Genomic DNA, 144179 nt, shown 5'->3' on the forward strand with positions numbered 1-144179 from the left:
TAATTTGGTCTGTTAAATACTGAAAACATTTAATTCGTTAAAATTGATGGGTTTACTGTTTTCTTTTAAGATATGTTTGTAGATTATCACCTCTTCTGGAAGGACTAGGCCTTGATCTTAAAGAGGTAAGCATTTCTACTTCTGAACTGATAGAACAGAGGTATTACCAATTAACTGTGCAACTGAAATCAGTGGTGTAGTGAATTCCAAGCTAAGAGTGAGCTAAACTGTCTGGGAAAGCTGCAGAACAGGAGTAGTATGAAAAGGAGATGGATAGATTGGATGGATAGACAAGGGGGGAAAAAAGGCGATTATGTTGAAGTACTGCTGGAGAAACTCTATTAGACTGCCACATCAAAACCCCATCACCCACTCCAAATGTTGAAATCTCTGAGTTGCTTCCTCTTCCTTCCCGTGGGCTGGGGAGCTCAGACATGATTCCTGGTTCTGCTGGGTGGTCTAAGCTCCCTGAGCTGACATGGCAGCCTGAATGGTCAGCAAGGACTGGACCAGGTGTCTGGCTGGCCTCAGGCATCACATCAACAAAAAAAAAGTCCATTGCCCTCTCCTTGCTAAACTTTCTCCTTCATCTGAGGATTTGTTTATTTCCAAGGAGAATGAAGGGCGTTTTCTGGAGTTATGCTTTACAGATCTTTTTCTTAACTGTATTTTTCATGTGAATTCCACTGTAGGTTTAAAATATGTTTCAGTGAATTTTGGAGAAAAGGAGACAAAAGTATAAAAGATATTCAGTCTGCATTTAGCAATGAAGTGGCTGCAATACAGATGTTGTGCTTACTTTCAAGTCACAGTGCAAGGAAAGAATCTTTAGTAAAAACTTACAGAAAAATTCACAAAGGTGATTAAAAGACTGTAAAATAAATACTTCCATCAAGCTTTAGGAAGAGATGCATTAGGACATGTAATATTATCACAAAGTAATATTACCTATCAGTATTTGATAATATTGGCTTAAATACTTCTGGCAATAAACATTTTCAAAAGCAGAAGGTGGTATAAAAAAACTTTTGAGGATGAAAGAGAGATATTCAGAAATATGAAAAATGCTGATAAAGAGATTACAACTGTTGAGAGATTCCTTTAAGTTATAGTCATGTTTTAATTTATATCTTTTAACCTTTGTACGCTCAGTCTTTATATATACAGTCATAGAAACGCAGAGAAGGACTTATTTAGGTTGGCAAAGGCCTTCAGGATCACCAAGTACAACCACCAACCTGAACTACTGAGTCCTGTCACTAGACCTTGTGCAGTGGGAGCTCTGATGTCTGCCCCGTTTTAGACCCTGAAAATAGTCATCGGAAAACAGCAGGTAACTATTCAGTTGAATTTCTTGAATGACTCATTTGGCAAAATGGATGAATATAAATTTCATGAATAAGCTATCCACCTGCACAGCAGTCATATTTATTCTGAAGTTGTATGGGCCAATTCACTAACTTTAATAACTTGTTTTTTAATATCCTCCAAGTTGTTCTCTAAATCTCAAAGGAATTTAAGTCTAACAGTTCTTAATATGATAGGGGTGAAATAGAATAATTTTGATTGGTAAATGAATTACCTTATATCACTGTAGAAAATAGCACTTAGCCACTTAGGCAATACCAAGCATATGCAAATAATGATCTTAAATTCTGTTCTGCAGCAGTCTGAATCCAATAAACTGCATAAGGTGCAAAATTGTAGAGAGCTGAATTTGTATGAGTGGGCTGAGGTTTCTTCTATTAGTTACCAGTATACCACTACCTATTCTTTCCACTCCACTTTAGGAGAGTGCCAGCCATCACAGATTGAGTGCATCTTTGCTTTCTCACACATCACATGACAACATGCATTGCACTTCAGGCTGCTCTGTAAAAAGTCTGTTTCCACCAAGTTTAATTTTTGTTCCAAAGACAGGCATGCAAACTCTCTTAGCGGAGATGTTAAAATTTCCCTAGCAAACCCTGCTTATCCGAACACCAGTACACGTAAATTGAAAATTAACCTGCATTAAATATTTGAGTGCATTTCTTAGTGTTAGTAACTCATATTCTACCTTTAATCCTTAGGTTAGAATAAAAAGGGATTCTTTTTAAATCATGAGGAAATTATAATTAATAACAACTGGAAATGCTAGATGACTTAAGGGGAGAAAATATTCCACACTCTACTGGAAGATATACTCCCACTCCTGACCATTGCTGCAAAAAAAGCCATGCCAAATGGCATAGAAGACATGCATTTTGCTAGGATTTTCTCTTTAAAATATTTGGTTAAGTAGAAATGCTTGTGGGTGTTTATGTCAGGAAAAATGTATAACTTGGATAGCTGCACAACCTGAATTTAATTTCCTTGGCTTTGAAAATTCCATGCCAGAAATATTAAGCCAAATGAGTGAAACATTCCATCAAAAACATTTCTTCAACAGAAATTTCAGATAGAAGAGAATTGCAACATTTGTATGCATTAGAAGTTGTCTACCATGGCTTTATGAAGAAAGAGTTGAAAATACAAGAAGCTTGACACCAGGGTTCTTTTCTAAGCAAACAATTTAAAATGTATTTCTTTACTAGTTGCTCAAGTTTACTCATATCTCTACTTACTTGCAGTTATTCCTATATGTTTAAGTAATGCTTCCAGATTGCATCCATTTTAAACTTTCTCACTATAAATTCAAAAGTAATTGTTTTCAGTCTAATGGCAAACTTTTGAAACTGAAGATTATCTACATTATCTTCAGTAACAGTACTTTTGTCATTAATCTATTTGTCAAACTACATAAAAGTTTTTATGTAGTTTAAAAACAGCTTTTTAAAGCTTGAGAACTTTATTTACTGAAGCTTTAAGATATGATTCAAGCCTGATGTGATGCAGAGCCATACTGTCTACTTGTCTATAAGGGACCAGGGTTCACAAACCTAAACTCAAGTTTCCTATTAGGCAGACATACACTGTGATATTCCTGTTCCTATCATCTAGGAATGAAACCTACTTACAAATAAGTTGTTGATTGTCTTAGTTTCACTTCCAAATAACAAAAGAGCGAAGAGCTGAAGTCTGCTCTTTGGATTTGGTTAGTCAGTAGACTAACCAAAATTTAAGTACGTGTTATAGTATTGCATGGGAAAAAAAAGTGCAATAGTCTTTGTCATTAAAAACCTCATTAAAAGTCATATTTTCTGGTGAATAGGAAAATAATAATAATAATAATAATAAAAGGAATAAATGAAGAAGTCATGGTCACTGTAGATTGGTTTACTAGAGTTATTTGAAACATGTTCAGAGAGAATAGCATTGCCAAAAGAGAAGCCGTTTTATTGGCAATAGTCTTATGATCTTACATTGTTAGTGTCGCTCTACAGAAGCCCGTACGGGTCTATTTCATCCATTGTGCTTCACCAGAAATCTGTCTGATAAAGCAATTATCCAGAGAAAGTGAACTTCATGTGCAGCTGCATTGTTTCAGTACAGATAGAAACTTGCTGTGCTCAGGTAATTTCTGTCCTTAATTCCATCATCTCCCACGCAGGTTTTAGGAGACCACTCAGTCCAGTAATGATGTTTTGGCATAATATGATGAGTGGGGCCCTTACAGCAACATTTTTGCAGTATGTGTGTAATGTGTTTTTTTCACAATTTAAAAATAACAGCAAATACTGATAATCTGTACCTCATTTTTTATCACTAATTTATTTTACAAGTATGATTGCTTAAGCATACATATGCATATTCAATATAAACAGAGATGGTTGAATGCATCTGCCAATATACATATATATTAATTGTTGTAATAATGTGGTAAATTAGTAAAAATTCAATTTAAAAGAAAGAAATATACAAAAATATTTAAAATGCTTGTGCCAGAACAAAATGACCTGCCAAAAAGCTTAGTCTCACAGCAAGTGAAAAGTAAATTTCTTCTGAAATTTGTGTTGTCACTGGATCAATATTAATGCTTGCTGACTAAAAATTATTTTTCCTATCCTAAGTAATGCCATTACAACAAAATTTTCTATTGCATTTGTAAAACATTAATAGCAAGTTGGTAATTTTCCGTGCTTCTCTGATCATTTGTAAAAGAACATATGATCAACCTTTGTACTGAACTAATCAGAAAATTCATAATATAAATGATTAGATTTTAATAAGTTCATTCAACAATCTATTTCTGAAGTCTGTTACAGATAATCTGTTGCTATATTAATGTAGCCTAGCAATAATTAACATTCAGCTTTCTGGCACTAATCACCGGAACCATGGATTCCTAGCATTTAAGGCAGCCCTTGGAAATAATGCGATAAAGCACTCAAGAGCGTTCAACCAATTAATGTGCTTGGATGAGTGAGCTTTCCAAGCCATTCAATTTTAAAAGCAAGTGCCTCACATCATGGAATTTTCTCCATGTGGAATTCCCTAGAATTCTGTCCCACTAAATGATAGAGAAGAAAACTGTAATCAGGATGTGTTTATCTGAGAGGATATTCTGCTGATCACTCAAAGACAATGGCTGCTGCTCCTAACAAACCATCAAAATGTCTCAGAGAAAGAGTATAGCTCTTGCTGTGAGTCTTTCTTTCTACGTGTTGATTACCATTAAGATGCCAACAAATGTAATGTGTAGATACTATCATTAGGCGGCAAGCCTTACTAATCTTTGAGTGCTTTGTGATGTGAAGGGACTTTCAAAACTTTAATTATAGAATTATAGTATTAACTTTGTGTGAGGTGGAGAGGAAGATGCTAATGCTATCTTGCTTTCCTTATTTTATTTTATTTTTTTAAGAGGGTCAGAATTTCTTGAAATGTCACGTTCTTCCGAAAAATTACTGTAAAATATTCATGTTTCATTGAAAAAATATCCATAAGATTTAGGGGTAAAAATGAAATGTGACAAGATGCAAAGAGGAAAGAAAATTGCTGTTGGTTTCATGCAGTAAATACATGAATGTGTTTTTTCAGTGTCAGTTAAATTTGCTCAATTTTTTCTATGAAAATCTATCTTTTCAAAATCTTGATGCTAAGCACAACCTCCAAATGATAATATTTCTATACTGAAGCAGATTTTACCTCATATGACTTTCTCTACTGATTTATAAACTTGCTCTCTTTTAAACACTGACTGTATTGATATAAAATTAAGAAAATATTTTGCTATGTATTTAAATTCTAGGAAGTGCATAGTACTAAGTAGAAAGTCTAGATTAAGATGGTATTTTTGATTTTTTTTATAAGATACTCAAAATAATCTAGATTTAAAATTTTCTTTTCTTTTTTCTAACATATTTGAAAATCATTAATCTGCACTTGAATAGGAAAAATTGGTCCTGTAATACCTGATTAAAAGCAAATGAATAGTTTTAATGTAGATGATGAAACATCTTTGTTTATGCTTTGTATTGTTTTCTTAAAAATATTTATGTATGTATAAGCTGCTTAGATAGTGTTTATTCTAATTTTTGTATGAAATGTTTTGCAAGATGCTTTTCACAATGAAATTGATGTATGCGAAAAATGTTGACTTTCTTATATGTTTTAGTGTTTCTTAATTCTTTCTGTTCATTTATAGGATTTGTGAAACTTTCCTGTTGTTCCTTTAAGAGTTCAGAAAGCATGAGGTCATATTCATATGAGCTTCTGATCCTCAACTGAAATGTAGCTATATATCATACATTTCTAATCTGCAAGGCCACATTCATCTCACTATATCCAGAATTTACTCTCATGTCCCTAATGCAGAATTCTTGGCTTTATCAGATGTTGGAGCAAGATTTGGGTGTCATTAAGTTCCACTCATTCTCACATACATTCACTGTCATTAAAAAAATAAAAAATAAAAAGGGGGGGAGGGTATTTGCAGGGGATAGGAGTTGATGAATAGGAAAACTTACATCTGGAAACTTACATCTAAACACAGCCCATAAGCCTATATGTCCACTTGTGGCATATAGTATATCAAAGGGAAAAAGGAGAGAGCAACACTGTAAGAAAGAGCAGAACGCCTCTTTTGCACTCAGTGACTGATTGGGCACTGGTGGTGTTCACTCTGATCACTTTGACTGCAACTGATGTGAGGTAAATCCAAATATTTTCTTAAAGATTTTCTAGTTGTGAAAGAAATGCCTGAATGGAGTGAGAATATAAGATGCTAACATACAATAGACCTCTTGCCTTTTCAGAGGTAAGTTTAGTGATGGGAAGGTAGGAAGGGTTACTTTCAGCTCCTGAAAACTGCAGTCTCCGTTAACCATAATACAAGAAGCTATCTGAGATCTAGGATGTCAAGAAAAATTTGTAGAATGTTTTCTCCTGTCCTGGTACTGAATCTCTGAAGAAGCCATCATACAACAGAAGGTAGGCAACCATGTGAAGAAACACAATTTTTCTTTTTAAGAAAAAAAGAGCTTCCTTTCAAATATTACAGAAAAAATACATTAGGGCATTCATAATGCTAAATTTCTATTTCATCACTAATCCTATCTACCTGAAAGACATTGACTGAGCACATACCACCTCATTCCAATAGTATTCCTACCTGGATTCCTGGAGGTATACCAGTCCTCTTGCCTTCCACAGGATCCGTTTAGCAAGCCTGTTTCTGCATCTGATAATAGCCCTGAATGTTGTAAGACATATTATTTTTCAAAAGTATTTTCAGTATAAGTCTTGTAGACCAGAAGGAGCATGTGGCACAAGGCTTATTCAGCTCCTGACAATGTTTTGATTAATTTCTGTCCCTTGTTTCTCTTTTGCACAAGAGTACACACATGGATCTGCTTTCCTACTTTAACCATCCCAATCAAAGCAATCCCTTTGATCAACAACACAAATTACAGTACACTGCATATTCTACAATTGAAAAGTCCAGTGTGCACTGTAGTTCGATACCCAAAGGGCATGTAAAATATTTCGAGTACAGATGAAAAGGAATGTTGTTTTTTGGCTGATTGGTAGTCTGGTGCTGTAGCATATTACTCCTCTACGTCTTTGGCTAATGTGGCTTCTGTAAACAGGCTGACTCATTGAGCTCCTGTAGGAAAACTCAACCTTTTCTTCCACATTAGTTTCATCTGTTGGCTACTCAGAAATCTATCTTTATTTTCTAAATCACAAAATGGCTGTTGAGAAATTAAAATATGAACCCATACAAGGAACAAAGGAAGCCTTCATTGTGTCTTGGGTTACAGAACCTCATTTCTCATTCCACTAGTTGCTTCTAGAGGCTTTCATTGCTGTGGTGCTTAAGACAGAGATGTAGACATCCTCACAATCTAGCACTAATCCCTCTGGTGAGACAGGGAAGTTATGCTGTTTCCTTCACAGATGGGAAATCTGAGGATGTAAAGTGTAAGATCAGCATGAAGCTTCTTTTAGCTCTTTTTCTCTCTATGAGGTGTGCTGTGCTATGCAGGGGTGCCATATTAGCTCCTGTTTGGAACTCTAATTACTGATGTATCTGCAAGCCAGTTTTTCACTGCCCTGGAGCTGTTCAAGGCCAGGCTGAATGGGGCCTTGATCTGCCTCCTCTAAAGGGAGGTGTTTCTGCCTATGGCAGGGGGATTGGAACTAGATGAACTTAATGATACCTACCAACACAAACTATTCCGTGATTCTATAAGTTCATTCCTACTCAGCTGTCAAGTAGCAATTAATCCTTTTGTGGGCCTTCTGAAAATCAAGGAAATGGTTCTCATATTCTGTTCAGTTTTCTCCAAGTCATTTGAAGCTTCCTTTTATGCTGGTATTTTGTATTTTAATTATCATTCGGTGAGGATTTTTGGCTTTAACTTTCTGTTTGTGTTTAATAATCCTGTGTTTTATTTCTCTTTCTCTTTCACACGTTTTAAACTTTACAGTCACAGATGGTCCCCTCATACATAAAGTTAAACACAGAAAACAGCCTACTTGAATAAAGGACATACATAATTGTTTGCAGGATCAGGGCTTAGTGAGCACATCATAAATCCAAACAGGCACTTGCCAATGGAACCTGATGGGCAGTCACATAAGTTGGCACATAAGGAGCCCTCAGAAACTCCCTTCTTACTTCTTGGGAGTTGTTCCACATCCCAAGGCACGCACCTGTTTCCTTTAAAAAAAAAATAAGAAGAAAACAGACATTACTTCCTATGTTTGTATTTCTCATACTGGGCTGGAGAGTGAATTCAGAGGCACTAATGACAGAAGCCAGATGCACAGAGGTTATTTTAGTTGTGGGCATCAGCATGCAAAGCAAGACTGGACACTGACTCTCAGAATTAAATACTTTCCTTTTCTTTTCCCAGGAAACAAACAGGACAGGAAAAAAAGGCCACAAATTGTGCCAGAGTAGATTTAGATTATACATAAGGAAGAAGTTCTTCTCTCAGAGCATAGTCAGGCACTGGAATGGCCTGCCTAGGGAGGTGGTGGAGTTGCCATTCCTGGCGTCTGGATGAGGAGCTACGAGATATGGTTTAGTGCTTGTGGTAGCAATGGTAGCTGGAGGGCAGTTGGAGTAGATCATCTTGTAGTTCCTTTCCAACTTTATGATTCTATGATTGTTGGGGTACTTAAAAGAGAATAAATAGGGAAATAATGCTGTCAGTGTAAATACTTTTGGAGTTGTTGTTTCATTCATCTGGGAAGGATTAGGATAAAACACAGCACAAAAAAAAGGCCTAACACTTTTTTTTTTTTTTCTGTTTTCCTAATCCGTTTCTAACCCTTGAGCTCTTACATGGGGCCTGCTGGCACATCTGAATGCCATTTCCTGGTTAGCTTTAGGAGTGTGATTTCATGAGGGCACTGAGGTTCACAGAGACCTTGCATACTGGCAGCAGGATGTGTCCTTATTGGGCTTTATATTTGCTCATGATTGAGGAATAAGCAACTGTGAAGATAAAATGTCGGCATATTCACCTTTTACTGAACATATTTTCATGTTTCACCAAGCCTTCATAAGCATTTTGGTACAGAAACAGCTCTGTTTATTGGAGGTGCTTGTTCTCCAAGCTCTTGGGACTGTGCCCAGTTGCAATCACAGCAGTGTTATTGCAGTTCCTTCCTGTCCCTTTGATGTAGCATTCGCTTTTTAAATTCCTGCTGCTTTCACTCATTTTTCTCTGTGTGCTTTTTGGCTGAGTTTCTGAAGGTACTGGGCCTCTGCTAGGGACAAAGCTTTAACAGGGAGGGCATGTTTCTCCCACCTCACTTTTTCACTAACTCTTAAATGGCTGATTAATTTATTAGCATGCACAACCTCTGGATGCACAGTGTGGACTATATCTCATACAGTCTCCCATATTTAATGCTTAAATAAATCAACTTTAATAAGACAGTGAACTTTTTTTTTCTCACCTTCTCTGCTTTCTCCCCTCAAATTGCTGCAGGAGTTTAAGGAGTTGACTGCCGTAGAGGAGGGATTTGGTGCCTTGCAGGACCAAGCTACTAAATGTCAAATACCTTGCAGCAAATACCGTAAAAATACAACTATTAGCAAAACTGTAAGGAATATTCATATTCAGTTTCATGGTCCAAGGAGAAAAAGATGTGAATGGCAAACCTGACACCAGCACTGAACATACATGGGTGATTCAAAACTCTTTGACTTATTTCATCCAATGCAGTCATCATTATTTGTTTTTTAAAAATATTTTATTGTAAAGTTTCAGAGTTTGCACAGGGATGTTAAGATCATTACCATGTCAGAGAACAATTGGCATTTCTCCATAGAAGGAGGGAGGATAAGGGTAGAAAAAAATGATCTTAAAAGGATATCAGATCTATTATTTTTCTCGTAAAGTTGCCATAGTTAAATTCAGCTGAAGATGTACTCTAGACCTGCTCTAAGTACCATATTTTGATACATGTTTTTCTTTTAAACCATATTTTTTTCTCTTTTTTTTTGCATAAATACAATATATAGGAACTTGGGATTTCAAAATTTAATTGAAACTTATTGAAAACTAAGAGTAGAATTGAAGGAAAGGTGCAAAAGTTGTGGTGTAATGGACTGAATATGCCTCTTGATCTGAGGTGTGTTCTTCAGCAAGCAACTTACCTTCAAGGTTTGTAAAATGGAAACAGCACTAATTTCCTTGCATTTTATCCTATAAGGTCCTATTCCACATTCTTACTTCAGTCAGGTCAAGCAAGAGGAATATCAAAGCTCATTTCAGGAAAGACTGGACAAATTTTGCCCTCAAACCTTACGCATTTCTGTGAGAGGAGGAAGGTGGCACAAGACGCATCATTAGTCTGTCCTTTATATTCATGCTGAGCTAATCATCATAGTATCAGAGCACTTTCTCTAATTAAGATTTAAACAAAGAATATACATGTCTGTCATGAAATTTCCTTTCTGTTCCTCTCCCACAGAGAAAAGATATGTGAATGATACGTGCGAGGGATGTTGTGATATTCACATAAAAAAGTAAAGCAGACAGTCTATTGGGAAAGAAAAGGTTAAATAAATTAGCTTTATAGTTGCACTGTAAAAGCTTCTGGTTTGTTGACACACTGTTCCTTCACACAGATTTTTCAAACCTTACACACGATTTTTATTCACTGAACTTTCAGGAATGAACGCTGGAGTCTAAATGAGACAAGATGTGCAAATGTCAGTGAAAAGTATCATTAATATATGCAGAAGAGGAAAAAAATGAGTATGAAGGACATCTTTGAAAAAAATTGTATTATTTACTAGGATTTATAGCAATAATATTTTTCATTAAGGACAAGTAATAATCAATAATGGATTGGGGGAACACTGGAGCATCAGTTAATTTTTTTGGTCATCAACACAAACACAAATCCTAGCAATTGTGATTCTTGTTATTCGTCCCAGTACTTACACTTGCACATTCTAAGGTCCAAATCTTCTGCAGATGTAAATTTCTCTAAGTCTTCTGATTTCAAAACCCCAGTGCTGGAGTGGAGGAGGGACACAACCAAACAATATATTTGTTTGGGAATGTTATTAAGAAAATGCTCAGGTTGATAGATGTTAAGCCACTTTAGATATATTCCTCAATGTTTTTCTCCTCTACTTCTTTCTTTCTCATTTTGAAAAATTGTTTCACTCCTACACTTGCATTTATTGTATGTTGGTCATGTTGCTATTCTCCTAAATTGGATGTTCTCAACTGTTCCCTTGTTATTTACTTTGAAATTCAAACCTCATTTCCAATTTTGACACAATAGCTCTCTATAGCAAAGGTGAAGGGAGCTTTTAGTGGATAAGGAATGAAAGACTGGAGTAACTTAATAGCAAAATTACTACTGTGCTTTCCATATAAATGTTATTTAAAAATCATATCCAATAGCTGTTGTTCTGCTATCAGGATTTTCTGGTATTACTCAACATTTGGACTTGGGATCACAGCATATTGATAGATGGGCCAGGTAATTAAAAACTTCCCTACCATTTTCTGCATGCACAACCAGAGTATCTGGTGCTGCAGATTTGCTGCATAGACAAATGCTATTCTAGCTACCAGCATCACCAGAAAAGTTAGACGCGCCTCCTTGCATTAACTTGCAAAATAGTATGTGGCCTATCAGCCTGTAAAAGATGCCATCAAGCAAGATCAAGCTTGTTCGTAGCTGAGGAGATGGTACTCATCAAAGAACAGAAGAGCCTCGGAATGCAGCTCAACTTCTAACTTGAATAGATCTTACTGTGCTCTCAGGAGAAAAAGCATAATGAAAACTGGGCTTTCCCAGTTCCAGTGGGCTAAACTGCAACTTCATCTATTCTGCTGTGAGCCAGAAATTTGCTGGATGAGCACCTTTGAAAATGAAGTTTTGTTAGCTTGTAGAACTTTAAGGAGAGCTTTACCCAAGATTTTAATTTGTAAAGGGCTACTAAAAGAATGGCCTGATCACTTGTGTGAGTCATTTATATCATCTTTCTCAGATCACGTCATCTTCTACTGAAGGATTTATACAAAAAAGATATATTTTCAAATTTCCACCTACAGGATCTGAAATTTCCTGCAAACTCTGTCCTTATGCAAATTATAATAGTCCAGCTGCTCAATCAATTATATTAAAATTGGTGTGAGCTTTTTGAATTCATAGCATTGCAACTGAGATACAACTTTAAACAATTTTTTTTTAAAATGATGAATGAGTTGGTGGCCAATTTAACATGTTACGAGAAGGCTGGCCTTTCCAAAACTCACGAGCAAACTATTACCTTTTCTGTAAAAATTAGAGGCTTGATGTATCTCAGTTGAGAAAAACGAGTCATTTCTGAAAAGTGATTTCATTTAACGTTGGTAACCTTGTCTACCTGCCTCTGACAACACATGGATCATAAGCATTGCCTGAATCTTGTACATAGCAATTGGTTAGCATAAAAGAGTTAAGATACTTTGATGTTACTTCATTTTAAGCCCTTTGATTTTGATTCATAAAGTAGTTTCTAGGAATTCTTTGCAGTTTTCCTTAGTGTGATTAAATTTCCAGATGCTTTCCCACCACTACAGCTCTGATTATATCTGAGAAACAGACCTTTTTGGTTAGAGAGTGCAATTTTTAAACATTCATTTTTCAGACTAAGCTTGCTGTTCAAGTTCTGGTCTGCTGCTTTCTGGATTGTGACAGGCATTAAAAAACTCTTGAAACAATGATATCATTCTTCTCAAAAAGACGCTGTTTCATCTTGTTTATTGGGCCCTAGTATTTTACAAGGTAATATTAGTTACAAGCCATTTACTGAATTATGAGGCTTTGGACAGGTTTAGCTAACATGCAACTAATCTTAAAAAGCTGGGCTTTTAAATACGCAGTTATTATGTTGCTCATAATGCTATCTTTCTTAGTTTTGAGACAAACTAATCTTGACAAGGTGTTGTGTTTCATGGAGGGAAAGGAAAAGAAACTGGTGGTCAGATTATGAGTTCACATGAACATAAATTTCCTTAAGATTGTCACTTATCTTTTATTATGTGGTATCATCAAACTGAAATGATCACTGAAATGTGTTAAGTAGAATAACTCAGGACTTACAGTAGTGTACCCTAGGGTCTATTCTAGCCAACAGTTTCAAAAGGGAAAGAAGCTTTTGGCTGATTTCATTTCAAGCAGTCACTGTGGTTTCTCCAGAACAAAGAGTACCAGTTCACATTTCTCTGTACAATATTATTGTAGCTGTGTTTATGGACTGTATCTTTCAGACCATGCAATATTAAATGATACGACATCAACAATGGTGGGCAATTTCCCTTTAGTGACATAGACATATGTTGTACTTCAGAAAATAAAGACAAGAGTCTTGCTTGAAAGAGAGGATGGCAATTTAACACAAAAGCAACAGAAGAAGATAATAAACATAGGAAAAATTTTGAGGGGGAGACTAAGGATGGTGAGCTTAGGTGACTGCCTCGGTATAATTTGAGAATTGCTTTACCATGTTTAAATAAATTTAGACTAGTCTAAAAGTCTTTAAATAAATAAAGGCTAATCTAGGAGTCTACTCAGAGAAGTGAATTTTGACAGGTACATAATCACCATATACGAATAGTAGCTACACACAGCATCTCAGATTCCAGTTGTGCTCAGCCCACTAAATCACACTGCCTAGCTGAGTGACAAATTCACAGATCTTAAAATTTGTACTGATGGCATAATTGTGGTATACTCAAATATTAACGTTTTCCATTGTGAAAAAAAAAAGCAAAAAAAAAAAAAGCAGAAATTTTCCTCTTATTCTCTTTTAAATGAACTGTAAGTTTAGGATGTGAGGTTGCCCTACAAATGTAGAATGGAAACAGAAAGCAAAGGAGCCAACTTCCACACTTTTCTGCTCGGTCCTGATGCAGCTGTCATGGCCGAAATGCCTGAATAGGGTTGTTGATACACCTTTGATTCAGGACTTGGCTACATTTAAAATCATACATAGTTAAAATAAATTACCACCACTCTCTCTTGTTAGTTAGACTGTAGGAGCCATAAAGTTAGAAAACAGTAAAACTGTGAGAGATAATAGCAGAAACAAAAAACTAAGCAAGTCCAAATGGAGCTGTAAAAGAGCCATTTTGCACCAAACAGCATATTTTCAAGTCAGTGTTTTGCAAATCATCAGACCTGCACAGACTTTCTTTTCCCTGTCTCAAAGCCTCAGTGGCTTTTCTGAACTGGGACTAATGCAACCTACATCTGTGAGTGGAGCTTATGTACATCCATGCTTCTCAGCCTAGAGATGCTTCAAAAAGGACTGCAAGGAAAAGGAAGAACAGATCCTACAAACCCTGACACCTGCAAATGAGAAAAGGAACAGAAATGGGGAAATGCAAGCTAGCAAGAGAATTCAGAATTTATGCTGAGAATTTATGTTGATTCTGAGCTGAATGTAGTAACATTGTACAGGCAGCCACTGGAGAGTTATCAGAAATTTTCAGATGATGTATTTGGTAGGAGGTTGAGCAGCACTGTAATAAAGAAGTGGAAGTCGCAGACATCCTCATCTCCCTTTGTTTGTATCCAGCTACTTGTTTGCAGAAATTATTTGTAGATGAGCTTATCAGACAAAGAACGAAGTTTACGTTTCTATTTATTATCCATTTGAAAATGGATACAGAAAAATAATTTGTTGCAGAATATTTGAGGCATCTTTCACAAAGAAAATTCAGCCACTCTTTGAGACATCTGCTACTGATTACCTACCTCAGTCACCCTGTGTTTCTTCTCTGTGACTACATACAAGCTTCATTTCAGAAAGTTTCTGCTTATTACATTGCAAAGAGGAATAGCAAATACCAACAAGAGAATAGTGCTGTCTACATGCAAATATAAATGCTGGTGGAGAGACTAGATATCCTCCAAACAGGAGTGTGTTTGTGAATGCTGAGTAATTAGCCATGCCAAATGGCATCACCAAAAGATTTCCCCACCTGAAGTGCTCTGAGTGGCACAGGTAAAGTTCTGACACCAGAGAGGGAGTACTCTGCTTCCATCTGTTGGCTAACGAGAGGAAAGGCAGCCAGCTCAAATTTGATTTTCATCCAGAGGAACAGATGTCTCAGAGGACAGCTGTGCTATGGCAGGCAGGGGAAACAGGCAAAGGCAATCTGTTCACATCAGCTTCTCTCACAGTGTCCCTACCACTGCCTTGAGACTCACCACTACCACAGGTACCTGTGAACTGTACAGCTTATAGAGATGATCCAAGAAAAAGAATCCTAGAATCACAGAATGGCTTGGAAGGGACCTTAAAGCTCATCTAATTCCAACCCCATTGTCCCCCACCAGATCAGGCTTCCGAAGGCCTCATCCAACCTGACCCTGAATGCCTCCAGGGATGGGGCATCCACAGCTTCTCTGGGCAAAAGAGGAAAAAGGTATCTAGTTTGTGGTGAGGAATCTATCCAAACAGCTATCACATGCTGATTTCTAGACAAGAAAATCCAACTTTGAGGGCATTCTTCAATATGAAATGACAAACAGTGAAACAAGAATACTGATGTGCTCTTTCTGGGGGTTGTGATGCTGACAGCCGAAGTCAACAAGACCAGCAGGAAAAGAATCAAAGTTGAGTCGCTATTGGTGGGCTGTGGTGCAGCCATGGGTCTCAAACGTGCAGAACTACCTTCCTGTCCAAGACCTCTGCATATGCATTGGGTCTGTAGAAATATACAAACCACGAACACCAGCCTGTGGCTGATGTTTCCTGAGGCAGGAAACTTGGGCTTTGGGCTGAGTTAGTAAACTCCTGCAAGATGTAGTGGGGATGGATGAGAAGGCCACATTTAAGTTAAGCAACTTTACAAGAGACAGTATCACCCTCTATTTCCAGATACATGATAGTACTTTTCTTGGTTGGTTTTATTTGAAAAAAAGTTCTCCTCAGTCTTCTCAGGAACTCTGAGAAATGTGTCTCTAATTCCAGTTCTGGTTGATGATAAGAACTCTAAAGGAGTACTATGTATGCTAGAAAAGAAATGAACAAATTTAATTACTGGACACAACATTAACTTTATCATCTTATATTATATACATTGCTTCAACCTTATGATGTGTAGCAGATACCATAAAGACCTATCCATGAAATAAAATACCCAGTTTTATTCCAGCACATTTACTTCATTCTATATTCATGTATATATTGCCACCTAAAACATTTACCTATTTGAAGATTTCTGCTTACATTCACTCATATCACTCATATTTTCTGGTTTCAAATGCTTGGAGGCTTTAAGTCTAACAATAGTTTTTTTATCTTTTATTTTTTTTAATAATTTCCAAAGTACAAACACATATAATTGCTGTTGTGTTATGATGTGGAGAGACTGTTTTTTCACCAAATGTTAGTTGCACTCTTACCTTTTACTTCATTTTAATTATAATTTCCATGGAATTATGAAATAAACTAAGTAAAAACAATGTACAAAGCAAAAGTCTTTGTGCTTTCATTTTACTTAATTAAGATATATGAAATTATAAACTATGTACAGCACAACTGAAAGCACAAATTCTCATTTGAGAAAAAAATATTTTTAATACTTCTCAACCTCTTAATTATGGAATTATCTTAAATTGTATATTTAAGTCTCACATACTATGTGTTCAAAGGCTTTCTTGACTCAGGATAAAATTATAAAGTTTGATTCTCTCTTTTTATTGATACAAAACAAAGGTTTAGGATTACATCAAATTAGAGGAACACAGTTGGTGGATCAGCAAGCCAAGTAAGAATCAGTACTTAATGAGCTGTGCCTTCTTGATCTTGACGATCAACTTTGCACCTATCAAAACTCATAACTCTGGGCTTAACATTTGCTAAAAACAGATAGATTCAAAATAGTACATAACTCTTGCCACCCAAGTGTTATTTCTTGGGAGATAAAGTGACTTTGTGACTATTAGCATTAAAAAAATTACTTACTGTCTCTTGGTCCTTTCTGTTCACTTCCCTTTAAAAAGCAGAATTGTTTCACCGTAAACTGCTCATATCATTTGATTACTGATATAAATCTCTATCTCCCACTTCTGTGCAAAGCAACCTTTTAAAATCCATTCACTCCAGCACATGCAGAAGGGGGATAAAATGCATTTTTCTCAAGGAATAGTGCAAGGAGTCTTTGTCTAGCTTGTAATGGAGGAATATATTTGCTGAAGGGGCCACCATGACAGGTCATGTCCACAGGAAGCGATCTAAGACACGAGAGCTGTAGTTCAGTCGGGTTTCTTCAGTTTAGTGCCAGTGACGTTTTTTTTCCCATTTGAGTCAACAGACTTCAGGGGCTTGGTGGCTGTTGGCACATAATACCAGCCTTTGAAATACTGATTGCTCAGCCAAAGTTAACAGAAACAGCTGCAAAACAAGATGTCATTATCTCTGGGTTTTGCACGGAGAGCTTCAAGTGCACTGCCATCTGCAAAGAGCGGTTCTTTAATAAGGGGAATTCTGAAGCCTTTGTTTCTGTATACGAAAAGACAAATTATAGGCATTGCTTGGGGAAATCTGGAACTGGACTCTCAAAAACAGGCTCCAAGTTTGTTCAGTTTATTACTGCTGCAAAAATGAATCTTTGTAACACTAAAATGCTGCAGTTCTATGCACCTTTGCAATCCATCTTTTATCCAAACAATCAACTTCTTCAACTTAAGTGCTTGTGGCAAGAAGGAGAAGCTGGGACTATTTAATTCTTTGAACTTGAATAGTATCAAAAAGCATTAGAAACCATGGTGGTGGTGGTTCATGGCTGTAAAAAATCATGGTGTTGCATGGGCATGCATAAGAAAGATCCAAGTTAGTATTTTGCATGTGGCAATCCATGCTTATCCAGTCACCTCTGTCATTACAACGCATTTTTCCAGTTCATTGCCTAGCTAGCAGGACCCATGCAAGCTGTTGTAATACTGCTTTTTACAGAGAAAAAAAAAATATACTATCAGAGGCTCTGACACATTTTAAATAATACATTTTGTGTCACACTGAACCTATGCTGAGGAAATGAAATAAGGTCATGAATTTCTGATTAATTTTAAGCTTTGAATAATGATTTAATTACAGCCAGTGATTTTTCTTAAGTTGAAGTGGTGCAAAGACTATAGAATGTAATCTTGAAGAGTTCACAACCATGACAAATAATAAATATTCTGTATTGTACAGGTAAAACATGAAATTCACTGAAGGTATACTGTTAACCAATAATCATCAGGATTTCCATTAAAGTAATAAGAGTCGTGATGTCAAGGATCACAAAGCTGGTGTATTTTACTAACTTTATACTTTTTATTTACATGCAAACTTTGTACTAGAAAGCCTTCTTGTGTACACAGTGTTCTACATTTTTAGAAGTTCTTCTATAATGCACTGCTCCATTTGTCTAAAAAGTCAGTAACAATTCATTGGAAAATCAACAACAGATTTTAATTGAAAAAACAGTGAATAGATGGTAATTGGAAAATTGTTTGGGTTAAGAAATGCAAAGAAGCATGCAACAAGAGACAGGAGCTAGGGAGAAAAGATAGACAGGCCTGGAAAAAAAAGTCACTGAACACATGGGTCTATAATAGGCACAAGGATTAGCCAGTGGTCTGAACAGAGTGGCTGAACAGCTTTTGAAATTAAGTGTTTTTATAAACAGGAGTTTAAAGAACAACAAGGAATGGGTTCAGGGCAGAAATCTATAGCAAATTGGAATGGCTATGGGGAATATATTAAAAGAGTTACAGAAAGCTGAAGTCTTTTATTCATTTAAATAATTGAAACATGGCTTTTCTAATATGAAATTTTAAAATTGAGATACTTATTTTTTTCTGGTATGTGGATAAAATTATTTTATTTATTTATATGCATTATTCACTCACCCTTTAGGTTGAGTTTCTGAATTTCCTATGAATGAAAATCTATAGGAGAAGACACCTGCTTTGAATTGAAAGAATTTGAAAGAATTTCATAGCTTTTGTCAGAACAAAACTGTTGTCCCAACATTAAGCAGGCTCTGAAGGCTTACCACCTTGAGTGTGAAGTCAACAAACTTCAATATATGAGCTGTAAGTTAAACAAGGCTCAGGAATATTTCCTAAAAAGGTGGCTTTTCTGAACAGTGTTTCCTAGCACTGGGCAGCACATCTATCTGTGATGCTCTGAATTTTTGACAGCAAGGCATGCTCTTTTCTGAATGTCTCCCAGGGTCTGTATTCTCTTCAGCCCACAGCAGAAGAGGCTGAAGGGCCTACAGCTTCTCTCAGGGCAGCGCTGAGCTCTGCTCTCTGTGACAGCAACAGGACCGGAGGGAATGGCATGGAGCTGTGTCAGGGGAGGGACAGCTGGGGGTTAGGGAAGGGGTTCTTCACCAGAGGGAGTGGGCATGGAACAGGCTGCCCAGAGCAGTGTGCATGTCCCTAAGTGCCAGAGTTCAAGAAGTCTTTGACACCATCCTCAGATTTGGATTTTGGATGGTCCTATGTGGAGCCAGGAGATAGACTCAATAATCATTATGGATCCCTTCCACCTTGGGATATTCTATGATTTTTTCTGAAGGATCAGAAAACCAAATCTACATTTGCTATATTCTAGACAGGTGGGATAACCTACTTCGACCTGGGGTGTGAACTGCCTAAAGACAAGGAAGTTTTAACTTTCGTTTAACTCTCTGTGAACAGTGAAGATGAGTTAGAAGCACATTCAAAACATTTAACACTTCCTAATTCTCATTATTTTTTTTAAAAAAAGAAGACTCTTCACAGCACTACTTCTAAGAAAACAGAATGTGAGAAAAATTTCCACAAACACTTCCAAATTGCCATTCACTTGGCTGTTTATTGTCAAGTTACACCAACATCCTTATGTGGAGTGGTCTGATTATCCAAGGGCAAGACTCTATGTGCAGGCAGAATTTTATCAACACAATTGGCACAGTTGGGAAAAAAAAATCAGGCCCTAAAGGTCTTCTTCAAGCAATAAACAAAAACTTAAAAGCAAAACTAAATATCCATTGCTCTTACTTCTGTTATTTTTAATTGGCTGAACAACTCAAGAGAAGGCTGTAGATAGACCAGGCACAGAGGGGTCTATTTGCCAGGAGACAAGCTATGAGCACCTGTAAGCTACAGAAGAGACAGAATGAAAAAAATTAACTCTGGGAACTTAAAGAGATGGAAACATAAGGTAATTGTCTTCACTTAACAAACTTAACCACCTTTGGTATCAAGTGGAGTTATCCCTTCCAGTTCTTGGACCTCACTACCATGAGAATCAGGATAGAAGCAAATAGAAGCGATGGTTTCCCCTCTGGACTGCTCCCAGTCCTTTTAATTTCAGCCCTACCATACATGCAGTTCTGGGCTCAAGTCTTGAAGCAATCTGAGATCTCGATGGGATACACATTCGTCTAGATCAGTGTTGTAAAGAGAATTAATAGGGGTTGACAGCAAGGTGTGCTACCACCTTAATCCAGCCCTTAGCCTTCCTGTAGCACCTTGCAAGATTGCTTTGGCCAGGTGGTAAACGCAGCAATGCATTATCTCTTGAGATATTAACATTTCTGGATTCGTATTGTGATTTGACAGGATCCAGATGCCAAATAAAAACCCAATGCTGTTGCCTTGAGGCGTATCAGGCTCCAGATTTGTAAGGTGTAGAAGGGAGGCTAAATCACGCTCTCTGTTGAGCAAAAATTTGGTAAGTTGATTTTGGAAAGCAAGGAAAAAAATAAGTGGCAATGTCTGGCAGGATTCGGGATTTGCAGCCGGATTTTCACAACACCCTGCTCTTGATTCGTGAGGTCGCCACTGACAGATCCATGCAGGTTCTTTAATCAGGCGTTGTGCTTCAGGTGCCTGACATCCAAAAGTTATTTAGGCACTACAGCGCTGCATTCTTCTCGCCTATACTACAAGACTTGGACAGCATTCTATAAACCTTTGTCCATATTTGTTTTTCCCCTGTTTGGACACATCAACGTGGGACAAGAGCTAAGACTGAGCGGGAGCGCAGACGGACCGGGCCGTGACTCACCCTCCGGGGCCGAACGGGGAAACTCCCGCTGCCGCCGGGCTGCGGTGGCAGAGCGCATGTGCGGAGGTTCCCAGCCTCCGCTCCTCGCACCCTCCCCTGCCTGCCTGCCTCTCTCCCGCCCTTCCTCCCTCCAGCCGCCCTCCTCCCCGCCCGCCGCCGTCTCCGCTCCGTGCCGGCTGTGGGTGCTGAAGTTGGGCGGATGGCAACAGCCCTGCTCCGCTAGAGACGAACCGCCGCAGCCCTTCTCGGGATCGCTGAGCGCCAACTGCACGCAGCCGGGCGGGGGTGGGTAAGCGCTCCGCTTGTGTTTGAGCCCGCACCGCGTTGAAATGGCATCAAAATGTCTGCTTTGGAGTGATGCGCGGAGCGGGGGGAAAAGAAAAAAGAGGAAAGAAAAGAAAACAAGACAACAAAACGCAGGGGGGGGAGGGGGGTTAATAGGAAAAGAAGGGAGGGAGGCGGGAGAGAGGGAGGGAAAGAGGATGGATGGAGGGCGGCGGAGTGCAGCCGAAAATGCGTTCAGCGAGGGGACCGGCTGTATGTCAGTGTGAGTGTGCGTATGTGTGTGCAACAACGGGCGGCTGCAGCGCTGAGGCTGCAAGGTGGTGTTTCTATGTGTGTGTGTGTGCGTGGCTCCGTGCCCGCGGTGCACAAAGGGGTGGGGAACCGTACCCGCCGGCTCTGCCCGCTCCCTGCTCCGCAGCCCCCTGCCTGTGTCCGGGGTGCCGCGGGGATCTGCCGGGCGATGCCGCGGGGATGCGCCGCGCCGGGCGATGCCTCCCAGCCCGGGCGGGGGGAGCGGGCCGCCCCCGGGAAAGCCGTGGGCACGCGCTGGCGGGGTGACAGCCGCCGGCTCGCGGTGAGGCAGCGCTCCTCCTGCCTTTCCTCTTGCTTGACCTTCCCTCTTGTAAAGCGGGTCTACTTGGCGGGAGGAGGAAGGGGAAGGAGGGAATGATTATTTCTGTTAGTGCAATTAATATTTCAATCCGAGGAGCCGGTGTGAGGCTGCTCTGAACACAAGAGCTTGCTTTCCTACCCCTCCTTCTCCCCAGTCTCGCACTGGGGAGCCCCCGCCGCCGCCCTTCGGGGCCGCACCGCCCTCCGCGGCACCCGGGCGGCACCCGCCGCCCCCGCCCGCTCTGCCCTGCGGCATCGCCATCCGCCGGCCCCGGCCTCCTTCCTCCCCGGGAAATGTCGGAGGGCGGGGGCGGCACGGCGGCAGGAGCAGGTGGCGGGCGCGGCCGGCGGGGCAAGAGCTGCTCCCGGTGCTGGCACCGGCACAGCGCACGGCGGCGCGGGGCTTCCCTGCGCCCGGGGAAACACCGGCTGCCGGCGGGGCGGGGGATGCTGCCGCCCTTCTAGCCGCCGAAAGCCGCTGTGTGCTGCTGCTGCTGCCGCTGCTCCCGCGGCTCCTCACTTCTCCCCGGGATGAAAGCACCCGCAGTTAAGAAGGCTGAGGTTACCTCGCTTGCTCGTCTGTCAAGGCTGTGTTGCACGATTCATAGCTGCCTCTTGTTGATTCCTAGGGAAACCCTACCCACACTGCCTGACTGAGAACTGTCAGAGGCATTTAGGATTTTCAATATTTGGGGTCCTTGATTCTGTATCGCTGATGCATGGTATAGGTTTGCAGCTTTTGCAAAATGGATGAAATCTCAAACACCCTGCTAGGTAAATGTGAATGAGCTGTATATCATTTGGCAATGCTATTGTAGGTAACAGGTGATAAATAGCTTTCCACAAATGTAATATATACATGATTGCAAATTTTGGGAGTTCTTTAAAGGAAAATAATCCCCATTCAAATCAGTGGATGTGAGTGCCACCGTCCTTACGTAAATCACCGGAGAATCTTCCTGAGACCCAAGCCAGTTAGGCAAACAAATTATTTGACCTTTATATAGAGATGGTATTACACACTGTTATCCCCGTTATCAAATATTTATTTTAATTTGATTCTGTACTCATAATAAGCAGAGTCCTAATAAAAGATGCACATGCTTCACCCCAGTAAGTTTGCTTAGCTGAAGGCTATGAGAGGTGCAAGTATTTACCTCTGTAAAATACGTGAGAGTCAGACAGTGAATGCCTTTCTCAATCAAGGCCTTAGATCCTTCCAAGTAGCCAAAATAGGAAAATAATTTGATTAAAAGCGTACGATCAAATGAATTGCAGTAGTGAGTTGGACATTCAGTCCAATATCCTGGCTCTGACTGCGGTCATTAGCAGATACCGAAGGGAGAAAAGCATAAGAAACAGAACTGGTATGCAGTGATTCTTTTTCCTACTATGCTTTCAAGTTCAAGCAAACTGTAGTGCAGGGATTTCTTAAACTGGAGCTTGCTTCCAGGCCGTCATATTTAATAAGCCCCTGACTTTCTCTACTCCCTTTTCTTAATCCATTTATACTTTGGTCTCAACCACATTCTGTGGCAGTGTGCGCCACAATTTAATTATGATTTGTGTGAAAAAGCACTTCCTTTTGTTTGCCATGAACCTGCCGTCAGATAATTTCATTAGGTGCTCTTTAGCCTTCATATGTGACAAAGGCATGCCCTGTGCCTGAGCAGGTGCTGGCAGTGTCCTCACAGTAGTGCAGGTTCTGCACTGGCAGTTTGGGTCCCTTCACTTTGTCTAAAACTAATTGAGAAGAGCTGCCTGGGACTCTAAGGCCATCTCAAACCCTTGGTCTTTCTGTTGAAATATATAGACAAGAATAGTCATTCTTGTTATTCCAGGTGGACATTTACAAACAAAAAATTGTCCCAAACCCATGAACTCATTTCAAAGAGGCACTGAAAAGCAGTCTGCTGAAAATTAACTCCCTCACTGTTGATTGAAAACGAAGTCTGATTAACAGCAAAAATTTCCATCCTAATCGTCTCTCCTCACCACGAACAGAAGATAAAATGTTTTATTTTCAAACAACAGCATTTTTCAAGAAGTATATACTGAACATAAAATGGAAGCTGCATGTGAAGGGATATGTATCCATGAACTCTGCACACTGGAATTAGCATCACTAGTAATTCCTTTGCATAAAGTTCATTTTATGTGAGTGTGTGTATTGAACGGTGGGCATAATTTCAAAAGTAAAGTTTAAATCTCCCATAAAGTTGAATTGATTTGGAACAGTTGGATTGATGTGGCACAAGGAGTGCTTCTGAGGTTGAATCATGCCTGGGGAGCATCGGTATTGATGAAATTGTTGTAGTAGAGAGTTTCCCTGACCTCACTGCCAGGCCACACTTGAGTCCATCACAAGAGTAACATAAGAGACTAGAGAGTTACAGAAGCACAACTTGGACCCAGAGATCCAGAAACCAGCCATGGGCACAACTTGGAACAATCCACAGCAAATTGTGGTCAGGTGGAGAACAGTAGAAACTCACATAATTTGAGAAATCTTTCACAAACAAAAACAAAAAACACTGGTGGCCTCAGGTGGTGTAATCCCAACAGTGTGAAGCAAGAAGGGACCAGGTGGCATTGTTACAAAGACAGTATAGAAGGGATGTCTGTCTGACTCTAGCCAATCTTAAATGATGTATGAGAATGGTTTTCCACTAATAAATGGCATATAGCTGTTTGTACATTTATGCATGCATATATAAGCAGCAAAGATATATATGTATATGAACTTTCTATCGTTAAAAAATGCATAAGCTTGAAAAAAGATTGCAGCAAGATTAACGAGATTAGACCTTTTTCTACTCCTGTATTGAGTGAATGAAACCACTTTCTTGTATGCTTCACACACGTCTTTAAAAACTTAGCATATGAGGAGTCCTGTGGGTACTCACAAGGTCTAGTATATAAAGATGTATCAGCTCTTACAGAGGTATTGGTTGCAGTTCCATTAGCTCTCTTCTGATCACATCTCCATGCTGTCAGCTATGGATTTATTTTGCACTCATACCAGTGTCTCAAGTTTGGTGTTCTTAATGAAAAATACATCCTCACCGTATTTTGTAGCGCTTGCTCTGTGAATATATAAAAAATTCTCTAAGAACATAAAATTAATGTGACAATTAGCTTGGCTTAAAATTAGTTGAAAATGAAATTTAGCATTTCTATTGACCTCTTGTTTGTCCTAAGTAGTCCTGGTAATGAAATAATGTGATCAGACTTTCCATATTGTTAATTAATTAAAAGCTTGTGCATAGGGTATAAAAACAAATGAATAGATTAAGTGGTAATTAAGTTTATCTATTTATGGTTATAGCTAATGGCTATAATGATGCAGGCTGTAAGCAGGCCTGTGTGAGTGGCTTTGCAGGCTCCTGAGGGGTGCTACCCCTCTCCCAAGGTATGGAACCTGTCAGCTCTGCACTACAGCAGGTGCTGCCAAGTGGGACTGAGCCATGGGGCTGTGTGAATGCCAATCCCATGGGCAGGCTATTGCTTCAGAGACCTCTTGCCCGATAAAAGTGGGTGTCTCTACCTGAAGTTGAATATCTGCGTTCAGAAGGTTTCCCTTGGCACTGCTGCTGCTTCTAATGTGCACAAAGGAAGCAGCCATGCAGTGTAACTGTGGCAGGGACCTACGAGAACACTTAAAGTACACAACCAATGATCTCATGGTCTGGACTGCTGCTCCTGCCAAACCACCACAAACCCGGGCCGTGGCTAACAGGGGTTCCCTAAGCCAAAGTAGGGGCTGGGCATGCTGTTGTGCTTCAGCATCTTTGCACTGCTCTGGTGATGCAAAATAGATGAAAATCCAATTTAAATGACTGATGTGCTTTGAGTAATTTGTGCTCTTCTACTATATTAATTAATCTCAGCTTAATTTTTTTTAAATGTAGGATAAATCAAAGTGACACAAACTGATTTAATACTGAATCTATAATATCTTTACTTTTTTAGTGCTAGCTTTGTCTTTAGTCTCCTTGTTTATAAAATGTGGGTGAAATGCTTCGTATTTTTCATACAATCTCAATTTTCATACATTATTTATTTTGTAAGCAAATGGCAACGAGTTCTTAGAAATCATAAAATTTCTGGACAAAATGTATGTAGGCAATTTGCAGGTAGGGAAGTGGAATAGAAATAAAATGTTAAGAAAATCTTAAATCCTAACGCCAAGCATTAGATACTGCAAATTACACTTAAAGACACTCAGACATTTTAAAGATGACTGCTGCATAATCCTCCATACAGAAATACAAAATAACTTGCCTAGTTTCATCAGTGAGAAAGAAAGTAAATTAGAGAGTGATGCATTAACAAAGCTATGCAGCTTCTGCTACCATAGCAGCTTCCTGTAAAGAAAAGCCTGCCCGGTGTTTGCTGAAATGTAGGGGAGTACTCACAAGCTAGACGACTCTATAGAGCCCCAACTCTGTATGTGCTGCCTGGGAGAGAACGAAACTAAGAAAATACAGTCTGTGAGAGGAGACTACTACTCTATCATGGCTTCCTGCTTTAACAGTCAGTTGAATATTCCACTTTGCTTTGTAATTTTAGCTCAGTGCAAGTCCAAGCAAGACTTTCTGTTAGTCTGTTTTGGGAAGGTCGAATATCATTTGGGCTGTTTTGCTGTGTTGTATTTTGCTATGTTATGCTTTACTGTGATGTGGTATGCTGTAACAACGTCTTTGTTTATCAGCAGCTCATGACAGTTGCAGTAAAATAATCCCTTGTGTTCATAGATAAAGTAATTAGACCACAGGAATCACAGATGAAGGCTGTCAGGTTATCCTTAGCACAACATTCTTACGCCTGTTACAATTCAGACAGCTTTCAAATGGGAGAGCTCAAAATGCAGGGCACTTCATGAGGCAAGAGTTCTGCCAGTTGTAGATACATTATGGCTAAGGCAAGGAGCTTAAGTCCTTGTGTTGCTCACAGTACCAACCAGTGTCACAGTATACACAATGATCTCCAAAAAGCCTGAATAAGAGGGAAATATGCGAAATATATTTTAATAGTGTGGTTATTATACAATGAGAGTGACGTTCTGGAATTAGAAATTTGGCAGTCAATCTATTTTATTATGGTGCTCTTACCCAGTACTGCAAGCAGCTCCCAGTCTCCATCGTTCATACTGCACCACACCTTTGGGTGGTGTAAATGAGCCTCTCTCAATTGTTTGCATTGTATGAAAATCAAGAGCAGTGAGTAATAACTTCCTTTACAAGGGCTTCATAAGAAGCCCCAATTTAATGAACGTAGGTGGGAAGTGTGTTCCTGATTACTCAGTATCCAAAAGGTAGCTTTGTTTCCAAGTCTTAATGTCTTAAGAAATGAAAAAAGCTCTAAAATATTAATGAGATTCTTTCACGGCTTTCAAGATGAGTTTGAGAAGAGAGGAGTGAGGTGTGTAACCTATTTTTTGTCATTCATTTACAGTGGCTTAAAAGTATACCCATGAATTATTTTCATGCTTAGCTTTACTTCACTGGAATGCAGTTGTCATATAATGATCTGATAGTCTAACTCATTCGACTTGATGTATCTCATAATCTGGTAACAAGTGTTTAATTTGTACTGTTCTTTTTTCACTGTTGTATTTATTGTGTTCACAGATTTTTATCAACTCTTACTGTCTCATACAATGTGAAAAAAATGATAGTAATATTCAGATCTTAGCTGCATGACAAGCATCATGCTGACCAGTTTCAGATTCAGTATCTGATTAGTACATATGTAAATATGGTTCATAGAGCTACTATAAAAAAAGTCAAGACAGTACTGGTGTAGTGAGGGTATAGAAAAGAATAAACGGAACACCTTTGCCCAGTGAATGTAGCAACTTCATAAATTAGAAAGTTATGAATGTAGCAGCTTTGAGTGATCAGCACCTTTACAATTAGGCATTGCTCAGTGATTTAGTATACAAAGATCGACTGTAGAGAAGTCTGACTGTTTATGGGATTTGTTCTGTGCTCTGTCTGCAAAAAAACCATCCTGTATCAAATATCTGTCTTAAAGTGCATGTCTGTACTGCAAATAGCAGTGTAGGGCAGAGAGATCTGACATAAGTTGAACACTGGAAAAATCTAGTTAAAGCAGCACTTGTATCCTGTGTAAGAAAATGTCCTTATTTTACCTCTACTATCTGCATGTTATCTCACATCCTGCAGCACTCAGAAACTGAAAAATACACTCCTGAACTTTTTTATTTTTAAAACAAAATGACTCCTCAGAGCATTTACCATGAAATATGTTTCATACTCTTTCAGCCATTGTCTTAGCTCTTCTTCAACCTGCCTCAATTGATCAATATCCCTCTTCATCTAAGGACTTCCCAACTGTGTTTCAGTAGCAGTCAGTGAAAAATACTGTAGTAACGCGGCTTTCACATGGCAAAGATTTCAGTTTTTTATAGGTAAGGAAGAGCAGCTCTTCTGGGTACAGGACTGCATTTAGCACTTCTTTTACTTGCCATAACTTTCAATTCTTGTTAGATTCCCAAGTTATGACCCTGCAAAAGCAAAAAAACAAAACAAAACAAAACAAACAAAAACCAACAAGAAAAACAGAAGCTTGAGCTTGTGCACCTGAACCTGACCTGACCTTCTATGTATGGCATGGTTAGAGTGGTCCCAGATCCAGAGACTGTTCCCAATAAAATGCCTGAATGAAGCTGTCCTATTATTCAGATCAGGGCAGCCTAATTACAGGAATATAACTAAATTGTCAATTTAGCCTCTAAGCCAGAGAAGAAGCCCTGGAATTGCTTAGCTTTCCAAAATACATATATCACATCTTTTCAGGATAAAACTTCCAGCCTCTGGCTTTGGCCTGCAGCCTATCTTCTCTGGTTTACATTGGATTCAACCAAAGTAAACTCCTGTTTGCTGTGACTTAGTTACAAATGGGTCTAGATCACCTTAAGTTGATAATTTGTCCTTGTTGGCCTGCATTACTCCTTCAATATTTGCCTACAAACATCATCATTAGCAATTTGTATAGTTCCTTCTGTTTTGTTCATAATTTGGGGAAGGTAGTCAAGTTGCATATAAGAACGTATTTCTGAAGTATCCAATTAGAAACACACCTTTTGCACACACCATTTTTAATTTCAGTCCAAGATTTTTCAGTTTTTAGTGCATATAATTTTTACCAAGTTCATTTTCATTACATGTATTCTTCAATCACAGTGTTATGTATACTAACAGAAGTCAACTAGTTTATGTTGAAAATGTAGGCATCAACTTCAGCCATCAAATTGGTAACCCTATGTAAAATACTAATATAAATACATTTCATTAATCTAGAACATATCTATGTAGCCTCATAGACTGTATTTACCATAGCTCATATAGAATGCTTTTAATTATATGAAGTTTGCTCTAGTCCCTCAAATTAATATTACTATCAATATTCTACCAAATCTGTGGGATGTGGTGGGTATGGTTTTATATTCAATATTCATTTCTTTCAAACATATCACAGAGAAGAATTCTTCAAGCATATTCAGTAAAAAAGTGTAAAGTTTAAGAAAGGAGAGAAAGGGGACTGGCTCATATCTGTGTATGATATAATGGAAAAGTTAGATATACTTTCTGTAATTGAATTCTGATGAGCTTTTTTCTTGACTGGGCTTATAATGCTCAGACCTGGGTTCATATAATTGTAAGAGCAGGTGACATTTCAGAATCTTTTAACAAAATAGAGTTCAGAAATCTCCAAAAAGTAAAAGAGAGGAGTTCTATCCTTCATATCATGATCTTGAGAATCTAGACAATCTAATAAACTCTGAGAACGTATACAGAACACATCATGAAAAGGCTGTCCTTACTAAGGAAGTGTTTTAAAATAATAGTCTCATCAAGCCATTTTTTTTTTCTGCAAACTTACTGTTTGAATATCTATGTTGCTTCTGCATTATAGGACATAGTAAGCCGCACTGCTGTTTCATGGAAAAGAAATACAAATGGCTATTAATTAAGTGATTCCTCAGGATGACACAGTAAAATACTGGCAGATGCAGAAATTGACTATAAAAGGAAAAATTAGTTTTCTTGTTAATTTAAAGAGTCAAAATTTAACACCAAGAAATCTTGACTCACACTTCACTTGACAGCTTTACTTTTACCAAAGTAATGCAGGTATGTAAAATATCAGGGAGAGCTTACGCTACAGAAAATCTCCTGGACAAAACTGGAAATTTGACTCAGAAGTTAGTCTTTCTAATCAAATGACCAGACCAAAGACTATGTATTTCCATCCTGTATCATTACACTGATGCTTTGCATGTGTAACCTGATTATCAGCGCTAAAAGCGTTAGTTATGGCCCTGTTAGAAAAACATCCTTCAATAGGAAGCATAGGTTTGAAAGGTTGAGCAATGTAGCCCTACATCTTGTAAATGAGAAAGAGAAAAGGGAAACATAACATGATATTTCTTGCACAAATCTTCTGATATTTGGTTCATCAGTTCTTTTTTGTTTGATTTTGTTTGGTTGGTTTGTTGTTTGTGGGGTGGTTTTTTTTTTTTTTTGCTTTGTTTTGGTTTAATTTTATTTTATCATTTTGTGTGTGTGTGATCCATTAAACTTATAGCTTTGTCTTAGATAACTCTCCATACACAGAGCGTATGGGAAATACTGAATCACGGACTGAACCTCTGATAGACCACCTGAGGCGAGCAATGAGTCAGCCCTGGGAGCACAGGTGAAAGTAACTCACCTGTACTAGTGGAAGAGATGGAGCCTGGCTCCACCTCTCTTAGACTCCCATTTAAGAGCTGACTACCACTAGGGAAGGTTCTCTTTTGGAGATCACTCCTCTTGAAGTCTTCTCAGCGAGCCTAGGACAACAGTAAGCTTTCTGTTCATTCTTCTTTAGCGTGGTAACCTGTTTAGCCTAACTTTCTTGTATGTTTCTTAATTATAACATTCATTGATTATGCATAGAGTCAGTAAGATAATACCTGTTCTAGCTTTGTTAAGTGAAATATAAAATAATTTTATATGCTTACCTGCTGGTAGCTTTTCTGATAAAAGATCCTGTGTGATCATGGTTATAATGCACACCATTTATTTTATTTTTTTATTGCTCGTAACAGGAGGGCTGAGAGTGAATTAACTAGTCAACTCATGCTTAATTCTACTAACAAATGCACAATATGTTTTCTAATCCTAAATTACTCTCAACATTAACAACAGTGTAGGTTCTTCAACTTGATCGAATCTTGGCTTAGGTGAGATGCTTTAATCAATCTATATCAGCATATGTATTTTTAATTTAGCTTCAAATATTTTGAATAAATTGCCTTGCGCTGAGTGCAGAACACATCCATGGACAGTGGCATAAGTCAGTTTTTCCAAGATGTTTGCTGTGGAGTATTCTGATAGCCCAAGTAAATATAAAGTAGTTCATTTGTTAGTGAAAAGAAATAAGTTACTCTATGCCCCTTTAAAGATGGGGGAGGAGGGGGAAAGTTTCATTGAATTCATGTAAAAATGATTTAAAATGATTTTAATATAGGAAGACTACACTTGTTTGAGAGAGTAACTTCTTGCAGACTGAGCTGTAGCTGGAATTCAGTTGGTGTAAGAGTTTTAAGAGTCCAGATACTTCAATTGCTGTTAACATATAAGGCATTTTTCCATTAACTTTAATGGAGTTCTGCGTCAGAAACTTTTCTTACATGCAACGCTAGCTGTCAGTCATTTCAAACATGCGAGAGCTGTTAAGTAGAAACTGTTCTGCTGGGCAGTGAGATCATATGCAGCAAAGGGACTGAATACTGGAGACATCCTGATTTTGACCCTATGCTGTGAGATATTAACTGGAATCACCTGAAGACAACATTTTGTGTTTTAAAACGAAGCTAGAAGTATTAATACAGTAAACTTTTTCTTTTAAATGTGTTAGACCTCAATCCATGTAGGTAAGAGACTGCTTTAAATTGTGCTAGAGTCTTATCCTCTGAGGTAAAGAGCATATGCAGCAGGGTGCCAAGGAAATCGACTGCTATTGAACCAGACTGGAAGCATGTGCTTGGCAGCTCTCTAGTTTAGGCTGCTTTTTATTAGTATGGCCAATTCCAGCAGGTGGCTTAAGAATAGTTAAAGGAGCACTGGAAAATAAGAGCATAGACTGGAGGGAATGCCTTGGCTAATTGCATCCAAATCCCCAGCTGCTTCCAACCACCAGTTCTTACCTTTTTGTTCTTTTTCAGGATCAGTTTAATGTTAGAAGCAGGAAGGGTTTTATATCTATTCTTATTCTAAGAGTGTTCCAGAGATCCAGTTGATAACCTTTTTCTTCTTTCCTGTTGTATTTATCCAAAGACAGCTTATTCCCCATTTGTTCCTTTGCAGTCATCCATGTTAAACTGGTCTCCCACCCTTCCATTTGTCCACCTAACATAATCATCTTCCTCCCCTTTAATATTTATGTCCTCATATTGCTCTTAAGATCAAGTAGACCACAAGATGGAGGGAATCCTCAGAATGTGAAATCTCTGTATTTTGTGAAGGAGGAAGACTCAAATGCCATGAGAACAGTTCTCCTTCCATTCATCGAAAAACCTCCTCCAGCCTTTTCTCCTCCTGATTTTTATCTATGGAGTTCAGTGTAGTAGGAATGTGATAGACTGTATGACTACTCCATAAACATCCTCTCACTCTTTTTTTTAAAGGCGGTCCCATGGAAGGTACAGCTAACATCAGAAGGAAGCTTAGAATTGTGTCACTTGAGTTTCAGCACTGACACAGAGCCTTCCTTGCTGTAAATAATGGCCTGCGCTTTGTCCACAATAACAGCATGCAGTGCTATACATTTGGGGCTGAGTGGCTGGATGACTGTGAAGAGGAAAGGGACCTGGGGGTGTTGGTTGATGCTCAGCTGAACATGAGCCAACAGCGTGTCCATGTCATCCTGGTCTGCATTAGAAGTGGTGTGGCCAGCAGGAGTAGGGAGGTCAGCATCCCCATGTACTCAGCACTGGTGAGACTGCACCTTGAATATTGCGTTCAGTTTTGGGCCCCTCACTACAAGAAAGACATTGAGGCCCTGGAATGTGCCCAGAAAAGGGCAATGGAGCTGTTGAGGGGTCTGGAGTATAGCCCTTACGAAGAGCAGCTGAGGGAGCTGGGATTGTTCAGTCTGAAGAAAAGGGGGCTCAGAGGAGTCCTTATTGTGCTCTATAACTTCCTGAAGGGAGGTTGTGATGAGGAGGGGTTTGGCCCCTTCTCCCAGGAAACAAACAGGACAGGAGAAAATGGCCACACGTGCCAGAGGAGATTTAGGTTAGGCATAAGAAGGAACTTTCACTCTGAGAGTGGTCAGACACTGGGATGGTCTGCCCAGGGAGGTTTAGTAAATTATGGTAGCAATGGTAATGGGAGGATGGTTGGATTAGATGATCTTGTAGGTCCTCTCCAAACTTGTGATTCTGTGATTCTAAGAGTTGTCTTTACACCTAAGCAAAGGTTTGAACTGAGAGTAAGCATGACATTTCCTTTATTCTGCTTACTGTAGTTTAGCTGAGTACTGAGAAATACTCAGCTCTGTCTTAGGGCAGGGACCTCACTGCAAAATGAGATTTGGCCAGGCTTAAACTTATGAAGGCTGAACAATGATCAAATGTCTGATGTGATTAACAGGCACCAATGCCTTCAGCAAATGCAATTATAACTCAGCCTCAGTTTATTTTTAATAGTTTTTAAAAGAAATTGTATTGTTCAAACAAACATTAAAGCCTTTCAGAAATCATCTAAATTTGGCTTCTAGGCTGTTGCAGACTTTCAATGTTTTTCGCTGCTTCTGAGTAATGCTCAAGGTTGGTACTATTAACACATTTGAAAACACTTTCATCCACATCTCCTTCCTAAGATGTTGCATGGGTGCCAAAGTAAAGGGCATGCGTCATGAGTATTATCTACATGTGTCAGAAGAGAGCTACCCCAAGGTTGCAGATATGCACACACAGTTTGTTAAAGGCCAGTCTGGAAGTTAGGCATCCTAAATAAATATTTGGAGACAGCACTGTGTTGGTCTCAGTGATCAAGCAATGAGCACTGATCTTTTGTGTGTCCAGTGACTGTTTACTCCATGAGTCTCAGTGGCTGAGCCTGCCAGGCCCTCTTCTACAGGAAAAAAAATCTATTCTTGTTATCAACACAGTGATGTGACTGGAACATGGGATCCTCTCACCCATACAACTGAGTGGAACACTTGATTTTTGTCCCCTCATAAGCAAAGCTTCTTAATGGCAAAAGTAAGCCACCACGGCACCTGTTTATTCTGTCTACAAATATAATCTGCAACTTCCCAAAATCAAAAGTCAGGTGTGAATTTGTACAAAATATTGTCGTCAGAAATATGTAATCGTTGTCAATCTCTATCCAGAAGTCATCAGTCATAGTATAATTATAACAAAAATGTTGTAAGTTAGGATGAAGATTGGAAAACAAAATTCAGGAAGTTTTGAGACCTTTTGATTGTCTTTGGGAAGTGTCCATAACTTCTTCAAAGTAGTAATGGGAATGGTAAGATTAGAAGTAGATCTGTAGAGACATGATGATCAATGGCCAGAGATAGTTGCTGACAAAGTAGTCATATACTTTTTTTTTTTTTTTAAGGTGTTTGATGCTCTTGCATCCTGAAAAATGAAATTAAAAGTATTTTCAACAAAAATATCACACAATCACAGAATGGCCAGGGTTGGAAGGGACCTCAAGGATCATGAATCTCCAACCCCCCCCACCACGTGCAGGGCCACCAACCTCCCCATTTAACACTAGACCAAGTTGCCCAGGGCCCCATCCAGTCTGGCCTTGAACACCTCCAGGGGTGGGGCATTCACAACCTCCCTGGGCAGCCTGTTCCAGCTCACCACTCTTGTAGTAAAGAACTTCCCCCTGACATTCATCCTAAATCTCCCCTCCCTCAACTTAAAACCATTTTTCCTTGTCCTGCTCTTATCTACCCTTTCAAAGAATTGACTTCCTTCCTGTTTATAGTCTCTCTTAGGTACTGAAAGGCTGCAATGAGGTCACCCTGCAGCCTTCTTTTCCCCAGGCTGAACAAGCCCATCTCCCTCTGTCTTCATATATCATGGTGCTTTCCCACAAGTCTATTCCAGTGAGAAGACGTGTTATTCCAAATCAATAACTGCAAGGTAAACCTATCAGTGTTTTGAATATAGAACAATGGGCATGAGCATAGGCCACTAGCCTAGCAGAAAAATCTGCAAAAACTTAATGATGAAACATGTAGAATGAAATAGAGTTAAAATTGAATTGTCCACAAAACTACAAAATAATTTTCTTTCTGGAAGAGGAAGTGCTTGAATCAACTTCAAATAAACAGAAGTTTATCCTATTCAATAAGTGGAATTAAACTTCTATTGAGATGCTAACTACTGTTACGTTGTCTGGCATACAGCCCTTTATATGATCTGAAAAACTTCTTATTCCACAGTCTCACACATCCACTGAGAACCTTTTGCCTCTGGGTCTCCAGCTGTTTCTCTGCCTGCGTCTTAAGGCAAGAACTTGAAAAGCAGGAAAACTAATTATTGATATAGACAGTCTACTGAAAGATTTAGGCTGTATGTATACTTTTGAACTGTCTATCCGGGTTTTCCAGGTAAAGAAACAATTCTTCAAGAGTGGAAATAATAATCTGTAGAACCTGAGAGATTGACAAAATGTTAGAAGAAATGCAGAGGTGGCTATGTTGATGCAAAAGCATGGATTAGGAGAGTAAAGAAGTAAAAGTAAAGAGCATAAAGCTGAGTGTGAAGAAAAGACCTTTTGTTGTAGAGATAGGAAGGAGAGATTTCAGATTTCTGGAAAAAATGAAATATTTCAACAGATGAAATGATGGAGAGAGGAATCAGTGATTGAAGTTTAAAAGGTTGGAAACAGAATGATTTGAAAGATTATGGTACAGAACAAACTGGAAAATCTGGAGAGGAATTAAAGACAGTTTCTTTTATCCAATGAACTAAATTAACCAATGCAATATCAAGGAGAAGGTCATAGGTAGATGAGAGGCTGAACAGAGCAAGATCTCACCAACAATAAGCCGACTACAGAGATAACAGTGTAGACATAAGGCAGTAGAGAAACATACTGTAGGGAAAAGAAAAGCAATATTAAAGAATGCTGATAAAAGATGCTGAATAATTTTATAGTGAAGACTGGGGGGAATGGAAGAAACTTATTATAGTCACTTTTTAACATAAAAACTGATCCCTAATATTTTTATTATCAGAAGTGGTTTCTAGCACCTGAGGAGTACGGTGTCTATAACAAGGTGTTTATTCTGCCTGAATACTAGTTAAGTTATTGAAGTTTTGATTTTAAAAGTAGCTTAAAACATGATATTTTTCTTTAACTGAATTATAATGGCACTATCAACAGCACCAGAATCAACCAACCAGACAAAAAAGGTTTAGTTTTCCTTTGCCATCTGCAACTAAAGTTTCTTACTGAATCACTCAAAACTTTGTACTGTTAAACTAGATCAGAACCAGCAAATAGATAACATTTCTATAACCTAGCTTCCTTTCTAATCCACATTCAAATTAAGACATCCCACACTCAAATCAATACTTCTTTGTGTAAAGAAGGGCAAATATATTCCTCTTGAAGGGAAAGAAAATCAAGTTTTTCATAGCTGAACTACATCTGGATCTGAAGATCTACCCAAGAAAAGAAAGAATACAGACAGCTTTTGATGGTAGTAAATGGTCATGCCTATATTTGCTTTATGTGCAGAATCTACTGAAGACTTTTCTCATCCAAGGCATACTTTATTTCTATTACAGGACTAAGGTATTAAGAAAAAAAAGGTACTACTGAGCCAACTGCAAGTCTTCCAAAGATTTTATCACTGTTTTTTGGAGTTAATTCAAAATTTAATCATATCCTAATCAATACCTTTAAAATTTCAAAACTGATTTTGTTTAATTGTACTACTACAAAAAAGCACACTGTCCACCATCCAAAATTTCCTTAATATTTTTTTTCCTCATCAATTCTGTTTATGGAAGATGCATAACTATTGTACTATAACGTAACTATTGGCAGCACTGTTTTCCAAAAGTACCAGTTCTCTGGTAAACAGAAAGATACTAGCTTTTTCAGTCTCATCTCAGTTCATCTCTGAACTCATGCTGTGGTGTAAATCTAAGATCACCAGTTTTGGAGGGGTTAGAGGCATTACTGATTGTTATTCTTTTTATGGAAAGGTAAACATAATTTTTAGACAAAAGAGAATTTAATGTATTAAATTATTTCACTTAGAACATTCCCTACATTTCCATTTTACATTCAGCCTTCCAGGATGAGATATGTATGTATAAATTGAATTGGCATGATACAGAAATAGCCAAGGAAGAGTTTATCTTCTACACTCAAGCTGGGATTGCAGTAGCAAGTATGTACCTTGGCCACAAACTGCTATAGACAATAGGAATCCAAACTGGGATTTACTTGACTTTCAGTCCTCTATGTTCAAGAATCCTCAACATCTAATTGCCCATACATCCAAATTTCCCAAGTCATGTTCCTCAGCTGCCTATTACTCTGCTTACATACCTAAAACTGCTCCCAGTTGTCACTACCAGCTCGTATCAGAACAAGTTTTCTACTTGAGATCTCAGAGCTGGCTCAGTCCAGGAGACATGCTGAAAATGTACTTCTCCTAAATCGTCTGAGCTGAGCTCACGAAACACAGGAGACAAATCAGCTGTCACTCCAAGATATGACTAGGATCCTTCTTCAGCTATAAGTAGGTTTTGCAGTTGTTTAATCCCTGCTGCTCTCACCAGAACTGCTGCCATTTTCTCCATCTTTCTTTCATGAAACAACTGCAGGATGAGCAGCTTTGGCTGGATGTGAGATGCCTCAGTTACACATTGTGTGAATCTTAGTTCAGAGCTTCCCTTCCCAGAGACAAGAAGACCCTGCTTTAATCATCAGTACTGTGTTCTAAAAATATTTAAAGGGAAGGTTACTGTCTGCTATTTCTGTTGATGCTATGCTGCTTTTCAAAACAAAGAAGCAAACAAAAAATCCCCCCCCCCCGCCCCCCCCAAAAAAAAAGCCACAAAAAAAAAAACCCACACACCTTGAACCCATCAAACAATTAAACAGCCGTTATCCAGAGAGGCAGCAGAATACCCAATACTACAGCTGTCACCTGGCAGCAGGAGTAGCTTGGTTTCTGCCATGTTCTGAAGAGAATGATGGAGCTACGTTATTTAATATTTCTGATATTGAGTGAAAGCAAGAAAGCACATCCACCATTTCATTTTTCAAAGCGTAACTTGGTCCTTCATGTGTTTTTAAAAGAGATGACTCAGAGTCCTAAATCTAGGAGAGGGCTATGCCTGAAAATCTCAGTCATTCTACAGTTCAGCCTGGATTTCTCAGTCCCAGGAAGGGACAGGTTAAAGAATCCTCTTGGTCACACATCATCCACTCCTGGTGCTCCTGCTTAAGCCAGTTCGATCCAGAACTGCTGCTTCTGTCTCCCTGCCATATGTGAATCAGTCCAGAGAACTAATGCAGCTGACAACTGTAGAGTTAATTTCCTGCTGCAGCAGCTACTATATGGCTTAACATATAGTAGAAATACATCATCAGAAATCAGGACTCCGAGGAGGTGGTTTAGCTTTGACTGGCTGAAGCTGTCAAGAGAATGTTATACCTTCAATGATTCATCTGAGGTGTCTAAGTCTTCCAATGTATTGCAGAGGTAATTCACACAGCGCTCTTTCCTTCCTGGAGGCAGAAACACCTCTAAAAGCAAGGTGCTCATTGTGACTTTGCAGCCACAGTTTTGTGATCTGGTATTTGCAAGCCAGCTCTGCAGGACCTAGTAGTCCCCACAGTGTGTTAAAAACAAAAGGAAGCATTGATTTGGTTTTCTCATTTCCTCATCATGGTAAAAATTCCAGAAGTGTGTGATTTATCATTTTTGATGGTTTTTTTTTGTTTGTTTGTTTTGTTTTGTTCTGGCATTCTGGTTGGGCCTCAGTTTTAGCTTTAGGAATTATTCTTATGTTTAGTCTTTTTTGTTTTCTTACAAAAAATGTGATCACATGCAGTAGGACTAACATATGTTATGTATATAATAATAATGTTGTAGTATGTTATAATATGTATAATAACATATAATAAACACGCAAATGAATAGCTGAAAAAGGTTGTTTTAACTTTTGAGCTGTTGTTCAAAACGATTGAATTCTGAAGTCTATTGAAGTCCATTCCTGGGACAAAGACTAAACCTACAGTAAATTTACATGCAACAAATACCATGAAAAGTTCTCTTGAAAGACCTGCACCTGAGTGGGTGTTCAACCTGACTAGACATCCTAAAATATACTTATTCTTACATAGAAGTTTTACACTTGTGTGTTTTTTTAAGCTTCTTAGTAGAAAAGCCATTTTAACCCTACACCATATTTTTGTTCTCTTCTGGGAGCTATCAGACAATTTTGAAATTGTTCTCTAGTGGAAAAAAAAAATTATTTTTAGCTTGTCATGTAAGTTCCCCTAGTCTGTGAAATTACTGGTATGACAGGAGGCCACACATGAGAGTGAAAATATTGTGATTGTAGGACTGAAACTAATAATGTACAATGTTATTTGTAATTGCATCCAGGATTTCTTAAATACAGACAGATCCACTATTATGACTTTGTGCTGCACTGTAGTTTAGTGAAATGCAAATCACAAAATTTTACTAGTTATTTTTTTTTCTCTGGTTATCTACATTTCTGTTGTAACTCTCATTATCATCTCATCTCAGAATCTTAATACTCTATGTCAAGTCCTAGCTAAACTATTTAATAAAAAATGAAAAACTCCTTTCTGTTCACCCAACAGTCAATCTTATAACTTATGTTGTTATATCCAGATGTAGAAAGCAAAGTTTAGTGCCAACCTGTGCAAAAACGGGTCTTGCTTTTGCATCTTTTGCACCCCCTAGTTGTATACCTGCAGACAGTTACTTCCACTTTGATGGCATCTATGCAGAAGTAAGAAGTCTGGAGTCACTTGATTCAAACTGGAAAGATTTTAAAGTCATAAATTTGTTTCATGACATTGAAAAAATGTTTTATGCAAGAAGAACTGAAGTAAATTATTTCAGAACCTCTAACTCCTGTTGAAGGAAGTAACTTACTAGAATTCAAATGGTAAGCAACAATTCAGGCTTCAGTTTTAGGATAGCCCTCAGGTACTGGGTCATGCTTTCTCTATATTGTTGGCTCTCTCTGATCAAGTTGGCACGGTAGGATTTTGGGATATGAGAGCAGAGAAGATGAGCACCGAATGACAAATAAAGAATCAGTGTGGTCTGTTAGAGGAATACAATGGCTTACACAAAGGGAACACTTAAAACCAAGTTGCAGTAAGGAACAGGTTTTTGTGCTGAATTAAATTTTCATTATCTTGATTGCATCTGGTGCACAGAACTTCAGTTGAAGAGCATGCAGATAATTTTGTATGAGACTAAGAGACTGACCAACTTTTTAAAGCCTCCCACAAAATTGACACAAAAGCACCAAACCAGGAATAAATGAATAAATGGGGAAGCAACATTCCTATCTATTGCTTCAGTAACTTAGATGGAAAAGGACACACCATTAGAAGAGAAAAGGTTATAAAAGCATGTTACTAGACCACTAAGTTTGCCTTGTATGTTGCTGTAAAAGCTAGGAATCATCAGGTTGAGTGTTCTGAAAGCTTCCCTATTCAGCAGGACACAAAAAAACAATTCCTACATTTTGTTATGAGTCAAGCCAGCAAGATGTTCTTAATGGGCTTTCAGGCTTGATTTTTGAAATATCGTAGTGTCACTTATGGTAAAACTAGAACAAATAATAGCGTCTGTCTTGAATGTAGCCATCTCCACCCCATTACACCATAGGAATGCCATTAGAAGTGTCCCAGCTTTCCTGTACTGTCTCTCTATTAAGTTATCTTCCAATGTGATAACATTCTTACCAGGAAATTTTGCCAAGCACATCTAAAGAATGATTAACTGTTTATATTGTATTTCAACTTTATCAACTAGTGCAGTTTCTAGTTGTTTAAAATATCACGTCAAAAATGATTTATTTGCCCCATTTCATAAAAACAGCCTCTATACCTGAGGGAGGGCCACCCTTGTTCTATATATAGGTTAGTATAATAGCTATTTTTAGTTGGAAGTTTATGGATTGGTTGCTGTAGTACAGAGAAAACCAGTTTTTCAAGAAGCTATGGTATATGAGGCTTACTTGGATTACTGTGTTGGATTACTTTTTGTCAGAATATGCAGTTCGAAAGTGTTTTGTTGACACCTGTCCTAAAGCAAACATGCCACAGTGATCAGTATCAGCTGCTGCTGAAGAAAATGTGCTGGGGAGCAACAGTGTACATTGTTAAGAGTCAAATGGATATCACTGGATCTTTCATATTATTTGGGTAACAGAATCTGACTTGGTGCTGAAACCACAGTATTACCCTCTTGGCTGTTGTTTAGCCTCTATAAATTCACTTGATCTAGTAGACTTCTGGAGCTAAGCTACTAGATAGCAATGGCTACAGCAGGAGACCAGACTGAGATTATTCCTGAAACCTGAGGTCTGTTAAAACTGCCTGTCTTCTCACTGACTCAAACTGCAGTTGTCTGCCACAACGATAAAGCATAACCCATTTTATTTTTGCCAAGTGGCTATGAATTGTCGCTAGAGCTCTGGAGTAGACCTCTCTGTGGCAGAAACATAAGCACCTACTGAATTACAGTGAAGTAGCATAAAGGAGGATGGAGTAAAGGAAGCAGGTGGAAAGCAAGCAGAAAATGCTGAGACAGCTGGCAGAACCACCTCTGAAAAGGAAAACAGGGTGAACACCTGCAAGCTCCTGCATCATGGCACATGTCATCTTCTTGAGTAAGGACTGTAAGCTATCCTCTGTATTTGCTCGGGAGTAATCCTGACTCATTTAGGAAAGAGTGTATCCAAGCTTGAGTTCTGATAGAAAAAAAAAATCACTTTGCATCTGCTTACATTGCAGTTCTCAGTATCTTCTTGATTATCAGAAAAATAAAGCATAAGTCTGAGTCCTACATTATTCCTTCATTCTTCATCTGAATAAAAAAGCAGGGTTATCTATTCCAAAATAAGAACTTTGACTTTAACTCTCCCACCATGATAATAATAATAATTATTATTATTCTTATAGAAGCAATTTGACAGTATCTAGTATCAAATGTGTGTAATCCTAATTGGAGAAATTTGGGCAAGTCAACAACCTTGTGCTTGAATCCTCACTCAGGATTTTACTGTATAACTGGAGGGAAAAAAAAAAAAAAAAAAAAAGATAAAGATTATCAACAAAAAGAAAACAACTGCCTTCTGCATTTGCTTTCACGTTTATGTGACAAGTTGTAGGATACCAAAACTCATCTTGCTTTCAGCGTTATTTGGAAATCTGATAAATGTCTCAACCCTGAGATGCTGATGAAAGCTCTGTACAAGTGTGAAATGATGGTTTGTAGTGCTTAAAGCTACTTTTTAACAAATTTCATTATTAAAATGATTAGCCTTTGATGTATGCTGTAGCTACTGTTTAAATTCCACTTCCCTAACAGCTCATGTAAAGCTTACAGCTCACTATTCAATTTCTTGTTTTATAGTACCAGTTTATACAGTATTTCAAGTATAATAGTAAAGAGAAAGAAAAGAATAGATATATTTATGATTCAACACTGCTAGAAAGCACCTGTCTCATGAAACAGGTACTGAGAAATCTCTCAGTCTTTGCAGCAGTGACTGCATAACACTCAGTTTTGCATCTCTTTTGTCTAGACAGGAATCCTTCCAGACAGGTCATGTGCTGAGATGTAATCAGGACTAAATAATTTACTGTAATATTCAGTAAACTTGATTGTGGTCACTCTTCTGTAGCCAAGGACAGGAGTAATCATATGGTTATTTATGATTCTCACATCGATTTATTTTCACATAGGTGTATGTAGAACCTCAGAGAAATAAATACCTGAAGAATTTTTTTTTTTAAAGATGCAAACCAATAAAAAGTCTCATAGACTGTTTGCCGAGATCACTGGAAAATGACTGTCAGTATAATCTTGACATTAAAGCAAAACTAGGAATAACAATTTGTGTCAGCTTTGAACTTTACTGACTGACACATAGACTCCTCTGCTTGTACTAACTGCTGATGTACTGTTAGCCAGTAAATCTTGCGCCTCAGCCTCTTTTACTGCTAGATACAAAGTGCATTTCCTAAACAAGTCTAATCTCATACAAGAACAAGCAGCAATATGCTAGTCAAACATATCTTTCCCATTGATATATGATTTATTCATCATTTTCTTCTTGAAAATTAAAATTGAGATCAATGCTAATGTCTGTCCATTTGTTATGGCATTTTTGTAGACATCTAGAGAGTTTCATGGTAATGATTGGCCATCTCCTTCTGGACAAAACCAAATGACAATATGACTTCCTCCAACTTTTCTTGGACATCCTTATGACTTTAGAGACTATCAGGTTTAAGCTTAAGCCACATTTACCATCCTGAGCTCTACCTCTATAAATGAAGCAATCCTGAAAGGAGAGCAAAAATCATATGTTAAAAAGTATGATTGATTCTCTTCATGGCAGATGAATGGAGAAAAAGGGAGAAAAGATGTAACATCCTTTGTCACACAGCTCCTTTCCCACAAGATAATAGCACTTCAGTAGCATTATAATTCTCTGTGTACTGCATGACTGTTTGAAGGGAGAATTAGGTTAGATGTCAGGAATAAATTCTTTACTCAGAGTGGTAAAGCACTGGCAGTGCTGCCCAGAGAAGCTGTAGGTGCCCAGTCTCTGGAGGTGCTCAAGGTCAGGCTGGATGGGGCCCTAGGCAGCCTGAGCTGGTGGGTGGCAGCCCTACCCACAGTAAGGGGGATTGGAAATAGATGATCTTTGAGTTCGCTTCCAACCCAAGCCATTCCATGATTCTATGACACTGCCTGACTATTCAATACTACATGACTGAGGAAAGCTCTGGCTTTCCTTCATTTTGAGTAAAGGATTCCATTCTCCCAGACCAATGGTGTGCTTGTCTGCTGGAGTACTCAAAAAGGGATGAGCCAATCCAGTCGGGTAGCCCAGATGTTTGTAACAGCAGAGATTAAATTGAGTGTCTAAATATTATTTTTCTTCTTCTCATTATGAGAAACATAGAATAACTAACTTCTTAGCTAACATGTATTTGCTAGGAAAGAGTACAGCCCAGTGCCTTTGTGTCTACTCGTTGCCATTCAAGTATAATTGTTTACAGTGGAAAAGCTTTGGTAATCTAAAAAGCTTTTGTTAGTATCTATATTATGTTAAATACATAACATGAGGGAACACTGTTTTCTGTTGTTAAATAACTATGTATACCCCATGGAATAAATAGCAATCAGTTAATTAGAGACAAATTTAAGGTATTTGTTCATGTCATAAAAATCAAGATTAAGCACAAGAAATATTCTAGATTTATTCTCTAAAATTAGGTTGCTGTGGCATGTAGGATTTTTTTTTTTATTGTTGTTTATTTGTTTCCAAGTAACCATTTAAAAATTCTATAACTTTAGTTCTGATTTCTCCTCTCAATTGTTTTCCTATTTTAATCACACCACAGCAGTTTTCCTTATTCATATGGAAGCACTCGGGTTTTTTTTCAGCTTGATTGCTGAGAGTATGACTTTTAAACCTATAAAATTAGTGGTTTAGATGCAAGTGGAAAATTGGTATTATCATAAAAAGACTGTATTCCACTTTTAACTCGCATTGTCTCTAAGACCTAGGTGACACAGTGTCCTGAAAAACTCCAGCCTAGAAGAGACAGGAACGCTCTTCCCATCTCCTGAGCTTTAACATTTTCCAAAATGTTTCTGTCCTGAATAGCTGAAAAATCTGCTCAGACGTAGCATTCCTTCCTGGGTAGAAAATCTGGAAATTTGTTAGGATTAATGAAAACTGATTTTTTAGAATCCTTTTATTCCAGTTCCGAATATAAAATACCACTACTTCAGTGAGGTATGTTGGCAGCTTCCAAACTCTATTTCAAATAAGATTTTTTTTAAAGAGGACATCTGTCAAAACCAATTGCTTCAACAGTCAATTTTGTTTTTGACAAATATGATCTTTTCTATTTGAAAAATTCTGACCAAGTCTATTCCGGAATGACATGGGAATTGGCTATCAGTTGGGCACTGTGCAGAAGAAATATGAGATTTGCACTACCCAAGCAAGCTGTTACTGAAGGCATAAAATTAAGGTGATGTTATACAAGGCAGTTTCTTTCCCAGAAAAAAATCTTGTAAGCACATAAAGCGTTACTGATTTTGTTTGTTGTGACAGCATGGGGAACTAGCATAGCCAAATCAGGATTGCTTCATGCCCTGACTGTGGAAAGCATCTGCACTTATTAATATGTCCTCCACAGGACAGCAGTATATATCAACATGCATAGTGTCAGTGGCCAAAAATTTGGAATTTTACAAGAAAAGGGAGTCATCAGCATCTCATTCTCATGAAAAAGATATATTAAAAAAATAGATTTCCCTTTACTCGTGGAATGTTCTTAGTGATAATAGCATCCAGTAAGCAAGTTAAATTCTGCTAACTGCAGGACTACAGAAAACTATCTAAGCATATACAGTCACATGTCTTCCTGTTCCTGTTGTAATGCCTTAACAGAATAATTTTGCCAGTTGTAAATCAGCCTTCCCTATGAAGCTCCACATTCTTAGGCTAAATTTTCAGGAGAATAACACAGGTGCTCTTTGCTGCTACTGTACCTCCCACCACCCTTGCTACTGCCACAGCTGCCTCACTAGAAGAGGAGGTGGAAGGGTGCAGAGACAGCAGTGGTGCTTGCACCAGGAGCTCTATTTGTGGAGGTGGAAGAGGTACAGTGATAAGAGCAGAGCAAAGGAATCTGGTACAGGTAGGATGAGCAGGAAGTTCTGTAGTCCTAGGGTGCAAAAATGAGATGGCTAAGAGATTTCAAAACCATTTCACCAATAAATTTTTTTTTTATTATTTTTTTCCTCCTAACACAGATGGGGACAAATGCAGCCTCCTTCTTCAAATCCAGCTTTCTAGCCACAGCCGTACAGGGGCAGATATAATTAATCTTTTCCTTATGCACTTGAGAGTGCATTGAGTTACTCTCATTCTCAACTTCCCCCCTTGTTCCCTATGGGGAATTTATTCACTGCTACTTGCTTTGAACACCCTAATCAATATGTTTCAAGAGAATCTGAATAAATTATGTTTGGAAATTGTAGTGAATAATTCTTTATTTTAAAGAAATCAAACTATAATTGAGAGGGAATGCACTATGTGTAATACTGACTCAGAACTGAAAAAATGGAGAGTACCCGCAGATACTTAACTCACTAAAGCAGTCCAATCTTTAATGGGAAGGTTTTGGATCAGGAAAACAAAAACATGGTAGGTACTCAAGTTTTTAGCACAGTGGAAGCTCTTCTTCCAACCGCAACAGTAATAGTTGTCTACTTTGCTTGGATCTCACATTAAATTCTGTTCTTGTCAAGAGGACAAGAGATCACTGTCTCTCTCGAAATATAAATGATAATACTTTTCTGACTTCTGATCAAAAAGAGAACATGAATATCACTGTTACAAGAATCCCCTGTAACTCCCATAATTAGTTAAAATTCTTTCATCTTGTTTGTATGTGTACCATTAGAAATGGGGAGGGGAAGAGAAGGGAAGGCAGAACACTGGGACTGTAGCAACAATAAATGACTTGACCCAGGTCCAGCACAATTCACTAACAGCCTACCAAAATGCTGACCGAAATGGAGACTGCAGCCTCAAGTAGCTGAATGAGAAGTGGGTAGGCTCTGAGAAGGGGTCTTCAAGGGTGCAGTAGTGCCTGTACAGAGCTGCTGACATTCCTGATTTATGCCGGAAGACTCAGGCTGACTGGCACTGCAGCAGAGGAAGAACACTTGCAAGAAAGTCCATGGAGTGTTTACATTTACCACTGACCAAGGAGCTCCAAATTTGGCCTATTGCTACTAACGTGACAAATAATAGTTTCAATATAGAAAATTAAAAGTGTTGTGAGTAGAAAAGGACTTGATCCAGCAAAATTACTCTTCTGGATTGATTAGTGTAATGCTGAGTCATGGCCTGAAAGTGATTGAGCACCTGGTGGAAGGCAGGGCTGACCCAGGGGAGCCCAGATGCATGCAGTGCACCTGAGTGATAAGAAGGGGTGGAGCCAGGATCCCACCCCTCATTTAAGGGTCAGCAGTGGAGGTAAGAGCATCTCTTGCTAGAGATCCTTGCCTGCCTTGGGTATTCTGAAGGTAAGCAGTCTTTTTTCCTTTGTTTCTGTATCTACAGCTGCTGCATTTGGGCTTGTTCTCATTTTCTGCTGCCTAGGATTGTGCTACTCTGCTGTTATTTCTGTACTTTCCATCCTGTTATAGCGTAACAATTAGAATTTGATAAGCCTGTAAGGTTGGTAGGAGTGGCAGTGAACTTTTCCAACTCCTTTGGCTCTAGAACAGGCATTAACTTGAGCAAAAGAAAAAGGAAAAAAAGACAATATTCACAGAGTGGAGATCTGTAGTATTAAAATAATTTCATTTCAAATTGTTGAAGTAACTCTACAAAACTTCTGAACTGGTATTCAAAAGTACTGAAGCATTATTTGAACAACTCTGACCAAAGCATTTCAGATGCTTGTTGCAGAAAAGTGGCTCTATACTGCACCAGGATATCCTATACCTGCTGTTTCCTATGATGCGCTTTCACTGTTGAAACCTTAGTGATACGTTATGTGATTTAGATAGAAAGGAGAAAATAGTGTATCATAGGAGATAAATCTAGCAAATACTCCCAGGATTTTGGAAAACTGATGAATCATGACATCAGTGGTGGAGGCGTCCTAATGTTGAACTGAAAAGTTGGAAAAGGGGGAGGGTACTCCAACCAGGAGGTTAGAGCAAAACCAGCAAAATCTTTCCACTGCTACCATGCCCCTTAGTAACCTATAATACTGCAAAAAATGTAGTTTTTTCTAGTGATCACAGGGAAGTTTGATTATTCTTTGGCAGAATCAGGTTAAATGTTATTTGCTAACCTGCAGCAAGGTGTAAGTACTATTTCTGTGGAATCTTTAGCATTTTTTTCAGTTATACAACTAAAAAATACCCTCAATTTGTCTACCTGCTATCATCACTAGCATTTTGTTTGTGTCTTATTTGCTAGGAAATAAATGCAGTTGCAGTTATGAATCATACCAAGTAATTCACAAGTGATTCAGATCACTGCAGGTTATTTGGAAGTTTTATTTGCAGATAAGCCTGTAAGATACCTGACAGCTTTGTGAGAAACCAAACTACTAGTACAGAATGGTGAGCTACATCACCTATGCATTTTTCACAAGCTGTTTTTTTGTACAGTTCAATTAGTTATGTTGGAGCAAATAGTATCAATGGAGTATTCAGCTTCTGAGTCTTCATCACTTTCATTAGCTAGCTTCATTCAGTTAATCTGTAATGATTAATCAACTTGAATAAAGCTCCTGGAAACATTCCCCTAACCACTTCCTGTTTGTGTCTCATTAAAACACTGTCTTTATATGATAGGGAAGGGTGGCAGATGTGTTTACATGCAAATAGAAAAAAGAACTCTCCCTTGTTGCCATATTTCTCTCCCAGTAAGAACTGCTTATGGAGTTAGCCCCTACAGGAGAAGCTCATTCCAAACATCATCATTAGGGGGACTCTCACGTGTTCATAACAGTGGCTACATGGGAGATGCTTACCACAACAAGATCATGGTTCAAAGCATACTAGGAGCAACGAAGATCATTCCCCTAGCTTTAGAGGAAAGAAAGTGCGGATCATCCTCCACTGGGAACCAGAGTTCTCTCTGGAAATGGGGAAGGCTTCTGAAGAAGATTCAGATATGCTTTCCTTTTGGCAGGAATTGAAGCTATCCGAAAAGAAGTCAGGCAGGAGCATTCATGTAGGATTCAGGAAGTAGACAACACTGAAAAATCTGACATTCTTGTTATTCTTGCTAACTTGAGCAGAAATGGTTAACCACAAGGCTATGTTGAAAGTGTGGGAAATACACAGAAATGAGCCTTGGAAACAATGTGCTTTTGAGCAAGGTATTGCATATGCAAGTGAAGGTGGAGCTTTTGTCTGGTTGAGCTACTAAAGACAATTTTGGGTAGGTTTGTTTTAATATTAAAGTAAACTTGGACTGCTGTTTGAGTCAAAATTCTTGGCCCACTAAAGTATCAGAATTAACTTTGCAGTGTGATTGTTGATGTGCAAAGGAAGTGCCCCTACCTGAAATTCTGAATGAGAAATAGGAATTTGATGCTGTAGACAGTGAAGAAAAATATAAAATGCATTTTAAATGTAGACTTGAAGCATTCAAAATTAATATGCAGTAGTGTACAAGTAATGCAGATGTGGTTGCCTAGCATGGAAGAAATGACGGAGCTGTGTTAGAATATGCTGTTAGGGAGAATATGCAGACATCAAGGATAAAATGATGAATGCAAGGTGACAATCTGACTGAGTGCACAGGAGATAGTTTGCTATCAGTCCTGGACAGCGCTGGAATAAAAGATGACCAGGTTATTAGCTGCAAATATATGGAATCTCAGCTGTCAGTTGAATGCTGATGTCACACTAGTGTAGTGCTGGAAGTGCTAGAAGTCCCTCAGATGGAGAAGCAGCAGACAGTAATGCATAACTAGGAAACAGGGTTTGCATGTTGGTCTTTTCCTCTGTTAAAGGACAACTAAACAATGAACAGAAAAGGTGATACTCGCAATACAGCTGGGGAAAACTGTTCCTGTTAGAGCTGTCATCACTCATACCTTTTCTTTTACATCAGCTCTCCTTCCTTCAGAAGAGGCTCCAGGTGGAGTTTCAGAGACCTCTGCCACAGAGGGTTCTGAGGGTGCCACACTGGCCGCATCACCCCCATTAATTTCCATATCCATAAATTCTTCTGGGCACTGTATGGTAGTTCTTCTCCACCAGTTGTCTCCAAATATAATTGAGTAACTCTGCTGGGATTTATCATTCTTCTTGCCTATAATGTGTTATGAAGGCACTTCAAGAGGTGTTTGTTAGAACAAGCAAGGACTAGGAGATTGGCATTAGGCATGCTGACATATGTCAAATGTGCTAAGAGGAAAAGCTGAGCTTTGACTTTCCAGTTCTTCATTTACTGAATATGCCAAAACTTTGCAAAAGTCATAAGTCAAAAATAAAACAACATGAAAGCATCTTTAGTTTGAGAGCTCTTGAAACTAAGCAGTGTTCTCTCTTATTGAGAAATGTTGTCTTACGTGTCCCTGTGTGAAGTCTCTGTTCTTAGTTATCATTGCACTTAGTTGCACATCTCCTGTCAAGAAGTACGTTGTAGAGATCTGAGGCTACACAATTGTGTTGAAAATTCATCTTTTGCCTCAAAGAATATTTTCATTTATTTGGCTGGAACAAACAGTGATTTTTGCTTAGTAAAAAAGTTAAAATGTCAAAGGAATCTGATTCACATCTTGCAACCTTAGAAACCATCCTCCCAAAACAACTTTGTGTCTAATACTAAAAATGCAGGTAGGTTTCCAGTAATTAAAATTAATTCCAGAGTTTCCCAGCACTCTTGCACATATCTTTTAAATAATGGAAACAGTATCTAGCCCTCTAATTACTCTAGATATAACTTTTTTATGATTCGGACAGGAAACAACTTAAGTAGATTTCACTGTCTAGAGGCAATACAGTTCTTTATGCAATGCGCTCTCATTTATTTAAACACTGTGCTATGTGTGATGAAAAGGTGCTAAGGAACTTCTCTCATGGAATCTATAGTCTAGCAGTAAAAACAGGAGGGCATCAAATAGTCTGCGCTGCCAGTGGGCATGGAGTTGGTAGGAGGAGGAGTGTTATACCAGACACTGTATCAAGATTTGTTTAGACAGCTGTGAAGACAGCGTTCCAAGAGATGTCATCTGTTGATCTTTCGGGTGCTATTTATCCAAATAATTCCACTCTACCTCTTTGCATACTCAAGTGCAAAAGGTATTTGAGTGTCTTACTGTACAGTAACATAGTTGATGATTGTAAATCAGATGATGCTAAGCAAAAGATTAGAGTTTCTAAGTATTCCAATTTGACTAGATGTGACACCTTCATACCAAAATTTGTATGTTCCCAGAGATTAGAAAGGTTTCAAGTTTTCACAGCATGTTTTTTTTTTTTTTGTCCCATCCATTTGAGAATTAGGATTATTAATTTTTAATAATGGCGTGATAACTAGACTTGGGTTATGGTAAATCATGAAGGTTATAATAAATCATGAAAGCAGAGTAGCTTCAAGTTTAAATTTTCTAAAAATAAGGCGTTGCGTATCTTGTATACAACACATTTTTGAAGTTCCCTTATAAGTGGTCTTCAGAAGGGTTTTCTGGCTTTTTTTTTTTTTTTTTTTTTTGCTCTTTTTTTAGGTAGCAAATGATTTGCAATTCTTTTTCTCTTCTTCAGCTTTGAAACAAATGCAATAGCGTCGCAGCATTTCCTTATCACACACTGCTTCAAGAATAGCATCATACTCTGAGAGGGGGAAAAAATATTTTCTGGAAAATTACTTACTCTCGGCGCATGAATTCCAAATTCAAGTATCTTTTTCCAAGAGGGAAAATAGTGGATTCTTTCTAGATAAACCTATATTTAGCATTTGTACAGATGCTAAAATAGTAAACTAAAAAAAAAAAAAAAATCTATATTATTGTTGTTTTTCTTTTGTTCTGAAATAATATGAATATTGTCCATACTGCACTAGCTATCAAATTCTACAGGAAGGCATAATTTATTCTTTTCAGTTGGCAAACATGGAATAACGTGGGTAGCTTGTTATGAAAATTTGTTTACTAGTATGGTTGGAAATCTGTAGTTTTTAAAACTGGTGTTTAAAAAGTGACCATAGGAAGATAAATGATGGGTGAGTAAATCATAATTGCTTTTGTTTTCTTTGTTTGTACTTCCATATATTCCTTCTGGCACACAGCATGCTAACTTACTCCCCATACTAGCTTCAGAATGTCTCAAGCTCCCTCAGTCTGGTATTTTGTGAATCTCTGAATTTAGAGATACCTGTTCAAATGTTAGGCCTTCTGTGTATCGTTCAGACATTTATGCTGTACCGTTCCATCACACCACTGTGATTAGGAAGAGTGATTGTGCTACAAGGGTCCACTATCTGACATTGTAATGTACCAGCAGCCACATCAGTTTGTGGTGGTAGGAAAGTGAATTTAAGGGAATGGGGAAGCCCATCCTCCCAGATAAGCTAGCAAGTCAGAAGTTAACGGGGACTAAGGCAGTTAAGGCAAGTGCTCAAGCAATGAGACATTCAGAGGAGCTTGTCTTTTTCTATTTGTGAATCCTTCCAGCAAGGAAAGGGATTAAACAAGTATGCAAATAAAAAAATAAATTAAAAAAAAAAAAAAAAAAAAAAAAAGCTTGAAGAGCTTCATTACTGTGAAAGTCATCGTTGTGTTCTTTTTTGCTGTCAGGAAAAATTGGAAGGAAGCAGCTTCAGGGCTGTAACTGGTGGTTTCCACTGCCCAGAGACGTGTAAAAATGTGGAGTGTGCCTCAGCTTTTCTATGAGATCCAAGCAGAGCTTTTACATTTTTGACCAAAGTAAATGTTGTTGCTGAAATGTTTGTTTTGTTGACATATACGTAGCTCAGGACACATGGAAATTGAAAGCTGTGCATCTATTTTTGTGTACCTCCATGCAAATACCAGAAAAGTCTCCCATACAAATACTGGTGCTTTTCAAGTCAAATAGTTGATACTGCTCTAATTTTTTTGCTCCAAAGTGGTTCTAACTCAAGATTTAGTGAAATAAACCCATGCTTTCTGTCAGATTTGTTCATTTTTCTCTCCATTTACCCATTGCCCTCAGCTCCCTTTTTTACTTCAGGCTGTTTTTTTGTTTGTTTGTTTGTTTTTGTGTTGTATTTGCTGACTTCCCACCAAGAGCAGAAAGGGAGAAAAGAACTCCTCTGAATGACTGCTCCCATGCTTGTGGCTGTGAGCTGGGGAGTGCATCTGTTTCAGAGATTTGGAGTAACCCTGAGGAAGTCTGAGGACACAGTGCTTGCTGCAGATTTGGCACATTCACAAACTGCTGTTTAATGAGGAAAAGACACTTTATAAGTGGGAAATCCTTGCATGTGATGCTGCATGTAGGACACAAAACTTGGAAGCAGCAGATGGTAAAGTGAGAGTCACTAGGAGGAATGTGTGACTAACAGCAAGGGAAAGCATCATCCAACACAGAGCAAGATAGACCAGCAGAAATGCAGGAGTTCCGGCAAGAAGCCTTCTCCAAGTATGGAAGTAAAAGCTGCTTCTCTGGAAAGAGATAAAGAAACTTTGTTGAATTTTTTGTGGGAAGAAAAAAAAGGCAGATGGAAAGGGTCTAAGGCATCTATGTTAGGAATAGTGCCTGAAACATAAAAAGCTGATACTCAGCATTAGGAAAAAAAAAAAATCATGAGGTTTGTTTATTTTGCTTTCAGCCTAATATCTGGGCTCACAGGGAGCTGATACACTGCAAGACAAGACTGGCATAAGAACTTGTAATTTCAAAAATTACCATGGTTCTTATATGATTCCCTAATTTAAAAACACACAATTTATAGAACATCTGATTACAGTTTGTAGTGAAGATTTGGCTGACAGTGGTAGGTTTCTTCCTAGAGCTTCAATCTAAAAAATTAATGGCAACAGAATCATTCAGAAAAAAATCAATGTCTTCCTAAATTGAGAATTAGTTATATGTATAAAAGCATAAAAATTAAGATGTATTTAGCATGTTGCAACCAATCTTGAAGGAAGTCTAGTAAAAAGCTGTGTTGTTAATGATATGAATGACTGTTAGTCCATATCCAAAAAATGAGTCAGCTATCTACAATATACTCAGGTAAGGCTGTGATTATGATTTTGTTCTTTGCAAAGCACTCTTGTCATATGCAGTGACATTGCACTGATGGTGTAGAACCAATCCTAGTACCAGTAAGCACAAATCATCTTTATCTAGACAGTCACAAAGCAGCAGAAAGATCTTGTCAGCTGGAAAGATAACTAAGAGATTGGCAGATGACAAGGAAGGGATGGAAGGAGATCCCTTCTATGTCATGCTAAATCATTCCTTGTACCTTATCAGATTCTAATTATAGACCCATCTTTTTCGATATATAAAGACCTGCCTATGACAGTCAAACACATAATGAAAGGCTTGACGTGACAGAGATGTAATTATAATAATGCTGAGGAATAGTAGTGCCAAAAATCTGAGCCTGTTGTGCAAGTGAGCGGGTAGTTACCCACACCAAGGGCTAGAAACCAAAAGCCCAAGCTTCCAGGGACTGCAGCTACAGACTTGGGATGGTGGTGGGGCACGCTATAGAGTAATAGTAGTACACTATCACACAGATACAGCAGGTACTCTTAAAACAGAATTAACAGCTAAGGAAGAAATCAGAAGAGAGAAGTTTGCTGTCTAGAGGAACAAGAAAGGTAAATGAGCAGAGAAAATAGCAAGGTGGTATCAAGGACTGCTAATAGCACAATGCAATGAGGGAGTCAAGGCTTTAAACTTAGTTCTGTGATTCTAAATACCAGCATGGTAGGAAAAAGCACATCCCCTGCTGTGAGCAGAAACTGGTTTCCTTTCCCTTTCTCTAGTCAGCAAGCATTAGCACCAATCAGAGGAGCACACATACTAGAAGCTTGCTGCTGTTCAATGAAAGCATAGCTTGGAGGGAGGTTGGGATTGGAAGAGGCACAGGAACTAATGTGTATATGCGCAACCCGAGCACTACTTTTTTGAGGGTAAATATGTCAACAACCTTCCCCTGCTTTTCTTATTGGCAGATACTTGCTGCAGCAGGATCTTATTAAGCCTATCCATAGTGTGCACTTGCATTAAACTCCCACTGTTCCCAGCCATCCAGAAGGATGCTAGATGCCTAAACCTGTTGCTCCTTCCTGCCAGCTTCTGTTCCCTTCCTCTTTTTCTGCTGTGCTAACAAAAACCTCTTTCTCTGTCACACCAATCTCTTGAATGTTTTTATTTTACTTTTTTCTTTTGTACTTTTGATGATGTGTGAGGAAAGGAGGGTTGAAACACAGAAGGATCCAGTTAGAGGATATCTCAGAAGTCAGTCAGCAAGCCTAAAGTCAGCATGATGACCAAGTCATGTTATTACAGGAGACCTACTTTACAGAAGCCTCCTTGAGGCTACTTCTGTCTAAAGTTGAAACTTCCATTTCTGGAAGGAATGTGGGGGGTGGGGGGAAGTACTTGTATGAGGATGCAAATGTTCGTTTTACAGTGAAGAATGATGATTTTCTTCATTTCAGAGGCTGGAACCATGTCCGAAATGGTTTCATAAAATCCGTTTTCACTCTAAAGCCATTTTTCTAATGCCTTCTTTGTTTTTCAGTTCATAGTAACATATGCATTATAAATGAAATTTGTGTGATTAAATGCTGCATCATTTATGTACAGTTGCTGCTGTTTCTTGCCTGTGGAAATTTACCAGTGTGGTCTTAAGTGCAGAAAATGAAGTTCACCAGCATTGAAGCTTGTTGGATAATTTCCTTGCACATACAAATATTTTTCCTCCTACATTTGCTACAAATTCTACTGACCCTATAACTTTTCTTGATTATTATTATTTTTTTTTTCACTGAAACTTTACAAAATCTGTGCAATTGATATCACCAAAAATGACTTCTTGCTTTCCATACAGAAAATTGGCTTTAAGCACAGATAAATACATTTAGAAACCAGAACCCTAATGCTTGCAGTAAAGCTGTTTGTGTTCTCTAGTGTATCATAGTGTCCTTTTATGATGAATGTCATGGACTTTAACAAGCATCTATTTGATTTTTTAGCAACAAAGAAAGTAATTATTTTCTCTCTGAGGAGAATATCTTTGTATCTTTCAAAAGTGTGGTGGCTTCATGTGTCTTAAGTCAGATGCAACCATGCCAGCTACAATGGCGTAATAGGAGATTCTCAATAGCGTAATAGGAGATTCGTTTTTGAGATGTTAAAAACAATACATTAAAAAAAAAAAGATTAAAGCTTTCCTGATGAGTTTTCTTTTTCCTTTTTATGGAATCTTTCTGAAGGCTGTAGAGTGCTCTTAATCATTTTTTTGTCATAGTTTTGGTCACCTCATAATTTTGGTACAGCTCTTTAAAAAGCCCATACAGGCATCTCAAACTTTTCGATAATGTATATTACTGTCAGACTTAATGTTTTGTTTCTTAGCAGTAGCATCTGATTCAGAAGTACAAATGCATATCTAGTTGATGAGTATTGTAGAAATTTCAGTTGGGCTTCCTAAGTTACTAAGTTCACCACAAAAATAATAAAAAGAACTCTCAGAAATCCTTTATGAGCACACAAGATGCCTAGAAAAGTCATAAAAAGAGTATTACAGTATGCAAGGAGAAGATTTCAAAATGTTAGCCAAAATTGCAGTTTTAAGTTAAATGAATGTTCATAGAGCAGTGCTCTATTCTAGTGACATGTTTAGTGTCTTTTTAGGACTTAGACTTGGTGCAAAATATCGTTGGTTTTTTTTTTTTCTTTTTTTTTTCTAAAGAACATGGGAAAGCAAGTCTGTTAAAATTTGGAGTTACATTTCAAAGTTCTGACATCTGCTGTTAAACAGAATGGTTTCTAGAAATCAACTTTGATCTTTCTTTATGAAATGCTTATTCTTCACAACAGAAATATTTAAAACTTTCCATATTGCTGTAATTAATTAAAATTTTACAAGTAAGATACGTTCAGAGTAATTAAGGTGCAATTAAGGTTCCATTGTTACCAGTAGTTTCTAATACTCTTTAATGGACTATAGATACATTGAAATAAGTAAATGGAGCCCAAGGTAACTCAATTACATTGCTTCTTCTGGTAACCTTATTTTACTCTATTACTTTACATTTATTTATTTGTGAAATATTGAGTGGTTGTCAAGATCCAGTGCCACAACAGAGAATATATCTGTGTTAAGGTATCTCAGATAGAGAACAAATGTCATTTCTTCATGAAGCATGTATAGGCAGTCAGTAGCACTTCAAAAGATAACTTTCTGCTGTCTTGATTTCACTATTCACTCAGTATTGCCAGGAGCACGTGGAAATCTTTATAGCTCATGGACATTTGATAAGATCTTTCAGTAGTACCCCTTAGACACTCCCTTAAATGAATGAAGAGAGCACAGATAAAAGACTGAGTGTGAACAGCCTTTATATTTCGTGTAACAGCACAAGCATCTGTGAAGATCAGTAGAGTTGTATCTGGGGCATGTATCAACTGGTATAAGGTCTGAATTTATCTGAGCAACACAGATGATGTTTTGGTTCCTTAACTGGAAAAGTTAAAAGAAGCAAAGCAATGTAGAAGAGCTGATGTGCCAGATCACTTAAGAAAAGTATTTTAAGAGCTAAGTTTCTTGCCTGCAGACTAATTTACTCTCTATATCCTTGTAATTAACTGCTCCTTTCTGAGGTGAGGTGATTTTATTCTTTTATTGCAAAAGTTTGACAAAAGACAGATTGCTTTAACAAATTCTACTCCATTTCTGTCCTGAAAACTAAGCTACTATGTGTCCTACCTGCAACAAAAGACATAATGTTACTTGCATGCTGTACAGACATAGCGCATTTATCTGCACCCTCATAGGATATCCCTTTTTCAAAACAGACATTAGGGTATAGCTTGAGAAGATATGATTAAAAAAAAAAAATAAAAAAAAAAAAAATCAGTCCCTAATGGAATTGCAAGAGGTTTCTATGACTTTCCAGAACCTGAGCTGTTCCAGTGAATGCTGTTTCAATCCTGAGAGGGGAACAGAAAAGGTTACAGAAGGGTCGTGTACGTAGGAAAGTTACAACACTAGCAGATAGAGCTGGATGGGGCAGTGCCAATAGTAAAGTTCAGATAATTTGAAGGGCAGTACTGTCAGGCTGTTGAGGACACCAAACAAACAAATGTTCTTCTTTCATTAGATGATGGATATCAACAGAGCCACTGTAATGATGCTGCCTGTGCTTTGTGCTGCAACTAGCATCTTGGGATTTTCCCAGGAAACCATTTTAAAACCTAAGTATAAAGAGATGGAGAGACAGAGAGGTGGAAACAGAAGAAAAAATACAGGTGGAATTCAGAAATTACCTTCTTTTCATTTACTAAAGGCAGTGTATAGAATTTGACTGCACTCAGTATTCAGTGGGACTTCCCAGTTAAAAATGTAATAAACAAAAGTTTTTTGTCAATTTTTCAAGCTATCTTCCCAAGTTACACATTATTCTGTGCACAAGGGAATTTCTCTAGTAATTACTCCTGAGTACCCACAGGAATAAATGTTAATTACACCACTTAAACGCAAAAATAGATCCTTGTGCCATCAGTTCCATGACTGACAGGAAGCCTTACTCCAAATTTCCAGGTTGTTTTTTTTTTTGTTTTGTTTTGGTTTTTTTTTAGTTTTCATATTCCTCTTGCACTGCAATATTGAGGGTGCACAGAGAGCTGTAGGGACTTTCTTGCTTTGAAGTTTATATGAGCTACCTGTCTCATAACAAGTATAATAAGCGCTTGCTGTATCCTGGAGTTACTTTCCTCAGCTGAAGAGTAGAGGCAGCAGATGTTGTGTGAAATGAAATCCTCCATGACTACAGTGTTGCTCTGAGGGACATAATATCCACTCATCCCCAAGAGAATAAATCAGTCAAGCAAAATAGAATACTGCTGTGATTTCTGATCAGCATAAATGGATATCGTAACACTATTAATACACCATGCCACCAAACAGGCTAAGAACCAGGTGCAAAATTGGCAGAAGAATCTTGAACCTGTGTTGTGATGGTCTGAGAAATCATAAAGATTATCAAGGAGAAATACTGCTTCTACTAGATAAAGGTCCACCTTCACCACTAGGCAATATTGCCAAGCTAGAGAAGAATGAAAATGTTGAAAAACATAAAAAGCAAACTGATATCTTGGTGACCTATATGTAATTTGTACCATTGTCCTAGAAGATCTAGTTAATATCTGGTCACAGTATTCTTCGTACTTTTGTACTAAATTTGGAATTGTTTTCATTAAAATAGTTTGTTTCATTAGACTGGCTTGCTGAATTAAAGATTCTAAATGTATTTGTCATACCTTGGAACAAGGCACCAAATAGAAATCCTCTGTCTGTGATTCAGTTCCTGAATATACTCAAGTATGAAGATATTCCTGCTTCTGCATCATAAATAAGAATCAAATACAGTCTGGCATAGATGACATCTGATATTTGGAAATACAACATGAAACCTAAATATTATGAAACTAAAGTTTCCGCTCAGCCTACTTCATCCACAGTAAATGTATTTATTGTTTTGCACCATGGGGTGGAATTTTCACATTCCTGATAGCTTTAGATTAGAAGAGCTTTAGAAAAAGCTCTTTAGAAAAGCTTTAGAAAAAGATGTAATGCTAGTTATAACAAAGGGCTGATATGTGGTCAGGAACAGGATGCTTCATGGCTCATACTCAGAGGATAGCAAGGTAAGAAGTACCACTTTAATGACCAGCTAGCTTGTGCTCTGAGCATCCTTGGAGAACACCATGTGTCCAGAAATGCTTTGCACTGAAGGTCCATGATTCCTCACAGCACCATCTAGTGCCAGACTTGCAAGACTCTGTGGAGGTTGGATATGCAATCAATGGTAGAAGTTGCTGGGCAAGGCTGAGGACGTGGACCACCCCTGTGAAAACACAGTTCTCCCTCTGCCCCAAGATATGCCTGGCAAGGTGTGTTGAGAATTACAGTTGTGGGTTCTACGTTTATGCAGCTGAATATCTCGTATCTGTTCCATTTGATGATCTGGATTAATTTTAAAATATGTCTGCAGTTTTATCCCATTCATCACGTGCCTGCACGAGTGCTGCTGCCTGCACCCTCAGGTGAGGAAATGAGAGACTGTGGGCTCTGCAGAAGCAAAGGCAGAGGGTCATCTATCTCAGCAGCAGCTTGTGCTATGTTAAAGTTATTTTAAAAGTACTGCAAAGTCACAGTTGTCATCAATATGTCTGAATGGATAACCTTTATCCTGCCACCTTGTATTTATAATGAAGCAGGTTTTAGCCATTTTTCAGCAATGGTAATAGTACTTTTTATATATCTAGCTAAAAATGTGTAATAAATCACAATAATCTCCCTGGTTTCTGAAACTTATATGTCTTTGTGATTATATGGTAATGTTGTGAGAACCTCTGTCTTACAAGAAGCGAATGTTCCCTGTGAAAATATCTGGCTTTAATTCCTTTACCCATAGTTATTGCGCCTACTGAATTAAGTACTACTCACAGCATGGCACGGCTATCTATGAAATAAATTAAATGCATCATGCATAGTCAGCAGAAGTTCAGCACTGCAATTTAAAGAAAGTGGCTTTATGCTATCCTTATCTAAGTTATGCTTTGTGCTGCAGTACTTCTCCTTTGCTTCCTAACTACTGTAGAAATACAGGTGTTCTTCCAGTTGTGTCTAAGTATCTCATGTTAAGAAAATGCAACGGATAGAAAAACAGGATTTTTTTAAAATGTATTTTCAATCTTTAGTAATTCAGGAACAGTAATAAATAACATCAATAACCTAAGTAGGTAGTGAATTCTGGAAGTATATCTGAATGGTAGAAGTGCTGGGGTTTTCGTTCCACTTAAATAAAAACCATGTTGTGTGAAACAAATATAAACTGATTATTCACTGTTTAGTTTAACTAAAACACTGTAGGAATGACTCAGCTTTTCAATATATGCTGAAATGTTAGCTGCACAAGAAGTTGAAATGAGCACCAAACCTAAGTTATGTAGCATGGGTTCAAGTTCTAAGGCTTAATGTTTTTTGCTACAAGCCATGTAGATGCAAATCCTCACAGCTGCTGTTTGAATGCATGTAGAAGGAGTACGGATATACTGCTGTATGATATACCCCAGTGCCAAATTAACTTGAGCCCACCTTTCCTCAACACTCCTGGCTGCTGCAGAATGCCCATGGGTAGGAGCGGAGCATATGCTGCTGACACCATGTCCTCTCCTATCCACATTTGCTTAAAACTGAGCTGCTTCCTACAGAAAAAAATGTTTTTTTTTTTTTTTTTTTTTTTTTTTTCAAAGACAGAAGTACTACATTTATTCTAATTTGCATTTGCTTGTAGTAACTGTTACTCTGGGAAAGCAACAGTTGTTGTAGAAACATGTGAACCATTTAGAATGACACTGGCATCTAAACTTTCCAAAGTAACATAACCTGGCAATGGATATTCTAGCTTAGTGATGCATGGAATACTACTTCCAGCTGTATAGTGCAGGTCACTGGAAAGAAAATTACCTTGGCCTAATGAAATCTGGGAAAGACCAGCAATGAGCAAAAGCAAATCTTCTGACACCAGAAATAGTGCCAAAGCTGGCAGAGTATATTGGAAATACATATTTATTTTTCCTTTTATTTACAGAAAATAATTCTCAAGTAGAAAACCTCTCAGACATGTTGTAATCTTGGCTCATTATTAACAGACAGTCATTACTGCCCATGTCAATTTCATTGGTCTGACATAGACCAGTGAAGCCCATACTGACTTTAATTAATTAATTAAAATCACTTTCTAACTCACGTTTAAAGTGAATAACCATCTTGCCAAAACTTTAGTACCATGGAAAAAGCTCTGATATTCATATTGCAATGAACAGCTCAGACTCTAGCAAGTGCTACCCGAGCTGTGTAACTTGGTGTTCAGCGGAGTGTAGCAGTTCTTTTAGTCTATCTGAAGTGATAGGAACAGATGTGATTGAAAGGCACAGTAGTATAAGCTTATCACCGAAATGTGGTCTTCTGGAAACTGCTTTTCTGACAGAACTATGACCTGGATAGCAGAGTTGATGCTCACATGCTTCTGTTACCACAAGCTGTGAGTATTAATAAAATTAGAGGATATTATAGAAATGTGAATGTACTTTATGACGGTCTATAGTAATTCTGTACATCTCTTATGTCTGTGTTCTTATAGCCGCTTGGGCACTGAAGTAGCTGAAATGAGAAAGAGGCAGCAGTCACAAAATGAAGGAACATCAGCTGTGTCTCAAGCACCTGGAAACCAAAGGCCCAACAACACATGTTGCTTTTGTTGGTGCTGTTGCTGCAGCTGTTCATGGTATGTCCTGTAGTATATTTGGTTCCATATCCACAACAGGTAAACAATGAGGATGGCAAGTGCCAAGAACTGGGAGCATGCAAACTTTTGGGAGAGGATTGCTGCCAAGATGCACAATTCAACATTTTACACAAACACACACAAAAAAACCCACATTAAATCATTCCCTAATTTGGCTGGACATCTTGTGAGGGGGAAGAGGAGAGAATAGTAAATTCAAGCTGTATTTACTCTACCTAAATCATTCTAAATGATAAAAAATCCATTAAAAAGCTAATATATGTGAGACTTCATACTGAATATTCTATATTTTGCATTCAAAATATGCGAGTTTTTTTTTTTTTTTCTATATTTTCTGCTATTTCTTTTTTATATTGTAGTTCTCTGCATTCAGGAGGGAAAAAGGGAGGCCTGCATTACCAGTTAGTTGTTAAATAATTTATAATTTGGAAATTTGGAATCACAGGATTTAAATTCTACTTCTACCAGTGACTGGTATATCAAAATTTTAGAGGAAAAAAAGGCTCAGAAATTATGTTTGCTTGTCTATTGCTGAACAAAGAATTGGCTTGGAAAGTCAAAGAATTAAACACAGTTTAAGAAATAGCCTTCAATTCTCAGTATCTTGAGAGACATCAAGTCTTTACTTCTTACTGTTGTGAATGTTTAATGTTGACAGATAAATTAATTCACTTGCACTGCTGCTCAGGGCCTGTGCATCCTATTACCTATGCAGTTCAGTCTCTGGAGTGACCATTCCTCTGTGTATCTATATTATTTTCACTTGAAACAGCCCTCTTCCTCTAATATAAAATCAGAGCCTATTTGCTCCCAGTACATTTAAAAACATACACAAGTAGATATTTGGAACAAAGATGAGCAAATGCTCATGCTTTTATCAAGATATTTTGTTGTGTGTTAATTCCATACAGCAAAAAGGTAGAAGTGCTTTAATGGAAAGAAAAGGAAGAATGTTTTGCTACTGTTGTTTTCTGCTGTGTTTTAAGTTTAGCTGTACTGTTACAGACCAAAAGTCCATTGAGCTCAGATTCTTACCTCAAGAAGTGACTCAAGGAGGCTAGATGGGAAGGGTAAAAGAAGTGAACATCCACCTCCTTGTCCTTATCCCAGCAAACCTCACAACTTCTGGGAATCAACAACTTAACGACTTCCTAACCCAGAAGTTTTATAGCCCTTGATGAATTATCCTTCATTAATTTTTCTAACTATGTTCTGAAGTGACTTCCTGAACTCGCCTAAAATTTTGGCATTTCAGGTATTCCTTACCAATATATTCTACTTTTGACCTGTGCTCTGTATCATCTGTTAATTCTTTTTTTTTTTTTTTTTTTTTCTACTATGAGAATCTACTATGAGATAATTTCATTTGATTCTTCTTTGCTATGATTCTGAGGAACAGGGAATTTTATTCCTAATGATCATTTTTTAAAATGTTCTGTTGTATCCCCTTTCATCTATCTTTTCTTCCATAGTCTTATCTACAATCTGTGGTACAGAAATTGACCCAGTTCTTTATACTTATCTATTTGCTGTCTGTCCACCTACCTAGTGTCTTTCTATGTACATTTCCTATTCTACTGTCTCCCATGTGACATGTGACCAGAATTTTTGCAGTAGTGTAGATAGGAGTACAAAAAATGCTTTTGCTGTAACACAGCAATTTTTTGTTTGTTCTAGTTTTTTTATTATTCCTAACATCTTGTTTGCTTTTTAACCATCCCTAAAATTACACTTTCATAGAATCATCCATCCTGACTGCAAAATCCCTTTATTGAATAGAAATAGAATTCAACCTTGTGCATGTATAGCTAGGGTTGGATTTTGCCTTACATACGGGAACATGAAAGATTGTAAAAGTATGTCTAATTTCTAAAATTTATGAACATTTGGTTATATTTTTTAAGCATGCTACAACTCAAGAACCCTTATTTGACAAATATACTGTTTTGAAGCTTTCATGAGTTCTGTTACCCTTGAACTGCCTCTGCTACTGGGAATGCAATACCATTAAATATTTGAATGGATTATGCATACTAACCCTAAGAGCGGTTATTGCTTTAAAAGATAGGACGTCCTTTCAGCTGCTTTGGTAACTGTTTCTGCTGTTTGATATCCTATCTTTCAGGAGTTCAGGGGGAGTTGAGTGCTAGTTTGTTGTTGGGTTGGTTGGTTTGGTTTTGATAACATACATTAGTTTGAAAATGCAGAAATCCTGTCAATTTAAACTAATTTTTTTGATTAAGTCAAAACAGTTAGTCAAATGGGATAATGACATTGCTTTTATTTTCTAAAATCAAAAAGAGAAAATAGATAATGTCTTTCCCAATTCTGTCTACTATGATTCTATAGAGTAAACCCCAGAAGAGGGGAGATAGGACAAAACTTTGAAAAAGGCAATGTGAAATGTTTCAGAATCAGAGTTAAAGCAAATTGGTTCTAGTTCCAAATTTGTTTGGTAACTGTGAATAATCCACGTGGTGTACAGATTACTGTTCTTTCTCAATCAACTTGCCTTAATAAAATAGAAAAAAATACAAAACAAACTTTGCTAGTCATTCATTATACAGGTGATTCTCGGTAGGTAATTCACCACAGTCACAATATAAGAAGTTTAATCAATCATTGTAACAGCTTCTCTGGACCTATTGTAATTACTTGCTTTCTCTAGTTCCACAAGTATTTTGAGTAACCTGAATTTCTCTGGATACCAGTTTGGAAGTGTAGCTGAGTTCATTAATGTGATGATAACGCCCTTGCTGTCAATAGCAAGATAAGAAGGCTTTTCTTCTGTTTTTCCTTCAGCTTCTTTGACTGTGGACAACTCTTATATCAATATTCTTCAGTGCTTCAACTTCCTCACTATTCACAGAAAGGGAGGCGGTTTATAGCAAGAATCATTCACTTATATCTATTTGAAAAGTTAGTCCAACAGTTTGTATCTCCATACAAATCACTGCAATTCTAAAAGTGTCTTCTGTAAATCATGTGATGTTTGTTTCCTTTTTTTCCCTACCCTGTGTTAAAATCAGAATAGACATTAAGTCTTCTGTTTGCATAACAGTATAGGCAAATATTGGCACCTTTGTTTGAGGAAATAATACCTTGCCTAATAGAGCAAGCAACAGTTTGGATCCAGAAACTTTCAGCACATCTTTTTATAAACAGTTTCCTCTCATAATTCCTTCTTGAAGGTAACAAGCAATTGGAGCACATTACCATTATTGTTTGTTAGCCCCACAGGCAACTGAAACTTGCCCGCCCTTCCTTCCTTCCCTCCAAGTGGGTTGGGAAGAGAATTGGAAAGGTGAAAGGGATAAAATTTGTAGGTTAATTGCAGTTTAATAAGTAAAGCAAAGCTGCTTACACAAGCAAAGTAAAACAAGGAATTCATTCACTCCTTCCCATAGACAGGCAGATGCTCAGTCATTTCCAGAAAAGCAGGGCTCATCATGCATAACACCAGAAAGATGAACATCTCCCTTCTTCCTTCTTTCCCCCAGTTTCATTGCCATGTGACATCATATGTAATGCGATACCATTTTGGTCATTTGGGGTCAGCTGTCATGGCTGGATCTCCTCCCAACTTATTGTGCACCCACGGCTTACTTGCTGGTGTGACAGTTCAAGAAACAGAGAAGACCTTGACCTTGCTAGTGTAAGCACTGTTCAACAACAACTAAAATTTTGGTGTGTTTTCAACACTATTCTGTCCACAAATCCTGAACACAGCAACATACCAGCTACTTTGAAGATAACCAGCTCCATCTTAGATAGACCTAGTAAATCCATTGTCACAGATAATTGTCAGTAGAATAAGTTGCTCCATTTACAGAGCAGGTCTGATCATTAAGGTTTGCTCACATTGGCTAGATGGAGATAAGCAGACTCTTTAAGATGGCATTTAATTCTTATAGGCATGGTCGGAATGTTGCTCAACTGGATTAAGCTTTGAGCTGGTACCTTAGTGTCAGTAGCTAAGGTACATCCTTAATGGAGATAGTACAGTGTTTATAAAGTCATCAACAAGAAAAGGTTATCCAATCAATTGAGGCAAGTATTTCCCTCTGGAGGTCCTCCTGTAACGCATTTCTCTCTCTGTTGATTAGATGTAGACTTTAGGTGTTTGCTTCAGAAAGGCTGCCTCATTAAAGCATCGAGAATTTTAGCACAAATCTCACCCTGTGTCTTAAACCCTACAAAACACCATTCCCATAAAGAAGAAAAGATTTCTTCACTAGGCATAATTGATTTAGGTAGTTTAAGAGTGGCAAAATTTGCCATAGCTCTCCTAGAAGGACTGTATAATTTCCTCAACTGCACTGTCTCCAGAGAGCTAAACTATTAGTATTTAGTGCTATGGATTTAGTATTTAGTGCTATGGACTGCTTTGAGCTCAGCCCAGTGAATGAAGGGTGGAAGCCCATTATTTCACCCTCTTTAGTGATTTGCCAGTTCTCAGAAACTCAAGGCACTAAAATGGGGACATTGTGTGTTTTTATTTTGCTCCCTCTTTTGTTTCTCACCTAGACAAGGAAATACGGCTGTTTGTCCTCTTCATTTCATAAGGTGCTCAATGAATTTCAAAGCTTTGAAACACTCTCATGCCTGGTAATCTCTCTCTTCTTTCACCACACACAGGAAGGTTCAGGAGATGTCCAGCATCTGCCCTGCAAGAGACTTTTTCAGTGCAGGAGCTTGGGAACATCAAAAAGCTTCCTTGGAATAAGTGAAGCTTATCACACAACCATACCTGGTTCTGTAGCTTGTTTCAAAGGTCTGAGCTGCAAAGTCTTTTCCTTAAAAGGAGCCATTAAAGCAGTTGCTGAGGGCTCTTGTGGAAGAGGTGCTCATATGCCTAACAGTCTCTGAGTTGTGCCCGCAGAAAAGTTATGGCTGCCATTTGACTTCTTGTGACCCTTTTGTAACTGGTTTCCCACACACAAGAGATCTCAAAGAAGATAGGGTATTTGCCAGCTTGGAAGAAAACAGGAGTTACTGTTGGCTAGAAACCTTCCCCTTCTAGCTCTTAAAACTTGCCCATAACTTCTGTGGGTTGGATCTGAAACTTCTTCCTGAAGGCTTTGCTACAGAAACATTTTTCTTTATTAAAGGGAACATTTTCCTTGCATGGGTTTAGTAGTTGACTTAGAACTACAAAAAGATATTTGTCACTTATGCCATGAATGCAAGGTGGCAGATACAGTTCTAAGGACTTATTTTAAATTATATTAATATATTTTTTTCTCTATGGGGTTCAATGTTTTTTTCCTTCCAACTAATAGATAGCATGAATGGTACTCTAAGTAAAATAAAATAAATGAATAAAATCCTTCACATCTCTAGTACTTTGAGATGAATAATAGATTTCCAGCATGTTCAGCATTTAGTTTGCTATTGAAAAATTAAGTCTAAGCTTTGCATGACTCTATACAAGGTAATCCTTGGGGTTATAGTTGTTGCTGCTTCATTTTGTTTAACTATGGTAGAAAGACTGGAGGGGAAGGAAATAAAAGCAAACAACAACAGCAACAAAAACTCCCGGCACTTTAATGCATTAAATTATACCCACATGTTCTGAAAGATGTGGAAAACAAAATCCGTATTCTGCTTCTGTCTGCAGCAGTTTTATGCTAGGAGCAAACTGGAGGGGGTGGGAGGGACATGACGGGCTGGTAAACCAAGGCTTCGGGGTTTTGTTTAAGCTTTTAGCAGGGAAAAAAAAAAATCTTTATATTTGAAGCAAAAAGCACTCATTTTGAAGAACTTTTTTTTTTTTTTTTTTTTTTTTTAATGTATCTAATTTTTAAATTCTTCTTTTCCTCCCTGAATGCATAGGCTAACATATCTCAAACAGATGTACTCTACTCTCTGCATTCTATTTTTTTTTTTTTTTTTTTTTCCAAAACATCAGAGCTGAGAAAAGCAAATGTGTAAAGGTGCACTGGGAATTAGTGTACACTGCAGAACATGAGAGTCTAGATTACTGCGCTCTATTTTACTGAAACAGGTGTCATCTTTTAAAGTATTTAACAGAAAAAAATGTTTCACTCTAAGTGTTTTTATTCTTTCAAATATTCCAGGACTTCCTTCAGTTTTTATAATTTGTGGTTACAGAGGTAAAAAATGAAAACATTCCCCTTCTCTCATGGAGTATAATTTATCTTGAGGGATAGTGGGCTTAACTTGCTTGGGAACTTGTGCTTTGTGCCTCTATGGACAGCCTAGCTTGCTTTGCCCCAGGTTATCACATTGCAGTGGGCAGCACTGGTGCTTCCTGAGGATAAAAGCACTAGGTTTCCTGACAGGTAGAATTTAACACTGGAAAAAATCCATTACATAACCTGTCACACACAGTATAAAGCAATATTTTAGAAAACTGGTTTTAAATCACCTTGTCTTTAAGTCCACTGATCCTGAGTGGCAAGGCCATGAGAGAAAGCTGCCCTGCAGACATTTCTTTTGTCACAGGAATGCACCACGGGGTGAGCTTGGGGCAACGACTTAAATGCATAGTGCTCAGAAATGAGCCTCTCAGTGATCCCTCAGCTACTTTAAAATAAGAAATCTAAATTCTTAGCATTTGGAAAAACAAGCAGAAGACACTCTAAAAATAAATAGCTTGTCAAGTGTTCTTTTCATACTTTTGTAGAGTATGTTAGTAAGTAAAGCATTTCTTTTCTCTTTAAAGCAAAAGAAAGAGATGATCTCTAGAGCTAAAACATCAGGGAGGAGAATCCTGTATTCCTAAAGAGTATGATATTTAATAGGCTCTCTCTTCTTTATAATTGAGACAGGGCCCTTCCTGCAACTCTGTGAAGCGGATGCGAAATGATACTGTTTGAAAGAGGGGAGCGTTTTTCTTCTACATGAATAATGCCACAAAGTGCAGACATATGACAGAGGGGTTTTCAGGTATGCTAACGGCAGCAAATTTCTCCAATACATTTTTTTCCTGCATCCACTTCTAGAGAGTAACATTCCTCTGCAAGAAATCAAAAGACCAGCAGCAAACAAAAAAGACAGCAGAAATAAAATTTACAAAGTAGAATTGAATGTAAAATCATCTAAAGGAGGTTAAAAATTCAGCAGTAAAATCTCATGAGAACCTGCCTCTGTCACTTTGGAGCCCTGTTCTAAAATGCCCAAGTTTGTCTTATCTCCCCTAGTCAAAAAGTAGTCTAGAAATCCCTATTTTCAATACCATCCATTGTCTTTTGTCTTTCTGCGTGTTCTTCTCAGTCCCCTGACATCTACCTCCAAAGACCACTGCAGAATGCCTTGTGCAGCTCTGGACCAGTCAGTGGCTCACAGCAAAAACAAGTCTCATAGGTCACTTGCTACAGAGGTGCAGAATCATTGCCGTGATGAGACACATAAAGTAAATCTGCATCAAGAACTTCTATAGGATAAAGCATTAAGCTACACATTGCATGTATTTTGGCAAATGTTTGCAAAGGGATAGTCACTAAGATGCTGCTGGTCTACTATAAAATCATAGCAGAAGCATAAAGATATATAAGGCATCGCACTGAAGTTCAGCACATAAAAATTATTCTAAATTAGTTTTCAGTCAGGAACCCTGGTTTGAAAAAACCTTTACCATCATAACTGGTGTTATAAGAGTTTCTATTTTCAAAGGTATTATGTTCCTCACCATTACAAAATAGAAGTCTAATCTGAGGAGCAGAGCTGTAGCTTATCATGGCTCTCAAGCCAGTGATAGAATTCTCATTAACATCAAAACCAGTACTGGGCTCTCTTCAACAAGCACCACAGTGTCAGGATTAGATTCTTAATATTTTAAACTGTGAAATTTATTTCATATTGAGAAATAGAGGCTCAAGTATTTAGTAGCATTTTACCCGTCTGTGCTAACACAAGCGGGTTAGAGAAGGGGTAGAACATAACCATAATATATTAGTAACTTTTTAATAAATTTCTCCAACTTCACAAACCAAATGCATATATTTTCATGTATAATACTGCTAAGATTATTCAAAAAGCAGAATCTAACTGCATATAAATAGTCCTATTTCATGAAAATAATTCTGCAAAGAAAATTGGAATGCAAGAAAAAAAAAAAATCAGAACCACAATCTTCCTAACTGAAGAATAAATACATGCTCAGAAGGGATTTGGAATTACACAAGGCTCATTTTAATTCAGCCATACATAAGATGCTGACAGTAGCTCCTTAGAAGGAGAACGCAGACTAAATCTAGTTAACTTTAGAAAATGATTTTGATTTTGTCCTGGCACAGAGTGCAGGGTGTATTCAGGGACGCCTGCTATGAGGAGAATAGGGGGAGAGGAGGCAGTGGCTGAATCACCATCAGTGGGCTACAGCAATTTGATGAGTCCTTTGAGGCTCTTTCAGAGATGGATAGCTTCAGAACATCAGCATCTTGGCTCTCCCTTGCCACTCATACCCATTTCCCACCTGCCTGAGCCCAAATGCTGTTCACCCTGATAATGTCTGCAGATTGTGAGCTGAAGGAGGATTCACAATGTCAGGACAGATTTTCTGTCACTAATACATAGCTTGACTGTTGCTGTGGGAAAAAAAAAAAAAAAAAAAAAAAAAAAAAGAAAAATAAGAAAAGAAAAAACAACCCATAATAAAAACAAGAGTGCTGAGGATGCTTGAGTCCAGTTTGTGCTACAGTTTGAATGATTTTCAGCTGTTAGGAGTTTGGAGCTTTTGACAACTCCCCAGATGGGGATCAGTCTTCTTTCCTTTCATTCTCACTCTTGTTTTTCCCTTTCTTGAAAACTGGACAATAATGTATTTACTCAAGAAGGCATTAACTTAGGAGTCTATGGAAAACAGAAATGAAGATGTGGATCAAAATGGGTCTGACATCAAAATCTGAGCTCAACTGAGGCATGTTCATAGACGGTGTCATTTTAAAGGATCAAAAGTGACCTTGCAAATTCTCAGAACTTCTATCATCATGCAGTGTAAGAAGGACTTGAATATTTAAATGCAGAACAACAACAACAAAATCTTATTTAAATTAAAAACACTGGCTGCATCTGTGTTAGCAAACTAAAGAAGGCCCGCATCTAGTAGGAGTCCAGGCAATCGTATGGTACTGTTAAACTGTTAAAAGTTGTTAACTCCCTGGTGAACTTTTGGCACAGTTTCAGCCACCTGTCACAGGTGCAGAAACCAACCCTGTTTTGGGTATAGGCTTTATGGACTAGAGACACGGGGTGCCAGTCAGCTTCAGGGCCAGAAAACTTTCCCAGCCCAGGAAGAATAAATGCAGTCTGCAGTTTCAAGCTGAAAGAGGAAAAAAATAGGCTACTTAAATCTGTTAGTAGCAAAACTTCCATCTTCTGAAGGCTTATTTTTTAACCATGTATCATTCCAAATCGGTTTAAAATGTCAGTTAAAACAGGAATAAATGCCTAGTGCTTTTAAGGGAAAAAATGAGAGAATGTATTATGGAAATAAGGCTGCACCCCTAGCAGATAACACTTACGTGATGGAGATCCTCTCAGTAGAAAGTGGGTCAGATATTCATTATGGGAGGCAGAAAGGCAAGATGAGAATCTTCTCTAGTCATTCATGATAGCTCCATACCATGCATATACCATGCGTATTGGTCTAGATGGCAACTCCAATTTTGCTGAAGGAGCTGATTTACGGCCTGATACCAGCAAGTGCTGAGCATGTGCTTTGGAGTCTTCATAGATAACTTCAATTCCTTTTGATATCCATGTTGAAAATGCTTTTCAGCTCATGGCCTTGTCTAACAACATTTGAAAACCATCTGTTAATGCCCATGCTAGGATGTTAAATGGAAGATCTCTATCTTACTTGTCCCAAGTTAATTTCATCTGATAAAGTGTTCATAAACATTATGGTAGGAATTATGCTTTCCGTACATGTAAAGCCCTCTTTAAATGAGGAACTTCGCAACACCTTTTAAAAGGTATGAATTTAGTATGAATGCTCCCATGTATCTTCTCCCATTTGAAAATGAACACTAAATCTTCAATTCTTGACTGTTTCTGCTATTCTCATTTCTTTAAGAACAATCAAAACTGCTATGGAAATCGAGACTCCATAGGTCCATTTATCTCAATAAACTGAGACAATTAGGCTTGCTTGCTACAGGATTGGAGGTCTTTTATTCATCCAGTTACATTTTCAAATAATATATGTAATTTTTATTTCTTCGAACACTAGGCAACTGTCACTTTTAATTTTCATAAATATATGAAGGAATTGCTTGCAAAATAGCTGTAGCCAAGAGTACAGATAATGTAGATTCACTAGTAATTGGATATATCCATTGTACAGGACAGAATGTGAATGGTAATCTTATTCAGAAGGAAGGAAAGAAACTGACAGCCAAGCTAGTGATCTGTTGGGTGACTTGACAAGAAAAATACAAGCTGATGTTGAATTCAGCCTAAAGCTGAAACTAGCCCTACTGTAACAAAACAAACCAGAGTAATTCCATTACAAATCAATGGCAAGATAACTTATTCATATTATAGCAAAGTATTTCTTACCTATACAGAAAATACATTCTGTAAGTGAGACAAAAAAAAAAAAAAAAAAGAATTAACCTAGATGAGACTCAAAGTTTCCAAAAGATGTAATACCTTCTGGTGTGGCTATCATTATGAAAAAGTAATCTAGCCTCCTTGCAGTGGAATCTAACATAGCATATTTTTCTTACAGATTTTCAGAAGAACAAAATACTTCTGAGAAAAAAATAGCAAGTTTAGGAAAGTCGGACTGCTCTAAGTCACCAGTTCTTTCCTCTCTTGACAATAACAGTGAAAGTCTAAGTTTGAGGGAGATACTGTCCTTTATTTCCGGAGTTCAAGTACAGTGCACGCTGGTAGATTCCATCTGCTTTTGGATGCCTGCTGAGCTGCAGTGTCTGTAGCCAGGTAGATTAAATCAGTCACACAAGGAGAGAGGAGAAAAGCAAGTTCAGCAAGCCTTGGCTTTCTGAAAGGCTGTCCATTAAAAGGACAAGTCTACTTTCACATGCCCTTTAGCCTTCATTTACTCTCACTGGCCTTGAGAACATTTCCCTCTTTCATCCAGAAAAAATAAGACATTCCAAAATGTAAATATTGTTACATTTTTTTACATAGCCACTAAGTATATTTTCAGTTGCAGTCTTTCTGTAAATGCAATTCTAATAAATGTGATGTTTTTGGCACTGGTGGTCATGCTTGGAGTGCAGTGCTCAGTTCTTGGCTTCCCAGTGCAAGAGAGACATAGAGCTGCTGGAGAGAGTCCAGTGAAGGACCACTGAAATGATTATAGGACTGGAGCATCTTTTCTCCGAGGGAAAGCTGAGGGAGTAGGGGCTGTGCACAAAGACCTAAAGGGAGGGTACAAAAAAGACGGAGACAGGATCTTTTCAGTGGTATCCATGCCAGCAGAAGAGGCAATGGGAACAAACTGGAATACAGGAAATTCCAGCCAAACACCAGGAAACACTTCCTTACTGTGCAGATGGTGGAGCACTGGGACATGCTGGCCAGAGAAGCTGTGCTGTCTCCTCCTTGGAGATCTCCAGACTCTGCCTGGACATGGCCCCGGTCCCCCTGCTCTGGGTGTCCCTTCTTGAGCAGGGGTTGGGTCAGGTCCCAGCCAGCCTCAGCCAGTCTGTGATATTTTGATTTTGGCTTGAGTGGGCAAAAACTAGTCCCAGATTTTGAATGTTTGCAAAACATTTGTTGTTGTGGATATATATATATATATGTGGGTATCTCAGGAGAATGTCCCTTCTGCTAAGGTTCATTTCTCCACTGCTAAGCTGCTTCTTCACATTTTCTAAGAGGAAAATCAGTTGAAAAATTGCATCAGTGATCAAATTGCAAATATCTGTCTGTGATGGAAGATACATCAACACTTGAATTATTGATTCTACAAGGCCTTGCTTTCAAATTCTTCTTTGGGTTCAAAAGGAAAATGCAGAATTTGGACAAATTTGAAAGCTTGTCTGCCAAATTTACAGAGTTCAACTTTTATGGAAAATACAGCAGGATGATATAGCTCATGGCATTGAAAAGAGTCTGTTAGTCCAGCTGTCCCTTAAGAAGAGAAGAGATTACCGGATTATAGATCTGTTCCATTTAAAATCGTTAAATATGTTAGAGAGTAGAGTAGAACACTGCAAATTTGTTAAAACCTTCTTTATGCTTTACTGAGCCCCTATGACTTACTTTAGCTTAGCATTCATATTTCAGTAAGGATAATTTACTTTCACAGAGGCATGTGGGATGCAATTTAATAACCTTATATAATGATCTTACATAAACTCAAAAATCTTGTCCAAGACTTCTCATTAACAAAGAGATTATTATACTCTTAAGCACTAGATCACTTGGGTTTAATTCTGCTTTTACTTGGGCTGAGGAGTAGTACAACACAAATAAGAATATCCGAACAGAGCTAAATGCCTTAACTGATCAGAGTCTAATACAGTGAGATGATCCAGATAGTTTAAACATTAATTTTCTCTGATCTCATTTTTCTATTATGGTTTGTAGTCACATCTGTAATGACTTTGACCAATTACCCTGAATCCGGCACAATATTAAGGAGCCACTGCTTTTGAAAAGCAAATAGCAATTCAGCCTGCTCTCCCCCACATTTGAAGCATGTCAGAAATGTACAATCTCAGATAAACAGAGAAGTTTCTTATTTATCAGGAGGAAGTTCACGGTTCTGAATTACAGTAGGATTAATTTTATCATCATCCTATGAACAAAATAATCTGCAGACCTTAGTTCAGATTTTCACAATGAAGAAAGGTAAGACCCCCCCGACCTGCCATAATCTGTCATGTTTTTAAAGTGTTTTTTTAAACTTTCACATTTCTCATAGGACTAGAAGCTAGCTCTTCACACAGAAAAGTCCAAAGTGCAAATGCAGCAGTATGGAACAAGTACAGAAGAATTGTCAGCAATTCCTTATCACATCTTCATTACTGCTGCAGTGTAGGTGTTAGAAACACTGCAACAAACAGAACAACATACTAGAGTGTGTAGGCACAGGATTTTTTGACCACATCTGTTTACTCCTGTCTCCACATTTCACAGCTATACATACCATCAGTGCCACTCATCTAGTTCAGGTAAGTAACAGTATTAAAAAGGAAAAAAAGGTCAGAAAAAAATTAGGTTTTGTTGTGTTTCGGGATTTTGATGCTTTAAGATATTGCTCTTCAAGCTTCTCTCCACATTGCTTAGCATAAACATGATTCTGAATGAAAGGTGAAAAAGTATTTGCAGGAGAGATAATAAACTAATAAATCTGAAGTATTTTGAAGTTAAGAGTTGTACCTTCTGGATTTTCTGGTTAATTGTTTTCTTACTAGAAAATAACTTATAATCAGAAATCTTACTGGAGAGAACATCTGCTATGACAGAATGTAACTTTTTGAGTTTTTTAAAGTTAAGCTGTTTAATAAAGCTAAGCACAATATTTCATTTAAATATATCTTGGATCTCATTACCTGGAAATAAATACAAACAGTTAAAATAACAGTTACTAACAATGAATGAAACCAAAACTATAGGTTGTTTTACTGCATAATCAGAGCATTGATTTTAAGAGCATCAAACAAATCACAAAATTTGAACAGTCTGAAATTTTTTCAGAAACACTGTTCTGTGGGAAATCTGGTGTTTAAAATTGAATTCAGAACTCTAAGTGTCTTTGACTGTCAAATTTGTATCCAACACAAACTTGGTTGCAGTCATCTGCTTTCTCTACCACATCACAACAGAAGGGTCTGTGAAATAACTTCTGTACTCATTAGCAAAAATCAGTGCAGGAAATTTCCACCTTAAGCTCCCCATTGGCCTACAGGATTTGCAGTATGCAGAAAGATTCATATGGGAGCCAGAAGACTGCCTGCATTTTCAATTACTGGATCTTGAGCACTCAGCTTTTCAGTTGAAAGGACTTTCACAGCACATGTAAGTGCTCAACTGTCTGTTACACATTGTTTCTCAGCTCTGTGCTCTTCAAAAAAAGAGATGGGAAAAGGGGAAAATTCTGAAGTACACCACATTACAATGCAGAAAACTGAATTGAAAAGAAATAATACCACCAAGCAAAACTGGAAAGGGAGAAATTGAATGTGTCCCAGCCATTGGAAGAAACAAAGTGTCTGTTTTTATTATCTGTCTCATTTTTATTTTACCTTTTGTGATCTACGAGGAAAAAAAAAAAATCAGAAGCCAGTTATCATCTAGTTATCATTGTGGCTTTTATGGTTGCAGGTCAGAGTGATGCGATCACAGAAAAAGCTGACCACGTGAGCTGGAAGGTTTATGACTACACATTCTTTCCACCTTCTGAAGCTTTAAAATACTGGAGGATTTTTAGCTGCAACGTAAAATCTCCAGGATGCTAAACTTGCAAATACTTGCTTTATTTAAAAACAGAAGAAGCCAAAACAGAATGTTTGCATTTTTTTTCTTACATGAAGTAAACCTTGCAGACATTTTTTTAATACATTTTTTAGCTGAGTCCAAGGTGGACTCCAGGTTTGTTTCCTTTTTTTTTTTTTTCTTGTAGAAACAGTTTGGATTATAAATGTCTCTTGCACCATTTTTTCACGTAGCACAAATGTTACTCTGGCACTTAGGAAACTTAGCACCACAGGTACCTAGACCTTTTGAAATGACATTCTAGTTTCAGTGGACGCTTCCAAGTAGGCTGATTATAGCCTTATAGCCTTATGGTAATTATTGGCTTTTCCCCAGCAGGCATCCTTCCTATGACAGTCTACTAAATATACTCTCCATCATTTAGTTTTAAACATGAGACAGTTCACTGCCTCCAAGAGGGATGTAGCTATTTTTACACTAGGATTCTAACATGTTTTCAACAAAATTTTACATCCTGTATTTCTTCACTGAATTCAGTGAAGATCTGTTAATCTTATTAAAGAATTAGAATGGACAAAAACTATACGACAAATGCATTATTTTATTTTATTTTTTAATCTGTTTCACCTTTGCAACGATGATGATGATGTTCTGTTGAATCAGATAAGGTCAGATTCTGATCACCTTAAGTAAGTGATTCCTAAGGCTCTTGACTGCTATTTCCCCTTCAAAGATTCTCACAGGCAACCAATGAAAATATATTGAAATACCAAATTTGCAGTTTTACTGGTTCACATCTTTCAGTGAGCTAAATATTCATAACTTACGCTGACCTTGTCACCAGGATCTCTGCTCTAGACCACCACACAAGCCAGACTTTAACACTACTAATTTGGTGAAGGTTGCTCTGACTTTTAAGATTTGCATATATTAAAATTACAACAATCTAAGTGATTTAGTCTGTCCTTCTATTCTTATTGACAAAGTTGGATATTAGGAAAAAATTCTTTTCAGAAAAATCAGTGAAGTATTGGAACAGGCTGAGCAGGCAATTGGTGAAGTTACTGTCCCTGGAGATGTTCAATAAAAAGGGGTAAATGTCACAGTGAGTGAGATGATCTTCTCATAAGAATCTGCAATATGTGGTTTTGAAGTCTGATGCATCCCCTTTCTCTCTATTACAGCCAGTAGCACACAAGATATAATGTAACCTGAGCATATGAAAATATCTACTGCAAGACTTCACTTCTTCATAAAAAACATTACTCTAGTTGAAGTTTTTTTCTTATTCATTTATTGTAACAAAAATGAACCCTTGGAAGCATCCTTCACTCAGCTAGCAATTAAAAAAAAAAGTTATCTTTGGATGATATTGCTCAGGTAAAATTTCTATTTGATGGATGCCTATTTTTACAACATTAGATGTGAGATAGAAGATAGCATTACTGACTAGACTCTGCCTAAGTAATTTTGAGATTGACATAGCTGTATTGTTCTTTACAAATGGATCATGAAGATATTGCTGTTATTTCTCATCATTATTAATGTATACAATATAGCAAATTCACACTCTGGTCTTAAGCACAGCCATGCCTTCGATGCCTTCAGGCTTCAGTTTCCATCTACTAGAAAAACAAGGTGTCAGAAAGAAAAAATTCTGTTTCATAAAGAAATTAAAGAGTGCCAGTATAGTTGTCTGCTTTAGTGCTACACAGCATCACAGGGCAACATCTATCTCTGACTTCCACTGGATCATGCTGCAGCACAGAATCACACAGAATCACAGAATTGTAGGGGTTGGAAGGGACCTCCAGAGATCATCGAGTGCAACCCTCCTGCCCAAGCTTCCTTACCAGGTTCCCTACACCAGGTCGCACAAGTAGGCGTCCAGGCAAGAAGAATATCTTCAGAGAAGGAGACTCCACAACCGCCCTGGGCAGCCTGTTCCAGTGCTCCGTCACCCTCACCATAAAGAAGTTCTTGCACACATTTGTGCGGAACTTCCTATGCTCCAGCACATGAACAGAGCTGTGCAAACAGCTGATTTTTCAGTGACCAAAGTATTGAACCAAAGTGTTGAAGAAAGTCTGATCAAGGTGATCCACAACCAAAAATAACAGGAGATACCAGTCTGAACTTCTTCTGCATCTAAATTAAAAGTAGGAAAAATATGTTTCTGTTCATATAACATATTTTATGTCAGATGCTTATAATAGAAGTAAAGGAATCAAAGATCTGGAGATGAAGCTAAAAAATTCAGCAAAAGAATAAACTAAAAACTTCAACAAACAACTAGGAATTGAACAAAGATCTCCTGAATAGCAACTCAGTAGCCTACCACAACATCCCAGTTTGATTTCTACTGCATATCTTCATGGCAGCACAGTAAAGGCTACTAAGGGTATGGGCTTTCATCGTGACAGTGTTTTCAGTGCCAGAAAAGTTTTGGTTCATTAGTTTGTTGCAAAAATGTTGTGATAATATACTGCATATGATGCATATAATGAGTAAATAGTAACTGTTGGTAGCCATACACATCTAATATCAGTCTTAGCATCTGTCACTATGGAAGTTTTCTTGCCATAACAGCAATTTCACTGATTCACTAGATGTAGGCACTAATATGTGCCACACGGAGCTTTGGGAAGCAATGAAAAGTTATTAATATACTAGATACACAGTAAATGGAAGATGAGGTCCAGCATCTAAATAATTGTTAGTTTCCTATTGACAGTAGAGGTAAGTGCAGCAGCAGGGAAGCTAGGCAACTTTTAACGTTCTACCCATGGATGGAAATGCCTTGAGGACAGGTAATGAGATCTTTGCTCTTAGCTTGGCTTTTATTACTTACCATACATCAATGGGCTCATGATTTAGTGAAATAATTATTCAACAGAGCAACTGTTCAATTGCTGAACATGAATATGAACAGGTGAATAATCCCAATAGTTTAACCTTGTATGTGGTTATGTTTTCAATTTGTATACTTCTTCAAACTGTCTCTGTTCAAAAACATTTTTACTTACAAAGTTTCTAAAGTAGCACAATACAAAGGCACTGACTTCAAACAGAAGTTACTCATAATGATACATCTGCAGAAGTTAAAACATCTACTGCTTTTATAAAAGTCAGGAACCCAAGATATGTTTGAAAGCTACATAAAGATCAGGTCACCTGGGCTTACTGAAATACTTCTTACCACACTCTCCAGAGCAATAAAACAAGCATAAAATTGGGTAAAAGACACCTTCCAAAGGAACAGAAAACAAACCATTGCTTGTGCTTTCTACTTATTCTCTTCCTTTAGACATCTCAAATTTTCACTTTTTAAGGCCTCGTTAGTTTTGTTTTAGTTTTATCATGGACATTTTAGGTCTCTAAATTCTAAAGATATCTGTTGGATGTACTATAAATAATAGCAGACACCATGTAAGTTATTTTAAAACAGATGTGTTAAAATAACTAAAACACCTCCCTTTTATTTGACTACTTTTTTTATAAGATAAATCAACTATTTCCTCTTCTTAAATCCTTAAATATCCAAGATCATTTTTTTAATCTCTATCCTGTTACTTTTAATATTTAGTTGCTATGCTAGACAGCATAATTCTTCTGCTATAGTCAGCTAGCTTCCATGATGGAACTGTGTGTGAAGGATATGCAGAGTGCCTTTCCCACTGAGGACTGCTTGAATTCCACAGGGGAATGTGAGCAGATGGGCTATTTTCAACTGAAGATAGCAACTTAGCAAATAACAATGCCGTGTTGTCATTTTGATGTGAAAGGTAGCAGTGTGTTACTGTGATTAGTATTATTTAAGGGCTGCTTTCAAGTTAGCTTTACAGTCAAAAATGTGTAAATATTTAATTTTTTTTCTAAGCAAACACAAACCAGTTCCTTGAGTGGAAACAGAACATGTCTGAATTGAATGTACTACTGAGTTAAAATGATGGTTTCTTTCACAGGAAAAGCATATCAAAAGAAATGTATCCGATGGAACTCCAGTCTTGACAGATGTAGATAAATAGGAATTAAAATACAGGACTAGTGGTTGTCACTGGAAACATAACTCAGAATTTAGTCCGTGGTGTATTATAAATTTAGCACAGTTTTAACTACAATACCTAAATGTGAAAAATTGCTCCAACCAAATATAACACCTCTTTAGAGTCTTCCCTGTTTCACAGCACTGTCTAACCAACTGTTGGCCTTCAGTGTAAATGCTGAGACAAAGGAATCAGATCCATCTACCAGAAAACTGTATTATGCATTCTGGACCCACTATCTGAACTTTTTACCAACATATAATCCTACAGACAATCCAGATGCACGAGACTGATCCATTACTCCTGTGGTAAAAAGTCCAATGAGGTCAACGTGGATTTCCTGTCTATTTTATCTATTTTTCTTTCTTGTTTACCACTCACTACTTGTCTTACCCTTTCATCCACCCATATTGGTTTTCCAAAGTTTTGCAGAGATTCTGCATGAGCACAACAATCAGCATCTGACCCCAGACATCAAATTAAATTAGGAGGGTAGATTTACTGCTCTCACATGAGTCACATTCTACTTCCAGTAAGACTCTGCATCCAAACCTTGAGATAAGTCTACTGTGCAGTAGCAACAATCGTCTCAGTGCAGTTTAGCTGCTGTTTATGTGATAGGAGAAAGAAAACAGGCAGCCACTTCTAACACTCAAGTAAACACCCTGTTACATTCCCAAAGAACACAAGCTGTTTCCTGCTTCCTTCCACTGTCTCTCTTTTCCAGGGACTAAAGGACTGACAGTTCTTCCAACCCAGCAGAAAACACAAATGAGGCTCTACTGGAGACTGCAAAGGAGGGAGGGAGAGCAGCTTTGTGACTTCTCTGCTTCTCTCTCAGCCCTACTTTGTGCTCCACCCAGACACAAAGTGAACCCTAAGCAGTTACATGTCTGGTCTTAAAGATTACAAGACAGAAAGCAAATGGCTCCTTTTACTCTCCTTCTATATATGGAACTCCCATTGCTTTCCATGGGTGCTCCCTTTATAGACAGACAAACATCAGGTCAGAGGAGATGGAAGAGCTTTTTACCTGCCAATCCCAGAGTTCAGGATGTGTTGTTTCTCCTGCAGCAGTTGATGACATCCTAAAACCTTAGCAGCACTGGAGCTGCATTCCTACGCTGTAACAGGGGAAGCAGGACCAAAGGCCTGAACTAAGGTCTTGGCAGGTAAGTGAAGGAACAGCAAGCATCAAACAGCTTTATTTAGAAGTTTACATCTTTGTAATGTTTAAGTCTTAATATATGCTCTGCTTTACCTGGGAGCTTAAACTGACAATTTTCAAAAAGTAGTTGAGATCACCCATTAACTCTGATTTTCAAGCATCTAACAGATGCTTGAAAACGTATTGATAAAACTCAGAAATGCAAAGGTGCTGGAAGAAAAGTCATTTGTACTAAAAATGTCCCAAAGTTGGGATTTTTTAGAACTGAGTACAAATTATTCTGATTAATGCAGGAGGGAAAGCTTTACAGTATCAGCATACTTTTGCATATCTCTGCTTAGAATGATTGAGAGCATCACTGTATGATAGAACCTAGATATTAAAAATTAGAGCATCCTTGGGTCTGAGAGGGAGGATTTTTTTTGCTTGGCTGCTTGTTTTCTCTCAACTGAACACCTGGGGAATACCCAGTTAAGGGAAGTTACCTTCTTACTACTTTCCACTTCTTAAGCTTTATTATTGGAACCACGGTTCCTGTATGAATACGTAAGTTATTCAAAATGCAAATTATTTCAGTAATCATTAGGGACTGTATTTTTTCTCTGTCAGTACCATGGTACAGAACACGCATAGAGAGCATTCATAGAAAAGTAAGTGATGCAAATTACCAGCTCAAAATCGGCAACAACAAAGCAAGAAACACCTCATATTAAGGAAGTCTCTTTTCTTTTAAGATTTGCTTCTAATAACATGAGGGCAACAGAAGCCTTTCATTTGAAAGGACGGAAACTTTTATATTTTGGAATGAAAAAGAAATTTGAATTAGATGAAATTGTGAGGAAATGCCACATGTTAAGTTCTGTATCCAAGCCATCTACTGACTCCATATCCAAGAGACAAAAAAGGGAATGTTCATAAAGAACTGGTCGAATAGCAATATCTCATCAGTTCAGATATTCTTATCCCCCTTATCCTTATTGTTACTAACATTATTCACGATTTACTGAGTAAACTCACTCCAAACATGATCTCTGACTTTTTGTCCAACTTTCATTGGATAAACTGTCAGTTTTAAAAAAAATCATACATTCTAATAACACATGTTAATTAATATTCACCATTATTACAGGAAAAAATTGTTGTCGAAAAATTTCTCTCCGAAAGTTGGGTATAAATTTTAGGGGTAAGAGTGAAAAATTACACTTGAAATATGTTTATAGCTTTTGAACGTTTGCATTATTGTACTCGTTGTTTTAAACTAACATTCTCTAGACAAAATAAAGTGTTGTACTACATTGCAGCCTCACTGTTAGGAATGAAGATAGAGGAGACAATGCAGGAAGACCAACACATACAACCAAAATGGAAAGCATCCAAGTTATTGAAGAATGGTAAGTTGCTGAAACTTTGTTCAATTATTTTTTTTTTATTTACCTGTAACTAATTTGCCTTGTTTTTTTTAGACTTCTAAAATGATTCAAAATCATTTTACATTATCATGTAATGCTAACAGTGCCTTACTGACAGTTTCATATTTATGAGTACAAAGCAATGGAGAGAAACAGAAGATGCGTGAAAACAGTTAAATCGATCCATGGGCCTCTGCCGTTTGTGGAATCGTTTTCTTCTACTTACCCAGTCAAGAAGGAAAAATAACTTGGACAAAAGTGTATTTTACAGTCAGAATTTTTAACATGCTTAATTTTTGTACATCAGCTTGGTTTATGGTTTTACATGAATTGCCTAAGGAAACACACATCTTGAGAGACAGGCGTACATATTCTGAAAGTCTGAGCTTCTGTTTCTGTTTGAAGGTTGTGCAAATATTTGTTGTGTTGGGAAAAACCTGAACTTGTGGCTTTAAGTTCTTTAATCCCATAAAAAGTAAATTAAAACTTAATTCAGGATGATATGATTGAATTTGAAAGCAACACAAACAAAATATCTCAGTACCACCATTGTTTTTCATGTTTTGAAAGGATAAATAAAAAAACTTCCACAAAATACAAAAGCACTATGGACTTCTCCTCTTACTGACAGAGAACATGTAGTGAACTGACTTGACAGATTTTTTTTTTCTTTATATGAGAATGTCTTAATTGTTTATATCCTCCAGTTGTTTTATGCTGAACTTTAGTGCAGTTGAGCACCCTGGAATTCAGGTCACCTGCAAAGAATTTACAGAAGCACTCCATCATGATGAATCTGTTTATTTCATGACATTCCCTGCTGGGATTAAATGTTTCGCAGATTTTAACGCTGTAGCTTTGTAGCTTTGCTATGCAAAGGAAGTACAAAGCTTAGTGAAAGAGCTCACTAATGGTCCAGATCTTGAATTCTGGGGAGTTTATCAACATCATTGTTGGTGTTAGGCAGAAGAAAGGAAGACTGAATGGTCTGTCAGTGGAATATTAAGAGTGCAGGGGTGTGGCTTCACATGAAGAAGTCGTGGTTAATTCAAAGCTGTGAATTAACAGCTCCCTGCCTTCAGAGATTTGCCTTCTGTGCTGTCCTGCTCCCTCCTCTTCTGCCTCCCCACCACTAACTGTACCCCAGCTGATACTTATCTGAGCTGATTCAGCTCAAAAGAAAGAGGTGGAGGTAGCAGGTAAAGAGATTGTTCAGGTAAAAATTAATCCTAAATAATTTAATTCACCTCGACCATGTTATAAAACTGCATCTTGCATAACTTAAGGTACTGGAGAAACCAGTAACTCTAGATCATAACAGAGGCCAGCTGAGTTTAGTCTATGGCAAAACCTATAGTTTCCCATCGACTGCTAGTGAAACTTATATGAACTTATTAGGTAAAATTCAAACAAGGGCCAAGTATAACCTCAGCAGTGCAGCTGCTCACAGATCCACTTCAAAAACTTTGGGGGTAAAGAGATGTGTTTATTCCTTGTTTTGTCTATACCAGCTCTTAAGTTAGTAGGTTCTGCAGAAACTGCCAGTTTTTGTTGCAAAAAATGGAGGAGGTGTGAGCAGAAGGGTGCAAGGACTGCAGAATGGCCCTTGTCCTGTCCTTAGTGTCCCATTTTATATGATGTACTCCAGTTGTAACTGACTGGCGCTGCTCTCAGCACACATCAGGCCTGTTCTGTGTGTCATGGCTATACCTGAGCAGCAGGTGAGAGAACATCCATAGGTTTAAATATCCTATCTCAGTGCTAACCTCTTCTTTCATGTACCTAGGAACAAGGAACATTTAGACACTGCCCTGGTGCATTGTTTAGGCTGCCTTTCATGTCTAACAAATTTAAGACTTCAACAAAGGAGTTTTCTCCTATTTCCCAAGATCAAGATAAGTTATTTAGACATAAATGAGACTTCGTTTATCAAATTGGAGATTCTGCATGATTCTCTTTTTAAGCTAATCTAGTTGTAAACCACAGGGCTGTTATTCACAAATCTCCTCAGGAAACTGGCATTTTGGAGGGGGAACGGGAAATCAGTTTTTAATGAAATGATATACCTTACAGATGTTTTACATCTTAATAGATGAAACTCGATCAAAATGGCCTTACTCTGTATTTTTTCATATATTCTTGTATTCATCCAACTGCAGTAAAGATATTTTCCAAACTGATAACTAGGCAACATGGATTGCTTGCCAGCTCCACCCTTTCCAGCAGGTTCATTTCACTTTCCTCAGAGAGAGGACTTTTCACCATAAAATCTGCATGTTTATACTTTTTTGTTTTTCTGTTTAGTTTAAATGTTAAATCCTTTCTCATTTATTAGATCTTTTAGTCTGCCAAAAAAGTGTCATAAATAGCTTCCTGACACCCACTCTGTCTTGCATGCAGACTATCAGTTGAAAAATGAACTTAAAATTATATGGACAAATGTCACTTATTGTGCAACATGATTACAGAGACAGTGTTAACAGCAGACTCTAAAATTCTTGTGTTGTATTCTATCAGGAAGGGGAGGATGAGCACTCAAACTGTGAAACCATGCTTAGCTGTTGTTAAGTAACTTGAGTATGACCTTCTCAGACTTTTCATTTGTACCTTATGGATTAGTGGCAAAGACTGGTCTTCTGTTCATTCACTCATCCTGTGCATCCTGTTATGAGCTGTAAATAGCCTCCTTCAGAAAATGGGAATAAGGATTTTTTCCCATTTCTTCTCTCTCCAGTTGTGCCAGAAACATCCATCACATCTTGTGCCAGTAAATCATCATTCAGGTCAATAGCACCAGAGAGAAGCTTAGCAACCCTTAGGTACAAGCACAGAGAAATATGCTAATTTAAAAGCTCTCTGAATTACTATTTTGTTGGCCTTCATTAGTATGCTCCTGACTGCCAAGAACCTTTTGTTTTTCCCGTCTTTGCTGAACCAAATTGTGTGGCAGGCAGAGATTGGCCAAATCTTATCAGAAGCAGGCAGAGACATGAGGTGTCCCTCAAGCCTGACAGGACAGAGAACCTACTGTCAGCTGCCTGCATTCACATCTCCTTTAACTGCAGGGCAGGAATTCACTTCTGTCACTGGATTTTTCTTTAGTCTGATGGTGAACAACACAAGTAGAAAACTTGCAGAAAGCCAAGTGCATGTCTCTTAATATTAAACACATTTAGTGGGCTATTGAGATAATGAATGAGCAAGTGAAGAGTGAACAAATTTCTCCTGTCACTGCTGAAGCCTTGTTGATTCTGGTTTTCACTTTGGACTGAAGTGCAGCAGAAAGGATAAATTTTGGACAAATGTATGAAAACACTGTTACAAAAATAGAAACATATTTGTAATGATATTTTGCTTTTGCAGCCAAAACCCTACTGCAGATGAAATTTTGTCTTGGGCTCAGAATTTTGACAAGATGATGAAAACACCAGCTGGGAGGAACCTTTTTAGAGAGTTTCTTCGAACAGAGTATAGTGAAGAGAACCTGCTTTTCTGGCTTGCATGTGAAGATCTAAAGAAGGAACAGAACAAGAAAGTTATTGAAGAAAAAGCAAGACTTATATATGAAGATTACATTTCTATACTTTCACCAAAAGAGGTAAAGCCGTAAATGTTTGATTGGCTTCTCCTATTCCAGAGCAGACATGCTAAATCTGGATTGCCAGAAAGGGTCGAAAAGTCTGCCTGATCTGTCAGATGAGAGCAATTCTCAGTATAGGAGATTAAATGAGAAAGAGAGGGATGGAACATGTGCTGACATAAGGACCGAGCTGTTTAGAATCACTGGCCACAACTCCTCAAAGCTCTCTGTACAAGAGGAATGAAAGGGAAATTCCAGAAACAGAAGGGTGAGAAACAGGAAAGCTTCTTTAGTAATGCAACTTGCCTGCCAAAGACATGAAGTACATCATGAAAATGGATTTCTGGAGAAATGACGCCAAAATATTCAGCAACATATGACAAATAAAATAATATTTAACATGGTATTTAAATAATGGAATAGATTCACAATTAGTGTCCTGTACAACACAGGGGGATTTAAGTCAGAATAATAACAGATTTATCTGCTGCAACAGCTGTCTGGGGAAAGAAGCAAAATTTGCTTTGGTTATTCCTAGATACAATCAAATCGTCTAAGAATTGTGATCACATATTTCCTCTAATGAAAAGTGTGATAATATCCAGGAAATTATAAACAGTTTTCTTCAGTTCTCCAACTGAAATGATTTTCAAATGGAGTGGAGTAAAAGCATCAAATCACAGTTTGGAACAGACAAATACATAGATACACAAAAGGAAGATAAATAAATATGTAGGCATTGTAGAAGAGTTTCTTAGGCTATGTCACGTTTAGCAACTCTTCTTTGTTTCTGTGTGTGTTAATTTATGCTTACTTGTGGACCTTGCTTGCTACATTTTACCTTTGTACTGTTTTTAGTAATAATTTGCAATTTCATCCTTATGAAGGAAACCCACAGCCATTTAAAACTCCCTTACATTCTCTGTGAAATAGTGTATGTTTTAACTTTGAAGTGAGATAACTGCGAGTACAGCAAGCTGCTGTATTTCTGACAGTATATATGTGTATCTAGTATACACATATTTACTATATGCCCTGTTGTCTTCCAAAGCCAATAGGAACCAGCAGCTAAGACTAAGAAACTCTTTTTGGACTTAGGTTTTAAGAAAACTGCTCACAAACTTCATTCCCTGTACACACAAGGATGTCATCAACCCAACTGCTCCTGCCCCTACCGGAAACCATATGAGGCAAATGAGAACAGTTTGCAATGCTTTAGATCAGAACAGGAGCTTTAAAGTTCTCAGTCATTCCAGCATCCTATTCCAGATGAAACTTTGGCATAGGACCTGAAATATTCAGCCTTGTTCAGTGATGAAATCACTGAGGCAGGATGTGCTAAACAAATACCTTGTACACATCTATGTACCAAAGAGATAACTTTAATAATTGCAATTAGTATTGCCATATGGCTTTAGTGAGTCACTGAAAAACTACAATGTGAATTAAGAGATCCATAATTAATTTGTTTCATTCTATAATGGCAATTAATTTTTACACTATTCAATAGCAAAGAAACACCACTATCCTGCCAAATGTGAGCTTTCTTGTTCGAGCCATTTTGCTTGGTAATGAGGAATCAGTTGGCTAGCCTCATGAACTGGTCTTGCTAAGATATGTGCCTGCATGTGCATGTCAGAGGGAAGCAATTGCTTAAATCTTAATGTGTATTTTCCTCATAATCAAGTTTAAATCATAGTAGCTTAGCTCATCCTTGCTCAGTATTTCTATAGTAGATGTTCTATTGTTTTACTTAGATGAGAAAACCCTTGCTGGTTGCAGTGCTAGTCTCTGCTATAGCCATTCTGCTTAATCCAGAAAGCACTAATTTTGTTGTTTGTAGAGCATTTTCTTACTACATTTTTTTTTACTAGAGCTTAGTAAGCTGTATATCCACTCCAACTTCTAAATGATAATCTAAAATCATCTGTGCATTCTTCCCAAGCATAATATGCCATTTTCTGACTAGAAAATTAAATTAGAAGTTAAAACTGAAACTTTCTTACAACATCAGTGTGGACACCTGACAACCTGTAAGTATAAATTCCCAGATGAAAAGAAGAGCAAATCTGAAATATCTAATATTAATGGGGAGATTAATTAAAAAAAAAAAATCTGGCTAACTTGCGAGTTATAAGTGTAGCAAATGAAAAACAAATGGAAAAAAAATAGTCTGTGACACATTCAGAGGAGAATGCTGAATAGGAAGCTTCTACATATTGAAGCACTACTGATCAGAAAAAACAACAACAACATTTCAGCTCTCCAAAAAAGGGTCATTCAACATTCCTTTTGAGAAATATTTCTAAATATGTAAAAAGTAAAATATTTCAATGTATAATAACTTATTTTGGGAAATCCAGGTTACTGAAGAACTTTATTTAGTAACACTGTATTGTTAAATAGAGGTATTTCATCTTACAGCTATTAAGATGGATGCAAAGACCACGTCAAAACTGAAATAAAGTCAATCATCTGAGTTTGAAATCACGTGTGTGCATTTTAGAACAGTGGCTCTGAAAGTCAGAATATACCTTGAATAAAGCAATGAACCTGACATGTTCAACGAACCATATGAAATAAAGAGATTTCTACAACCTTTCCAACATTGCTATATAATATCCATCTGTTCTCATCTTCTTCAGGTTAGTCTTGACTCCCGGGTGAGAGAAGTGATCAACAGAAACTTGCTGGATCCCAGTCCTCATATGTATGAAGATGCCCAACTCCAGATATACACCTTAATGCATAGAGACTCTTTCCCAAGGTTCTTGAACTCTCAAATTTATAAGTCTCTTGTTGAAAGTATTACAGGCTCTACTTCTGAAACTTAGTTTTAATTTTAATTTTCAAATAAAATAACTTGATCTTTTCGGGGGTGGGCGGGACAGAAGAAAAGTAGTTTATTAACATCTGGAGCTGGGTTCCTGGAGAACTACACTTTAGCTCTACTCAGGCTACTGTGAAGAAAACAAATACATACTATGGTCTCTGTCTACATTTTTACCAAGGTCCTCCTTGCCTGAAATAGCATGGGAGGCAAACAACGGATTTGCCAAAATACATTTGTTTCACAACCCTTTCACCCAACTGCAGTCAAGATTGCAATGATGTATTTGTAGTTTTATGAACAGTCTCCTTGTGTATCCTCACACTGCATGTGCAAGGTAAAACTGCTTCACTTACCACTTAGTTGTTGCAATATTTAATCCAATAACATAAATTATATCTGTATTTAAGAACTTTTTTGTGCAATACAGTCTAATGGTACATAGAAACAACTGCAGCAAACCAGAAAGAGGCTTGCATTTTTTAACATCACTAACTGAAAAAAGCCAATTTTTAAGGTGTAGCATTACTCAACATGCTCTACTGAGTACAATACACTGACTTTTCGAAGCCAATATTTCTGTATAGAAAAAGAAAGAGCTATTTATCACTGTTTATTTAAAATAAATCACATGGAGGATTCCTCTGGTTGTTCACTGCCAAAACTGTGGCATTTTCATTACAGAGTTTGCAATGTCAAAAAAAAAAAAAAAAAAAAAAAAAAAAAAAAAACACAAACCACTGAAAGGGATCCGTATCTGGGTGACACAGTCTATGCGCTGATATTGTTTAATTGTTAAAAGAACAAAGATTTTCAATGTACATTTCAGATGTCAGATACTGTAATTGATTTATTAAAGACTGGCTATCCAGTTCTAACACTGTTGTATAATGTTATGTACTTCAGCAAAAAAAAAAAAAAGAAAAAAGAAAAAAAATAAGAAAACAAAAAGCAAACACAGAAAGCTTGATAATTTAGTTTTTTGGTTTTTTTTTAAATAAAGAAATTTAATAAAAAATTGCCTACATGTAGCATTTTAGAGCATTTTAGAACATTTTGATGAATTGCATTTGTCCTGTAAGATTCTTCTTTTCTTTCCTTTTTTTTTTTTAAGGCTAAATCCAGTCAAAAAATGTTTTTAAGCAAAGTAATGTTTTACAAGGTGGTCGGTTAAAGAAGACTTAGCTTCTGGCCTCATTGATTTTGAGTAACTCCTTGAGAACAAGGAGTTTGGAATGTAATATTAAACCAAATTTCAAGGGCTCCTAAATCTGCAGTTCTTACCCAAGCAGAATGCCTACTGAAACTCAGTGGGTATCTTTCCTGGGTAGAGAGTCCTGTATTGAGCCCTAAATGAGAGCTAATGCAGCGCAGTTCTCCAATCACTTTTCTGCCATGGTGGTTTTAGTAAGTGTTTGCTTGGCCTTTTTATCCAAAAATGTCCAATTTTAGGATGCATTTTGATGTTTAAAGAGAGAGTGACTTGGAACTTAAAAAAACCAACATCGTCATACCTACCATATATGAGACAAATGAGTGTTCACATCCCTCACAAACTGCTAAAGATAAACCATGAGATTGTTTTGAACACTAGTTAAATATATATATGTATGTATGTTTGTATATATATATATTTAACACTGTCAGCTCTGGTCTTGTACTAATACTTTAGAGGCAAGGTTCTTCTCACTTTCCTATGACTAAACACAACATACTCCCATTGCTTTTGATGGGTCCAAAAGGTCTTACAGTTGTGTAACTAAGTGGAATCTAGCCCCAGCAAACTTGGCTCCAACCAGCAAGCTACTCCTTGGTGCCAGCTCTTGCTGAAATCGCTGCTACCAAGGCTGATCTGGCTCTACACAGTAGCTGGTAGGAAACAGGTATTAGTTTATTGTCTGGGGCTTATTTTTTCCTTTATTTTACTACCTCTCTCTCTCTCTCTTTTTTTTCCTCTTAATTTATTGAACACGCTTCAAATAGCAAGTTGGGGAATTTTTTAGTCATTCTTTTTACTTGAAACCTGTGTGCTTTTTTTGGATATATAAGAACAATTTAACAAACTGTTTCTTAAACTCATTTGGTTTTGTAATTTATATAGAATTCAGGAGATGATTAAAAGGGCTATTCTCTATTCCCTATGCAACTATTTTAACTGTTGTAGTGTTTGACAGAATGGGATCTAAAAAAAAAAAACTACAAAGTGGAAAACAAATCTGTTTACAGTGGCGTTGCTGACTATCCTACCATATTCAGCACTTTTAAATATTGTTATTTATGAAAATGTAGTTTAAAATGCAAGACAAAGTATTTATAAATGTTTCTTTTAATAAATAACTGTTTTGTCTGAAAGTGTTATTGTGTTATGACAACTTTATTCATGTTGGTTAGTTACTTACCATTATGAATAAAATATTCAATTATTATACTGATAGAGTAATAGCTATGATGTTTACAAATCCTGAGGGGGGAGAAGTCAGTGAGAAAGGACTGCCTCCTTCTACTGTGAAATACTGTTAGAAGAATGATTTTTTCTGGCTTTTTTTCTTAACTGGAATTTAACTATGGTCCTACATATGTCTAGTATCATTTAATACCAGTTATATTTACTGTGATACTAAACATATACAGCATCATATATGTATATACTTACATAGTGTAATTTCAAGTTGGTTGGTGTTTGAGGCACAAACATTTGGTTCACACATCTAAACAATGTGTAAGACAAAACTGCATGCAAAAACCTTTACGAATGTAGACTTACATATTCTTAATGTTACTATTTGATGGTGACCTGCTAGTCATAATCTATCTTTATAAGATATTTCACATAGGGTAGAAGTTCTTGTCAGAAAAGACAAGTCATCCTTTCAAGGACATTTTTAAAGCTAACTGTGTGGGCCCTAAAATATTACCTGGATTTCTAGCTAAAGATTCCAAAACCTGTATTTGGAAACTGTTACATCATTTTGACAAATATTACACCAGTCTTCAGTGTAATACTGCAATGAAATCACGTTCAAAATTTCTTGTCTTAAATCCTCTATTTGGAGGGGTTTATAAACTGAACATAACTTGTATGAAGTTTCTTTCTTGGAGCAAATGCTCATATTAAAATGATTAATAGACATTTCATCTATCAGTTTGGGTTTCCCAAAATTTTATGAAAAAATGAATATAGTCCGAATGGACAACAACTTGTGCCATAACATGATCTCATTGCCTGTCATGCAGTTCTTTGAACACAAAATGTAAAACAGTCAAGCTATTAAACTGATTAATTGTGCATGCAGTGTACAATACACTTTGAAAAACTGCCTAAATACACTTATTCTATAGCCTGGAATAAAATAAGTATGTATTTAACTTGTATTTCAGTTTTTCATGAGAATGTATATAGCACTATGGAATGTGAGTTACGTTTTTTGTCATTTTTGTCTGGTGTTCGAGCTTTTCCGTCAAGCAGAGCACAATGCCAAATAGACACAAATAAGCGGAGCATGTGGGTACACTCGTAAGACCCTCAGGTTTGGAAGATACTTGAGTATATGTTGTATTTTGCGCACATTCAACTTAGTGATGTGCGTCTGAGCTGAAAGTGGTTTGAAATGCCCAGGATAAAATAAAACCACAGAAAACACCAAAAGTATCTAAGTTAGCTTGAAGACACATATGTATGGAAGAGACCTCAGTGTCCGCTGGCCAGACCAGGCAGGGCAGAATGCCCTGGAAATGCGTCCACACTGTCTCAGACTCATCCAAGCATCAGTGGAACCCACAAAACCCTTCACAGCACCACAGAATCAGTGACTCACAGAGAGTTGATAGAAATCACACATTAATTATATCCTGTTTTAAATTGAAAGTATGCAGAAGTGTCTGCTAGGCTGTGATCTAAACAACAATATACAGTAGACCTTCATCAAGGTCATCAAATAAATGGGGTTTGAACTGTCATTTGATGCCAGACTTGCATCAGTAGTGAACACAACAACCATTTGCCCGTGAATAGTATATAAAGGAGGTGAGAAGGCCTTTGTAAGTAGCTGGCTGGTCTTATTGCATTAAGGAGCAAGAAGTTTCCATACTCAAACTATTGCTGCAAAAGCCCTTTATGTGTCTTCCACATTGCTTTGAATCATGTTTAACTATCAACTCCAAAACACTGCTTTGTTTGTAGAAGAACCCCTTTGGAGCAGCTTGGGATACAGCTGCAGCTGCCCAGCCCTGTTCACCTCTGTCCTGAGCACACATTGCAGAGATGAAACCTCAGTCCTCCTTGTGCACCTCAGACCTCAGGGCTTTGGCAGCAGGTGTGTCTTTTGCAATACAAAAGAACAATGCAGCAGTGGCACCAACATGAGCTAGAAAAAGGATTACATGAATTGCACTTTTGGGAAACAACTACTCTCATGTTATGCCAAGAGTCAGGTTTTGCCCCTTCCTTTATCCATAACCTGTCACTCAGTGGAATTACATCTTTCCCATTTAAAATAGGGACACAATCTACCTGTTACAACTTGGGGCGCTGCATGGGTGGGTGGCAATCGTTTGCAGACACTGGGACCCACAATAACCAGGCTGCACTATGCACCACTGCCCAGCTTACTTCCACATTTACTTCAAGTAAGTTAATTCTACACTACTGTCATAACTTTTGTCATAGAGCTTTATTCAAAGTGGTGCATTAACACTCATGACCATGACGATTTATTCATGTACAACGATGCGGTTATTGCTACCTCACCAGGGTAGTTCACTTGTGAAGTATGGTTATGTCCTTCCGTTAAGACACAAACAAGAATGGAAGAATGGCAAAGATGTGACTTTGACATCCGGAACATAAACTACTGCCTAATAAAGTTTTATGCCAGTTGCATATTTTTACAATAACCTATATTATTCTTCAGTACACTTTCCGACCTCAGCTCAACGCCACCCAGCCCCCACTGCACGCACTGTCAGCGCCGGCCAATCAGAGAGCACAGCCCCCCTCCACGAGACGAAGAGAGCCGAAACCCTTCGTTCGTTTCCGCCACGGGAGCCCCAATGGCTGATATCGGGGCCGAGCCTCTTCGGCAGCTTCCGGAAACCCGGAAGGGAAACAGCCGAGCGCCTTCGGTTACCTCCGGCGCGATGGGCTGCCGAAGGAAGAGCTGAGTGCATGGAGCAGTCCTCAGCCGGTATGGGACTATTCTCGCGAGCTCTCTGCGCGGCCCGAAGCTGCCGGGCAATCGCACTGCCTGCCTGCAACCACCAAGCTGTGTCCGGCAGGGGCAGCGCGGCGGCAATACGTCCGCAACAGCCGCGGCGTGGGCTGAGCGCCCGGCCTCGCTTAGACGAACTGTTTGCCATCCCTTCCTTAAGCCGCCTCCTGGAGGCGCGGGTGCAGGGCGAGGCCGGAACGGAGCTGGCGGCGCGGATCCAGCGGCTGCGTGACAAGGAACGGGAGCTGCGAGACACGCGGGAGCTGGCACTACAAGGTGAGGCGCGTCGAAAGGCCTGTGCCCGGTCCCGCCTCAGGCCGCCGCGACGGGGAGGGGAGGGCAGAGCAGGGATCTGCATGGGCGGGGCGTGCTGGAGTCCGTGAGGCCTTGTGGGCGGTGCGGGGTGTAATTTGCATAACCCGACGTGATTGGGTGGCCTCCCGGAGGGGGCGGGTGCAGGCGAATGAGTGGCACTGCCGACCTGTAAGGGTATCGGCTGCGCATGCGTGGGATGCGTGCCGTTCCGCGGGGACGCGCTCGGGGCTGCACAGTAGTGCTAAAATCTCTCGTTGCTTTGGCTGGAGGAGATGTCAAACGATGTTCGAAAGGAAAATGTTTTTCCTTTTTTCTCCCCAGTTCATTCTCTTCCGACGTGGAGTGAAAAAAAGAGAAATGCTTCAGTTGGAAAAGTTATTAGTTGGCCCAAAGCTGTTAGTTTCTGTTATGTGGAAATAGAGTGAAGGATTTTTGTCTCCCTTCTGAACCCTTCCCTTCAACCTGATGTTGATCTTAAGCAAAGTGACCATAAGGGTTTGGTCGGTCACTGTGAGCACTTTTGCAGCTCATCCTTAATAATATTTCTATGTAATAGGATCATAAAATATGCAAAATTGAAAGGGCCCCACGTGGATCATAAAATCATCATAGAATAGCCTAGATTGAAAGGACCACGATGATCATCTAGTTTCAACCCCCCTGCTATGTGCAGGGTTGCCAGCCACCAGACCAGGCTGCCCAGAGCCACATCTAGCCTGGCCTTGAATGCCTCCAGGGATGGGGCATCCCCTCCCTGGGCAACATATTCCAGTGCATCACCACCCTCTCTGTAAAAAACTTCCTCCTAATATCTAACCTAAACCTCCCATCTTAGTTTAAAACCATTCCCCCTTTTCCTATCACTGCCCAAGGATCATCGATTCCAACTCTTGGCTCCACACAGGGCCACCCAAAAATCAGACCGTATGTCTCTTAAGTGATTTTAGAGCTTGTTTTACATTTCTATATTAAAATATGCAATTGTGCTATGAAATAGGTTTGTTCTTCACAATTACTTAGTGAATATCTGATTCTGTTGGCCTTAATGCTAGACCTTGATCAGACAGTAGTCAGTCTAAAATAAAGAAGTAGATGGATGCAGGTGATCAATTTAATGTGTTTAAGGTATCACAGTTCATCAGCCACTCAGCCATGTGTGCTTCTTGCCAGCTGTAAATAAAGCATACTTTTTATTGAAACCAATTTACACATGCTTTTTTTCTTTTCCTTCCCTTTTTGCAGAAGTGATTTAGAAAAAAATAATCCCCAGATGTTGAATGTGATCTTTAAAGACAACAAAAGTTATTTTTAAATGTAGTTAATTGCTCACATGAATCACAGTACCGAAAAGGTGTATATTTGCTGTGAAGGTACCTCCCAGACTCAGCTGTGCACAAAGAGATGGTGGCTGGCATCTTTTGTTTTGGTCTTGTGCCATTGACTATGCAGTTCTGTCCTTGTGTTCCACGCCCTTTCATTATGTATGTAATTTACTCCTTTTGGAGGGTTTATTTTGTTTTCTTTTGGGCAAGTGAGCTGAATTACTACAGGTCAGAGGTGGTTTAAGCTGTATTTTGTTTAAGTCTGAAATTTGATAGTGACCAGAGAGTGGGAGGAAGGGACATCTTAACATATTCAAACAGTAGCACAGGAAAACAAGTCTAACTGTAAATTATGAGTGTTGATCAGTCAAGTATCATCTTAAAATTACAAGTTCTTCTTATGTGAGAACTCCTGAATATTTATGTCTTTCAGCAGTGTGTTAGAAATTTTGCAGCTGCCTTACAGTAACTTCTTACAGATGGAGTACTTGAAGTTACTGCTACTGATACGCAGTTTTTACACACAGAGTCCTTTTAATGAAATGTTAATCGTGGGACTCTACACTTCGATCCTTGATGTCCCTATCACAGTGAAATACAGGAGGGTGTTCCCCAGGATCCTGGGGTGACTGAGGTTGGAAGGCCCGTCAGGGAATGGCTCAGCCCACTGCCCAGAGCAGTCACACATAGCCCAGGGCTGTGCAGTTTGGGTCTGGCTGTCTGCAGGGGTGAGACCCCTGAACATCCCTGGGCAGCCTTCTCCATATTTTGGCCACCATTACAGTAAATTATGTTTTCTTTCTTATGCCGAAGTGGGATTGCTTGTGTTTCAGGTGTAGAAACATCTGAACACTGTTTGTCACTGTTCTAGATCGTAACATTAATCACATGTTCTGACAGATATGATGTGATTTTGTTTATTTTGGAGAGTAAGTTCTTCAGATGGTTATTTTTCAGAAGGTTTTCTAAGAGTGCCACTGGTTTGAGTTTGAGGATTAACCATACTCAAATATTCCAGATGAAAGTGAAGATCTACGGAAACTTGCAGAAAGGGAAATCGTTTCCTGTGAAGAAGAGATCGCTGAACTGAAACACCAGGTTAGATTGCCTCTGAAAGCTTGTTGTTTCCTTGCCATTCCTAAGTTAACAAAGCCAAGTTGTCCTCTCATTAAATAAGATATGTATGATGAACTCTTCTCCTTTCCCCCCTCCTGACCTCTGCCTCTGTACTCCTCAACCAGTGTCTGTTACCTAAAGAAAATGAAAAATGCAGATTGCATATAGATAGTCTGTGGCTGAATTTTTTTTATCAGTTCATCCTGATAGGTGGGTGCTGTAGTTTGTCTCTTCTGGTTGTACCTTTGTGGGTGTTCGGCTTGTTATTGGTTAGGAACTTTCAACTTGCGTGATATGGTTTTGAAAAAAATAGTGTAATACTATGTAACTGCTTTAGACTGCTACCTTGTATAGGTTCTACATAGTATCTATGGGTATTTGTATCAAATAGTTACCTTTATGTAAACTGCTGACATGTTCCTAATGCTACTGGTAAACTAGAAGCTGGCTGGCTGTTAGTAGAAATAGACTGTAACTCACGTTCTTTGTTCTTTTGGCAGCAATGGAGCAGTCATATTATTATAAATATCTATAAAAAATAGGTATTTATTTATTAGTAGATATTTATGATATATGCTAAAAGAAGAAAGGGAAAGCTGAAGTAGAAAGAGACATCACCTAGTACTACTAAAGAAGGATGATTGAAAATTATTTATAAGTCATACAGAGTTTTAATCAATCCTTCAGAACTATTATATAGTTTTTGGTTCTAATATTCTGGTATATCTTTATCCAACAGATCAATAAAGCCATCTCACCTTTAAATAAATAAAAATAATATAGCTGAATTGGTGTTGAAATGTAATCCAGAGCATCTTCTTAGTTCTGAAGTTGGTATTGGTTTAAAGAGGAATCTAATGAGAATGGAAAAGTTTTGTTTTCTTGCAAGAATCATTATATATCCTATGGTGTGCAACTGGTGCAGTGCTTCTAATTGATGAAAAGTTCTATGAAGTTTTGTGGGTCTTGAAATAAATCTTTTGTTTCTGCAAACAGACCCAGGGAGGCTTTTGGCAATGCAGCATCCTCCCCTCCCAGTTCCTGTGTATTAATTCAAGGGTTGTCAAAGCAGATTCTGGAGAGTCTGTGAGTTAATGCAGGAGAATGCAGAGTAGATAAATTATTGCATGGCATTTTATACAATATCAGTTCTGGATTGAAGGGGCAGATCTTAGATGAGTGTTTTTGCATTCACAGATAGTATTGCTTTTGATTCCTTCAGAAGAAACAAACAGTGGTCTTGTCATGGAAGTAACTGCTGGAGTTGGAGGACAAGAAGCGATGCTGTTCACTTCAGAGATATTTGATATGTATCGACGATACGCTGCCTATAAAAAGTGGAAATTTGAAATACTAGAATATTTTCCCAGTGAAATAGGTCAGTATCTTACCAAAAAAAAAAAGGGTAATTGTTTGTAACATTCTAATTTAAGCTGAAAAATTAATTCTTATGCCATATGAATTTCCTGACTACAGGAAACAAATTTCTGGGAAATTATATTTAGAAGCAGAGATTGAATGTCTGGGTACAATTTTCTTCAGCTTCTGTATTTGAGAGTGATATCCCACTTGAGAAGCGCTATTAAAATAATAACATACTAAAAAAAAAATTCTTTCAGTAGTTTCAAAAAAACAGAAATGAAACTAAGGGCTTGCAGATAAGAAATTCAGAAGGTCATGCTGTTATGTTTTAGTTTTATATAACCTGTGTTTGTAAAAAGAAATTGAGAATTGTACAGGGAAAGGAGATGTTTGGATATAGCTCATGTAACAGCTAATGGATACACAAAGTGAGGGAGTTGCTGAAACTTTGAGAGGAGAACTAAAACATATGATCACCTAAAAAAGCCTTTGAGTAAAATTCAACTTATCAGTTTTTCACCTTATTGATGCTAGTGAAAAGAGGTGCCTTTATAAAAATAAATAGCATAAAATAAAGAGCAACTTGTAGCTGAATGCAAGAAGATTAGAAACTGTTGTATGTGGTGATGGAGCTGTTAAGTTGATTCTCTGCATCTCTGAGAGCAGTGTGTTTACAGAAAGAGAGCATGGTAGGTTTACATAACAAACAGAGGCAGGACATTAATTTACTGATTGTACCAGCTGGTGTGTAAATTTGTTTCACAAAAATCAGGCTGCTGTCTCTACATGGCTTTTCTGCACTGACACTTCCATCATTGCTGAAAGCCTCATTACCAAGTTAATTCAGCAGACAAACTACATACAAAAATTAATCAGTTTTCAGGTGATCCAGTACAACAGAGGGAAAGAGAAATAATCATGGAGAGAGTGGAAGCAGAAAAATGTGACTTCATGTCCTTCCAGCAGTCGAAGGTTCAGTGAGCTCAGGTTAACTGCAGTCTGAAATATGGTGGTGTGCACGAGTGGTGGTAGGGACCACATTTTGACAGATAGCTAGTCACAGTTCTCAGCAGGCTGGACCTGCTAAGTCTGTGTTGACAGATCTGCAGCCTTGCTGTTATGTATAGTGTGGTAAGTAAAGCTAGTGTATTTTAGTAACCTATATTTTGCTGTGGCAGTAATGTGTATTTTACAGTGGGAATGGATTGGTAGTTGGGTGCTCACACGTTTTGCATCTAGTACTTGAAACTATTTGTATTTTCATCAGCATCCTTTTTTCTTTTTTATAGTTACAAACAGTTCATAGTTATAATTATGTTTTTATTAACTCTTCTGATAGATAGGTATTGATAAAAAGTAACGAACAACATGAAAAATTATCATTTAAAATTTTTGTTTTAATTGAGGAAAGAAAAACAAGGAAAACAGCTTGCTTGAGAAACATTGAAGATGTAGTTGGAAGAGCTGGGAAATTACAGGATGTAATCCATCAGAACAGCTAATCTCTCTTCAGTCAGTACTTCACCAGAAACTGAACTAGATTCTGCAATGACAAACTTACTTGCTTTTAAAAGCAAATTGAATCAGCATGGTACAGGTTAGATGAGTATAAACGATATGAGGGAAAGGGAGGAGTTTTCTTTATTTCATACCTGAAGAAGAGGGACTTACGGAAGAAGTCAGCTTTAGTAGGGACAGTCCCACTTTATAGCCAGCTGCCAACTTTACATCTCTTCTGTGTCTCCATTAGCGGTTTTGAGGCTGCAGTGCTAATTGGATCAATCTGCTGATTTGGCTTAAAAGCTGCCTATTGTTAGTGGATAGTTCAGGCAGATCTGACTCAACTAGCAGCCCTGAGATTACAAGAGAAAGGGAGCTGTGCTTGACTACCTTTTTGGTGAATTCTTAGATAACGAACACAAACCTGCAGAAGTATTCTTTTCAGTGCCTGAAATTGGAAATCAGAGTCATAAATTAATACGTATCTAACCATTTTTTTCTTATTGAAGCTTGTTGTTTAATGGGGTTAGATACGTGTCAGAACTATTCTGACTTGCTGAGGACTTGCCTATAGAATGAGATGAATATTTAGGGAAGGAGGATATAAACTTGCAGTAAAAAAAAAATAGCCTTATTCTTTGTTTGCCTCTTAAATGCATTTCCTCACCATACTCGTTTTTATGACCACACACACATCCAAAACTTGAGATGCTGGGAGTAAGTTGCAAGGTAGAACCACTGTAGATGGCACAGACACCGTATTCCTATACAGTTCCTTAGGTCCAGGGTTTATTAAGAAGCAAGTTAAAGATATACACTGGTATGGCTGGTGATTATATCCCATCCACACTGAATTCTTATGGACTGCATGAGAAAAAAGAAGGTCCTGTACTAAAAGATCAAGCTTCCTCATTTCAAAGAGCTCCAGAATCTAAACACAAAGAGGTTAATAAGGTGAATGTTAAGCACGGCTGCAACTAAGAATTAGTCTGAATCCACTCTTAACTTACATTATGGACACACCACCAGAAATGACTCTGAGAAATAGCACATTTGAGGTTTAACATGCACAGTAAAGCACAGTCCCATGTGGTATTGTTTATCCTCTACTCCTTGCTCTATAGCAGCAGGTGGAAACATAGATATCAAACTTCGTTGTGGTCTGAATATAACGTGACATAAAGAAACTAACAGAGCTCAAGCTCCTTGTTTGTTGCACCTTGGCTTTACAGAATGGAGAGGACGCTTTTAGTTAGAGGCAAACAATAGGTAGTAGGAGCTAGCTGTGTTTGACAGGCCTAAGTAATGTTTGCAATATTAAAAAAAATAAAAAAAATAAAAAAAAAACGGGTAGAAGGTTTGTTTGAATTTTCTTGGATTTGACTGTGTTTCTTGATAAACCTGAAGTTACTGTGTATTGGTAATAGTGTATCTGAAGTGTAATAGTGTATCTGAGTATGACCTAAATAAATACCTGTTTTAAGCTAGTTTCTTGGTCATCTTGTACTAAGCTCCACATTACCACAGTTGCACAATCATTGCTACAGACTTAAAGTCTCCTCAACATATCACAGATGTAACTGCAGCTCAGATAGGCATACTGTACCCATTGTAGATGTACTAATGCCAGGACAAGTGAGGGAGAAAAGACAGAACATTAGCTATTGCAATGAACTGCTTATTACATAGTTAATTTTGCCTAGAGTACCATTCAAGTTATTTTTACATTGGATTTGGCTTGGCTTTTTCCTCATGTGCAGAAAATGCTTCTTATATCTTTTTGTTGTTGTGATTTTTTTTTAATTTTTATTTTTTACTATTATTATTTTTTAGTACTTTTACATCTGAAGGAGCAACTATGTTTTAATTCTAGCACTGCAAACACAAATACACAGTTTGCTTAGGTTATATATATCTTCTTCTACAAGGAGGGTTATTTTGTTTATTTGAATACTGTTTGCATAATAATTAAGATTTCATGGCGCCTGTTAGAGAGTACCTTACTGATTTAAACTGAAGTGTGTGATGCATTTTCTGATTAGTTAAAATACATGCTTCCGAGTCATATTTATCGTGATGGTTTTGTCTTACAGAATTGGTTGTAGATAATGACTATAAATCAAGAACTGCTTGTGTTGAGTGATGCATTTGATTGGAAAGTAATATAGATCTCTACAGGTGGGAGTAAAATTTTAGAATTCACAGGGACAAAAATGAGGTGGAAGTAAGGAAAAAAGGCAATTTCAGCTGATTTTGACAAACCTACCTGTAAAAAGTAATGTGTTTCAGTAAAGTTATGAGGGAGCATTAAATTTCTGTAGAACAAAAACATTTGCAGTAGTAGTGAAAAACCTCGCCTGCATTCTGGCTGATGACTGACTTCTGTAGTGTGCAGTGATATCACATTCTATGTTCTCTTCATCTTTCTTTTTATAAAGCTGTTACCTTGTCCCCTAACCTAGAGAGCCTAAAATGGTATTTCTGAGAAGTATGTATGTGCCTCTCATTTTCCTGGGCTGTGCTTTTACGTTCAAAGACTTATACAGCAATATTCTTTCAAGGTTTTCTCTTTTTCAGTATCTCCCTTGGCACACCACCTGTTCTGCTGAGAATGGGATCTGGGAACTGATTTGAATTAAAAAAACAAAGCAGTTAAAATAATAATAATAATAATAATAATAATAATAATAATGACATTCACAGTGCCATCAGTTCTGTAATCTTTCAAACAGTTCTACTAGCACAGTTGAAAGGATTGCACTCTGGTAAACAAGGAGGAGGAAGAATGCCAACTAGTATTGCAACAAACTTTCTGTCTTGATTGTATTGGGTCTTAGTTTGAAAGTTCCAATTCTGAACATTCTATGCTAACTTTCAGTGTGTTGCTGTCAAATATTTTGCTTAATATGCGGGTAAGGGGGCAGGAGCTCTGCTAATTCTGATGGAGTAAAAACTTGAAATGGAAGAACAAACGTGAGGCGTAAAAGAGAATGGGGAAGAATAATTTAAAAAAAACAAACAAACAGATGTCCCACAGTAAGTCCATAGACTTACTGTGATGGTTTTTTTCTGTATCCATTACATGTTGAGGTTCTCAAATACTACTCAAAAGAATTTGATATAGTTACTGAAAGTGGCTCTCAAAACTTGATCTTTACATAAACTTACAATTGGTGTCAGTTTTCTGCTATAGTTGAAGTATTGTATGTGTGCATGGCTCATAAACAACCTTTTATGTATGTATAAAAAATTTAATTGGATTCTGTTAGAAGAACTTGACTGTCCTTTACTTGATATATAGTGTGAGAATGTATGTTTTGGAGTTCTCTTGCATTTTTTATGTAATCCTACTCAAGCATCAAAATGATAAATATGTAGTTTTAAGAAATAAACAACAATGATGCCTCAGTATGCTTGAAATGTAATAACATGTAGCCAATGCTGTTTACACTTCTACAACTGTTTTTTATTTAAGGTGGCCTAAGACATGCAGTTGCCAGTATAGCAGGCCTTGATGCTTACAAGTACATGAAATTTGAAGGAGGAGTGCATCGTGTTCAGCGTGTGCCAAAGACAGAAAAACAAGGGCGCATTCACACCAGCACAATGACTGTTGCAATATTACCCCAACCCACTGAGGTAACATTTATTTTTAGTATAACAGGTATTACCATAAGCAATGCTTTTACTTGCCATATTGCTTGTACCAAAGTCTTTTCTGTCTGTCTAGTTGTTCTCTCTTAATTATGATTTTGCTTTTTGATCTAAAAGTTTTAAGTTGTATTTGATTGCTTATTTTTGCCTAAGGGAATAAAATAAATAATTTCTATATTTCATCATAATTGTTATCTCAAACTCACTGGCAGTTTACTTCACTGTCACTTGAAAATATACTGTAACTGTGCCTTGCATGTTCAGTGGATGCAGTGGCAAAAGACTAATTTAGTTTAGAGAGGATGTAGATATTTGTTTTAGCATCCCTCTTACTTATTTTTTAGTATCCTCATTTTCCCCTTCCAAATTGCATAAGTGACAATTCATCCTTAGCAAATTTGCTTGGTTTTAAATAATTGGCTAATAATTAAAACTTTGGATGTTCGTCTTAGCAAACTGCCAAAATATTTTATTCCTTCTTCTTGTCCCTAAGCTGTTTCATTACTTCCTCCCAGAGATCACCACCCCATTCCAGAGCCAACAAAGTCACTATGTTCTCTTTTATGTGAAACCCATCCAGTCAAGTTCAAATACTGCTTAACTTGTCTGAGGGAGAGTGTAGAACTTTCAGAAGAGGGAGGAGATTAGTGCTCATGGATTTCCCCGCTTTTTATAAGTGGATCTGAGCTACCACTCAAACTTTAGGAAAAAAATATTTGTTTGATCTTGCCTGAATATGTTTTATAAAATAAACCAATTGTGCATATTTGACTTCTTTTCTGTTTGTCTCCCATGACAGATGGAGCTGAAAATTAATCCAAAAGATTTGCGAATAGAAACAAAGAGAGCTAGTGGAGCTGGAGGGCAGCATGTCAATACCACAGACAGTGCTGTACGGATAGTTCATATTCCAACAGGTGCTTCAGTTTTCCTTACTATAAGAACTACACTGTAAAAATACGGTCATGGTTTCCTTTGTACTGTGTTATTTGAAAGAACAGTTTCAAACCTGGTTAACTGAAGAGCAAAGTTTTTGTGTTATTTTTGTGTGTGCAGAAAATCTCTATACTGTTGTAAAGTCAGTGTCTTGTGCTTACCCTTATTTGTAATAGTTAAGGCCTCAGTAGGTAAGCTGTCAGTTTTTCCATTAAATGTGACACTCATGAAGTATTAAAATCAATTTATAAAAAAAGTTTTATATTAAGCTTTCAACTAATGGAAAAGAAATTGAAAAACAGAAGTTAAAATCTTAGGATGTACTTTTTCTTGACTGTTCTCTGAAAGAGAGGTTGCTCTTTTTCCTTATTGAGTAAGTAAGTAAGTTTTAAGTGTCATCCGTTGCAGAGTGTGCTTAGGTTGCCAGCTTCCATTTGTCTTCTGGCTCCTTTCCTATGGATTGCAGACATGATTACAACACCCATCCCCAGGGCTCAGGTTAGGAAATGTAAGAGGGATAAGATACACCCTCAAATGCTACCTGATGTCAGCTATCGTATCTTTTATTGCTGTTTCTAAGCTTTTAACCTCCTTTTGAGCAATCCACAACATCTGCCTTTGACTTTCATTGCTTTTTAACTTTTCCTCTTCTCCTCCACAAACATTAGTCAGGCTTTACAGCCTCAGGATAATCCTGAGTACACTTTATCTTTGCATATCCAGGTTTTTGCCACCCATTTCTTTGCATTTATTGAATACATAAATCCACTCTACACTTGTTGCATCACCTCAGTGAAGTGGAGGGTAAATAGTGAAGATATTCGCATTCTACTTAAGACACAGTGACAAAAAAGTACTCAGATTAGAAGAATTTTGTATTGTTTTGTTTTTTTCCAAATGTGCAGACAAAAAGCAGCAAATGGTCTTAGCTTTTGCTGAAGGCAGTTATTAGGGTTTTTTTTAATAAAAATATTAAAATGTATTGCAATTGTTTTTTGTGTTTATGTGCTAGGAGTAGTGCATAGGGGTATTCGTGGGTTTTTTTTTTTTTTTTTTTTTTGCATTTCACCTAATCTGAAATTTTTTTATTTATCTTCATAATCTCTCTTGCTTTTCAAGTGTTCTTTCAAATTTTCAATTTCTGTCATCCCAACTCCATTTACAAGTCTTCACTGTGACCCCAAAAGTTGTTCTTAAAGTTTGCTTTAAGACAACAAAACTTGTATTTCATACATTAATGCTAAGTAATTAAGTATCAGTCTACTGTAATCTTACCAGAGTTACTTACAGCATTTCCAAATAGAAATTAGGTTGTACCATCTTCTTCCTGTGTTTATTTTTCCTGCTCTTTTCTTAGGTTGTTCATTCACTGTCTTAACTTGAATTGTATATTTTTTAGAAGAGACCATACTTTTTTTTTGTATGTTCTGTATAGCCACTATCTAGTGTACATTCCTGCTGTTTTACTGCTAAATTTCCTAGAACTGTGGTAAAAAAATTACAGATATCTTTAGAAGTTTATCACTTATTTCATTGTTCAATATACCAAAATAAATTTATTTTCTTCTGCCATAAAGCTCAAAACACAACTCAGCCTGCAGTTAGCAGTTCTGTCCCCAAAGTATCATCAGACATGAAGGAGCCTGGACTTTCACTTTCCTTGTCCAAATATACATTTTTTTTCCTCATAATAAAAATCCCTAGAAATTGCAAACTCTTTTTTATATGTTCCAGTTTAGTGTTAATTCTCATTATGTTTTTGGCAGGGGTCACATCTGAATGTCAGCAAGAAAGATCTCAAATTAGAAACAAAGAGAAGGCTATGCAAATGCTTTGTGCTAAACTGTACAACATCAAACTAGAAGAAGAAACCAGAAAGAGAAACAGTGTTCGAAAGATTCAAGTAAGTTTCATTTTGTGAAGATTTAATTCTGTATGAGCATACGTTCTTGGGAGTTAACTCCTGTGTTCTTTCACAGGTTTAAGAGCAATTAGTGTGACTACCGATCTAGTCCAAGCACTACATAACAGATACTATGTATTTGTAAGAAAGAAAAAAATTTCATTTTAAATGCTTAATCAGTATTTCACTCTTCCTACAAGAAGGCTTTTAATCAGTGTTGTAAACTTGATTCTTCTTGTTTGATAGATTGGAACTAAAGGAAGATCGGAGAAGATCAGAACATACAACTTTCCACAGGACCGGATTACTGACCACAGGATAAGCAGATCAGTGCATCATACAGAGTGCTTCATGTTAGGGGAAGAAATGCTAGATGAAATGATACAAACTCTGAAGGAATACGCTGATTATGAATCTTTAATGGAAATTATTTCAGGACATGAAAAATGAATCTTGCACTTTGTCAAGCCATGTCTACAGGTAGAGATATTCGCCTGCAAAAGAACTCCTTGGAGCACTATTCAGACAACAGAACTGCTTTTCAGATAATGAAAGCTGGTTTCCTCGTGGTGATAAACAGTATTCTTACTTGTTGAGTAAAACACCTTGTTGCTGCTGCAGTGTGCTTAAAGTAAATTTGACTGGGCCAGATGTAACTGCAGTTTTTAACTTCTCCACTGAGAAGATACTGATACACCACTCTCAAAAGGTATGCATTAAAAATGAGTTTTTTCTAGTTCCGAGTCTTGTTCAAACAATAATTTCAATGTCACCACAGTGTCAAATAGCTTAGTCAAGATAACAAAAAAAGAAATCCTATTTTGTTTAGTAATACAAAGAAAGTCATAAACACACTACTAATCTGCAGATTTCTTAATGCCTTGTACGTGGTATGGGAGAGGGAGTTCTTGTAAATCAAGCAGAAGGAATTGTATAGGAAGATTCCTTGTTCCAGCAAGAGTTCTAGGAGAAAAGTCACTAGTTTTGTGAATTCTTTTTAAAAAGAATGTTTCTGTTCTTGTGTCAGAACAAAAAAAAAAACCAACAAAATAGGATGGCTGTCTTGAAGGCTGATAGAATTTCAGTCTCTATTTCTATACAGTTTATTGTTTTTAATTGGATCTGCAGTTTTTTTTCCCTCTCAAGTTTACGTAATATGAGTGACTGCTCACTGCTTTAAACTGTTCAGTTTAACAGCGTCTTAAAACGTTTGTTCAAAGCATAAGAACTGCCTTTTTCATGTACTAACATAGGTACAAAGTCCTATCTGAGGTTAAATAAGACTGCATTTTACAGTCTTAAGTATTTGTGATAATACAAAACTCCATGCTACATTAGCCCATCATTCATTGTAGATATGTGTGTATACACACACAGAATGTATTCAAAGTACCAGTAAATACGAAGTGAGAACCTAAGCAAAATATGACCTTGAATACAGTTGTTTACTTTGAGACTTATTAGCATAAGAAATTAGAGTAAGAAAGAAGTAAATGCAGGAGTTTGCTACAGTTAGCTTATAGAAACATGGCTAAGCATGCTATATAAAATTTAACAAGGAATGAAAAACCAAAACTGATCATTATCAGTTTATCATATCAAAGAATAGCTTAAGTTGGAGGGGACCTTAAAGATTGTCTAGTTCCAACCCCCTGCCATGGCAGTGTTGCCAGCCACTAGACCAGGCTGCCCAAGGTCCCATCCCACCTGGCCCTGAACCCCTCCAAAGATGGAGCATCCAGAACCTCTCTGGGCAACCCATTCCAGCTTGTCACCTTCCTCTGAGTAAAAAAACTTCCTAACATCAAACCTAAATGAACCTTCATTTAGTTTAAAGCCATTCCTTCTTGTCCTATCACTCTCAGACCATATAAAATGTCAGTCCATGTCCTGCTTGTAAGCTTTCTTCAAGTACTAGAAAGCCACAGTAAGATCTTCCCAAGCCTACTCCAAGCTAAACAAGCTCAACTCCCTTGACCTTTCTTCATAAGAGAGGTGCTCCAGCCCTTTGTTTGTCTTCATGGCCTCCTCTGGACCTGCTCTGACAGCTCCATATCCCTACTGTGCTCCGCAGTACTCCAGATGGAGCCTCATAAAGGCAGAGTAGAGGGAGACAATCACTGCTCTTTGCCTGCTGGCCATCCCTCTTTTGATGCAGCTGCCTTTCCAAGCTCCAAGAGCACACTGCTGTCTCATGTACAGCTTTTTGTCCATCAGAATCCCCAAATCCTCCACTGAGCTGCTTTTGAGTTTGTCTCCCAGTCTGTTCTCATATCTGGGATTGCCTCAACCCAAGCAAAACAACTTGCACTTGGCTTTGTTGAATCTCATCAGATTCTTGAGTGCCTGCTTTTTTTGCTTGTCCAAGTCCCTCTGGATGGTGTCCCTCCCTTCTATTGTTTGAACTGTGCCACTCAGCACACTATCATTAGTGAACTTGCTGAGAGTACACTCAATCCCACTGTGTTGTTCATTTCAAGATTGCAGTTTGAATGGATGCATTTCAAAAACAAGTATCGACTCTATCAGCTTTGTTTTCTAGCAAACGTAGCATGGTAAGAAAGACCAAGTTCCAAATATTTAAATTAAAGGGGTTGTATATATTACCTTAAGATGTTGACATGCCTGTGTATGTTAGATGAGGTACACACTTCCTGTTGATAAGTGTGAAACCTTACCTATGTCTAGATTTACCAGCAGATCTGCTGGTACACTCTTTGTATTTAAAATATTTAGAGATTGATGGGATCAGCATCTAAGACTGAAGTCTTTATTCCTACCACATCAGTGCTGCAAACAGAGTCATTACTGCACTCTTCCTGATTTAAAGCCAGGTTCTATTCTACCAGGTGATGAAAGGAGTGTGAGATTCCTTCTCTCTTAGCGTTGTATTTTTCTAGGTGCATAAGGGACATCAGCCTGGCTTAGCTCTAGGACTAATGCATGAACCCCATGAATGTTAGTTAAGGTCTTTGCCGCCATAAAGTTTCCTTTCATATCCCGTGTGGGGCCTTGTTGGTCCAGCCCTGCCAGGCCCACAATCTCCCTGCTTTTTTCTGTCTCCTAAGCAGATTCTGGGTGCTTCATTGCTTGGCCAGGGGCTAGCGTGAGAAAAGTCAGGAACACAGGGACCCTGTGATTCTGGCAGGTGGCTGACTGGCATCTAAAAATGAACACACCTGAGTTCTGTTCAGGGTGTGCTTATAACAGTGTAGGGATCTCTCTGGTCTGCCAGTGCAGACTTTATGCCATAAAGGTTTGAAGTCTCTTTTATGTGCTGTATTAGTTTTAATGCAAGATTTGTATGTAGGTTGCTCCGAAAGTTATGCCTCCTGTTTATTTCCAGGGCAACTATGACAGATGCAAAGTACACAATGATAATATTTGATAGATCAAATTCTGAACTACAAACAGTTTTTCAACATAGTCACCGCCATTAACTGTGCACATTTGGCAGCAGCGAACAGAAGCCTGCGTGCTGCATTTGTAAAAGTCATCAGCAGAGGTTGACCCGCTGTTGCCGCTGCTGAAACACACCCCTCAACCCTCACTGTGCTCACATCCACTGGTTGATGGCTATCAATGTTCAGCAAGCATCATTGAATGTCAATGGGTGCTATTTTTTTCTGGGTGCCATGGAGGCATTACTTGAGGAGTAGCCCCCGTAGTCTCACTGCACGTGTGGCCTTCCTGAGCTGTGAGATGCACTGTAAGGGTGGTGGGGTACCTTCTTACTTCCAGTTTGTTCTCAGGATGCCAACAACTACTAGTGCCCATTATACTTAAAAAGAAATCCTCCTCCCTGTGTCAGCGGTGGGGAAGAGAGGTGATGAGGTATGCAGTCCATGCAACACATTCTTCCCTGGAACTCTTGTTCACTGATGATGAATTCATACCGTATGCATGCAGAGAGATGCTGTGACTGTCCCATACACATCCACTTGAAAATGAATGGAGATGGAGGAAGGCGGCAGTAGCACTCAGACGCGTCACAGCATTGCTGTAGCGACTCATTCTTTTAAACAAGCAGTAGGAGACCCTCCACGCGGGCAGGGCGGGGGAGGAGCGCAGCAGCGCCCGGAAGCAGGGTCTGCTCGCACAGACAGGGCGATACGCGGCTCCCGCGCTGCCGGGACCGAGGGGCGAGCGCGGCCGGGCGGGAGATGCTCGCGGCCACACCTCCGCGGAGCGCGCGCGCGCCACCGCCCGACCACTCTTCTCTCTCCCCGCCTGCCGAGGAGGGAAAATGGGAAGGCGGCCAGCTTCGCTCGCCGCGCCTCGGATTGGCCCCCGCCTCGTGCCCTCCTCCCTATTGGCCGCTTGGCCGGAACCGGCGGCGTCCGATTGGCTGGCGCTCTTTTGGTACCAAATTCAAAGTTTTTAAAAGTACCCGGCAAGGGCGGCCGCGCACTTTCAGCTTGCGGGACGCGGTGGCTGCAGCGCTGCAGGTGAGCGCCGGCTGCGCCGCGCCGTGCGGGGATGCTCGGGGCGGGGTGGCGCCGGACTCGGAGCTGCACAGGGAGTTCTGCGGTGCGAACTCCTGGGCAGCGAGGACGGATGGGGCGGTGGGGTGGGGACCACCGGCTGAAATGCGCGGGGATGAGTCAGGGGCACTGGAAATGGGGGTTCTTGAGCCTTGCCTGCTCTCTCCCTACGGCCGGCGCTGGGATGGGATAGCGATGAATGGAAACCACGGGACGCTCCGGTCCTTCTGCCTCGCCGCATGCGGGACGCTGCCTGTCCCAAGCCCGCCTCTCTGGGACCGGGCTGTGCCGTGCGGCGGGGCGCCCATCCCAGCGGCGGGCAGCGCCGCTTCTGTCTCCCTCCCTCCCGCGGGGCCGCGCCGTCGACGGGAGGCATCTGCCGCCGCCCCGTTACCACCATTTGGGGGGAAAAGCAACCGGTTAGGGGAAAGCGCGGTTCCCTGCCCCCGTGTCCTTGATCCCAGCCGAACGGGAGCCGCTTGCTGACAGCGCGGGCTGTGGGCCCGGTTCTGGGGTTCCGGTACTCGTTGTGGGGGAAGGGGTGAGGGAGCCGCGTATCCTGCCTCTGGCTTTAGTTGTACAAAGGCAGAGGTGGATTCGTTCCATATTTTCCTCGGCACGTAGGTATGGAGGAGTAGGCTTTTCTCCGAAGTGCATTGAAGGAGCTCCATTTTTTTTTATAGTTTTTGTCAATCTGTTGAAATTACCTGAATTCCCTAAATTAAACATCAGCTCGGATGGAGGAGCTTGTCTTTCATAACAATTCCGAAGCATAAGGGAAATGCTTTCCCCGCAGGTTTGGGCAGCAGTGCTGGCTCCCCGTGCCCATCCCCCCGCAGTCTCGGCACGGAAGAGCCCCGCACTTGGCGGGCGGGAGGGAGCGGGCAGCGCGGGCCCCATTTCCTCCAGCACTCACCAGTCCCCGCGCCTCTGCCTCTCACCCGCCAAAAACCACGCCTGTAACCTTACTTCACCTTGAGCACTACTACTGCCCCCACGCCTCCACGTGGTCTGGCTCATTTCTGCTGTGCCCTTCGCCCCCTTCCCTTTCCAAAATTGCGTGGTGCCTGCCTGCATCAGTAGCATTCCCTCTGGCCTTGGGGTGCCAGTCTTTCGGGCAGCCCTGGGATGGCTCTGCTCCTTACTGGGCCGCTGTGCTTTCTCCTATGGCCTTCGGAGCCGCTGCTACCAAAGAGCAAGCGTCTCCATCATATCATTGCGCAATGGCAGGAATGGGAAGCACTGGTGCGTAAAACCAGTGGAATGATGGCAGTGTAAATCATTCTCTGTCACTGTTACCTCATTCCACCTATATGCAGCATCAAGCTCTAGCTTTGAGTGGTTGATCAAGCTTTTGGTTCCACTCATTGTATGCTCTAGAGGGTTAATTGGATGGAAGCTAAATTCACTCTTCCCAGAAACGGCAACAGAAAGACTTTGTGATGCAGTTTAGGATGTGCACTAATATGTTCCCTTTTATTACCTGCAGAATACAAACAGAGCAATGAAATCGAACTTTAATCACTCTTTCAAAATGAAATGTGATTTCGATCGAACGGCTCTTCATGGTGGGTTCACACCTGTAAAATCTGCAGAGAAAACAAAACCAGAGGAACCCTGTCCTTTGAAATCTGGGGAAAAGCTTTACAGAAGCTGTGATGAAGAGCATCAGAAAATACTGAGTGAACTGTACCATGCAGCCTCCAGAAATCTAGATCCTGAAGATGAAGGAAAGCCTGTACATAACAAAGAAAACAAACACGTAACCCAAAGATTTGATGAAGGGGTCTATGAAATGGAGGCACTGGAAAATAGTAAACTTAATGAGGACAGTGGTTATTCCTCTATGTTAAGCAGCCAATACAGTGATGCAACAGAACAAGAGGACAGCCTGCCCTTGTCTGGAAATCTCTGTAGCACACCACAGCACTGCCTGGAGAAGAATGAGTTCCAAGTACAGTTGTCCAAGAAGACTTTGTTACCTGTAAGCCATTATGAAGAAATGATTTGCTCAACTTTGAAAAAAAGTGGTAAAAGAAATCTCAAATCTTGGACTGATTTTGACAGAATTGTTTTCAGGGAACATTTTGAACTTCGTAATTTAATTGGAAAGAAAATGGGATTAGATAGAATAGACGTTCTTGCTGAACTCTTCCAAAAGAACCTGAAGCACATATTAGCAAGCATCTTAAGACATCTTGGTGAGATGGACTTAATAAAGTAAGTATATCAATCTTGGTATTTCATTGGGAAAGTAAACCACCTATTCTCACATAACACATGTATTGTCTGGCAAAGTTACAGAGATTAGTGTGAGACTTATTAAAAGTACTTGGAAGACAATGCAGTCATTAGCCTCAGCAAGCATGGGTTCCTTTGCAAAGGGAGCCTGGGGGACTTAAAGGCAGCTCAAGTGCTTAAAGGAGGGAGACCAATGTTTTATACAGCCTGATAGTGACAGGACAAAGGGAAATGGCTTTAAGCTAAAAGAGGGGAGGTTGAGCCTAGTGCTTGGAAGACATTTTGTATTCAGAGGGCAGTGAGGCCCTGGCACAGGCTGCATGGAGAGATGGTGGGTGTCCCGTCCCTGGAGCCCTTCAAGGTCAGATTGGATGGGACTCCAGGCAGCGTGATCCAGTGGATGGCAGTCCTGCCTATGGCAGAGGGATTGAAACTAGATTATCTTTAAGATCCCTTCCATTTCATTAATTCAAGAATGGTTGTATTTGTAGACAGTATGTCTTCCTAGAAAGACAAGACAATTATTGTTGACGTTTCCCATTTGTGTATGGAAAAAATAAATGAGTATTCCAGCTTTCTTAGAAGGTAATTGATATGTTTGTATTGTCATTACAGTTTTGCCAAAGTCAGCACAACATGGAAGAAGATTTTGCAAGAAGATAAATGGGGTTTCCAAATGTATAGTAAAGCTTTGGATAACCTTTCTGTAAGTTTCTGCACTTATAGGATATTTTAAGCATAAAACAGTGGTGTGTCTTTGTTATTCCAGGAATCTTCCCAGACTTAAGCAATCAAAGAGATTCTTAGATTGGAAAGAGTTTCACTGGTGTGCTGGAGTTTGTGCTGTTAGGATGCCCTGTTATCTCACGTATTGATGGTCACTTCACTTGTACTGTATAAACTGTTTTTACAGCCCAAGGGGTGTTTACTGAGAAAGTTGCCCCAAGAGATGTGGATGTTCTTCCACAAGTCCTGTTTAGAGAAGAAAGGAGTGTCGGTTCCAGCACTACTCACTAGGAGCCTCCATAGAGGCTTGCTGCTTTAGCATCCCCATTGATTCAGGAAAGAGGGACTCAGAGATGCTCATTTTCAAGCAGCAGTCTGAAGTGGTCAACCACAAATAACAAAAACAAACAAACAAACCTTTTTCCACTACTTTGAGCTACTATCATTGTATATTTTTTGGATGAAACAATAGATACAAGACCTAGTTATGGAACTATACAGAGCTATATCTATCACTCTACCAAGGCAGAACTCTTCCAGAACACCAGAAGCATTTTGTGTTTTTCCCGATAGGTGAAAAGATAGTAAAACAAGGCTTGGTGTCTGCCACAGAATGAGGTAGTCAACTACGCTGAGCTTTTGGTAGTACTTATTGACGCCAGCCTGTTGTAGAGGAACAGTTGGACACCTCTGATAGAAACATTCATCCCACAAAACTTCATTTTCCCCCTACCATTGTACCTTTTTCTTTTTAAAAAAAAAAAAACAAAAAACAAACAAACAAAAAAAACCAACAAAAAAAAGAAAACAACAACAAAAAATGCAAACAAAATCAGAAGAAGGGAGGAGTTTACTTTTCAGAAAGAAAATGTAAAAGCATTCCCGTTCTCTGCAAATATGTGGAAATATTGCTTTGTGCTTTAAAACCTAAATTGAATTTTCTGCTTAAATATTTATGATGTATTAATAAGAAAGTGAACTGTAAAGTTTTTGATTTCTATTAAACAAAAAGTTGATCTATAGCCTATAAACAGTTACCAGATACATCTCTTAAATGTTTCTTTTGTTTTCTCTTTGTTAGAGTGGCACTAAGACGTCAGAACATGCTGCAACAAGGGAGTATGTTCTCTACCGAGCGGCTTTAGCTTCAGTTCAGAAAGCAACCCCACCAAACAGCCCGAGTAAAAAAGGCAGCAGATCCAAAGCGTCTAAAAATTACAGCAGGCTCATGGAGTTCTCTGAGGTAACTGGGGGTTTTTGTTCAACTTGTAAAGCATCTCCCACTTGAAGTGCTTGTAACTGCCCTGTTCCTGGATGTATTCAAGGCCAGGCTGGATGAGGCTCTGGGAAGCCCGATCTGGTGGTTGGTGGCCCTGTGTGTGGCAAGGGGGTTGAAACTAGATGATCATGGTCCTTTTCAACCCAGGCCGTGCTATGACTGTTAGCTGCCCAATTTTGCTTTTTGAACCTATTTAAAGACAGTAACAGAAACAAAATGGAGAACATTAATACACTGGGATGTTTTACATCAATTTTTTCCTCCCTGTAATTAGTATCATCAAAATGGCTCAATGGTTTGTTTTTTGGTTTTTTTTTTTTTTGGCTTCAGTATTGGCCTCCATTGGTCATAACAAGTGTAGTCATTTCCTTCTATTTCCCATGGGTTTATAATGAATCACGTTTTCAAATTATGCAATCCAAGACAATCTGTCAATTTTACTTCAATTCCAGTGGGCAGTTTCTTGTTTCAAACACTAAGCAACCAGTTCATTTTTTGAAAAGTGAAATGAATACTTTCAGTGGGATTCAGAATTTTTTTTTCTTTTTGAAGTTAGCTAAAAGTCACTATTCTCGGATGAGGTTTGGAGGTTTCAGAACTTGGATTTGGGCTGCTTTTCTTACAGCTTTGCATTTAGTCTTACTGTCCTTCAAGCTGAAATAATGAAAATCTGCATACTTCTCATCCTGTCCAAAGTACCTGAAGACTGTCCAGTCTCCCATGAAAATCTGGTGCAACCAGAATTAAACTTAGTATGTGTGTAATTTCTTTCTCTAGAGTGAGAGCAATCATGATTTATTTTGTGGCACATTAATGATGTCGGGGAACGTTTGCAGTGTGTGTTTACCCTCCGTTTATGACTTAATGTATTTCTTCCATTAGGCAGCCAAGACCTTGAAAAACACTGAAAGCTTCAAAGTCTGCAATCGCTGTGGCTCACCTGCAAAGTACGACTCCTATCTGCAGAGAGCAATGTGCAATCGTGAAAGTTGTGGCTTTGACTTCTGTACCAAATGCATGTGCAGCTACCACAGCTCCAGTGACTGTATGACTGGCAAACCAGTGAAATCAAGCTTTAAGCTGGGAACCCTCCCTGGGACTAAGAAAAGCAAGCAGAATCTGCGTCGATTGTGATCCATCCTGACATATATATTGTCAGATGTGCCACAAAGGATTTTTAGGACATTAATCCTTCCATGAAGAAAACCAAACCAAAACATGCTTTCTGCTATTGTGCTATTTGTTTAAAAGAAAAAAAAAGGTTAATTTTATGATTCCCTTGTGCTATTTGGTCATTTCTGCATTCCTAGGAGTTTTCAGAAATAACTATTTTGAAATGTCTTAATTTCAAATTTAAAAGAAAACTCTGGATGTGGGTTCTAATAACATTTTAAATACTGTCCCTGATGACTTCTGTCCTCAGTGTTTGAAGACTTCCAAACTTCCTCACCAAAGTACTGAATTTAAAAAAAATGGTTTTGGCAAGTTATCTTCCTAGCACAGTATGAGCCATTCTTGAATTGTTAACAGGAGGAAGCCTAAACTGTGTTTTATTTAAATACTTACTCTTGTTCTTCCAGATTTTTAACAACACTTCTAGTGAAAATGTCAGATGAGGTGAGTGAAGTCTCTTTTAAAATAAAATTGTGTAGGACTCGAAATTTTATTAATTTTTCAAGGTTTTCCCTGAGTTTTAAACTGTGAATGTTAATAATACCATATTCTTTGATGGCTTGCATTACTTGAATCTTAAATTTTCTTTTCCTTCCTTCATTCAGGATCTACAGATGTTTTGTTAGAAATGTGGTGAAACACTTTATTATCTTTTTTATTTTTGAAAAAAAAAAAAAAAAAGGAAAGTACTGTGTCTTGGCAATACTGCTAAAAAAATACTGCCAGTTTATTTCAAAATAATAAGATGCATTTTAGTATTTGTATATATTTGTAAATAAGTTAAATATTTTTTTGTCTTGTAAATCTGAAAATAAATGACAGTTTTCCACAAGTTGATTAGTAACTCTGGACTTCTTGTTTTTCATCTTAAACCGTAATTTTTCATGCTCATTTTTCATCACTGCTAGTAATATTTCCTAAAAATGCTGATTTTGCAACAGTCAAATCTCCTGGTTTTTGTAAAACCTACTGAATCCCTTTCTCTCTTCCTGCCTCCTTACTGAAGGGCCCTTGTAACTGCTACTATTTTTCTGATCTAATACACTGTAGCAGATTTTCAATTGACGGAATCTTTTGTGCTGTTGCAGGGTGGTGACAACTGGAGTAGGTTGCCCAAGGAGGTTGTGGATGCCCCATCCCAGGAGGCATTCAGGGACAGGCTGGATGTGGCTCTGGGCAGCCTGCTCTGGTGGTTGGTGACCCTGCACATAGCAGGGGGGTTAAAACTGGGTATTTTTTAGGTCCTTTTCAACCCAGGCCATTCTGATTCATTCTGTGATTCTGTAATCTACCTTGCTGTTAGTAAACTCATTCTAACCATTCCACAGCAAAGGAATGCAGGCTTTCAAGAAAGCACTGATTGACTGGTTGATGGAAATGACTGCTGTTTTTCTCTTGCTTGTTTTTTAGTTAGCAAGCAAACAACTGACTAGGATAGCAGCATAGTGTCCTACTTGAGCTTCTGGTTTAACCGCAATCAAATATTGCAGTTGAGCCCTCCTGCACTTGAGTTTTTCATTTCTGGCAGCTGGGGTAGAAATAGGCAGAATTCTTTAATTTCTGTGTTCATGTGGTAAACTTAATCTCCTAACCTAAATCTGAGACTTATCCTGGGAGTTTGAGTGACTTGTGTCAATAACTTTATGTAAAACTTCTCAAGTTAGTTTAGAATGGAAGCTAGAAGGCCTCCACCCACTATACAAATGCATCCTATTTAGTGTCAGCCCATGACATCAGAGGCAGATGGTGGTATGGCAGTAGAGGTTGAACCTTTCCTGACAACATTTCGTGACTTTGGCAAGCAACAGGTGGCAGCAGAGGGGCAGTCTGACAATACTGTGTTTGACTTGGAAGTGTGGGTGATGCAAAGTTGTGTCACTGAATTCCTTCATGTGGAATAAAATGTACTCATTGACATTTGTCAATGCTTGATGAACGTTTGTGGAGACCAAACAGTGGATATGAACTCAGTGATGTGGTGTGTTTCAGCAGTGGGGACAGTGACAATAGGTCACTTCTGCAGGTGCAGATTGTTAAGAACATGGCAAGCAGACTCTTGATCATTGCTGGCAAAAATGCATAGCTAACAGTGGTCACTGTGTTGAAAACCTGTTTTCTAGCTGAGACTGAATCAGAGAGAGGCACAGCTCATGATAAATTTTCCATAGAGCCGTGGCATCTCCTGCAGCACAATGTGTTCTGCAGGCTGATTCTGGGAGAGGCCAGGTTGAGAGGGAAGGGAAGCAGAAGGGAAAGTCATAATTTCCCCTTTGAGGACAGATTGGAAAGGTGCTGCTTGTCCCAGGCTGAGCAGGACAAGCTCTCTGTGTGTTTGGCACATCTCTCAGCTGTGATAAGAAGGCTTCAACACCACATTGCCTCTTATAATCAGAATGTTCAATTAAAACTCACTCCGAATGGTATGAGGGGTGAGGCTACATAGTGAAATGTGAGCCAAATTTCTCCAGAATTAAACACAGTGCCAAAAGAGCACCAACAGTTACTGGGCAGGGGAAGGGAGGGTGCTGACACTGGGGGTGTGCGGTGGGTGTACCCAGAGATGTGGGACACAGAATGGAAAAGCCTGAAAGTAAAAGAAAAGTATTTTCAAGGGTTAAAAAACAAACAAACAAACAAAAAAAAAGAACAAGGAGAGATGTGGGCAGACAGCGATGCTATATAGAAAGCAGAGGTGGCACAGTTGGGTAATGGAAATAGGGCAAACTGGGGAGCTGGGAAAGGAGGAGAACTAAATTGCTCGAAATGAGTCTCTCCTGTGTTATGTCCTGAACTGCCATTTCCATCTGTGTGGAGCGCTGAATATAAGCAAATGGATTTACACCGAATAGAGATAGGAGTAAAGGCCTGGCAAGGAAGAGTAAAGCACAGAGCAATTCTCTTTTCCTAGGAGCCTCAGTGAGTTTTATATTTGGGTCTAATAGGCCCCAAACCTATTTGGAGTTGAATTATATCATCCCTGCTCTATGCAATAATCTCTTTTCTGGTGGGGGAGAGCTGGGAAATCAAGCAGCTTCTCCAGAAGTCAATTTTGGTTCTCAAAATGGAGCCAGCTTGAGAAATAGTCATTGATCCACTTCTCAACTTGGAGCAAATTTCCATACAAATAATCAGATGCTCCCAGCTGCCAGAGATTGTAATGCTGCATGTTTCCCTGTGTGGGGTGGGAGGACTGGGAGAACTGGAGCTGAGTGGGCATTCTTGCTGCTTTGGGTTCCATCTCTTTGGCATGCAAATCCTGAACTGGGAGTTTCATGGGGGATGGGATGGGAGAGGATGCCTTGCCTACTCTCTTGGCAAAAACAAATGAGCTAATGAAAGCAAGTTGTTTGGCCTCATCCTCAGCTGATGGAAACTGGAGCTGCCCTATTAGCCTTAAAAAAATCTTGATCCATTTAGGCTCCTGAGAAAGCATCCATGAATAACCCAGGGAATGTGGTTTGATCAGGTGCCCTGGAAACTTGGGGAGCTCTGACAGCAGGGCAGCTGATTCCATTTATACACATGTGCAAAGTGGTCTGTGCCCCCCCAGCACCTGGCTGCCCTGGGGGGTAAAATTCCAGTCCTTCTGCTTCAATGGCTGTGGAGTGGCAGAAAGTGCCAATGGGTGCAGGGGAGAGAGATGGACCAGGCACATGAAGGGATGTACCGGAGGGGGGACTTTGCTCAAGGGATAAATAAAATTAAACAGGAGGAATGTGGCAATGCTGTATGAAGTGTAAGGGTAATAATGAACCTGATAGAAAAAATTACTTAAAACATTTTGGATCCATCCAGAAACCCAAATAGGATATTATTTAATTATTAGTACATTTAATTGTATTTCAGGCCACCTTTGCTTTTCCTCTCTGTTGTGGAGTAAAATGCAAGCATGTGTCAGTTCCTGCCCCCCAGAACTTGGGGAGGACTTTGCTGTTTGCTGCTCTATGGTAGAAAGAGACCTTTGTGGTCTTTCCTCTCCAAGGACAGCACTGGTTGCCTGAGCAAGTGATGGTCACCTGTATTCACAGGTATATAATGTATTTTTAGCACCTGCAATAAATTACTGCTTCTTTTCTTACAGCTTCTGGAAACATTCCTAGTCCTTGGTGTATTCATCAGGATTGTTACAATTCTGCTGCCACAAAGAGGGAAGTATCTTGTTCTCCTGTTATTTATTAGCATATGCTGTAGTGTGAGGGGCCGTGGTGGGGAAGTGAGCCCTGCTGTGAGGGGCACTGGGTAAACACAGCCAAAATGATAGCAGCAGTCCTCATCACAGAGCGTTAGCAATTCTAACAGCCACATCAGGCAGAGAATTTGTGAAACGGATGTAAAACAAGCAAAGGAAGAACGTGGCAGTTTGCAAACTGTGAGTTGCATGTTTTTTTTTTTATATGTGTGTTCATTCTTGAAGCACCTCGAAAGAAATGCAAATGAAATGTATGATGGACATGTGTACGTGCAAGCAAGGCCTGTTGGAACTTCACATTGGAGATGTAGAAACTTCTTTGTCTCATAGAAAGAGATAACAAGAGGGCTTTTTGAAAATGTGAGAAAAGCATTGGAAACCTGTTTTTGCCTGAAAGCACAGTGGGATAGATCATGGAGTCTGAGGAGCAGGGAGTCGTGTGCTATTCTATTAATAAAAGCAGAAGTAAGTAGCAGAACAAAAGCAGTGGAGCAAATCCAAAAGCCAATGCCCCACCGACCAGTTAAAAAGCTCACCAAACAAAAGCACATGAATTTCCAAGGTAGAATTTGTTGGCAGACAGACTGGGCTGATGTTTCCTAAAGCAACCAGTTTAATCCCTCCACTCTGCTAAGGCAATGCCAAACAAAAAAAATCTACTCAACATTTTCTATTAGCCTAAATTTTTGCTGTAGAGAAAATGATAACACAGAAGGAATTTCTTTGGGAAAGAAAAGAAAAAAGGGCGCTGCGGAATTATTTTAGTGCAGATGACTGCAATGCTAAAAATGAATTCTAGGGCAGGACAGTAAACTCATACACGAATATTAATTCTGCTTCCAATCATCCAAGGAGTTCAGTCACTGAAGCCCATTCATAGTCTGTGTGGTTCCACAGGCTCAGAGGGATGCTCCAAAAACTTTGAAAATCCCAATCTAAACACGTCTGTGTCCAACTTTCTAAAGATCCTTCTGTGTGGCTGCAAAGAATAAGTAATTTCTATCAGTAACACATTATGAAGTCCTCAGAAAGAAGGCACCAGGGTAGTGTAAAATGGTTATTTTAGCAGTATCTTCTCTCACAATTGCTTGTTCTTCATCTCCACAGAGGGCGGCTGGCAGCATAGTGCTGCAGTGATTTAAGCCCACCAGGCTGCGGTGTTGGCTCTGTTGTGAAGCCCTGTGCAGGACTTGGCCATAAACTGCACAGCCCAAGGAAGATGTTGCTTGTTTTCCAGGACAGGATGAAATCACCCTGTGCATGTCCTCTGTCTATTGCCTCTCCAGGGAGGGAAAACATAAATGCCAACATAAATGATGCATAAACATTTTATTTATTGCCTTTCTGTGTTTCCTGGGAAAAGACAATTTTTATTTTTTTGCACTTGTGTGTGTGCATCTGTGTGGGGTAAGCATGTATGTGTGAGTGTGTGTGTTTAGGAGGTTAAAAAAAATTCTTGCTGTACAGTTGGTGAGAGCAAAGGTTTTGTCAATCTTCACACTTTGAAAGGGACAGACCTGCTCCAGGAGAACAGCTGAACTGTGACTTTCCAGGGAGCTAGCTGTAAATTTTAGCCATTCCACCCACAGCCCATGCATGCTTGAACTCTTTAACCTTCACAGGTTGGCAGGAGTCCCAGCAATCAGTTTAGTGTAAAAACTGGGGTTCTTTTTAATTAACCTTTTGTTTCCCACTGCTGGTATTTCGAAGTTTCTTACTGTTAAAAAGGAAGAGGAAAAAAACTGTTTGCAGAAGTGCATCCACTCTCTTCCACTCTTGCTATGCTCAGTGATCAAATAGGACTGGTCTTTCTCATCTTTCTGCTCCTCATTTGCCTCCTGCATGTAAGACTATGACAACATCTGCTCCAAACCTCTGCAGGCACCAACACAAAGTATTCCCATAGTGCATTTCAGTTCTGTCCTGCAAGGTCACACTTCCATCCTTTGTGAGGCACCTGCTTTACCAACCCACTCTGCTTTCTCCAGGCAATGTTTTCCTGACACCTGATGCCCTCAGTGGGTTGATGTTCTGTTTAATTAGTTTGGCTTCTTACACCCGTCCAGGAGAAGTTTGATTAGAGACTCAGACAACACTTCTGTTCCTTCAGCCTCATGTCCTCCCAAAGCACACAACCAATGAAAAGGAAAAAAATGCCCTTTCTTTCAACTCCATTCTGCCCATCCTGCATGGACTGTCTATGCTCGTACAGCATACAAAGCTGGTGAGAAGTTAGAGCTTAGCAAACGTCGTGGTAGAGCACAGGGACAGGGTTTACTTATGTTGTGCTTGGGAAGCACTGCACTATTTTTATGCACTGGAACAGGTTGCCCAAGGAGGTTGTGGATGCCCCATCCCTGGAGGCATTCAGGGCCAGGCTGGATGTGGCTTTGGACAGCCTGGTCTGGAGGTTAGTGACCCTGCACATAGCAGGGGGGGTTGAAACTAGATGATCATTTTGGTCCTTTTCAACCCAGGCCATTCTACGATTCTATGATTCTATCATCATGCTCTTTCCACCTATTGTCATTTCTAGGGAAACAAATAGAATGCATTACTTTTGGAGCCACCTTATATACCTTATTCTATAAGGATACCTTATGCTCTACCAGTTTTGCTAACTATTCCTGTACTAAAGACTGAATGCAGAATGATGTCTTTAGAGCAAATAACAGCCCTCAAGCAGCAGATATTAATCTCTGGCAGGTTTATGAGATAGGGAGAAGGCAATGTTTGGTGACTTGATACACACACTTCTGGCCCAGTATAGATAGGTAGAAAAACTTGTGAGTAAAAGTTAACCAAGTTTTCATCTGTCTACTGAAATTTCTGTGACCTGAAGAACACAGACACCTTAAAGTGATCTGGACAGAACTGCCTATTTCTGTATGTTAATTTTGAGAAAAGTAGTACGGACTCTCACATTTAGAATGGTGCTGCGGAATATGATACACTTTGAATTAAAGTTTGTGTCTGTTTTGAAGCTGACTGTGGATATTACAAACTTAATACATTTTCTTTTTCAACTTCTGAATACAGGAAACTGTAGGTAGTTTCTGATAGACCTAATAATTTTTACACGGTGAAGGTGAAGAGCAATTACACTGTTTCTGTTTGTTTGTTTGTTTGTTTCCCTTAAAAATATCTATGTAATTGTATTTCTGGCTTATACAGAATTTTGAGGAAAGCTCTTTCTTACTCTCACACTTAAGGGGAAGAAATTGGACTACATGGCTTCAGTGGTCATGAAGTATGAATGATACAAAGATGCTTTTCACTCTCCTTAGAATCTCAAGGTTCTACCTTAAGCCTCGCTAAAAAAGTTGGACTACTTGACTTCCAATGAAACCTCAGCTAGGTTGTAATGGGTTTTACAGCCTTCAATAGGTGAAGTGGAAACAAAGTAGTGTCCTTGGTGAATACTTAACTGAAAGCATATGTTAATGGAAGAAAATATAGGGAAGCTGCTTTGAATAGTAATCTGTGCTTACAAGAAATTGAATGCAAACTGTGACTGGTGAGACTACATCTCAAGGAATGTGTTTAGTCTGGGGCCTCTCAGTGCTAGAAAAATAATGAGATTCTGGAGCGTGTTCAGTGAAGAGCAGTAAAGGTGGAGAATGGACTATAGAAAATATCTGAGGAACAACTGAAGGAACTGGGTCTGCTTAGTCTGGAGAAGAGGAGGCTCAAAGAGACATCATCACTCTCTAGAGTTACCTGAAAGGAGGCTGCAGTGGGATGGGGGCTTGGACCCTTTTTTGAAGTAGAAACAGCCTCAAGTTTTTGCAGGGGAGGTTTAGATTAGATATTAAGAAGAGTTTCTTCGTGGAAAGGGTCATGAGACATTGTAATAGACTGCCTAGAAAAGTGGTAGAGTCCCCATCCCTTGAGGTAATTAAGAGATAAGTGGATATTACACTAAGGGACATGGTTGAGCGATGGGAGTAAGCAAGTCAGTTCGATGGTTTTGTACTTGATGATCTTCATTATCTTTTCCAATCTAAATGATTCTGTGACTGCTGCCTATTCTTAAAGTCTAGGGAAACCTGCTAACTCATGTTCAACTCATCAGCACAAGGTGAGCAAAAAAACTTCATGTTTTGGCACAGCCAATCACTGCTTGAAGAAGATCTTTAGCAGCAGGGTGAACACTTTTCAAGAAATATCTGTATTTAAGTATTGAAAAAAAATGCGTGTTCTTAGAAACCTAGTTAATCCTTACTAAAAACAGGATTTTGCATCCTGAAAATTTATTTGTGATTGATCCTTAAGAAGTTTTCCATGCAATTTCATTATGCAAAATCTCTCAAAGAAGCATGGGAATCTATGGCTGCCACACAGATGTTTCTTCCTTTACAGTAATCTCACCAGACAGTTGAAGTGTTGTCCAACAATACTGAGTATAGGAAAAAATATGAACGATTGTGTGCAACTTCCTGAAAACCACATGATTGTTGGCCTCCTCACAAATACCTTCAGTGAAGGGTATACAGCAGAAAACCCCCCACCTATGCATACTAGTAACTGCTGCTGAATGAGAAGCCACTACTTACAGAGGCATTAGTACTAGCTGATGTTGCCACCAATGCTGAAATTACAAATGCCAGAAGTGGAAACACTGTAGTAGATATAGATTGTACTTACTGTCTGTGCTGGGCCAATCTTGAGCCTGCCTTTGATATGTAATAAACATGAAAGTTATACCTCATGGCATGGCAGTCACTATATACCAATGAGTAATGCTCAATTACTACAGCTGTGTTGTCACAGAACTTAGATTCACTATCTGACAGCTCTAGCAGTGTTTCAGAAGTAGATTGAGCTGCTTAGCCACAGTACTTGTGCATTTCAGATCTACAGAGGGCAATAAATACCTACCTGATGATTGGACTTGATGGTCTTAAGGATCTCTTCCAATCAAAATGATGCTGTTGGCTATTATCTCATTAGAGTCTAGGAGAATTTTGCAGGAAGTTCATGGGCTTCCATGAACAGCATAGGGAAAACCCTAATACCAGCAGGTTGAGTTTCAAGTCTAGTTGGTGCAATGCAAATTTCTCCTCGATTCTTGCTTGTGTCTGGGCATGGAGAAGAAAGATAGGAGTAACTGAGAGAGGTAGGGAGGCATTCATGACTTTCAGAAATGAATAGTGAATGATCACATTTGGCAAATTTTCTCTCTTGCACTTACAGAGCCATTCTGAATTATGAATGGAGCTGATCAGTCATTACTTTGGCAGTTTGAAGTTGTGTTTTTATGTCTTCTGGTAAAATATAAAATACAATCTTAGCTGTCCCACTGCAGCAGTCAGAGGGAGTAGAGAGGTGTCAGATTTTGATTAATCTGATGATACAATACTTTTAAAAATGAAGATTAGTTTGTAAGCATTTATCAGTGTAATTTTCCTTTCACTAGTAGGTTTTTTTGTTTATCTGTTTTTGCCACATGGACTCAAAGTTCTAGCAGTGACCACTCAGAAAAGCTCAGAATATTGAATTGCAAAAATGTAAACTCTTCCCTGACACATAGAGTTTAAAAAACGTATCTGTATTAAGAGTTATCTTAATATCTGAATGTCAGCCAAAGGCTGACATAGCTGTTGAGGAAATTGCACTGCAATATACAGATTTAAAAGCAGTAAAATATGCTCTGGAAAGGGAAAACCACAAGGTGGTGCTCTTGAAACACTGCATGAAGCCAGATTAATTGACTTCCTTCTTGCTGAGCTTATCAAGTGTGTGCTTCCTTCACTTCTGTCGGAATTAGCTATTTGTCCAGTTACTAGTGTCAAGGATAATTACATTAAATCTGTGATTAAAAGAACAAGCATGAAAATGTAATTAAGTTACTGATTTTAACATTTGTTATATTTCTGTAGAATGTGTATTTGCTACATTTAAACAAGAAGACATGCATCCTAGAAAATGTTTACTGTTAAATACGTCTTCTTCAAGCAGCGATTGGCTGTACTAAAACATGAAGTTTCTTTTGTCCACTTTGTGCACAAACTGGAACACAGGAGGCTCCCTCTGAACACCAGGTAACAATTTTGTGCTGTGCAGGTGATGGAACACTGGCACAGATTGCCCAGATAAGCTGTGGATTCTTCTTGAAGATCTCCAAAAGCCACCCAGACATGGGCCTGGGCATGGGTTGTTGCCTTGCTGAGAGCAGAAGGAATTCTGGCCACTCTGCTCCTTTTTTCACCTCCTAAGTGATTCTGGACTGTTTTTGGACTGGATGCTGGACTGATTACTAGCACAACAACACATCAGTAGAGTAAAACTAACCTGTCTCATGCCCAGTCTCATGAGGTGCCAGAAGTGCTGCCCTTGGTCAGTACAGCTGTGCCTGGCAAGGGGAAAGTAAGGTAGTGAAAGTAAGGATGTGGGACTTGCTGCAGGGGAAGGGCATGGTCATGGAAGAGGACTAGAAGTAGGACTTGGAGCGTTAGAGCAAGTGCCACTCTGGGGCATGATGGGAAAAAGAGGAGTTTTTGGATATCTGATGCTACCTTATAGCCAGGATAGTTGTTATTAATTGTTATTAATTGTTATTAATTGAAAGTTGTTATTAATGCTGCCGTTTCTTTGAGTGGTGTAGTCATACTGGAGTCCTTAGTGCATTTAAGACCCACATGAAGAGTATCCCAAAGCTCAGTGAGACTCTAACCAAAAGTATGTGCAGTGGGCTCATAAAACTCAGGCAGTCCTCAGCAGCTATCCCAGTATATGCTGCAATGATTGGTCTCTGTGAGACCTGGAGCAGGTTTGGGATAGATCCTTGCTGTACCACTGGTCAACAAGAGCATGGCAGAAGGACCAGGCTTGGAAAGAGTTCCTGGGTATTTCAGAAGGTATAGCTCTGCCACACTGTAGCTGACACACTGTAGCTACAGCTTCACATGAGAGAGTTAGGACGGATCCGGTTATGTGGGCGTTTCACCTATTGCTGAAACTCTTGTTGCGAGTGCTGTATTTCCACCAGAGGGCGCAGTCCACCTTATCAATCAGGGCGAGAGCTTCTTCAAAGCAGAATCTTGTTCATGCATGAATCATAATGCAAACACGATGACACAAAACCTCTGAGACTTACCTCTCATACTTAGTGTCATTTTATGAGGGTCTACCTCAGTTCAGTTAATTACATTGTGAAATAAATTTTGGTTAGTCATATGTAGATCTAATTTTCAAGATTGCCCCTGGGTACCAAATTAGTAGAGAAGACATCAGTTGCAATTTGCTTACAAACATACTTTAAACACCAGCTGCTTGTAAAAATACACAAAATGTTTTTAAATTAAAAAGCTCTGTGTTGCCAAAAGAAAAAAAAAAAACAAACAACAAGCAAACAAACCCAGACAAAAAACCAACAGGCAACATAATAACATTTAGTCTCTACATTACATGTGCTTATGTACCCCTAAATAATAATTTAAAAAATCTAGTCATCCCTTCACTCCTCTTAAAGGTGGGACATGACACAGTGCTGGTAAGAAAAATAGAAAGTCAGTGGTACCTACAATTCTTTATGGCACGTCATGATTATAGAAGTCATGATGTTAAACTCCATTGGGAAACACCCACTGAAACAGGGTAAAAAGCCTTGTAAGATGCATGTTGAAGAGAAGTAAATCAGAAAGAATGCTGAAGGGCTTCCGGTCTCACAGAATACTCTTTATGAGGAGTTTAGGAAAGCCAAGTAGTTCATATTTGTCCTAGTCTTTTCATATTCATTAAATAATTATTATATTTTCTATATTTGTATACAACACACAAATGAAATGCATACGAATTGTTAATGTGTCTTAGTGCCCTACACCACTATCACAGTCCCACTGATCTGCTATGGAGTAAATATGAAATATTTAAGGAGTAAACTTCTTAATATTTCTATATATATTCTCAATATGTTAATACTGTACTTATTCCCTTGTGAGGAAATGTAATAATCTGCAATGTTCTTGATACACATTAAAACGTTAAAGGCAATTTTCTCAATTAAACGAAACTCTTTTGCTGTATTTCGGATATCACAACAGAAGAAAGGCACTCTTGTAGCTTCGGTTAAGAACAAGATTTTCATTGTTCTCACATGGCAGCTCTCCATAGCAAGGTTTTCACAAACTTTCTGACATTGGTAGTAATATAGTATATTTATTTATGCTTTCATGCTTGTCTTGAATATGATTAGTATTATAAAGTTTTGAGATATCCTATATATACAGACACTGAAGCAAAATGGCTATCAGTAGTTATTTACAATATCAGTTTCATAAATTCTGATGACCAAAATCAAACATGGTGAGTATGGACACTGCAAAAAGTCAGTGCATGTTCCCTTCTTACTCACGAAATGCTCAAAGAGAAGGAAACACCTTCAATGTACTAAGCAGTAATAATAGTAATAATAATAATAGTGAAAAATACTGATTTGTTAGGCAGCTAACTAATGGCAACTCTTGCAGTAAGAATAATTTGATTTCTAGGAGATGAAGTGAGTGTGATGTGAGAAAAATAGCATTTTGGGGCTCCAGGATTTTTCTAGAAGGTGATGGAATTTAATGAGACATTTTCCTCCTCAGCATTCATACTAAGCAAGGCAAATCCTTTGAAACAGCTCCTTTCTGCAGGTAAGTGATGTATACTTGTACCATCCACTGAAATTAACATCAAGCTTTCTTTGTTTGTGGAATTGATGAGAACAGAAATTTATGCTCTTGTAAAAATCCAAGATGATGTTATAGCACTGTTAACTAGGTAGAACTGGTTTTGTTACAGTATGTAAGCAACACTGGAAGTGCAAAAAAATCATATATTGGAAGAAGTGTCTGAAAGTTGAACTATTGATTAGACCTCCAGAGAATAAAATCTGTTACAGTGGAGAAGATGGTAGAGGGTAACTATAGCTTTTCTTCTTTTATCTGTTCTGAATAAATTAAATATAACATATTATAGATTTTCGAGGATTATAAATGGGAAAGAAAGTGCACCTAACAGATTCATCTTTCAATGAAATCAGTTAATTAGTCCATAAAATTATAAATTTCAAAAATATTTCTGAACATTTCAACTACTACATTTGAAGAAATTCTTTGTTTAAAGTGAGTTCAGCATTTATTCAGCAAACAAAGTTTAAGAATTCTTCTATTTCAACATTTTCTGCATATTTAATTACTGTATTTATCTACAGATAACTCACCTAATCTTAATACAAATTGTGTCAGACATAAAATACTCATTTTCATTTCCTAAATTATTGTGATAGGGGCTATCTAAAATACTAAAAGTAAAATAGTTATAATTGTTAGGCCTCATTTTAAAAAGCTATTTTAGCCTCTATTCTTCTTTTTCTTGTTATCTCAGACTCCTTCAGAGAAGAGGAAAGGAGAAACACTGTGCCGTGTTCAATTCATCTTCCATATTGTTCAGGATTGAGTAGAAATTACTGTAGAAACTATGCAGAAGGCACATTTTTTGTATAAACTTGTGTCCAGAAAGAGGTGAAAAAAAATTGAAAATAAATGTGAATGCTGTATCTGTGTCACCTACAGACATTCAAACTAGAAATCATGTGATTTGGCTTTCGGATCTTGAGCTCCTAGTGTTCCAAGGGAAATACGTTGTTACTACTTATTTGCAGAATTAAATAAAAAGTACTTACTTGAAAAAATCCCTATTTTAAATTGTTATAAATGTAAGTAGAGTGTTTCCTCAGAGGCCACCACAGTTTCCTGGTAATAAGCTTGTACTACCTGGTAGTTAAGGTCTGTGGGTTTAGAAATTAAAAGCATCTATTTAGTTACCATTTTTAAGACTTGTTCAAAGTCAGTGAACACGCACATCATTATAAAAAAAACGATCACAGTGGGAGAGATAACCCAAAATACTTCTTCATAAGCCTGCCCTTACAGGGCAAGGAAACACAGGTCTGATGCAAAGCCTGTGGACAAGAAATTAATACATAAATCCTTGAAAATTAAACCAGTATTTATATTCCTGAAAAAAAAAAAAAAAAAAAAAAAAAAAATTAATCTACCGGTGAACTCAGAACACTCAATTGCACAATACATCTTGTGTATGAATTTGCCTTAGAGATGAGGCTGCATGGCCATATCTACTGATGCTAAATTGCTTTGAAGAACTATACTCCTCTATTTTCCAAGTCCTTCCAGCCTGGATGTATTTTGCAGCTAATTTTAATGAAGGTGAAAAAGCAGCAACATCACTTTTGTATCAAACAGATTTAGCATTGGTTCAATTTCAATTCAGAGTGTTTTTATTATGGAGTGTTTTTGTTTATGCCAAGATTGAAGTATTGCAAAAGGAACATAGAACATGCATCTCTTGTTGTTAGTTTCATCAAAGGTTGATGGATAAAAGACTTAGATCCCCTCTCTGACTGAACCGTAGTCTGATCAAACAGAAGCTGACTTTGAAAACTAGATTATAAGTACCTTTATACTCACCCATTGGTGGTATAGTACCATCCTGAGGTGGGTAGGTCCCTTCATGGCCAGAAGGAGCAGGCTGGCAGGAAGAACGGCTGTCTTCCAACAATATCAGAGATAAGACCTAAGACCAGACCACCACAGTGCTTTGCCAGGCTGGCCACTTTCTCCCAGGTGGCCAGGGATACACCATCACACCTTCATATATTTAACCAGAGTTCTGAAGCAGATGTGGGCCACTCCTTGAAAGGTTTATTAAAGTACTTAGTGCACATACTATCTTTTCCAATTGTAAGAAGCACAGTCAGCACTTAGCCACCAGAGCAAGACAAAGCTGTCTTTTTACCTGCTGTGTGAAGGTATTTCAGACAGCAATTTTGTTCATGCCCATGTCGATCTCCATCTTGCGCCAGGGCAGAGTTTGAAGGCAGCAATTGCAGCAAATTCCTGTGCAGACCTTCCTTGTGGAAATGTGATACCTTTCAGAAATAGTCACATTAATATGGTGACACTAGATTTTTTCATTCCTGCTGCCAGGTTTGCAAGTAACAAGCATTGGAGTTCTTGTCATCTGTGCCATGTCATATCCCATCTAACTTGGCCCTGATTTCAAGTTCGCTGTCATATTAATTTAACCATCTAACTTTTAGCTATCTTGTATCAATGTTCTATTTTTTTTTTTTTTTTCACTGCTATAAATATATGTAAAATCTCTAGTTTCAGTAATTGACAGTGTCCGTGATGCCAGCAACAATCCTAATACCCACGCATGTACCTGCAGTAAGGGTCCTCTTCTAGAAAAAAAGGTGAAGAGAAGGTCTCAACATAAAGTACAAAAGGTTTTTACCTTCCAGCAGATAGATGTTGTATTATATCATATATAAGCATTTTAACTCCCACTTTGCACTACTTTCCAGCACAGTACTTCTATATTGATTATCATTAATTTCCAAAAAGTCATTTTAGAAATTAATCAGTGCTTAGGATGAGAAAACATAATTGAGTTTATCTATATTGATGTATTCACAGTGATTTGTAAAACATGCATATTCCTTAAATTATTAGCTTGTTTTATAACTGATACAGTTTAATTTTTAATATTTCTGCACTGAAAATATATTTGAGAGTCTTTCAGTTCCTAGGTTTTCTTATCTTAACAAGAATGTAAACCTATTGCCCAGTATTCAGTCTTGCAGACATCATCAACTGGACTCAAAGTTGATGAATCATCCCATTAATCTTAACCCCTGAATAGAGCCATGACCTTCTCTTCCCATCCTGTTGAATTACAAGATTGGGGGTGCTTTAATCTATTGATGCAATTGTCTGTAATAACATTGCTGTATTATTAATCGCATAGTCATCCGTTCACTTGAAAAACAGATACTTTGAAAGCATTATACAACAAAGACGTGTCCTTAGCTATCAGCCATCCCAGCACAGACATTATAACCAGAATATATTACTTTTTTGTGAAATAGTAATCAACATATTAGTAATAATATTACATTTTAAGATGTTCATAACGTAGGCTACATTTTTAGCAATCAAACCTAATAGTGTGTTGCAAAGGTTTTGACTGACTGAGTGTGGTAACTTCCTAGTCTCAGTCTTAGCTTCAGTTTTCGTACAAATGTTAAAGCCCATCCAGTAGCATTTGGAGTAAATTATGTCAGAGAAAGAATTTATTGGATAACATTCAGTTCACATTTAGATCTCTAGTCAAAGTGGTAAAGTTAAATGAAATCACTGAATAGAGCAACACAGCAGAGAGTCCCAGATTGTGGTGTGAAGACATCTCCTAACAATCTGTGGTGAACTGCCTCATCTTATTCCAGTTTACTCTTTCTGAAGCCTGTTTAAGAGAGAAATAAAAGTGTATTATGCACATTTCCAGCATTTTAAGGAATGTAAGAAATTTCTGCAGTTGCCCAAGGGATAGTATACCTTCTGGCTAGATAGATGGATTGTATGAATTCAGAAAGCAATTATAGTGAATAAATTACCATGTATTTATGGATCTAACCCATCTCTCAGAAAATATGCATATTCCTAAAAATACCATGGAAGAAAAGTATGGAAATTATAGACATCAGCAGATAACTGAGCTGAGCATTCTGCTTTGTGCCAGCCACTTGGCAAAAAAGGGTTTTGTCCTGCCTTGGAAGGAGGAAATGGATGAAAAGGGTTGTGAACAATGGCAGGAACAAAAAAAGGTAAGGGCTTCTAGAACTGAGCAATGTCAAGGAGATGGAAATATAGTCTCTTGTTGAAATCCCTTCTGCAGATTGGGAATGAAAGGAGAGACAAAAGCTAATAGCATGGTTTTGGTTATTGAACTTCTCCATGCATTACCTGTACATGAGTATAATGTATTATCGAGCAACTAAAGATTGTGACTGGTAATTCATAGACACCAATTGTGAAAACAGATTCAATATCAGCTAAAGCTTCTCATGGATTCATATCACAGATAAAGAATGTGATTTATATTTGGTAGGACAGGTTTTCAGCTGTTGTAAATCAAAACATCAACATGATTTACAACGTAAGATGATGCTGTGCAAACTGCATATTTTTTGTTTTGTGGAATGATTTTGGAGTTTTATATTCCTGTGATTTGCATATGTATAATTTTGGAATAACTTCAGTGAACACTGAGGAATTTAATCGCTGAGTGAGAGGTGTGTTATCTCCAATATCTACATCACTAAGATGTGGATGCAAGGTTATACTGTGTTTCTTGCTGTCACTGTGAGATTTAAAACACAGCAGTCACACACTTGAGTTCATGATAGTCAAGTTAAACTACAGTAGTGTTAATCATGCAATAGATTTATGGCTAAGTAACAATAATTCTGTTTTTTAATGCTTTTCTAGAGAAAAATACTGATAATTCAATTTAATCAATGATGTTGAAATGTTTAGAATATTATTGAAAGTGACAGCATTTTTTCAAAGAAATAAGAGAAGCAGGTGAGCGTATCCTAAAAATATATATTAAGATGCTATTTCTTTGGATAATTCATCAGGGCATTGTCATCAGATTTGGAAAAGATTACAATAAGATTTTTCCTGAATAACAGTATGTTTAGAATTAATGTTTCCCTTCAGAGTATTTTTTATAGCTACAGTAATGCATACAGCTAGTATTTCTGCCGTTTTATTTCTGCCATTCTTATTTTCCAGAGCAGCGTAGTCCAGCTGGTGATGCATAAAACAGATTTAGATTGCAAGATACTCCCTCCTTTAGGGAGAGAAGATTTAGGTTGGATGTCAGAGGGAAACAGAGTGAGGTGCTGGACCAGGCTGCCCAGAGAGGTCAGGGATGTCCCATTCCTAGAGGTGTTCAAGGACAGATTGGGTGGGGCCCTGAGCAACTTGGTCTGGTACTAAATGGCAAGGTTGTTGACCCTGCATTTGGCAGGGGGGTTGGAGATTCATGATCCTTGAGGTCCCTTCCAACCCGGGCCATTCTGATTCTGTGATCCTGCCCTCTCTTAGTAGTGGTTACTCAAGTAATTCAAGTAGTTCTAGCAAGCCACTCAGGCTTACATTAGCACTGCAGAGAGCAAGCCTCTGCTGTGTGTTTCTGTGGGAGGGCAGATAGGAATGGGATCATGTATTGTCCTATGTCTCAGTGTACTCCACCATGTAGTCCTATTTCTAGAGCAGGGCCAAAGTGAAACATGTCAGCTAGGATGTAGCCCTGAAGCTGGCGAATTTCAGACTTAGTCTGGAAATTCAGTTCTCTTTAATATACATATTTAATATACATATAACTAAGAACTTGGGAGGGTATTCTGTGAAGGCTACTTTTAAAGATGATTATGAGTGGCTGATATGAGAAATCAGACCCCCCAAAAAAGAAGGAAAGTTGAAAATAGAAGTTATAGATACTCATTAGTCATTTGTCAAAAGCTTTGGTCATCCCGTGTGTTAAGTGGTGACAATGATGTGGTGATTGAGATGACTCAGAGCTGACTCTTAGAAGACTATAGCCAACTGATGTACTTGCATCTATCCCTTCCCCTCAGCTGCTCAGGGATGCTCCATGGAGGAGCAGATTTGCCCATTCTGCACAAAATAGGTACTTGGGGGCTGGGAAAGAAAGACAGTCTTGACAGCCTGTTACTGTATTTTCTCTTCCATCATGGAAGCAACTCCCTCAGGTGATTGCAGGAGAGAGATTTCTGTGGGAGGAAATCTTTGCCAGCAGAAGCACTTTTTTGCCTGGAGCACTTCAAGGGAATACACACCCACTTAACCACTATGGGGAAGCTGATAACTTGAAAATAATGGGCCTGAGTTGCTCTTTGTTCCCCAGCAGGCATCTTGAGGAAGTCTCAATAGCCCCAGGCATTTATGGCCATTGGTATGGCCTAGGATGTTATTAGAAGCATTATTCACCATATGGGAGGGTCTGTTTTCAAATATGACTGGTAGATCTTTCAAAATACCTGGAAGTGAAGGCAGAAGGTGAAGGCATACAGGATGAGCATCATTCAACAAATAAAGAGGAGGGGCAGGGATGCACATGGAGTTGAATCGTATGTGCTCTTCTTATCGTGGAAAAGAGACTTAGAGGTTCTGCTCTTGCCACAGACCTTCTTCCAGCTGGTTCCTGCAGCTGCTTAGAGTCCATAAAATCACTTTCTGTGAATTGCTGTAACTAGGACCTTCATGTGGAGATTTTCTTGCTAGGTATGTGTTACTTCTTATTTGTTTATTTCTGTTTCAGAAACTGAGGTCAGTGAAGAGCAGCTGCACTTTAGTGGGCCTGAAGTATATATGTTTGCTGTGGGGTTTTCACATGTGGTATCTGAAAGTTGCTTACAGAGAGAATGGAGCTGGTCTCTTCTCACTGGTGACAGGTGAGAGGACAAGGGGAAATGGCCTCAAGTTTTGCCAGGGTAAGTTTAGGTTGGATATCAGGAAAAACTTCTTTACAGAAAGGGTTGCTAAGCACTGGAATAAGCTCCCCAGGGAGGTGGTTGAATCACCATCCCTGAATGTGTTTAAAAACCATTTGGATGTGGTGCTCAGGGACATAAGATAGCAGAGGGTTGTTAGAGTTAGGATAATATGGTTAGGTTGTGTTTGGACTCGAGCATTCCAATCTGCAAAATTCCATGATTCTATGATTCTATGATCTCTTCAGGCAGTGAGTAGAGAAGAGCACTCACTCTACTGACATTTTCTGATTTGATCACATTTCCATCCTTCTTTTTTTCTTATGCATTTATATGCTAGTTCAGAGTTACATATCAGATTGGTAATGCAATGTTGTTGGTTCTCGCTGTTGGATTTTGCTGCATTTAGAACTGGGCTGATTTTCTCATTATCATCACTTCATTTCATTTTTTTTTCATCTACTGAGCTAATAATTTGGCACGGCAATCATTGGTTAAAACACACAAACAAGTAATACAAAATAAAATAACCAAATAACAACAAAAACAAACAAACAAAAAACATGCCCCAACAAGAAATCTTCGTTCTGTGGAACAACATAAATTCACAGAGTTGTAGAGGTTTGAAGGAACCTCTAGACATCATCAAGTCACAACATAAAAATAATATTACATTGAAGTACTTTTGCCACTAGTTTGGGAATTACGACAACTGAGCTCAAACTGTATATGAAATTACACTGTAAAACCCACGAGAGAATGGCTCTCACTGCAGCCCTCGGATGCTGTCTGTTCAATCTCTGAAACTGTCTGGAAAAAGTCTGCAGTGTAGTCAGTGTAGGCAGGCAGATTTTCTTGTAAGATGTAACCCAGGGGATACAGCAAAGGACAAAGAGTCTTGTTGGATGGTGCTCTGATCAGTGTTGACATAGTTAGTCTTTGCAGTCCATGCTGCAAAGCATGGAGAATGTGATTACCTTCATAAAATTAAAATAGGTAATTTTTCCTAAGAAACTCTGCCCTGGAAGAAATGAAAACATTAATGCCACCTTTCCAGATCTTTCTTGTGCAATAGACTTTCTTGTTACATTCTTATTTGAAATGTCCCATGTTTAAACTCAGATTATGGATTTTACAGCACTGTATAATCACAGTAATTCTCACAAACTTAGAATGTATTTACATTTCACAAATGAAGAATCAGAAGTAAGAACAGATCACTGGTTGACATCTCACTTCAAGTTGTTTTCAGAGCCAGGATTGCAATGCAAGGATTCTTTACTCCCTTCATCTTTGTTCATTGTACAGTTCCACTGCCTTTATTTTCTCTCCCCTTTCTAGAGATTAAACATTCTTTAAGACCTCCAAGATTACATACTTTTAAGCCCTTACAAATTTTGAATCAGACATAATGATTAAAAAAACTTGGCGTAGTATAAAAGAGAGCTTCTTCCTGCCCACTAACTCTGGCAAATGTTTCAGTCATTTTAATGATTTAAAGGCTTAAAAATTACTCAACTAATCTATTTTAGGTTTTTAGTTAGACAAGAAGCTAAGACAATCTGCAAGAAATGAGATCATTTCCTACTTTGAAACCTCCTGTTTCCGAGTTGCTCTCTTGACTCTGCTTCAGATTTCTGGAGGAAAGTTTTATTCATTACCTAAGCAAAAATTTCAGGTAGATAGATTTTGTTTAAGGAAGCTTATTTATAGCTGTATTTCAAGAGGACTAGAATGATGCATTTATGAATAATAAAGAAACTCATCAAAATATTAAAAGCCAGCCAAATTTTTACAAAATAATGAAATGTATATTTTCCCCCTCTCTCCTTATTTTGATTTTATTTTTTCCCTATCCAGTATAATTCTCCTGACTCCACTGGAATTATGCTATTCTACACTTAGATTTAAATAGAAGGAGCTAGACCTTTTTTCCTCTTCTGAATTCTTGATTCTTTCTTTCCTCATACTCGAGCCTCACATTATTTTTCAATGTGGATTGAGTATGAAGGAGTTCTGTTACAGTGCTTGAGAAATTCTGTCCAATCTCTGCCGTTTATCTGGAGCTTGTTGAGTACAGCTCTGCAATGTCAAACATCTTTGATTTGATTTAGCCTGGACCAGATGTCAACAAATTGGAATTTAATGTTGTTGAGACAGATGACAATGTAGGAAACATAAAGAGATTAATTACAAATTAGAATTAAAGAAAACATTCAGATGCAGTTGTGCGATTATTTACTGCAGCTTAGATCAATCAGAAAAAAAAGAACAGAAATTGTATTTTTCTCTCATTCCATGCAACAAAGTTAACTGGAATTGCACTTAAACATGTACTGAATTCCAGGGTGTTTATAAACTCATCTGCATGACTTAGGAGGTAGAAAGTTTCCTTTGGTATAATTGATTTGTTCCAGGGATTTTCCATTTGAAAACCATGCCTTTGCTTATTTTCTTTAAGGAGTCCACGCTTATTGTGTTATTTGGATAAATATAAACACAGCTTTAACAAGGTGAACATGTATCCTTTAAGTGGTAGAGTAAATTTCTGTTATTTTCCTCAGAACAAAATCTATTGGACATTCAAAATAATGAAAGGAACAAACGTAAAGTTTTAGAATTAATGTTGTCCATTCAGATATTACTTCCTTCTGTGGTTGATTTAAAAACATATTATACTAGCACATCCTACCACAGCAGACTAGTATTACATAGGAATACATGTATTCCAAATTTGAGCATTTGTTCTTCATAGTCACAACTAAAAAAGATGCATTGTTTCAAAGAACGTAGGACAACTTTCCTTCTACTTTAGAATTCATCACTGATCGTATATTGCAATGCAAGTATTTACTGATTCATTTAAATATAAATACAGTTTTCTGACAGACGCACAGCTCCCTTAGCAGCATCTTGTAATTAGTGACTAAATAATGGTTAATTTGTGATAACGTGAACTTCCTTTAGGAAATTCTCTTCGCCCCTTTATGCCTTTCAATTTTGCTGAGGTTCAAAAAATGAAATTTACCAAATCATCTGATATATTCATCTCTTTGCACTATGTCTATCACCACAGTATCTGAGTATTTATCTTATTAAAGCTTTATTATGTAGCACAAACATGACAGGTAGAAAACAAGGTACTTGTTTTTATCCAGCTTAAGCAAGATACTAAAAAAGGCTAATTATCTGTGCAGAGGAAATGCTAAGTCGAAGCTTGAAGTAGTGATTGAGCACCTGTTGGGAAGGCAGGGCCAACCCAGGGGAGCTCAGGTGCATGCAGTGCATCTGAGTGACCAGAACAGGTGGAGTCAGGATCCACCCCTTCCTAGACCTTATTCAAGAGTTGGAGGTGGAGATAAGGGTATCTTGCTGGAGATTCTTGCCTCCCATAGTGGTGGCCTTCCAGGGGTAGGAAGCTCTTTTCCTTCATTTCTGTATCTGTGGCTGCTGTTTTTGGGATTGTTCTCATTTGTTGTAGCCAAAGACCTCGCCACCCTGATGTTATCACAGTACTTTCCATCATGTTATAGCATTATTGCTCATTTTCAATATTCAGAGATGGATAAAAAACTGGAATTACTAAGGAATAATTTTGATTCTGAGGATGCAAAATTTCTGTTGGAAATTGTAAATACACAAAAAAAGATGAATTCACGCTACAGATCAACATTAGTTGTTTTTTCTTTTTTAAATATCAGTCTCCCTTCAGCAGAAGACTGGCTCTCCTAAACTAACTCACAAAATGTGAAACAACCTGGAATCAGAGCTACTCTTATACTCCATCAAACAAAATGTCTGTAAGTTTAATTAAAAAAAAAAATATCTATAATATGGTTTCTAGTCTTTGTGGACAGTTTCTAGGAATGAACAGACTTTCAATTCTCATTTAACAATGCAAACGTAAGATAAAATAATAATATTTCAAGTTAGTCAGTTAAGTCTATGTTAGCCTTAGTAGGTAGCAGACCTATATTGTAACAAAATGTATAGAGAAGCTTTCATTTATTTGTCTTAAGCTGAGTTCCTGTCCCCTTTCCAATTTCTCCTCTGACTAACAGGCAAAACAGGATTCTGAATACTGATGAGATCAGAAGTGCTTGTTGTACCTACTTTGCTCTAGTTGGGTATGGTGAAGTGGCTGAAAAGGCACTAAATTTGTGCCTGAGCAGCTGAATTCTGCATGTGCAGATAAATTAACCTTGTTCACTAGTATTTTCTGCTCTTTAATGATGAAAAAATTGTGTAATTGGCTGATTATATTTGTGCTGATTTGGAATACCCCTACATTAATTTTGGTTTTGAGAAATTTTCTCCCATTTTCCTGTTTCCCCCCACCATCTTTATGATTGTGATGGTGATCACCTACCTTTTGCATGTGTGCCTTTGCTGTTGAGGGCCATTCAGTGGGATTTTTTTTCTGAGCTCTTTTCTGAGCAACGCAGAATTCTTCCACACAAAAACTTTATGGTTATTATTTTTATGTATCTTTTACTTTGTGGAGAATAATTCAGAGAGTAAAAAAACTGAAGATAATAGTAGAATGTGACTTAAAAGCATGTGAATTGTGGGTGATCTTGGCTGCAGGATTATGTTTGTCCATATTTTTAAAGTAATTAGATTTTGTCACTACTTCTAGGTTCCTAAACTGACTGGATTTCAGATTATGGTGCCAGGTAAACAACAAGTAACTGCGTCAGTGATCAGGTTAAGATATTGAGTTCATTTGTTTTGTGAGCCTAGAATATACAGATCACAAGGAAAATGAGCACTTAAAAATAGTTTGTCAAACTATGGATGAAGATCAGATGAAAGAAATAAAAAATAGAAACAGAAGGGCCTTTGGGACGTCAGTGGGATCTATCAAAGTCTAATCATCATACAGCTCTGGCATTTTGCTTCAGTGTAGGGGGTGCCCCGAGCACTTCTGGTTGGTGGCTTGCTGTGTAAATGTCAGTTTAACAGTGTTTTCCTGTTTTTGTGAAAAAATTCCTGTAGGGTGTCTCATCAGCTAACCAATTTTATTATTTTCTCACTGCCTCTAGTCAAGCATAAATGTTAGTTCTATATGTAGCTGCTTTTTTACCTTGTTTCCTTTTGCCCAGTGACGTCAGAGGTTTTTAGCCATGAGAAGTCTAAGATCAACTATTCTTGAACCATAAACTACTGGTATCTTTGCTTCTTGCAGATTTTATTCCTGCATCCCTGGGTGCATGTTACTGTATTCATTACAGGCAGCAGACATGCACACCATTGTGGCAGTTGTTATAAAAGTAGGAATTCTACTTTTAATGTGATCTGTGGATATCACAGTGAGTGCACAGAAAAACAGTTTGGTTGAGGTTTTCTGTTGTGAGCACTAACGAAATCAAGGAAAAACTTGTGACAATGTGCAGGGGGTGGCTTGTCACTTTTCTTTTTATTTTGCAGGGTATGTGTCTGAGCATAACTTTTTGCTATGATTTAAGTTGATCTCCTAATTAAAGCACACCACACAAAATAGGAGAAAAATGTTTTGGATGAGTTTTAGATGATGATGTTTTTATAAAATATCTACTATTAAAAATAATGAAATGCAAATGCAGTTCATTAGTCTGTTCTAAATGCTTTAAGTTTCTATACAAATTCACCATATGCCATATACAAAAAACATAATCCCTGCATCATTGGTGGACACTGTATGTTAAGTATTCTTTGTATGTTCATTACTGCATAATTGCCAATTCATAAATAAATTTAATGTATTACATACATAGCATGTATATTGAATGAATAATTCCATTAGAAATGATCAAAGCTGGGGGAGGGGGAAATCTCATTAGCTGACATTCCCATATAATAATTATTTCATTTGGATTTGGAATGGAAAACTTTTCATTGGGTACAGCAGCTTTATTTGGGATGTGGTAGAAAGACTTTTACTAAAGCTACTGGATGTGATTGGAGGAGTTACGGGCTTTACAAGATTGTTATATTTTTATTTCTGCAAGGCGCCTTCTTAAGGCCAGGTGCAGATGTGGCCATACCAGCTCGTATGGCCATCCTTTGCATAATTCCCTGTAAGGCTTTGGGAAAGATTAAATTGCAAAGCTACAGAGCTGTGCCCATCTGTAAGACACAGCAGGAGCAGATGATCTTTTTTTTTTTTTTTTTTTTTTTTTTTTTTTTTAGATAAGTACTAAGCAGTTTGCTTTTTCACAGGAGGTCCACTTGTACAATTTTTCTAGTAGTTAACAGACTAAAATAAAAGTTGCCATGAAATTCTCTGAACATCAAAATGTGACAGAGCAGTGCTGTATTTTAATTTGCAGTTTCATGCTCTCACCTGAAGATAATAGCATAAATGAATAAGTTTTAGAAAAAAAATTAGAAAACCATACTTCTTTGAGTAACTTTGAGTTAGTTAGTCAGCTTCTTATAATTTTTTTATGCTGGGGTTTCTACACATGAAATATAAATGAAAGCAACAATTAAGATTCCGCCTTTTTTCTGCATCATAGAGTGCTGCTATTTTTAAGTAATAATCCCTCAATGCATCACATGGTTCATTTTCATTAAATAAACATCTTAAATGTGTAAAAGCCATATTCATTTATATATATATTTAAATAAATCTAACCCAATGGATGTGGTTTTCAATGAATAATTGATATTTGTTTTATCTCCAGTTTCATACAAAGAATTAGTTAAATTAAAATGACATTTTTCCTCATTTGTTTAATTCTTCTTATCTTTTAATCTTCCATTTATATTCAAGTAATTCAAATAGGTTTAGTTGTTGTCCCATTTCCTCTATTTTTTTTTCTTGCCTGTGAGGCTCCAGCTCCATGAGCTAACAAGCTGCATGCAATTACAAAAGCCTTGCTTCAACCACCACTCTCTGTACATCCCACTTGCAGCTTTCCGTAGCATACCACCTCTGGAGTATTCCTTCATGATACCAAAATCCAGGAAGCGTGAGCTGCTTGTTGGCATCTGTGGTTCTGTAATCTAGAGCACTGGTAGCATGAACTACTCATAGTAGTTCATGGAAAAGCAAAGGGAATTGTGTGAAAGATCTCTGAATTAGACTGTACACATTTGTTCTCACTGTGTTGCTAGACTTCCGCAAGTCCTCAGTGTGAGGAACCTGAGAAACACTTTTCACTAGTTTTATGCCCATTCTGGAGTCTTCCCTCATGCCCTTCACCCCTCTGCGTTAGCTTCTGACCTTTACATTACTTAAATCCCAGGAAAATCCAAATGTCTTCAGTTTGTCTGCTTTTCTGGGTTGGTTGCTGTTGTGTGTAACTGATGGTTTGTTGATCTCTCCTCATATGTCACTTTATTATCTAGACAAAATTGCTCTTTTCTAGTTCACCTGTGACACCCAGTTTTCTGGAATATAACAATCAAATCCTATTTTCTAGTGTTCATTTTTCTATGTTCAGCCATTCCACGTGAAATCAATCCTTTCTAATAGCATACAGCTTTGAAAGGATTTGCTGTGTATTGCTCATGTTTTACATGTCCAAGCTTTAATCAGCTCTTCTTTGTTGAGTTGTGCTCCTGACATGGGAAGACAGAATATTTTGTGAAGAATGGAAATGATTTATTAATCAGGAAAGAGGTACATTCTTTTTGGAGAGACTAGAAACACGCTTTTTATCAAGCCAAAGGTGAATCTAATAGGGAATAGCTCTGAAATTCATTTTGTTGCAGTTATGTTTGTGCCTTGGAATTTAAAAAAAAAAAAAAAAA

General features: G+C 38.3%; 3 protein-coding genes across 5 annotated transcripts; all 3 read left to right on the forward strand.

Annotated features, from left to right (window-relative positions):
* Nucleotides 1–21182: 21182 nt before the first annotated feature.
* Nucleotides 21183–90355, forward strand: RGS17 (regulator of G protein signaling 17). Of its 2 annotated transcripts, none has more exons than XM_042819817.1 (5): nt 21183–21238; nt 62086–62229; nt 83148–83237; nt 86619–86853; nt 89481–90355. In XM_042819817.1, the coding sequence occupies exons 2-5, from the start codon at nt 62111–62113 to the stop codon at nt 89667–89669; spliced, it is 633 nt and encodes a 210-aa protein (XP_042675751.1). In that variant the 5' UTR covers nt 21183–21238; nt 62086–62110; the 3' UTR covers nt 89670–90355. The 2 variants fall into 2 exon arrangements, with proteins under 2 accessions (XP_042675751.1, XP_042675758.1); XM_042819824.1 differs by having other exon boundaries at nt 83160–83237.
* A 4379-nt stretch (nt 90356–94734) lies between these two features.
* MTRF1L (mitochondrial translation release factor 1 like) lies at nt 94735–107600 on the forward strand. 2 transcript variants are annotated; one of them, XM_042818821.1, is made up of 7 exons: nt 94735–95148; nt 97528–97607; nt 98823–99003; nt 103963–104126; nt 104941–105058; nt 106844–106980; nt 107227–107600. In XM_042818821.1, the coding sequence occupies exons 1-7, from the start codon at nt 94830–94832 to the stop codon at nt 107428–107430; spliced, it is 1203 nt and encodes a 400-aa protein (XP_042674755.1). In that variant the 5' UTR covers nt 94735–94829; the 3' UTR covers nt 107431–107600. The 2 variants fall into 2 exon arrangements, with proteins under 2 accessions (XP_042674755.1, XP_042674762.1); XM_042818828.1 differs by lacking the exon at nt 94735–95148 and having other exon boundaries at nt 97522–97607; nt 98848–99003.
* A 3543-nt stretch (nt 107601–111143) lies between these two features.
* Nucleotides 111144–117626, forward strand: FBXO5 (F-box protein 5). Its single transcript, XM_042816104.1, has 5 exons — nt 111144–111428; nt 112954–113684; nt 114321–114411; nt 115513–115674; nt 116593–117626. The coding sequence occupies exons 1-5, from the start codon at nt 111144–111146 to the stop codon at nt 116842–116844; spliced, it is 1521 nt and encodes a 506-aa protein (XP_042672038.1). The 3' UTR covers nt 116845–117626.
* The last annotated feature ends 26553 nt before the right edge of the window (nt 117627–144179 follow it).

This window comes from Centrocercus urophasianus, unplaced genomic scaffold (genome assembly GCF_019232065.1).
Source record: "Centrocercus urophasianus isolate 14NV4802_14NV808 unplaced genomic scaffold, USGS_Curo_1.0 seq_10, whole genome shotgun sequence".
NCBI lineage: Eukaryota > Metazoa > Chordata > Aves > Galliformes > Phasianidae > Centrocercus > Centrocercus urophasianus.

Coding starts and splice junctions, on each gene's coding strand:
- RGS17 (XM_042819817.1), top strand. CDS start 62,111: ATGAGAAAGAGGCAGCAGTCACAAAATGAAGGAACATCAGCTGTGTCT. Junction 62,230..83,147: donor TGTTGCTGCAGCTGTTCATG/GTATGTCCTGTA, acceptor ACTACATTGCAG/CCTCACTGTTAGGAATGAAG. Junction 86,854..89,480: donor CTATACTTTCACCAAAAGAG/GTAAAGCCGTAA, acceptor CATCTTCTTCAG/GTTAGTCTTGACTCCCGGGT.
- MTRF1L (XM_042818821.1), top strand. CDS start 94,830: ATGGAGCAGTCCTCAGCCGGTATGGGACTATTCTCGCGAGCTCTCTGC. Junction 95,149..97,527: donor GCGGGAGCTGGCACTACAAG/GTGAGGCGCGTC, acceptor CAAATATTCCAG/ATGAAAGTGAAGATCTACGG. Junction 104,127..104,940: donor TATTACCCCAACCCACTGAG/GTAACATTTATT, acceptor CTCCCATGACAG/ATGGAGCTGAAAATTAATCC.
- FBXO5 (XM_042816104.1), top strand. CDS start 111,144: ATGCTCGCGGCCACACCTCCGCGGAGCGCGCGCGCGCCACCGCCCGAC. Junction 111,429..112,953: donor CGGTGGCTGCAGCGCTGCAG/GTGAGCGCCGGC, acceptor TATTACCTGCAG/AATACAAACAGAGCAATGAA. Junction 114,412..115,512: donor AAGCTTTGGATAACCTTTCT/GTAAGTTTCTGC, acceptor TCTCTTTGTTAG/AGTGGCACTAAGACGTCAGA.